The sequence below is a fragment of the Elgaria multicarinata genome, chromosome 9 (assembly GCF_023053635.1).
Source record: "Elgaria multicarinata webbii isolate HBS135686 ecotype San Diego chromosome 9, rElgMul1.1.pri, whole genome shotgun sequence".
NCBI classification, from domain to species: domain Eukaryota; kingdom Metazoa; phylum Chordata; class Lepidosauria; order Squamata; family Anguidae; genus Elgaria; species Elgaria multicarinata.
In genome coordinates, this window is record NC_086179.1 from 59,352,624 (window position 1) to 59,496,802 (window position 144,179).

A 144,179-nucleotide genomic window follows, 5' to 3' on the forward strand; every position below is an offset into this window, starting at 1 on the left:
GTCCAATTGCACTGAGATGTCTTCTGCAAGCAAAGGAGTTCCCATTCATTTCAGCAGGGCATGCCCGGCCCTTTCCAAAGGAAAGCATGCAGAGATCAGCTCTATCCACTGCAATGACTCTGGAATCTATCCTATATCACAGTGCCCACTACTGTCACAGAGTGGGGTGGCTGTGTTTTCTAGTGTTCTCTGTGAATAAAATATTTTTCTCACTTTTTCTTGCAATGAAAGTGCTATATATTATCACAATACTGTTAAATTGAATAAATTCCACAGTTGTCTGGAAATCCACAAATGCTTGCAATTAATCCTTTGCACTCATAACTTGAAGAATTGTGAGGAAGTTTATTCTTAACCATACTGCCTCCATTCACAATCAGTGAGAGACCCGAATACTTCAAAAACAGATGACTCCTGCCCCACCACATCATAGTTATACTGTCTCCAGAAGCTTCCAGTTGCTAAGCCATCAATGTGGGATGGGTGGTAAGCGCAGTATCCCCTTGTATGTGCAGTGTGCACATGAATCATAGGAAAGGAGAAAGCAGATGGACACAAAATCTGACAACACATACAAACCCAGATGGGTTAGCAAAACTGGCCACAACTTACATAGATTTTGATGGGGGTATAGGGCATGGATTTAGTGAAATCATGCCAAAATCATGTCTGTTAATGTCCACTAACTTAGGGCCAAAGTAGATGCAATGTGGGTGATCTGTGATTAGGTTCTCCTGAAGCTTAGGGTTTTCCCTATAACTCAGGGGTCAGCAACCCAGTGTCCATGGGAACCCTGGTGCCTGCCAGGACCTTCCACCTGTGCCCACCATACTCCCATTGTCCCCCCCACTCACCCCTATCACAGCTTTATGCCTCCCACCATGCTCAGCATTGAAGAAGCAGGAAGTCAGCAGATCAGGAAACTTAACATGAATTCTTTTGTGACACTACAGCGTACATCCCATGTTCCCCTGAGACTACAAGGTACCCAGAATGTAAATATATAAACAGATTTCCACAAGGATACTATTTGGGAGTGCAGCTTTCTTTTCTCCAATTTTAGTAGTAATATATATTAGTATCTGTAAAAAAAAAAGGCTTTAAAATAGACATCTGGACAACGGTTTGCAACACCATTCATCACGGCCATTTTCCTGCACCTTCTCATCTATCCCTTTTATCAGCTTTACTTCTTTTTAAAACTCTCCCTGTGTGTGTATGTATGACTGCCCTGAGCATGAAATCAATGGGACTTACAATGGCTCTAATTGTGCCATGCCCATTATCTGTAATCAAATATTTTTTTCTTTTCTTCTTACAAAGGAAGGTATATTTGGTCCAGCAGAGACTGATACGTGCTTGTATGCTCTATGTATTTTCAGACATAGAAGAACAGTTGGGGTAAAGTGTTTCATGCACAGCTATTATTTAAATTACAATATTTACAATTCAGTGAACTCTATCCACCATCCATATGTTCTACAATGATAAACTGACTTCATTAGCTGGCTGCATCATTTATTATTCAGTTCTCGTTTTTGATGCTTTTGTTAAATGCAGTTTGCTTTAAATAGTTTTCTCCTGGCCAGAGTAAAGGCACTATTTAGTGGAGAACATAACATTATTGGGAGATGTTTATTCGGAAATATCTTTCTATCTCAGTGTTGTGCTCTCTCAGTCTTGCTCTCATATCTTTCTATGCTCACCCACATCATTACGATTCCAGGGAGGTCTTCCAGTCTGACCTATTTCAAATCAGTCATGAAAATAACAAGCATCTTCGACCTTAATGGAAGCAGCCCCTGTATTCAGAACAGCTCTTCCCTCCTGCCTGCACCCTTGCAAACCTAGAAAAAATAGTATAGATACTTGATCAGCTTGTGATTGCAAATACATTTCACCAGTGCATAGAATTTCAGATTAAAAACAAAGAGAGCCACTACGGTCCGTAAGTAAAAAAAATCCAAAATCTGTGCCGAGGGTGAGAAAACCAAATTCTATGGTTAGGCAATTAGGAATTTGCAAATCAGCAAACCCCAAGCTCATTCGAAACTCAATCTGATTCAAATGAACTTTGATTTTTGTTTTTGTTTTCCTTTTTGCATGAAATTCCATGTGTATTTTCCCTAATGGATGCATCAATTGTGCATTGATGCATCCATTCAATGCATCTACGCATGCATTGAAATCTACGCATGCTTCTTCTGTTGGTCTCTACTTCCCTTGCTCGGCTTCGTCCATTTTCGTCTGCTGCCCCTTACGCCTGGAACGCTCTTCCAGAACATTTGAGAACTACAAGTTCAACCGCAGCTTTTAAAGCTCAACTAAAAACTTTTCTTTTTCCTAAAGCTTTTAACACTTGATGTTGTGCAGACTTCTACTGTTACTTTCTACTGTTAGTTTTACCCTACCCTGTGCCTCCTTACCCTACCCTGTACCTGTTTGCATTCTCTTCCCCTCCTTATTGTTTTACTATGATTTTATTAGATTGTAAGCCTATGCGGCAGGGTCTTGCTATTTACTGTTTTACTCTGTACAGCACCATGTACATTGATGGTGCTATATAAATAATAATAATAATAATAATAATAATAATAATAATAATAATAATTGTGTGCATTTTTCAAAAGTATGCATTTGTTCATGGGTGGGTGATTTGTTTTGTTCAAATACGTGCATGTTGTCAAACATTTGTTTTTGGTACGCAATTCACATTTTGACTTCAGAAATGTATGGGCTTCAACCACAGATTGCATCTGTGTCTGTGTTCAGTCTGAAACCTGCAAACTGGGTAACTGAATTGAAATAAATTTCTTATCCATCCATATAGACAATTCTTCATTAGGACCAACTAGAACATCGCAAAAGTTAGTGCAAGCTCTCAAGTGCTCTAGAACTCTTCCTCTGGTTAAGCACTACATGAAGAAGACGGTGGGGAAGGAAGCAGAAAAGTTTCAATGTAAGGCCAGATCTTATCAAGGTTCTTTTTATTTCTTCTGAATTCCCTTTGAAGGGCCCTGTGTGTCTCAGCCAGGACAAGAGGCAGATCTGAATTACAGCCAGCCTTTATGTTTTCAGAACTGGGGGTTGTATGTCCTAGAATGGTAAGTGTTATCTGATACTGTAAACACTTACCAGTGACTCTTTCAGGCTGCAATCATCATTTTATTACCATAGTGGAGCTGAGTCTACTAGGCTCCTCATGGCCACAACATCAGCACAGATTTCTGGTAGAACTTTGTGTACATTCTTTGATGTCTCCCTCTGTTTTAGTTCCTTTTTTTTACAGTGCAACAGGTACAGCAGTCCACTATTTCATAGGGTGCTACTTTTAGACTCCAAGGTAATGATGGTTCCATCTAAAGTGCCTAGAATCAGAGCTGGAATAGACCTCAAAGGTCATATAGTCCATTCTCCTGCAGATGCAGGGTAAAGATTCTATCAAAGTTTAAGAAAACTGTCTGCACACTGCTCATATTCTGTCACTTTATGTCTCTCAGGGGCCCTTGACATTGTATACCAGAGAGGTGTTCTCCTTGCTGCTCTTTCCAATGAAATTATATATGGATCTTATATAACATCCCCACCCCATTAAGCAAGGTAGCACTTAGTCGTAGGATAACCAAGATCAGCCTTGTAAGGTATTTGTACATACTTTGTGTAACACTTATACCAGGGTATAAGATCATAAATCCTCTTAGTGTGAAGGTGCACAAGTAAACGGCTTGCAATCCAATGTAAGAGAATATTTAATGGGAAATGAACAAAACTTTTCACCTCTCTGTTGGCCAAAACAGGAATAACTGTAAATATGTGTTTATCTACTACGCCTTATTTTTGTTTTTAGTATAGAGTGAGCACTGGGGCCCTGCTCTGCACCTTAAACACCTCCTTCCCTCCACCTTAGGGGGCCTTCCTAGACGAGGCCTTAGCGCGCTTTGTGGGCCGGTTTCCCTGCTGTGCGTCCAGATGACGTACAGGGGAATCCGGCCCCAGGCCGCACTGAAGCCTCCCCTAACGCGCCATAAGCAAAGTCGCTTATGGCACGCCTTTTTCGCAGCCCCGGCCTCAGGCCGGGGCTGCGAAACGTCTAGCTACTTCCGTGGCTTTTTGCGGCTACTCGCTTACTCGCGAGTAGCCGCAGAAAGCCGTGGACTGGCCGCAGCGCTGAGCGCTGTGCCCATTGGCCGGGGGAGATCCCAAGGGGGGGGAGAGGGGCAGGGGGAAGGCCAAACCCACCAGGAGAGAGGAGGGGAAGCTGGACATCGACGATGGCAAGGGAGGGGGCAAAGATCGGGGATGGGGCTGCCGAGGAAGGGGGGGAGAAGATCGGGGACGGGATCGGGGATGGCGGATGCGGGGAGAACGAGTGAGCAGGCAGGGGCCTATGGGGAGGCATCAGCAGCGGGTGGGGGGGCTAAATTAAAAAAAAACACCTTACCTTCTCCGCAGTCTTCGGGCCGCACATGGCCCCTTTAAACTGAAAAAAAATGGCGGACGCTGCAGGGATCACGAGGTCCCTGCGCGTCCGGCGTCTGGAAGCCCCGGGCACGTGCGGTAACATCAGCGCGCCGTCGCCCCGCCTCCCTGCCGGCTGATACCGGCAGGTCTAGCAAAGCCCAGGATCTCAATCTGGATCAGAGGCCTTGCACCTACTCTAGAGTAAAAATGAGGAGGAGGAATGTATCACTGCTAGATATGCATTTAAAGTAACATCAGTTTGGGCCCTGAGTTAGCAACATCTTTGCCTATGGAAGGTACAATGCACACATCTCTCAAAATCAGAATGCTTCTATGACATAGCTGTATATAGCTGGCAATGGGAGCTCTGTTATATTCCATCAAACTGGATGCTCTGCTGTTCTACTTTCCCCACATGTCAACAGCAGAAGGAGAAGAGCTGCTTATCTCTCCAAAGTTGATGAAGTCAGCAACTGTAGAGTACACAAGACCTTCTGCATCAATTTTACAATTCATTCTGCAACAGTGATTTTAAAGGCAGACTATTTCTTCCTTTACCAGACCAGAGGAAAAGTGCTGTCCTGTAGCCACAGTACAGTGAGAAAGGAAGAAGAGATGAACAGCAACAAATCAGCTTGTGGCCTCATCATAGCAGAGCTTACTTTTCTGAGAATGTATGCTAAGCCTTAATGCTGTCTTTGCTTCCACTTGGTAGAGAAAATTGAAAAGATTTGCTGTTTCAATAATGCTGGCAGGGCCAGCTCAGTCCTCCTGGGAATAAAGAGATTGTTTATTAGTGGCAGGAAAGGAAGCTTGGTCAATTGTCATCACACAGACCAGTCCAACAGATTTGTGAACCAGAGGATACCCAGGATAACATTTCTCTCTGAACTTGCATTATTATTATTATTAATAATATTTATTTATATAGCGTCATTGGTGTTCATGGTGCTGTAGAGAATAAAATAAAACAGGATACAAAACACCCTGTCATTACAGGGAAACACAGCAGTGTTTCCCTGTGTTAAGGATGATCAGTAAAAACAGCATTCCACCATGTTAAAAGGCGTTATTGGGGGGTGGGTCATTCTAGTATCCTAAAATGGAAAATATTTCACCAATCTTTCTGAAACGGAGTCCTGCCAGAAAGAAATGCTGGTTTTACATACCCTGTGCATTTCAAGAAGATTGGTGAAGATATTGAGGGCAAGATGTCACTTTAAATGACAAAAGGGGGAAGCCTCTCTGTTTCAAACTGACACAGAAATGCTTCTGGGGTGGCGACCATTATTTGCACACTAAAAGCTCTGAATTGGGAGCCTTACCATGAAATCCATTAGTAGGATTGCGTTGCCCTATCCTCCCCATTGATGGAATGGCCTTTCTTTTTTCAAAAGTCCATTCCATCAATTTTTAATTTTTTTTAAAAAAAACCTATGTTTCCCTATGGGGAATCTGATAAGGCAACGCATGCGCCTCAGATCAGATTCCCTGGAGGGAGGGGGGAGAAGAAGGGAGAGTGCGGCCTGTAGCATTTTTGCATTTCTGTTCTCTCTGGCAACACAGCTTACATCTTCCCCTACCGCCCCACCCCCAGCTTGTGTACATAGATCTGCCAATTCGAAGTTAACACTTCATGCGTCTGATGATGTAGACAGTAGGGATGTGCTCCACTTCTCCTTGAACCAGAGAAGCAGGAGCGGAGCGGGGGGCTTCGCCTACCCTTAAGGCGGAGGCGAAGAGGATTGGGGGGCCGGCGGATTGAGGCGAAGAGGATCGCCTCAATCTGGAGCTTCGCCTGAAGGTAAGTGGGGGGGAGGGGGACTAATCTGGCGCTGCCAGCAGCACCATCCATGCGGCGGCGGCGGCAGCACCAGGTAAGGGAGCAGGGAGGAGGGACGCTTACCTTCCTCCATCACTGGCTTCAATTGAGGTCCTGGTTGAAGCTGGAAGTGAAGGCCGAAGCCTCTTCTGGCTTCAACCGGGGCCTCAATTGAATCCCGCGACGGAGGAAGGTAAGGGGGCGGCGGCTGGGCCGGGGGCCGGGTCTGGCCTACCTGGTGCCGCTAGCACTGCCATCCATGCAGCGGCGGCGGCGGCAGCGCCAGGTAAGGGAGCAGGGAGGAGGGACGCTTGCCTTCCTCCATCGCCGGCTTCAGTTGAGGTCCCGGTTGAAGCTGGAAGTGAAGGCCGAGGCCTCTTCTGGCTTCAACCGGGGCCTCAATTGAATCCTGCGACGGAGGAAGGTAAGGGGGCGGGGGTGGGTGGGTGGTTTCTCTGGTGTCGCCGCCGCCGCCGCTATAGTGACGGCGGCGAAGCCGGATCTTGCTCCGCAGAGCGGAGCGGGAAACGGGCGGAGCGGCACGAAGAGGATCGGGCCCGATCCGGATTTTCCAGATCGGGCCACGAAGCGGATTGGGGGGTCCGTGCACAACCCTAGTAGACAGGGTCCATGGAAGCTTACGCCAGAATATATTTTTTTTAGCTTTTAAGGTGCCAGAGCACTCCCTTGTTTTTGCTGCAAGAAACTAACATGGCTGTCCCTCTGGTATATTTCACATGAACGCTCCCCTCCGAAAACCGCTTTCTCTCATATTGCTGAGAGTCGTTTGGGGTTGAGTTAGCTTTCAAGTAAGCACACCCAGAACTGTACCCATATTTTAAAGTTTATGGTTCCATTATCATTTGTATCTGAAAAGTGCCTTTCCTTCAAGTGATCACATGAGTCAGGCAATGGAGCGGGGCAGGGGCAAACTATTTGCCTGGAGAGATTCTTGTTCTCCCTCCTTTGATGCTGTCTATGGATCGGCCTTCCTCAACCTAAAACCGTGTTGGCCTTTGAGTCTCATCATGGCTGTGGATGATGGGTGATGTAGTCCAACATAGCTGGAGGGCACCGGAACTGGGGAAGGCTGCTATAGATACTGAGTAGAACTTTCCATCATATACACACATCCATCCCAGTTCCATCCCTCCCATGGCTTCAAGTTCTGCCTAATAATCATGCCTGCTTTGCTTTTGCTTTTCCTGGAATCAAACAAGCCACCCGTAAGCTTTTGCACATATGTCTCCAACACAAGACCCTTGTAGAATCTAGATATAACTATCTTCTCCTGTGCTGCTTTTGCTCCATGTAAAAACATAGCACTTCTTTTAAAACATTTGTTGCCGGTTAAACGATTGCCACATTGTACTCAGACTGCGGTGAATTTCGCTCATTCATATTGTATTCACATTATGGAGAAATCTGTCAGGCTTTTTGTCAGAGGTTTAAATCTTATGTGAGAAAAGTGTAAGTCACCTACATCATCATTTCAGAAGCTCTACCTTCACCCTATTATGCCTACATTGTTATGTGCTCCATAAATATCCCTAAAGACATTGGATTTTTCTAACACATTAAAATAAAAATCATCCTGCAACAGTACTTTTACTGTCAGATTAAAAGACTAAATAAACCCAACCTCCATACTTAGAAAATGCCTTGCTTCTTAATACTTGGATTACTGTGAATGATTAAAAGTAATGATGGGGGGGAGGGCTGAGCCCCATTCTGAATCAAGCCCAGATACCGAAGAAGTAGCCTACTAGTGAGGTTTTTATTTCCTAATCATATAGTTTTGCTTTTCCACCCAGTAATTGAATGCTTAGCAAATATAATGGTTTAACCTGAGCTCATTCTGAATTGGGCTGGACACATCACTCATGAGAAGATTTGGTTTAGTCTTTTTTTTTTCCAGTAAAACCACACTACTTTCTTTCAGACTACTATGGTGTACAAATCTCTGCCATATGTATGGTTTGAGATTTTGTCAGAAGCACCCAGCACAGCAAGCAGTTGCACAAATATTTTGGGCTTCTGCTGTTTATACTTCTGCTTTTTCACAGGGGAAATGTGCAATGATCAAGCACTACAATGGATGTACCAAAAGTAGAAGAGCAAGGTGCTTGCATGTGCACTTGGCACTTGGGATAATCTGCTGGCATTCAGATCTTCTAGTCTAGAAAAGTTACCTATGACTGAACTGCAACATAGGAGGACAGCATGCGGAATGACCAGGATGTTGCCGAGTTCCAACCTTTGGCCACTCGTGAAGCCCAAAAGGCTTTGAGCAAGTCACTGTCTCTCAATTTAACATACCTTGGGGATTGTTGGCACACTAAATGGTGTCCTGAGCTCCTTGGAAGAAGGATGGGATACAACTGTAACACTTAAAAAAAAAAAAAAGGAACCCAAGTATCATGAAACAAGGCAAAGAAGCAAACATTTATTTATTTATTTATTTATTTACTCACTCAAGATCAAAAGGAATCTGGACCCGCAGACAAATTTCATCATGTTCATTTAATCCTTGGCAAAACAAAATTAAATAGCATTCCCTCTAGACTTTGCTCCTTGCAGGGTGTGTGACCTTGAATGACACCTTGATTATTAGATTATTATCCCAAGCGTGAAGGTTTATCCAACCGAAAGAGCATACAACCACAAAGAGGCAAGCAGTACTCTAAGTTCTTTCCACGTTGAAGTTCCTACTAGTGTTATTTGTTAAAGCACAGGAAGTCAACTCAATGAAATATGTTAGGAAAATATCGTTAAGGTCATCCATGTTGTTGATCAATTTAGAATGGTTTAACTTTGTTAATAAATAAGGAGAGTCCTATTTGGCTTACATCTCATCGCAGTGCGTATCCAAAATTATAGGCAAGTCACTCTGAAGGAGCATTTGGGCGATGGGACCAATTATCTTGCCTTTGCAAATCAGAGAGAGCAGAGCTTCCAGACGAAAAACAATGGAGAGGGGAGCACATGCCAGGCTGAAGTGAACTTCTTTTATTCCAGCCGTCTGTTTTCGACATACAACTCGTGTTTCAACTAACACTTCAAATCTTCATATTTCAAGCTGAACTAAACATCAAAATCAAACACTTAAAAATAGTGGGGAAGGCAAACATGTAGGGCAGGCCTAGATATTCTTCATTTTCTTTGATGGAGTCCCTAGTTCAAAACAAGCATTTTGAAGTAGCAGCATTTATTTGGAAGAACATTTAGCTAATCATTAATTTTATGTATAGCGTCCTTTGTTTTGATAATTGTTTTGAACATGAAAAAGAATATCCCTGCATTATCCTATTGGACTGGTTGGAATTCCAATTAGTATCGAAATTGGCTAGTTGGGGTGGAAGGTGGTTGGTTATCAAAGCTAGTCAGAATTGTTGGGCCCGTGGTCATAGGTACAACTCTATCTGTAACCCTGGTCAGTGATTACAGTGCCAACAGGTTTCATTGTATCAAACTAAGGGCTATTCCAGCCCGTGCAAAGCCAGGTCCATTTGCTAGTAATAAATAAAATAAAAAGCTTTCCCATTTATCTACAAATAACATCTGGTTTTTTTCCTTTGCAATTCAAGCAAATGATATTCTTATGTAGCATGCATTTGCATGTTATAACTTCCTTGGAGTAAAATCCAACAAAAGTCTTCTTAGAGGAAGCCCACTGAAATGAATAGAAATTCAGTTAGGTGTGAGTAATTTAAGTTCCATTAGTTTCCATGGCTCTTCTCTAAATAGGACTTATGTTGGATTTTACTCTTAATTCATGACTGTGGAATACTATAGTCATCAAAATAAAAGTAGCTATCTGTCTCATTGATCTATTTCACTGATGCAACTCACATGTCATGCACACTCACACACACACACTGCCCATATCTTACAATGAACGCATTGCTAGGGAGAATGACTCCGTCAGTACATTGCAGAAGAAAAGCTGCAGATGTGATCAGTTAATTTGTTTATTCCCTAATGGAGAATACAAATCTATAGTACTCATCTGTGTGCTGGGTTTTGAATATGAATCTCAAATTTAGCTAGGACATGTGTGAAAATTAATGTAAGCTGACAGACTCCTATTAGATGCATAACTAAAGAGTCTCAGGTGGATTAATTATTCCATCTTGATTAAGTTTGAACTTATGCTTTCTAAATTTGGCCTGGTCTTGCCTATTTCAGATTAGGAAACGAAAAAGAAATCACCAGCTCCAATTGTTATATATTGAAATCTGTAATTACTTAGATTTGCAAAAAAAATAAAAACATATATAAAAGAAAGAATTGGAAACATGTTCATTTCCACACACAAAAGGAAATACCAGCATCTGCCAAATAATTTTCATATTCCAAATTCATGTGGATGAAATACAAGATGTTGCCTGTGTGATTTTGCATATGCAACAGAGGTTGGGTCATATTAGTAAGCAGGTAAGAGAGAGATGCATAGAGCAGAGATTTATAGAACTGAGCGATCAAGGCAAAAGTATTTTCAAGCTGCTATGTTACTTCCAGCTGTGGTCTCAGAGATACTAAAACTATGCAACTCTCTAAAAATTTAATCTGTTAGCATTTACATCTTATTATTTTATTATTATTATTTATTTATATAGCACCATCAATGTACATGGTGCTGTACAGAGTAAAACAGTAAATTCTAGTGTCAGGCTGATGCTGCCAATAGGCATATTCTGCAGAAATTCTACAATTGCAAAATTCAATAAAGATTTTGCAGTCATAGGAGTAATTATTGCAGCTGGGGAGCTGATGCTTCTGCCTCAAGCACCTGCCACCTGAGGCAGTCACCTCACTCTGCTTAATGGTAGGGCTGGCCCAGTGATTGGTACGTTATACTGGTGTATCCAGTCCAGGACAACCTTATATAGGAATTGCCCTCCAGACCAGACCAAAAGTCCATTTTCTCAAATAATTTATCTCCAGCAATAGCCTAAGCAGATGACTCTGGAACGTTTCCAAGGAATAAAAAAACTGAGATAACAATTCCCTATTTATCGCCAGCATGTAGTAAACATAGGTCTACTGCTTCTAAATATGAAAGATCTATTCTTAGCTTATACCCATTGATAGATGTATTTTCCATGAATCCTTTTTATAAATGATCTCTGCTCATGATCAACGTCACTTCCTGACCTGTGGCATTGTCTGGCATTGAGCTGTAGAAATGCCAAGGTGTCCCTTTACTGCATGGCCTTTCTAGGAAGTTATACAACCATCTTCATGCAAAATTCATTGCAGCTGGAGGGTGAATTAAATCTTGGACAGATTTTAGTGTTCATACTTGAAAATGGAAACTAGCCATCATCTCTATAAACTTGGCCATCAGTGAGGGTTACTTTGGGTACACAACTAATTCCATCTGATGAAGGCTCATAGGTTAGCTAGGATATCATAACAAATCGTCCAGAGACCTGTTCCAAACTTGTCAAGACAATGCTAAAATTAGTAATAAATAATTCTCCATATGTATGGATTTCACATGTATAAAGTTGCAAAAGATGGCTATGTAAATTGGATAAAATTCAAATAAGAAGGCAATTGTGTGTGATTGGACAAACAGTGGCAACAGAAAGATACCTATGCAGTGCAATTTTTTTCATATGCAAATAAAGAGCCAATTAATAACAACTTTGAAAATTGAAAGCAGTGGGAAAAGCAGTCAAAAACAAATACCTGCAACAATCAGACAGATTCTTCTCCAAAAGCATAATTTATCCTATCCAGTCCATACATCCCACAAAACCTTGCAGTCAACTCCATCTAGCACAAGCTGATTATCTTAGTTGAGGTGATCGAAGGTGGGCAGAGGTGCACATGTGGGACTAAATGGCTCCATTTGGTATCACAGCACCTCAGCCCTGACTTCTCATCATCAAACTACACATTACATTAATTAAGTTGCATGTAGCTGAGCAAGTAGGTGTGCATGGCCCTGATTTGACTTGGGACCACTGTGCACCAGGAGAGGAAGATCAAACCTTCCACATCCCCTTACTGTTTACTTCCTGAAATTCCCCTGAAATTCAATGCAGGCATTAAAAATGGGGGTGTAAAGCTTCCATTTCAATATACAAGGAAAGCAATTTGCTTCCTGGCAGATAATGTGAACTAATACTAAGCAGAAAGTACATATTGGAAAATATATCTGAGGAAAAGTGGTATTGGAGAATGTGCCTGACCCATCAAGGAATACAATATAATGCCTCAGGATATAAAACAGTGACAAACTGAGATATAGAAGGAACAAAAACCCAGACACTGAAGTGTTACATTTGTCTAACTCTGGGGTCTCCAACTTGGTATCCCTGGGCACCAGTGTGCCCTCAGATACCTCTCTTGACACCCACTAGGCTCCCTGTCCCTCCTGATTTTTATTTTATTACAATTTTAAATTTAACTGGGATGCTACAAAGCAAACTGCTGCCCTCCAACACCATCTTCATCTGGGTTCAAAAGAGTGGCTTGTAATTAGGTTCTCCAGTTCGTTTTCTAGTAAATTAGTATTTTGTGACTGGCCACACCCACCATGGCAACCATTTTGTGAATGGGCAAGCCTGCCTATGGCAGCCATTTTGTGGGAGGGCCCACACCACTCTCCCAAGTTACAGACATGCCAAACATGTTGGGGGTCAAAAATTGTGTTCTCTTTGAAATGTATTGAGCAGAATGTTAACTGAAGATTTCCCCCTATTTTTGTTGAACAATTAGGCTGAGATGCTCTTGTTCCTCAATTTTTTAACCTGTAGACTGCTATTATTAGATAATGTAAATAACTGAAATCTAGGGGTGATGGGAGATGATTTGATGATAATGAATATGTATTTGGATCATCTGGATGAAGCTGGTTATCTGAACCCATTTCAATCAAGCTTTCAGCCAGGATAAGGGACTGAGTGCTTGGGTCAGCATGGTGGATGACCTCTGCCAGGAACTGGATGGGAGTTCAATCCTATTACTTCTCTTGGATCTCTAGGCAGGCCTTCAATACCTTCAACCATGATATCCTTCCGGACTGCCTGGGTGGGCCTTGGGGAGCTGTTTTACAATGGTCCTGGTCCTTTCTATTGGGCCATGCCCAGAAGGTGGTGCTAGAGTATTACTGTTCAGTCTTGTGGCCTGTAGTGTCCTTTGGCCTGTGGTGTCCGACAGGGTTCTATCTTGTCTCCCATGCTGTTTAATATTTACATGGAACTGGGAGAAGTCACCTGGATCTTCGAAGTAGGATGCCATAAATATGCTGATGATGCCCAGCTCTATTGTTCTTTGTCACCTAACACCAAGGAAGCAGTTGAAACCCTTAAACATTCCCTGGCTTCCATAGTGGCTGGATGAAAGTGAACAAGCTGAGGTTAAAACACGACTGAGGTGTTGATGGTCAGTAAAAAACCTGACTTGTGGATTGGGATTCAACCTCTTCCTGACGAGACTGTGCTCAGGTCCATAGCTTAGGAGTGCTCCTTGATCCTACGCTGTCCCTGGATCTTCTGGTGGTTGCAGTGGCAAGTAGTACATTTGTACAATTATGCTTGGTTCACTAGCAGCAACCTTTGCTGAATTGGTCTGTCTTGGCAACAGTTCTCCATGCCTTGGTTACATCATGTTTAGACGATTGCAGTGAGCTCTATGTGGCCTACCAATCTTCAAACGATGCAAAATGTGGCAGCTAGGCTGCTAACCAGTGCACAGGACCATATTACAACTGTCTTGAAAGACATGCACTGGTTGCCAATTGTTTCTTAGGCACAATTCAAGGTGTTGGTTTTAAGCTTTAAAGCGCTAAACAGCTTTGGACTTGGCTATATAAGGGACCACCTGTCTCACTATGAACCTGCCTGGGTATCAAAATCTCCAGGAGAGGGGCTTTTGAGGGCATCATTACCCTCCTGTACTGCTCCCAAACCATAGAATGTTTTCCCTCAACAACTACGGCTGGCTTTTAGAAAGGGGGCAATGCATCTTTTCAGTGTAGCCTTTTAAAATGCGTAGTTTAATGACTGAATGTTTTTACCATTGTTAATGTTGTTTTTATTGTTTTACAGTTTTTAAATTTATTGCACAGCACCTTGAAGGCTTTTTAGCAGATAATGCAGTATTAATAATAAATATAATAAATATTTAAATATCCTGGGAGCGTTCCAAAACCTTTGGAGAATCTGAGGCTTTGGACAAATATTAATATATGACTCACGGCCAGTTCAAAGAAGTGTTTGGATAATGGGATCTACTTTAGCTGCTCATGTACATCCAAAATAAATAGGCTTCCCTCCCTTTTGTTTCAGATTATGCACTGTTTTAGTGTGCAAAATGGAAGTACAATATGTTCTAATTTTTTTAAAAAAAAATGTAGCAAGCATTTGAAGCATAGTGCTTGAACCAAAGGCACGCTACTTAAAAGAATCACTAACAGATGTTGCATTCACTCCAGACCCTCAATACATCTTTACCCCTCTGCCTCCAAACATTATTCTCCTCCCATTAAAGACAACAATCTGCTGCAGACACAATTTTCCTTCTTGCACAGCAAATGTGTCATCTAGATTAATCTTGCCAGCTCATATATGTGCGTAAATCTCCCCAGGCGAGTCCCTTGCTTGACATCAAGCAGGGAACAAGCACAGAGTCACATTCAGTTTCATGCACAGGAACAATTTCCTGTATGATAGACTTCTACTTGTTTCCTTTTCATCCTTTTCAGCACGAACAGAAAAAGAACAAGAAAACACCACCACTCCTTTTCCTTTTTTTTTTTTTAAGGGACTGGCAAAATTCAAGAAAGATGGGTAAGTAGCCCAGTAGATGCAAAAGCTGACCATAAATAAATTCCACACCAAATATCCTTTCCTTTGTTGAGAAAGGGGGGGGTCAGCGCTGGAAAGGCTCTTTTTTCCCCTGATGCTATCTAGTTTTGTATTTATTTGCATCTACTCTTATCTATTATTTCCATATGTGAGGCATGTTTTAACTGAAGACACAAAATGCTGATAATGTCACTAATGCAGCTATCTTTTCAGCTTTAACATTTCAATACATTTCATGACAAAGGATGCTGAACATCTGTGACACTGTTCTTGGAGGTGATGAAAGTTGTTTGGTACTTAGAGGGAAAGACATAAGTGAAACAAACAAGGAAAGACATGACAATTTCTGTGAGAGACTTGTAACAGTTCCTCAAGGAGCACTGAAAGTCCATAAAGCAAGGCATAGTACCCATACCAATAAGAACAACTTACCAAACTATTGGTGGGGGGGGAGACAGAGGAAGTGTCATTTGGTCTCCTCAGAAGTTCTATGGTTTAATTTCAAAGGCCAGAATCCAAAGGGGCGCTAACAGCTCCACTGATTCTCTTGTGGTATCAGTGGGTCCCACTGATTCCATTGATGAGCAGGACCCACCGCTTGTGCAACAGCAATTTAGTTCTCATACTGCTCCCCTCTTCTGGTTTCAACTTCTTACCTTGAGACATCAGAATTGGGGTGGAAAAACTGGAGAAGGGATGGTCTAGCCATTGGTAGATGATGTGATGTGTGGTATTAAAGTTGTCATGGAAAAAAACAGAAATGGAAACACCCATTTGTTCCCGAGTCAGAACCGTGCAAATCAGGTTCACATTCAAGGACATTTGAAACACAAGAAGGGATGCATGGAGTGCCCTCATCCAGCTACATCTGCTTGGAAAAATCAGGGAGCAGGCCTGTCAGGGCCTCACTAGAGCAAGAAGGCAGCAGGACCTCTTCACATATGGGAGGGTGCAATTCACTGCTTTTCCCACTCTGCTGCCTGAGGCGGGGGATTCATCCTGTCTCATGGGAAGGTCAGCCCTGCTGCTGTAGGTTACAAATAGATTACAAAGACAACCAGGGCCTGGATGATCAGGGTGTATGCAGACAGTGTATGCAGGCCCTCAGCCACATATGTGTTCCACAATGTTCCTCCCACTGATTGACTTAAATAGAACTACACATTTGAATGTTATTGTAGTAGTGTATGAAAAACAAAAAGGGTCATAATTCTTTCAGGTCTGCTTCACTGGCTCTAGATTTTGGGTGTTTAATATAGAATAATATTGTCCTGAACAAAGTGCTTGTGGGATAATTTTCTGTAGAAATTGGTTACAGTTACGTCTTTTCTATGCAGTTGGTCTACTGGACTAAAGAGCTGGGAATGGACGAAGAGGCAGCCATGGAGGTTGGACCTAGCTAGGAAAGAGACTAAAGACTATTGCTGCTATGAGAATGGACAGAACTGTTTAGACTAGGGGTACACAACGTTTTCAGCCCCAAAGGCTGCCTATGATGTTCGCTTAGCACTCAGAGACCACACATATGCTATTTATGCGGTGGTAAGTGCAAAACAACAGATACAGTGCACACGGGAGCAAAGTAAGAATGCAAAAGATCTGGGGGCTGTAATGCTAGCAGAATATTGCTAGTGTGGAAGGCACAGCAGTGCAAAGAAAACCACCCAGAAGCTTAACGTTATTTCCCCATAGAGGTCCATTCTCGTCTGGGCCAGGAACCTGAATTTTGGAATGGAATTCACCTCTGAATGCATGAGTGAAATGAACTGCCAGTACATTTCTTAGTCAAGCTCTTTTCTTCTACAGCCTTCAATAATTCTGCTGCTGAAATTCTAGATATCACAATATTGATATTTTGAAATAACATTGAAGAATATTTCTGGGACTTCCACATTTTTGTTGTCTCCTGTTGGTGCCAATGTTCGGCCAGTCAAAAGAGAGTTAAATGAAATACTGTTTTGTTTTGTTTTTTCAACCAGGTGGTTGTCAGACAAAGAACTTCAGTCAATAACTCCTAGTTCTGTAATAAGACTTTTATTTGTTAATTTGTTCAAATGTGAAGTCCATTTTTTATGAACGGTGAAGAAAATGCTTTTGCCTCAGACGTTTCCAATAAAATTGGAATTTGGAACATTTCCCATTACATTAGTATAATCAACAAGATTCAATTCCCTTTAACTCTCTCTGTAATTAAAAAACAATGTGCCCTATAAAGAGCCATAATCTAGAAGTTGAGCATCGCCACAAAAGCCGGGTTTAGCCAAAATGAGACTTCGTTTGATAAATGACCAACAAATGTGAAATTTTATTTTAATTATTAAATGTATATCCTGTCTTTCCACAACAGATAGTGTTCAGGAATATGAACAGCAATAAAATATAAGATAAAATACTGAATTATAATTAAGCCATAACAGCAAATTAATGGGGAAAAGTCAATATATAAAAAAATAAATAGTCTCCACCAGTTAAAACCTAATTCATCAATGACTATTAGTCCTTATGACTATCATTGGCTACTAGTCCTGATGACTATATGGCTATATACATACTGCCTATATATATACCAGTTGTTGTGGGGCATGATTGAGAGAGTGTTATTGCACCCATGTCCTGCTTGTGGGCTTCCCACAGGCAGCTGGTTGGCCACTGAGTAAACAGAGTGGTGGACTAGGTAGTCTGATCCAGCATGGTTCTTCTTTTGTCCTTGTGTTCAGTGGTCAACTTAAAAACCTGTCAGAATAAATATCGATTTGCCTGCCAGCAGAAGGCAAGTCTGGCCTCCCATAGCAGGCCTCCCTGGGAAGGGTCACTAAGAAGACCCTGTGTCTTCAGTGATTGTGGGACTGAAAGGAGGGTTTTTCCCATGGATCTTAAAATCTAGGTGGGTTCATATAAAAGGATACAGTCATATAAAAGAATAACCTGGTGCCAAGTTGTGTAGGGTTGTGTAGTCATAACCAGAACTTTGTATCATGCTTGGAAATGGACTAGTAGCTAGAGAAGCTGCTGTAGGAAAGGACTCACAAGATACAGATCATGGTTTTCTGTTGGTGTAGGAAATAAATAAGGAAAACAGGTCACTTATTGTAGCATTTCCTAAAGAATATTTTCCACCTTCAAAGCACAAGGATACTGCAAATCGTATCACATTTGCATTACATTGCAATGTAGATTTTCAGAAATTTTAATACCACATATCAAACCATCTACCAATGGCTAGACCATCCCTTCTCTAGTTGTTTCCAATTCTGATGTCTCAAGAGAAGAAGTTGAAACTATAAGAGCAGAACAGGATAAAGCTTTAAACTGTAAACAATATGGCAATGCTCTTACTTGAGTTGAATCATTTGCTCTCAGTCATTGGCTATGTTGACAAAGCATTACTTACACCTTGTTATGAATATGCTATATTTTAAGGTTGCTAGAATGGTATAATTAAAAATCTAGGATGCATTGTCACAAATGGCAGCTTGAAAACACTGACCATTTTTAGAAAAAAGACCAAAACAAATATTTTGCACATGTCCTGGCTGGATAATTCAGAAAGTTGTGGCCTGGAGACATGGTAAAGTTGTGGTAATAATATGTAAACATACCTTGAGCATGTAGGGGCAAGCTACATGATTCACCAGGGGGTCCCCAATCTTTTTGAATCCATAGGTTCATTTGGGGAACTGCTGTGGACACCACAACAAAATGGCTCCCATGGAAGATGTGGCTAGTCACAAAATGGCTGCTGTGGGGAGTGGCTGGCTAGTCAAAAGTAAGCTAAAGAGGTGGGGGAGAGAAATAACAATGCTAGAGGCTTGAAGGGAAGGGGAAATAGCAAGTCAAAGAAGTAAAGAAAGGCTAGAGGTTGAGAAGGAGAAAAACAGTGAGCTAAAGAGTTAGGGGAAGAGGAATAGCAAGGTGAAAGGCTGGGAGGATGGGAAGGGGGAAATAGCAAGGCAAAGGGGTAGAGGGAAGAGAAAGAGCCAGAGAGTATATTATTGAAAGCAGCCACTACAGTTCAGGTATTTGCACACTTGGCAGCTGTCCACAGATCCCAGCAGATCTTGCTGACATCTTTTTCTTATGTAGATTCCTCCCTTTCAGGGTGTGCTTTGCAATGGAGAAGAGGGACCATTACAGCTTTATTACATTTGCTGCAGGATAACATGTAGCATGACTCATACATAATATATATATTCTAACGAATCCATTATGTAGGTGACCCACCATGGAAATGGGTCTTTATCTATTCCACTAACCATATGGCAGCATTATAAATCAAGCAGTATTTCCACGAAGCAGCCTGATGCAGGTGCATCAGGTGGCAGAATATCAGAAGAGTGGCAAATTGCTCTTGCCCTCCAAAGAGTTTGCCACTTTTTAGTCCAGCAGGCCACCGGCAGGACCAAGAAGTGGCTGCTTACTTGCTAGCACCCCTCCTTCCTTGCTTGCATGGCTCCCACCCAGCCAGCCACATCCACCATTTCTTGTTCCTGATGTGTCTTGGTCCTGGTGGCCACCTTCATGCAGCCAGTGGGACCAAGAAGCGGCCACTTACTTGCATGCCTCCTGCCCACCTGGACTGCTAGGTCACATGCACTGCTTCTTGGTCCCACTGCTTCTTGTTCCGGCCAGTCATTGCATGGCTGGCCAGCCGGCTGGCCAGCCAACTGGCCATGCAGGTCACTGGCAGGACCAAGAAGCAGCTGGCCGCTTGCTCGCTTCCCTGCTTGCCTGTGAGTCTGAAGTCTTGTGAGACTCTCGTGCCTTGCCTTGGAAAATTTCACAAGAGTTCTGGGAGAGGCAAGGCGAGCATATGCATGAAAAAAAAAAAAAAACAGGTGCTGTCAAACGCGGGTGCTTGCTTGCTCACTGCCTTCGGCCAGGCCTGGACTAGCCTGATCTGGTTTGGACAATACCTGAATCATCTAAATCCATTGGTCCATCTCCACCTTTGCCATCCCCAGCCATCCACACTTGAAAGGGCTATCCAGATATGACTGTACACTTAAAGGCCTAAATCCTGAGGTTGATTCCCAGAACGAGCACAACGTCCCCCAAATGGATCAGAGCTTGGGTGAAACAATACACATTGACAAATAGAGAGGACTCCCCCATGTCACCATTAAGTCCAGAGTTTAAAATTACCTAACTGCACCACTGTATGTGTTCAGTATTTCCCATAATTAAAATACCATTGTTAATCAAAATTAAACTCATTGTGATAAAGGAAAAGTGACAGGTGCAGAAGGATGTGAAACTCAGGATTTACAATAACTTCAAATATCAGTTTATTAAGGTTTAACCTGGAATCTCTCTCTCTCCCTCCCTCCCCCCCCTCCCTCTCTTATTCATTCATTCATTCATTCATTCATTCATTCATTCAACAACTCAAAAATACATTTCTCTAGGTGTTTTACAACAGCAACAACAACAACAATAATATCACAATATAAACAATATAAAACTAATAAAAGGGCCAACACAGTATAAAATACAGTATCGGGTATAAGAGGTAAAATCCTATTAAAGAGACTAGGATAAGAAAACACAAAAAATCTAAAATACTTTTAAAAGCCTGGGACAATATTTTAGCCTGGTGCTGAAAAAGCTGCTGTGTGAGCCCCAGGTGAGCTTCCCTTTGGAGAGCATTACAGAGTTGGGGGGGCACCACTGAAAAATGCCTTGTCTCTTCTTGTTAGCCTCTGAGCCTTAGGCGTCATCTACACCAAGCAGGATATTGCACTATGAGAACAGTATATAGAAAGCAGGAGCCACACCAAGGCAGGAGCCACACCAAGCAGGATATAGCAGTATGGAAGTGGTATGAAAGCAGTATATGTTATGTGCCAATGGGCCCCAACAGTGGTCAGAGCACTTCAATACCGCTGTAAAGCAGTAGTGTGGCTCCTTTTATATACTGCTTTCATACCGCTTTCATAGCGCAATATCCTGCTTGGTGTAGATGAGGCCTTAGAATGAGAGCACATTGAAGGTGAGCTTCTGTGGATATTAGCCCTTGGTAAAACATATAATGGGAATGACATGCATAGTGGCTCTAATATGCACCATAGCAAACCTTTGATTAGGAAAGGAAATCTCGAGGGGGGGGGTAATAGGTATAGGGGAAACTTGTATGAATATTTTATTTTCTTTGAATATTATTTATTCTTTGTCAGATGAAGATTTAACAGGCCATACTGGCAATATCACACTTTAAAAAATACCCAGTATATGTTATATGAGGAAGTGTGAACTCTAAGATAAATATGTAAACATTGTAGCTTTAATAATCACTCTCTTCAGTACTTGTATTGCTGCAGAGAGAACTAAGAGAAAATGCCTCACTAGCTATTTATTTATTTATTTGTTTGTTTGTTTATTTTTACCATGACAAGCTGATATTTAAAATCCTTCTTAAGTTACTTTCCCTTGGGTTTTAGCTGTTCTGCCTCATGCTTCTACCATTTGATAGATAAGATCTAAATGAATGATAAAAATAATAATAAGCTAGTTACCCTCAGAAGCAGATTTGAATAAAATATACCATAATAATTTGCAAATAATTCTATTGTGATATGAGCTCCATGGAGAACTGCCAGTTTGATGCATTCAGCTGAGAAAGATGGAGATCTCCTCATAAAATTACTACATACTACAGGGGGAAAGAAATTAAACGCAGTAGCTCTAGTCCCAGAAACATTGTGTATAATCTTATTGCATCCAGAGATATTGTTCCACTGTCCTCTATCAAAGTGACTGTTCAGAAAGCAGACCATAGGGGACCATCTGATGGATGAAAACAATGTGATGATAAATTAAACAAAAATTTAAAATGTGATGATTTTATTTTATTTTTACCAGTTTTCTTTTACACTGAATGAATTGGAAATTGATAAAAGACTGAGGCCTTAGCTAGACCTAAGGTTTATCCCGGGATCGTCCAGGGGTCATGCCTATTCTTGTAAACGACACACAGGGGATCCCAGGAGCAGGCAGGGACGACCCCGGGATAAACCTTAGGTCTAACTAAGGCCTGAGTCTCAGATCTCAAACATCTCTTCTAATCTGGTCCTCAGTATAGCGCATATTGGTTGGTTGCATGCAAATAGTTGTGAGATGAGGATGGGGATTGGTGTAATAGCTCTTGGCATCACAAAAGCAGGGAGTAACAGTAATGTCCCTCAACGTAGTTTCTAGAGGAAATGGGCATTATTCAGGAATCTCTCCTAGGTAGAAAGCTGCATGTTCCCAAACAGTCTATTATTTAATCTCCTTCTCATTTTTTAATGGTACCTTTCTTGTCTAAACAAGTAAACCTGGCTCAGTAGACTTTGGCTATATGAAGTGTGAACCACAGCACCATGGGCATAGTAACTGTGAAAGCTCAATGTTTCCTAAAAGAAAGAGGGCTTCAATCAATAGTGGCCATCAATAACAATGCCATCTTCAAATTAAGAAAAGATATAGCCTATGGAATTCTTAAAGCCCATCCATCTAAGGACCCATCAAAATCAATAATTGACCTCACAGATTAATATGAAGGAAGCTAAACTGCCAACCTTCCTGAGTTTCATTTTAACAAAGCAAACAGAGTAGAAAAGAAGACAGAAAATAAACAATCTGTTTTAAGGACACTCTAATTGAAAAATTGGACTGGTCTTAATAGAGGAAGGCTCAAATGGTTATAACCCCAAGAGAACAACACATGAAAACTCAAAAAGCAGAAAATATTAAACACGATGGCAGGGGGATCAAGATAGACACATACACACAATCAAAAATGGTTGATTTGGACTTGGTGTTTTCTTGTAGCTTATTCTTAATTAACAGTGCAATCCTATACATGGCTATTCAGAATTAAGGCCTATTGAATTCAATGGGACTTATTCCCAGATGAGTGTTTATAGGACTGATTTGCAACCTAAATTAATTTATTAAGTTTACAGCAACAGCTCAGGGCAAATAATAGCAAACAGCTTTTAAACCCAAGAATGTAGCCAATATTCTTCCATTTTAATTTCTGAATGAGCTGTTGGGTTCCAGAAAATTCCTAGAATTATGTGAATATTTCTCATAGCAACTGCTGTGGTGATTTTTTCCCCCTGGTTACAGCTACTTTCTTTTTCTTGAGTGTGGTGATCCAAGCCAATCAGAGATCACATAGCATCACATATTATGATGCTATGTAACCAATCGGAGTTGACTATGTGCTGAGTAAGTTCAGAGTGAGGGCAATGCTTCCTGGATTAGTCACTTTGGTGGGTTTAGCAAATCAGGTATCAAATAGGGAATGTGAAGTTGTCAGGGTGCCAAGACATAATCAGTCAGATTTGGCTACTGAAGACAACAAATACATTTCCATGTGAGGCAATAGTTCCTGCCTAGGCAAAATCTTGCAAAGCAGTTACTGAAAAATTTCCATGCTGCCAAAGAAAGTCCATGAAATATTTCATAGTGCACTCTAATTTTGGGACCTCACATAACTTGCATACCACTATATCCCTAGCTCCCTGCCCTGCAAAAAAAATGTTTCTGAACTTTTCTTCTGAAAGATACTTCAAGTTGGGCTTCAATGGAGCACAAAACTCCATCCAAACGGAAATTAAAATCTGGGAAAGTCTCCAAAGTCAATTAGACACTGATTTTAATTTAATTGCTCTGGACTGAGCTCATAGTTATTTATCTACAAAATCTGTTATCAATAAAAGAGACACATTCTCCATCCACATCTATGGAAAAGCTGGATTGCACTTTGTTAAATGAAGTCTTTAAAGATGAACCACGTTGCTATTCATACTGGACATTGAAAATTAAATCAATGGCAGACATTTTTCTATGTGTCTTGTCCAGACACTTTGGAATAAACAGAGAGTGGTTGTGACACAAAGGATAGCAAGAACACTAAACAAATGTCTTGGATCCAGTTTCCAAATAATTTTCTAGCCAGGACTTTTGAGTGGACAGGGCAATCAATTCAATTCTTTTTATTACAGTCAACAGACCAATAAAACATATGAAAACATTTAAAATACATGGAATTAAAACAGAGTATGATTGCATGAAGCCTCCTTAAAGTTCTGTACTAGAAGCAAAAGGAAGTCCTGCTCCTCATTCCCTGCAAGGGGAAAGGGCAAAGTTGGCTGTGCACTTGGCTGGCGTTTGCAGAAGCTCCAGCAGGTTTTGGCAGGATCTTTCGGTTAGGATTGCCCTGTTTCAGGGCAATCCTAACCGAAAGATCCAGCTTCTGCTACTTTAAAAAATTTCTATTTATCTAAATTGGTAAAGAATCCATTTGCAGTGCTGAAAGGGCAGAAAGAGATGGATTGTTTGCAAAGTTCTCCCATGTGATCATGGGGTGAACAGGGTGCAAAACAGAGACATTATCACTACTGTGTGCAAATATACACTGCAAACAGTCTTCCAAAGAATTAGGGAGTCTCTGTTTCTGCCATTCTAGGCTCTAGCTAGGGAATAATTATTGGATGGAGGTAGCCTTCTATTTCATGAGTGAGCAGAAGGTAGATTGGGATCTCTGGATTATTTGCAGGAAATCAGCAAGCGGGCTGACTCCCTACTGTATAAAAATAGCAACAACACAAAAGTGGTTTCCCCACCCCCATCTCTAAATTAGGCTTCTCAAATGGAGAAAGCTCAGAGGATTTGTGTGCGAAAGGACTACAAGATCAGTTTGGGTAGTGAGCTGAGATTCCTGGGCTGAGAATGTGTTCAGAAGTGTCTTTTGCTCCCACAAGGCTATATCAAGATTTGGAGGCCCCATACCATAAGAATAAAGAGGGGAAAGTGTCATATGTTATATTAGGAGGAATAATGAAAGGGTACCACCCAGCGTTAGGGGGTGCTTGTAATTGAACAGTGTTAGATAGTCGTCTCTGAAGATGGGTATAAAAGCACTAATGAAGTAAGTTGATCTGAACTTCTTCTAAACTATCCTCTTTTGTCCTCTTTGGTGATACATGCCCTCTTTTTTAACAATTCACAAATGGCCATCAAAACACCACTGCTGGCAACCCACAACTGACTATTTAAGATTGGTTCGATATTCTTCTTTACTCAGTCTTTTCTTCTTTCTTGTTGCTCTTACTATATCTTGCACTTTACTCTTTCCTGTGATTGGATGGGTTAGTATGGAGAAGGGGTGGGTGGGGAATGTGGAAAATCTCCATTGTTATTCAATTGCTTCTATATTTAATAAGACCTTAATATAAAAGTGGTTTAGTTTAGAAATGTAAAGTTATATAATAATATTCTGATACAGATCTATCTATAGATATTGAGCATATAAGAACTACATGGGCAGAGCTTTTTTCTTTTCTTTATTGTGGGGTGTGGGGGTGTGATTTGCTTCATAACTAGGTGTCACAATGTTTCAATCATGCTATAGTTGCCTATGGGCCTTGCTAGACGAGGCCTTAGCGCGCTTTGAGGCCCGGTTTCCCTGCTGTGCGTCCACATGATGCACAGGGGAATCCGGGCCCAGGCCGCGTTGAAGCCTCCCCTAACGCACCATAAGCGAAGTCGCTTATGGCGCACCTTTTCCGCAGCCCCGGCCTGCGGAACATCTAGCAAGGTCCGTGGCTTTTTGCGGCTACTCGTAGCTGGGAAAAGCCACAGACTGGGTACAGCGCTGAGCGCTGTGCCCATCGGGCCGGGGGGATCCGGGGGGGAGATAGGGGGGAAGGTTGGACCGGCAGGAGAGGGGGGAAAGCCGGACATCGGGGATGGGATGGGGCCGAGGGATGGACAACCGGGGATGGGGCCGAGGGACAGACAACCGGGGATGGGATGAGGGGAGGGATGGACAACCAGGGATGGGGCCAAGGGACAGACAACCAGGCATGGGATGGGGGGAGGGACGGACAACCGGGAATGGGATGGGGCCGAGGGACAGACAACCGGGGATGGGATGGGGGGAGGGACGGACAACCGGGGATGGGATGGGGCCAAGGGACAGACAACCGGAGATGGGATGGGGCCAAGGGACAGACAACCGGGGATGGGATGGGGGGAGGGACGGACAACCGGGGATGGGATGGGGCCAAGGGACAGACAACCGGGGATGGGATGGGGCCAAGGGACAGACAACCGGGGATGGGATGGGGGGAGGGACGGACAACCGGGGATGGGATGGGGCCGAGGGACAGACAACCAGGGATGGGATGGGGCCAAGGGACAGACAACCGGGGATGGGATGGGGCCAAGGGACAGACAACCGGGGATGGGATGGGGGGAGGGACGGACAACCGGGGATGGGGCCAAGGGACAGACAACCGGGGATGGGATGGGGGGAGGGACGGACAACCAGGGATGGGATGGGGGCGAGGGACAGATAATTTTAGAAAAAAAAACCACTTACCTTCTCCGGAGTCTTCGGGGCGCACGTGGCCCCTTTAACAAAAAAAATGGCCGACGCTGCAGGGCTTCCATAGTCCCTGCACATCGGCCGTCTAGGAGGCGGGGCGGCGTGCGCTAAAGTTAGCGCGCCATCGCCCCGCCTCCTTGCTGGCTTATCCGGCTGGGTCTAGCAAGGCCCTATGTAAAAAGCTCTCAAGCCCAACTCTACAGCTTTAATCATTCACACTTTCTGTTGTTTCAATTTCAGAAACACAAAAAGAAGAAAATATCTGTAGTAAAGGTCAGCTTCAAATCATGCCAGACCTAGCAATCAAACTGTTAATCTAAAAGTGGGGAAGCTGTCAACCTGCCAAGAGCTAGGCAGAAGAAAGGAGGAACTCAGTTTGCAGACTTCTTGAACAAGGGTTGTGAATGGTATGAATGTTTAAGAAATTCATTTCAGTTTGTTTTTGATCAGAATTTACCCAGTTCACAGCTTCCAGAGGTGACCAGAGATTCGAACACATTCTACAGTCTAGGTCCATATATTTCCAAGCTTGTGATCCAAATAAAATGTGTCCAAAAATTGGTTACATTTGGAAAATGCACATGAAGAAATGTTTATATTTTTAAAAGGTGCACAACTGATGAGTACACTTGAGAAAGATTATGAGCTTGGTTTTCTCCTTTTCATACAAAAATTTGTATGAATTTTTGTACAAAGAGAAGCAAATAAAGCTTATCACCTGAACTGGAAAAAGATTCAAGGTGGAATTCAAGAAACTCACAGAGATCAAATTTTGCGGATTCACACAACCCTAAAAGAACTCCAGGTTTCATTCAGAACCCATCAGAACTCTAAAGTAGCCATCCAACATGCTTCTGAAACCTGGAGCAGATTCAGCACCCTGCTGACACTGGAGCTACCAGCCTCCACTGGCTACCATCTTGAGCATATTTACTCAAAAGTATGTCCCACAGAGTTCAATATAACATTTAGTTTCCAGATATGTGTAGGATAGCAGCCATGCAGCACAAATCCTATGCATGCTTATTCAGAAGGAAGTGGCACCGTGTTCAATGAAGCTTATTCTGAGGTTAATATGATTCTGATTGGAGCCTTGAACTCTGGTCATAAACTTATGTACCTAAAAATAAATCTCATTTATTTCGATAGAGCTTACCTACAAGTGCATTTAGAATCAAGGTTAATTTGAATTCTGGTAGCCTCTGTGCCATAACAGATATCAGGGACAAAGGAGTTTGATGGTTCTCTGAAGCCCCCTTTAAACATGATGTTAGTCATAGCAAGACACTTACTTACAGTAAATGTTCTTGCCATGTGCACTGCTTTGGCCCTGGTAGATACCCTCCCGGTCTCTGGCTTGCTAGATCACAAACTATGCAGGCCTAGTCTTTATTCACAGAAGCTCTGACCTCACCATTTTTTTAACGTATGGGGGAATGGGGGACCATACCGTACAGCTACTAGGCAGCCCCTGTTCTCCTGGATCTAATTAAGTCACCAGTTAGGGCTTCCCAGTGATGAATACTGAAGGTATGAAGGTATGAAGTCAAGGAAGCTTTTTCTTTTGAGGACCACATTCCCTTGGAGGCAATCTGCTAGGGGACTCTTGCTCTTGATGAATCGAGCCTAAAAGTGGGTGAGGTCAGAGCCCAAAAGTGGATAGGGCCACCCTTTTCTCTCCTACTCACTTTCACTCTCTTTCTTCCACACACCTTTTCTGACTCTCTCCATCCAGCAGACTGACAAGGGAAGGGCAGATTGCTTTTGGCCAGAGTCTGAACTGATCACTTGTTGAGGGTTTCCCCCACTCTTTCCATCACTCCATCTATTTTGGCTTTCACCACATACACACACCCATATTCCTCTCCTTGCCAAATGGCTGAAGTAATCTCTCACAAAGGACTATTTTCAGCCTTCATTCTTGCATTGCTCCATCTATTTTGTACCACCTCCTCTTTCCCTTGTGTGGTTCTTCTTCTCTCCATCTGGGCTCTCTCAACCTGCATGAAATTAGGCCAAAAGCCACATGAAAGAACGCGAAGGCATTGCATGTTTGTGTCTATAATGCTATCTTTGCTTTAGAGAAGGTTACATGGTGCAGAGTCATGGAATCTATGGGAGCCATGGGACAGGCCAAACCAATTTGCATGCAGAGTGAAAGATTTGCAAGGCCCCATTCATTCATTGACTTTATTTTAGTGCTGGGCCAAATCCTGCCCCCTATTTTTGGGAACTTTCCCTCTCCCTTTGAAAGAGGCATTGTTTTTTCTCCCTTCTTTTCACCTGATTTGGATGCTTTTCTCTCCTGATTTTGATTATTGTTTTTTCTGCCTCTTTCAAAGTGAGGGAGAGGATTTTGAGAATTTTCTCTTTTGGGAGGGGGACAGGGTTTCCACATATCTTTTTAAGTGTAGCCAATTGCTGAGGGACCTTCATCCTGTTTTTTAGTTCCCCCCCCAAAAAAAAAACCACCCTCACCCCCTTCCTCCAGCATTTGGATGAGCCCAGAAGTTCTTAGTGAATCCCTTTTGGAGATCATGTGTCCACTCCCACTCCAATAAGCATCCTGTAAGCACTCCTGAACTCATGGAAATGCTGGGGGTGTTTTAAAATAAATACAAAGAATCATAGAATCATAGAATAATAGAGTTGAAAGGTGCTTATGAGGCCATCGAGTCCAGCCCCCTGCTCAATGCGGGAATCCACCTCAAAGCATCCCTGACAGATGGCTGTCCAGCTGCCTCTTGAATGCCTCTAGTGTGGGACAGCCCACAACCTCCCTAGGTAACTGGTTCTATTGCCATACTGCTCTAACAGGAAGTTTTTCCTGATTTCCAGCCAGAATCTGGCTTCCTGTAACTTGAGCCCATTATTCCGTGTCAGGTAGGGATCATCCCTGCCTGACACAGGGATGATCCCGGGATGATCCCTGGAAAAAGGCAGGTGTAGAAATGGCCTAAGTCTCTACCCACAAAGAGACAAGGATGAAAGATCTCTGCTGACCTCTCCCTCGTTAAGCCCTCCTCCACCATTGTGATTGGTGGTTGCTGGACACTTGAGCAGGATTGGGGGATACAGTGCTAGAGGCTTCAGGATGATTGGCAGGTCAAGCTGTCAATCAAACCCCCCCAAAAAAATTCCTTCTCCCCCTCTCTTTTTTAAGTTTTTTTAAAAAAATTAATAGCAACAGAACCCCTGGACATATCTGTCTGAAAATTAACACACATGACATCCACAAGGCCGTCTCTAAGTTCCCCAAATTTCAAGTTTCTATGATAAAAAATGAAAAAAAGTTATAGGCTTTTTTCCCCAATGAAACCCTATGGAGAAAAATGCGGTTTGACCTAAAATGGCATCCGAATCTCCGAATCGATTCGGAAAGGTCCAATCCACTCCGGACTGATACAGAGACACCCTGAACTGCCATGGATCAGTGATTCAGAGGTCCAAATCACCCCGATCCACTTCAGATTCGGGATTCGGATCCGAGGCAGTGCAAAGCCCTACTAATAGTTGTTCCATCTAGCCCACTTTTAGCTACTTTGTTTATCAGAATATTATTATTTATTATTTATTAATTACATTTCTATACCGCCCAATAGCCGGAACTCTCTGGGCAGTTCACAAAACATTCAAAGTATAAAACAACAGTATAAAACCATAATATAAAATACAATATTAAAGCTCAACCAGATAAAAACAGCAGCAATGCAAAATTACAAATTTAAAACACCAAGTTCAAATTTATTTATAGACTGTTAAAATGCTGGGAGAATAAAAAGGTCTTCACTTGGCGTCTAAAATCATAAAATGTAGGTGCCAAGCAACCTCCTTAGGGAGCTCATTCCACAGCCGGGGTGCCACAGCAGAGAAGGCCCTCCTCCTAGTAGCCACCTGCCTCATTTCCTTTGGCAGGGGCTCGCGGAGAAGGACCCCTGAGGATGACCTTAGGGTCCGGGCAGGTACATATGGGAGGAGGCGTTCCTTCAGATAGCCTGGCCCCAGCCATTTGGGGCTTTAAATGTTAATACCAGCACTTTGAATCGGGCCCGGACCTGGACTGGCAGTCAATGAAGCTGGAAAAGGACTGGCATGATGTGATCTCGTCGGCCAGTCCCTGTTAGTAAACGTGCTGCCCTGTTTTGTACCAGTTGAAGTTTCTGGACCGTTTTCAAAGGCAGCCCCCAGAATATCATGGGGCACTTTGTCAAAAGCTTTGCTGAAGTCAAGATATATTATGTCCACAGCATTCCCACAGTCCACAAGGGAGGTTACTCAATAAAAAATTATATCAGGTTAGTCTGACAGGATTTGTTCTTGACAAATCGATGTTGGCCTCTAGTAATCACTGCATTGTTTTCAAGGTGCTTACAGATTGACTTCTTTATAATCTGCTCCAAACTTTCCCAGGGATGGATGTCAGACTGACATCCCAGCTTCCTCCTTTTTTCTGTTTTTTGAAGATAGGGACAATGTTAGCCCTCTTCCAGTCAGCCGACACCTCACCCGTCTTCCATGATTTCACAAAGATAATAGACAGTGGTTCTGAGAGTTCTTCTGCTAGCTCCTTCATTACTCTAAGATGCAGTTCATCAGGCCCTGGAGATTTGAACTCATTCAAAGAAATTAGGTGTTCCTTGACCATTTGTTTATCAATCTCAAACTGCAATCCTGCCCCCTCAGCTTGTGCTTCACTTTTTCCAAGGGGGTCATAGATCCACTCTTGGGAGAAGACTGAGTCAAAGTAGGAATTGAGCACTTCAGCCTTTTCTTTGTCATCTGTTATCAATTTGCCATCCTCATTAAGCAATTGAACCACCATTTTTTTCCCTCTGTCTTTTGCTGTTCATGTATCTGAAGAAAGGCTTTTTATTGCTTTTTAGCATCCCTCGCTAATCTCAGCTCATTCTCAGCTTTAGCCTTTCTGTCACCATTTCGACACTTCTGTCTACCTATCTGTACTCTTCTTTTGTAGCGAATTGGCCTGCTCCGCCTTGCCCAGAGGCGGAGTAGAAGCGGACCGCGGACCGCAGACCCCTAGAAGCAAGGCGAAGAGAAGCACCCATTTTTCGGAGCTCCTCTTTTAGGCGGACCGCTCCGATCGCCATCTTGAAACATTTCGCCCATAGGATTGCATTGCGGAAAAGAATCGGGGATAACTGGGTTGTTTTTGAAGCTATCGTTCTGAAAATTCTTGTGCTCAGAGAGTCGTGGATGGGGGTCATTTTGAGACTACTCTCACCTTTCTGCGTCGTGTGGTTTGCGTGCTATATTTTTTAAAAAATCGGGTAAACAAACATTACAAACAGGGACAGCGTCGGTCAAACGGCAGTTTTCGCCCATAGGATTGCATTGTGGAAAAGAATTGGGGATAACTGTGTTGTTTTTGAAGCTATCGTTCTGAAAATTCTTGTGCTTAGAGAGTCATGGATGGGGGTCATTTTGAGACTACTCTCACCTCTCTGCGTGGTGTGGGTCGTGCGCTAGAATTTTTTAAAAAACCGGCGGGAAAAATACCTTTTTCGAAGGGCTGAGGGGCAGAGTCAACTCCCGGTCATGATCACATGATCCCAAAGTTGGAGGAGGGGATAGGCAAAACGGGTAACTTGGGATTCTGGGAAACTTCTCTTTCTTAATCTGAACGGACTTTTCCCAGTGTTTTTTAAAACAGTAGCCCCACCAAATGCACAAACACAACCTGAAATCATATACTAAGCCAATAATAAGAGAGCACTGCTACCCACCCTAACTTTGGGGAACAACTGAAAAGATGTGGTGCAAGGGGATGAGCTCCCCTAGGGCATGCCATGTGGACGTGCCCCCACTCTCTCCTGTACTTGGAAGGCCATCAGAGCCTTCCAAAGAGAGTAACCCGGTGGAGCAATGCCTATCATGAGTTGAAGTGAGCGGTCTACTTCTCTTAGTGGTGGAGCAATGCCTATCATGAGTTGAAGTGAGCGGTCTACTTCTCTTAGTGGTGGAGCAATGCCTATCATGAGTTGAAGTGAGCGTTTACTCCTCAGAGCTGTTGGTGAAGCAATGGCTTTCATGAATTGAACTGGCAGCTGCTTCCCCCTCCCGTGGGCACGTCCCCCTATTGCTGGTAAAAGACAGATATAGCCTTTTTTAAAAAGTTCTTCTTGTTGTTTATTCAGCAACACTGCTGCTTTTAATTCCACCCCTCCTTTGTTTATTTATTTATTCCATTTTATATGCATTACTGGCTTATCCTTGGCTCATTTCCTTATGCCCCCAGAAATGTCTGCTGCCTGTCTGCCTTCCCTCCCTCCTCCCCTGCCCACCTCGCAGGGAAGGTTGTGTGTGTCTGGCTTTGACTCAGGGGAGAAGTCCTTCCTGCGCTCACTTAGAGTTTTGGAAGTTCCAAATCCATTTTTCAAGTGTGGAAGAAGATTCATACTCCCCAATTCATGGCATGTTGGGATTTCCTTTGAAATGGCCCCATTGAGATGTCTGCAGGTTTAAGCCCCGCCAAAAATCAGGGGATGATGGGACTGTCTTGAGTCTTGGCGTGCGTGTATCCCTGGATAAGCTTTCATGGTGGTGAGTTTGAGGTTTCTAACATGCAAATTGACGGAGCTATGGAAAGGGGTGTGAATGGGGTGCCCGATTTTCCTAAATTCCCCAAAAATTAGGGGATGATGAGACTGCCTTGAGTCTGGGCGTGCGTGTGTATCCCTGGATAAGCTTTCATGGTGGTGAGTATGAGGTTTCTAACGTGCAAATTGACGGAGCTATGGAAAGGGGTGTGAATGGGGTGCCCGATTTTCATAAATTCCCCAAAAATCAGGGGATGATGGGATTGCCTTGAAACTTGGCGTGCGTGTGTATACCCCCATGAGGTGTCATGGTGCCAAACTTGAGGTTTCTAACTTTCACAGAAAAAAAGTTGTATACTTTTTTAGCTTAATGCAAGCCTATGGGGGGGCAAAACGGAGCTCCGATCCGGGTCCGGAGCGCCGAGCGGAGCGGAGCGGCCATAGGCGGAGCAGGGGCGGGGCGGAGCAGGCCGATCCACAAATCGCGGATCTGGAAGAGAAGCGGAGCGGGGGATCCGTGCACACCCCTATTACTTATCATAGTTCTGAGTTTATTAAAGAAACAAGACCCCTCAACAATTGGCTAAATTTAAAAAAGTATGTGGAAAACCTGTTCCCCTCCCCAAGGAGAAAATTCTCTGAAATTCTCACCTCTCCCAGTCTCTTTCAAATGATTTTTTTTTCCCACCCCCACACAATGCCGGAAATGGAATAGTCTAAATTTTGGGCACAGCACTACTTTATTTGCACTGCATCAGACTTTTACTATGTAATAAAAAGTTGTTAAAACCACTGCAGGTTTGGAGATTCATTCTTGCTAGACAGTTCTGGAACCTGGGGGATGGAGTGTATTGGATTCTTTGCCCTAAAGAAAACACAGACAGATGGCACAGATTCTGGCTCACTGACTTGCTTGCCTTGAGATTTAGTTGCAGCTGGAGACTCATCAAGATCTGAATAATATTTCATGATATGGATCAGGAAGCCAGGCATTGGCAGAAATTTTTTCCATTTACCTGTCATGGTTAACTATAGAGAAGCAATGACAATAAGCAGCTTTTGAAAGAAATAGGAGTAAAATAGTTCCATACATTGGGATGCATGCCATGGCTGATTCCAGTAGCAGCTGGAATTGGTCCAGCAGTACCAGCTGCAATGCAAAAAAAAAAGAGTTGTTTATTAACTGGATTTGAGGTTGGAGCACATAGTTAAACTATGGCATTCACCACCACAAGATGCAGTGATGGCCAGCAATTTGAATGGTATTAAAAAGGGATTAGACATCCATGGAGGTGAAGGCTGTCTATATCTACTAGTTATGATGGCTATAAATTACCTCCAGTATCAAACTATGTATAACAGTTGCTGGGGAACACAAGGGAGAAGGTGCTATTGCACTGGGCCATCACAATGCTGAAGTAGATGGATGCTTGGTCTGATCCAGCATGGCTTTCCTATGTGGTGGTAATTGTAACATGGGTAACAGAAGTTAAAATGATTTGTCAGAGCTTGTAGTCAGATTGTTCATAGAATCATAGAATCATAGGATCATACAATAGTAGAGTTGGAAGGAGCCTACAAGGCCATCAAGTCCAACCCCCTGCTCAATGCAGGAATCCACCCTAAAGCATACCTGCCAAATGGTTGTCCAGCTGCCTCTTGAAGGCCTCTAGTGTGGGAGAGCCCACGACCTCCCTAGTTAACTGCTGTACTGCTCTAACAATCAGTTTTTCCTGATGTCCAGCTGGAATCTGGCTTCCTGTAACTTGAGCCCATTATTCCATGTCCTGCACTCTGGGATGATTGAGAAGAGATCCTGGCCCTACTCTGTGTGACAATCTTTCATGTATTTGAAGAGTTAAAAATTCCCAGTTCTTTCAGTCTCAGTCAGTTTGATGATACTTCTTTTGTTGAGTGAAATGTCCAGTGCAGATCAGCTATCACAAATGGAACTTTCATACAACATATTAACAGAGGAAGCTGCCTTATACCAAGTCAGAATGTTTCTCCATTTAGCCCAACATTGTCTACTCTTATTTTCAGCAGTTGACCAGGGTCATAAGCAATGGTCTTTCGCATAACCTGCCTCGTCATCCTTTTACTTGGAAATGCCAGAGATTGAATCCAGCAAAGTCAGGACAGATAAAACAAAGTTCTTCCTCAGTGCATAGTTAAACTATGGAATTTGCTACCATAGTACAAAGTGGGGGGCACCATTTTGGATGGCTTTAAAAAGGAGTTAGATAAATTCATGGCAAAGGAGGCTATCAATGGCCACTAGCCCTGATGGCTATCTGCTACCTCCAGGATCAGAGACAGTATGCCTATCCGGAAGGCCTATCCAGTGGAATGTTAGGATGCTTTTAGTATGTTTTTAGTATGTTTTTTAGGAAGTTTTAACAATGTGTACTATGTTTTAATCAATTTTTTTGTATTTTATACTTATTGTTGTTCCCTGCCTCAATCAGGATGGAGAGGCGGGTAAGGATGATGATGATGATGCCTATGTACACCAGTTACTGGGGAACATGAGTGGGAGGTTGCTGTTGCACCTGTGTCCTGCTTGTGTGTTTTTGGTTGACAGCTGATCAGCCACTGTGTGAACAGACTGCTGGATTAGATGGACCCTTGGCCTGATACAGCAGGGTTCTTCTTATGCTTTTATGTTCTTATTATGTGGTTAAGTTCAAACCTAAGAATGCCATCTCAGCTGAGGGTGTTATTAATCATGGAAGTGGAAGCTACAGATTGAACATCGGCCTACTCTGGCAAGACAGTTCTTATGTTATTCTTATGTTCTTAAGGGCAGATACGACATGGAAACGCTGGCATAAGGGGTTTAGGCATATGCAGGAACGGGATGGTGGGTCCAAGGGAGGTTAGGAATTCAGGTGCACAAGGCCATGGGGAGCGCCAATGCCCTGTAGATGATTCTGCAGTTCCTTTTGCAAAATGATGGAAGTCACAGTCCAGCGCATTTAGAGGGCATCTGTTTTTGCAAGGCTGATCTAGACAGCTAAAGATTTAGGGCTCATTTGTGTGCCATCCTCAAGCCAAGGAAGGTGATGTTTATGATATGGACTGCCCAAAAGTGCTGGCACTGTTTGTTCTATTGGTTATGAAAGGGAACCCTTAGCTTTTTCCACACAAGTGGAATGTGGTGCCCTTAGTGTTGCTGTACAGCATGGATGGATCCCCAAAATATGGTCCTAGCTACTGGAGCTGCAGGGCACTTTTTCTTGCCTGTCACACACTGGCTTCAAGTACTTTGATTCGATGATAAAGAGAATGGGTACAGGACAGCATTTACTCTCATAGACACAGCCCCCTTCCGAAAATAATTCCACCCTGGCAGTCAAATTCAGTGACATAGAGGAGGGGAAGAAGAATGAAATCAAGTGCAACAGATCAGATAACTATGATTCAGCCTGCACCAAGCACACCTCACGGGATTGGAGGAATAAGCATTCATCCTTCCAAGAGAATAGTTTTTTTCTTGCTTCAGAAGTTAGTACAGTGGCCCAGTTGCTGCCAAGTCAAATCAACTGCATGTCTCCATGCTCAGTTAGCTGCTTCTTTGAAGTGCTGCCTATTTAGCTTGGGCAATTTCTAACCCTGACAAGGGATGTTCCAAACAGGATGGGATGTCATGGTGTCAGCAAAATGGGTCTGAACCATTCTTCTAAAGACCAGGTTTGAAAAGGCTGAGGCCCGGCATATTTTCAAAGGGGAGTGACACTCTATACCACATAATTGTGGGAATTGTAAAGTTAGCCCCAATAAATCTTCAGGGAGTACAAAGCAGCCCACATTGGCCACTGAGGAAGACCTCTTGTCGAAATGCATTTGGCCTTTTTCTACGTTGTTTTAGTTATACATTGGTCTGTGTTATATGTTAGTGCACTTTTAATGCAATATTATTGTTAAACTTTATTTTATTTTTCTGTAATAAATATTACGGTTTCACTGTATATATATATCCTTAACTTTTTGTTGAGTTTTCTAGGAGCAAGAACACCATTGAAGAAACATCTGGAACAAGCCTTAATGAATGAAAGTGATGGATTTCCCGTTCTCTCTCTCCCCGCCGCCCCACCACCTACCACCACCACAGGACCACACTCCTTATTCCTTGGTGTGTGTTAGGCCTCAGACTAGGGTTAGGATAAGACCTGGGTCTTTGAGCAGTAACACGGGCATCGCTAAAGCCTAGCTTTGGCAGACAGACTGAGCAGTCAACCAGGAGAGCTTGCATACTGTCTTTGAATATATCATGTGGTTTGGGAGATGTTTCAGTGTCATGTGAAGGTTAAGGTTAAACCTCAGGTCAGAGTTACGTTTGGTAAGACCTGATCCATGTGCAGGGACAGGGGACTGGATAAAGTTAGCTTTGGCAGACAGACTAAGTGGTCAACTAGGACAGCTGGCTTTATTCAAACTGCAAGTCAACCTTCTGTTTTAGAGCAGTGGTATTTCACAGTTTTATAGGAATCTGTCTTTCCCGCCACTCTATTTCTCGATTAGGTACTGCTTCTTCCGGATGTCCTTTGGGTCAAATTCTCCCAGTCCACTTCAGCAAAACCTGGCCTAACAGCAACAAGCAATGCAGAGAAAAACCATTTGCCTTCTGTTTGCAACTTAGTTCTTCAACAGTCATGTTGTGCGGCAGCTCATTAACTGCTGGTTGTTTGCTCTCCATTTGTGTTACCAATTATCCAAGCTCAAGGAAACAAGGCACTGAAGACATAGCATCTGTTCTAAAACAAATTTGCTGCCAAGCAGGTATTCAGAGTTATGGACCCTTGTACTCTGCCTGAGAGTAAGGCATTTATTTTCCTTCCTTGTGGCCATATCTCCTGATTACTGGTATCCAAAGCCAGATCTACCCCAAGTAGGATATGCCACTTTGAAAATGGTTTGAAAACTCTATATGGAATGTGTCCTGGACCTCAACAGTTGTCAGTACTGTTATAAACCGTTTTAAAGCAGTAGTGTATATTATTATTATTATTATTATTATTATTATTATTATTTATTTATTTATATAGCACCATCAATGTACATGGTGCTGTACAGTGTAAAACAGTAAATAGCAAGACCCTGCCGCATAGGCTTACAATCTAATCCTGCCCAGATTAGAATTTCAGTGGGATATTTAGGAGGTGAGGTGAATATAGGACATATTCTGTGAAAGTATTTAGTGTAGAAGGAATGGACATCCATTTTATGAGCTCTGAGGCTTAATATTCTAACTCAATGCAAGCTTATCAAGACAAAGAAACAATGAAAATAGGCAATGGTGCTGTTAGAGAAGGATTGGGGGCAGATGTCCAAGGAGAGCAGAACAAATAGTAGGACCCTCAAAGTCTGATTTACCTCCATTTTAAATAAGTGAAGTCACACCTAAAAACAGGTGGGTACATAAAACAATTTCAACCATAGTCGAAAATGATCTAACTCCTGATCATTTCCTAACTGCATCACTGCACCCAGCCTTTCAGTTTTATGGGATAGATTGAAGCTCGCAGGGGGGGAGGGGGGGCTCCTCAATTCACTGCTGAGCCTAGATGGCCATGTTGCCATGGTAGTAAGTCATGTTTCCTACCAGCTCCACTTAATAAGAAGGCTGCAGCCCTTCCTTTGCAGAGTCAGCCCTAGTAACGAAAGATCAAAATAATAGATATAAAAATGAAGGAAACCAAAAGCTAAGGAGATCAAAGCAGCCTGGCCTTCAGCCATGGAATCCATCACAGAGGCGCAGCAAATCTGAGACATTTAAGTGGTCAGAGTTTAGAAGGAAAGCCATAGGTCATCATAATCAGGTGGGCAAACATCAAAGTGGGATAGTGATCAAATGAAAAGGCAGATCAAAGGGCCCAATAATCTTTCCACTTTTTATAGCTGGTATGTTCCTTTCTACTATTGCCCTAGAAGGCTGCAGTCAAAGAATTAGCTAGTTTGTTCAAATCAATATATGAAAGTTAGCCCTACAACTACCTCATCTTGGCTGTTAATGCTACAGAATAGTGCAGGCCAACAGTGCTGCAATTAAACATAGAAGCCAGGATTTCCCTATCAGAGTCTAAGGTAGCAATCCTACGCAAGTTTAGAAAGAAAAAATCCTACAATTCCCAACATTCTACAGTCAGCTGGCTGGAGCATGCTGGGAGCTGTAGGTCTTCTTTTCTGTCTAAACATGCACACGATAGCACCCTAAACCTAGCAGCCCCAATCCCATTGGCTCCCTCCCTTGCCAATATTGCACAACCCCATACAATATGAGATTAACCTATAGACTCTATTGTATAGGCCCTATGTGAAATCTTGCCACAACACTCACTTTTGGCTTTCAGTAAGATCATAAATTGTAAAGTTAGATGGTCACTCACTTCCCCCAAAAGTTCCTGCTACTTTAATCCCATTGACCAGCTTTTCTCTCTTGGCTAAGACAAGTGAAGGACAGCTGTAGTTCTTTCCTCCACCTTTTGAAGAAGTGGCCACCAGGGCATGTCAGGAAGAAGTCGCTGATTCCATGCTTAGCGAGATTTGTTTCCCAACAGATACCATGGTAGTTGGAGTCCAGCAGTGCTACATATCCTTTCTGTGTCTACATCAGCTTTCCCCAGCCTGGTATCTTTTAGATGTTTTCGACTACAGCTCCCAGCATTCGTCAACAGTAGCCATGCTGCCTAGAGCTTGTGGAAGTTGAAGTCCAAAGCTTCTGAAGTGCACTAGGTTGGAAAAGGCTGATCTACCCCCTCTGCTTGGCTTGGTGGTATGTAGTACACACACTCCTACCACAATCCTGCTTTTATATATTCATCCATCCCTTCTTAGGGCTTTGCTAGACCTGCCAGGATAAGCCGGCAGGGAGGTGGGGCCACGGCGCGCTAACGCTAGCGCGCGCCGCCTCAACTTCCAGACGCCGGACACGCAGGGACGACACAAGCCCTGCAGCGTCCGCCTTTTTTTTTTTTTTTAGTTTAAAGGGGCCACGTGCAGCCCGAAGACTCCGGAGAAGGTAAGGGTTTTTTTTAGTTAACCCCCCCATCCGTCCTCCCTCGCCGTCGCCCCCCCCGTCCTCCCTCGCCGTCTCCCATTCGTCGCCCCCGTCCTCCCTCGCCGTCTCCCGTTCGTCGCCCCCCGTCCTCCCTCGCCGTCTCCCGTTCGTCGCCCCATCCTCCCTCGCCATCTCCCGTTCGTCGCCCCCCGTCCTCCCTCGCCATCTCCCGTTAGTCACCCCCCATCCTCCCTCGCCATCTCCCGTTCGTTGCCCCGTCCTCCCTCGCCATCTCCCGTTCGTCGCCCCCGTCCTCCCTCGCCATCTCCCGTTCGTCGCCCCCCGTCCTCCCTCGCCGTCTCCCGTTAGTCACTCCCCGTCCTCCCTCGCTGTCTCCCGTTCGTCGCCCCCGTCCTCCCCTCGCCATCTCCCGTTCGTCGCCACCCCCGTCCTCCCTCGCCATCTCCCGTTCGTCACCCCCCGTCCTCCCTCACCATCTCCCATTCGTCGCCCCCCGCCATCCCCTCTCCTGCCGGTCCGGCCTTCCCTCCCCCATCTCCCACCCCCCTGGATCACACACCCCTGGCACGATGGGCACAGCGCTCGTATGAGCGCTGTGCCAGGTCCGTGGCTTTTTGCGGCTACAAGCGAGTAGCCGCAAAAAGCCACGGACCTTCCTAGACGTTTTGCAGCAGGCCGGGGCTGTGAAAAAGGCGCACCATAAGCGACTTCGCTTATGGCGCATTAGAGGAGGCCTCAGTGCGGCCTGGCGCCGGATTCCCCTGTGCGTCATCTGGACGCACAGCAGGGAAACCGGCCCACAAAGCACGCTAAGGCCTCGTCTAGCAAGGCCCTTAGTCTCCTCTATGGTGGGAAAAGGAGCATCTTTTGAATAACAGTTGGTCATGCTGCTGCCAAAGCACAGAATCTCAGCCAGCAAACCCCCAAGAATATAGAATTGCCACTTTTTTTCCTGACAGAGACCATGTCCCTATATACCAGAGAGAAATGTAGAATGTTCAGCTTTTCCAATCACCATTAAAGGCTGAGCCTGACACACAAGGCAAGCAACCTGTAATCTAACCCAAAGGGGTGGCCAAGAACAAATGTTGGCTTGCACTACGCTAAAACACAAGCAAAATTTATTGATAAAAGCAGCACAAAGTCAATTAAGATAGACCAAAGCACGTGTATTAAATAACGTCCGTAAGCGTACTCAGTGCACCATTAAGGTTCAAGTGAGTGGGGGTGGGGTGTTACTCAGCCATGCTAAGCCATACAACTTTTCCACTCTTCACAATGATTAGAGCAAAGTGTTTTTACCATATCTACACCGCAACCTGGCACAAAAGTATTTAAATCCAAGAAAAAGTAAAAGAAACGTATTATCCCCTACCCCATGCCTCCAAGAGAACACCACTGCGCCCGGCAGCAGGAGCAAAAAGGAATCGCTCTGCTGGGAGCTGCATTTCAAAGAGGCCAGGAGGAGGGCCCCCGAAGGTTAATGTTGCCTCTTAAGACCCTCATCTGGCCAGTGTCACCACAAAGCCCCTACAAAAAGAAGCCTATTTTTTTTAAAAAAAAGAGTCCAATGATGTTTGTTCCGAAACACAGGAAAACAGCCCAAAAACAGAATCCCATGTATTCATTCTATAAAATTACGCAATATTTAAGTTCAACTGGTTTGAAAAGCCTCCACTTTAAAATTAACTTAAAATTGACCTGTTGGAAGCCTCCATGGATTCCTTGTGAATTCTATTCTGATGTAGATCTACTCAGAGGTGACCTTCCAGGTTGGTGTTCATAGGCGCAGTCCTATGCATGTTTAGACAGGAAAAAGTCTTACAACTCCCAGCATGCCCCAGCCAGCAGTGCTGGCTGGGGCATGCTGAGAGTTGTAAGAGTTTTCCCTGTCTAAACATGCATAGGACTGCACACTTATTCTATTTCTCATTGACAAACACTTCCAACCCTCTCTTCTCTTTCTAGCCAATATTTTTTTTTAATGAAGATGTTATGCAGAATTCCTACTAACTTTAGTCTATCATCTGTTCCTTGTTTCCTCATAAAGGAAATCTGTATCACTGCAAGAAAGGCATTAGTTGTTATTTATATTGATGATCATGCCCGGGAATGTGAAAAACCATGGCTTCTCTTAAATAATCAGAGGGACATATTTTGCTTCCAGCTATGTAAGACCCATTGTCAGAGGTGTGCGCAAGGGATGTGCCAGGTGTGCCCAGGCACAAGCTAATGTCTCAAGCAATAAGAGCCCAGTTGAGGGGGCCACTGGGTAGGGGACCGTAGGGAGATCCAGACACAATGGCAACTGTCCTCCTGCTGCCCTCCAGCTGCTCTGCCGCTATGCTGAAGAACCACTGCCTCCAAGAGAACACCACTGCGCCCGGCAGCAGGAGCAAAAAGGAATCGCTCTGCTGGGAGCTGCATTTCAAAGAGGCCAGGAGGAGGGCCCCCGAAGGTTAATGTTGCCTCTTAAGACCCTCATCTGGCCAGTGTCACCACAAAGCCCCACCAATGCTGGGTTTGAGGAGCATCTCCTCATTCTCCCCCCATAGACAAGCTGAATGTGGAGTAAGGGATCAGTGACTGCAGTGTTTTATAAATGAATGAGAGAATGAATGAATAAAAATAATGTCCTTTACAATTAAGTATTCAATAAATATTCATCTTTAAGAAATAAATAAATAAAATTTCCTGGGTGCACACCCTAATGAAATGTGCTGTGTATGCCTATGCCCACTATGTTTAGTGGGGCTTATACTTCCCAAGTAAGTTTGTATAGGATTGCAGACCGGATTTTGACCCAAACACTCTATATAATGTATTCCCAACCTATGTTTCATGGCTGCAGGCCATTCCTCCCTCCACCCTGCCCCCCAAATATTCTGTAAGGAATAGGTATCTTTTCTGAGCTCCTAATGAAACACATAGTAAAATTCCATTTTCCAAAGCAAGCAAGTGAATATGTCTGTCAGCCATAACAATAGCACCAGCTGCTGTGATGTTCAGCAAACCTTTCTGCTTAAGTGGTCCCTGATTAGTTTCCACAGCCTCCGCTTTTCAGAGAGTAAAGCTGGAACCCTGCCGCTCTGTATCCCCTGGCAAAGCATGTTATCTTGTCTCAAGTTGTCCCTCTGGGGCTGCTGAACTGAAGGGGGCAGAGGAACGCTGGCACTAACAAAATCTCAGCTACACCAAAGCTGTTTATGCCTCGGAGACCTAGTCCGTTTCTACACCTTCCTTTTCCCCCAGGATCATCCCAAGGGGAGCAGGCAGGGATGATCCCTCCATTTTCCTGGGATACCCCTTAGGTGTAGAAAGGGCCCTAGAAATCTTGAAAGCTTGTCCTCCTCCCACCAGCAAAAACGGCACCTCACATCTTTTGCCCATCATGCCAACATTCCGAAAAAGATAGTCATTTTTATTTCACAGGCTGAGAATACTGTCAGCAGCAAGGCAATGGAGGTATGCAGTGGTGGGGCAATCCTCTCCCCTTTTAAGAAAAGGAAAGGCAATGGTTTTAAAGGCTTTTTAAATTTTGTTTTTTATTTTGTTATGGTTTTTATTTTCTGAACTTCTCGTAAAACAGTTTGGTTGGCTTTGGAGAGGTGGTACATAAGTACAATCCATCCATCCAGTGTGGTGTAGTGGCTAGAGTGCTGGACTGGGAGTCGGGAGATCCAGGTTCTAGTCCCCACTCAGCCATGGAAACCCACTGGGTGACTTTGGGCCAGTCACAGACTCTCAGCCCAACCCACTTCACAGGGTTGTTGTTGTGAGGATAAAGTGGAGAGGAGGAGGATTATGTACGCCACCTTGGGTTCCTTGCAGGGGGAAAAGGCAGGATATAAATTCAATAATAAATAAAAATAAATTTTAAAAATCCATGCAGTTCAATTCTGCATCAGGGAAGCCCAAATTGCAGAATATATGAGGAATGCTGCAAATGTTACCAATATTATACAAAATCTGAGCCTAAACTGGAACCAATCTGAAAACGCAAATATTACTGAAAATGTAGGGTTGGATCCAGACTACTTAAGGTAGGCCAACTGAAATGAATAGAGCTTAAGTTAAATTCAGCTAACCATCTCATTTATTTCAATGGGTCTGTGTTACGTATAACTAAATCTGGATCCAACCTGTGTTTCTATTCATTTTAAAGTCTTTATGCTGTTTGTCTGGCGGGGAAGTGTTCACAAGAATAAGCTTTTATTTTCAGTCAATAACCCATTAACCTGCATTTACCTTCCTTTCACTCAGCAAGCAACACTCAAAATAGGACATGCTCAAGCAGGGGACAACAAGGTATTTAGTGCTCAAAGTCAAATCTTATGTGAACGACTCCATCAACAGAATTATTTTTTTAGGCTTACATCAGCCAATATCTGGGAATAACTTCATGATCTCTTAGCATCTCAATTATCCTAAGTCCTGTTACCCAGTTATTGCTTTTTTCTCCATGCATTACTTATTTTATGTTACACCTCAACATTCATCTCTGCTGCGACAGCTCAGACCTTAGCGGTAAGCTGTAAGAAAAACCCAGTTACTTTTATATAAGGGTTTTGACAACACCACCAGCATCCAAGTCACAAAACGGGTTTAGACGGACTTTAGGTCCCTCTAGTGGTTCAATACAATTACAACAAAATAGAAACATAAAAATCATGTAAATGATTGAATAACATTCCTTAGTGGAAAAGTCCACGAATGATCTCTGCCTCTGCAGCAACTGTTGCCAATATTATCTCTTGCTCATCCCAGATTCCAGAAGGAAGGATGAACCAACGATCTCCACTCTTCTAATCGCTCCAGCAGTATGGAACGTTTGCTTCGCCTACCTCCACTTGTCACTTGCATTCGTGTACCACATCTAGCAATTAACATAATAATAACATAAAAAAGCATATCCATACACCATCTCACCACAATCAGAAGAATAATACAAGCTAATAATTTAAAACTGATAGTAGGCTTAATTGCAGTACCAGTACTGGCCCACATGTAATCTCAGATTAGTAAAATTTAATCCTATATTGCCTACTTACCTGGCAGGGGAGACACCTTGATCATCTAGCAATTATATTCAGCTATGTTTCATTGAAATATGGACCAGGGCTTGTCCTCACAGTACTTTTTGTGTAAACAGAAAAGGGTTTGCTTGCTCAGGCAGATGGATGAACATAATGGACAAACATAATCAGTGTTGGTTCAAGGTGAAACCCAGAATGGATTCACAGCCCTATTGAAATCGAAGCCACCCAATCTCCACTGGGGCCCTTTCTACACCTAAGGATTATCCCAGGCAAATGGAGGGGTCGTCCCTGCCTGCTCCCAGGATCCCCTGTGTGTCATTTGGATGCACAGGGATGATCCCAGGGCGATGGTGGGAGGGAAAGGCAGGTGTAGAAATCGCCTAGATCTCAGCCTCCACTGGATCTTAGATCCTGTATGGATCTCAGTGGATAAAATTATATTACTCCCTATAATACTTTATATATATATATATCCCTATTAAGTTATCTAGCCAACAAGTTACAAAGTGACAACAGTTCCTTTCTGCTGCTGCTGCTGTTGTTGTTGTTACTGTGTTTTTTGACTTTTTAAGACTGTATCAGAATTTATTATGTGTTTTATTATTGTATGCTTCCTTGGGAGGGATTCTGCCTTGAAAGGTGATTCCAAAACTCTCTGCACAAAGAAAAATATTTTAATATCCATTTGGCTGAAGAACTGGGACAGTGATAGATGACTAGAAAAATCTATTCTTTTATTATGGAAGTAACATAATATCTTTCATTATGAAGATCTACTTCATTTGCACTACAGATTATCCTGTGCAGAGATTAAAGAAGAACTAAATAATAAGCATTGCTGGCTGGGGCATGCTGGGAGTTGTAGGACTTGTTTTCTTTTTAAACATGCAGAGTATTGCACTTTAAGGGATTTAAATCAGCTTGAAAAAAATAACAGTGGAAAAAACACATTTATTTTCCATGCTTTATAAATTATTTTGAAAATACAAAAGTGAAAGATTTTATGATTTAATGGGCACAGATGTAGGTACAAAAACACATTCCAATAGAAATTTGACATAATACTTTGGGGGGGGGGGAGACCAATCAATTTTCTGTGAATGTGACAGTGAGAAAAAATGCTACAAAATTAGGAACCATGAAGTGATAAACAAGACAAAAGTTCTCTGCCTACCTGCTGGAAATCTCTTTATGTTAAGTGCTCTGCCTTAGTCAAAACTATGTCAGTGTTTGGCAGACATTTGGTTTGTGGGATCTACTTTGTTGATTTTACTAGTAGAGGAATCACTTGATTTGAGGAGGGGCTCCAAGTTGCTTTCCCACCCCTACCTCCTACCACCCCAACAGCCCTCAATAGCCATATGCCCTTCAAAGGTAGTCTCTGATTGTTTCAGTTCACTCCTACTCCAAGTTAAACACACAAACAAACAAAAATCCTTTCCTTTAAAATGGTGTGCCATGGGGCCACAGCCTTGACTTGCCAGATGTCAGGGCACTTCCTCTTGCTAGTGAATAGAAAGGAGGAGGAGAAACGAGGAAGCAGAGCCACCAATACTGCAGGAGGAGGAGCCATCACCACCACTACCACCTGGCAGGGGGTTGCCGTGGGGGCCCCAACCTGCACCCTATGACCTGGCCCTGGCGGGTTCAGTGGTTATTAGAACTCCAAGATCTACCAACTGGAGCCTGATTCAAAAAGACATACTTAGAATTAAAGAATTCTGAGCCCAGGCATTTGTTTTGAGTGCCGGCACTAAATGCAACTCACAGTCACTTAACGTGAAATTCCAATCCTCTTTTTCCAAAACTTTCAACATTTCAGTAGTATAACCACATGTTGTTATGGCTGCTGTTAAATGATGAGTCAGAAATCCTTGCCGATCTGCTGCATCTCACTTAGACATCTACTAGCAGATCCAAATTTACTGTCTGCCCACCCTTGCTCTGTGCCATCTGAGTCCCCAGAAGCCTTTTCAAACCAGAGTTCCATGAAGACATGAATGTCTTCATTCTCAGGCCCATACGTGATAAATTGAGCTTGTTGAAAAAAATTGGGGCTCCTGTTTCCTGGATGAAATTGCACAGAGCTGTATTGCAGGAATGACTAAGTACATGGAGAGCAAATTCAGAACTTCAGACAAATAATAAGTAACATTTATTTTCTTAGGGTTTTTTACAGATTTTTTTTCCAGCCAAGAGGAAATAGCTGTACTCTGCTGGGGTACAGCTATTCTCTCTGGCACGTGATACGTGTATGTGCTATCTGTTTTTAGGGCGGGATCACTTTGACTGTTTGAACTTCTGTAAATAAAGCATATATTACAAAGACAAGCTAAATCTCCGGTGCTTTCTTGACAAAGGAAGCAAAATCCTGCAGCATTGCCTCTGGAGGTATAGGGAGAGTATAACAATACTCCAAAAGAAATAGCATTATGACCCCATGATTCTACCCTTGTGACCCTCAGGGGTGAAGAATCTTTTTTCTCCTCAGGCAAAAAAAAATGGGTGGGGGCACCTCCTCTCTCTCTCTCTCTCTCTCTCTCTCTCTCTCTGACACCCCCTTTTCACCTTCCTTCTCTCTTTCTGATATCCCCTTCTCTCTCTCCCCTCTTCCTTCCCGTCACCACATGAAGGCATCCAAACCTGCTCTCACGGATAAATTTGAAATTATTCACTGGAATATTTATTTTGTAGAATGTATTCTGTGGTATTTTAAAATGATCTTAGACTATCACTTGTATACAGTACTGCTTGTTTACAGACTAAAAACAAGAGCCCTGCGGTGTGTTGTTCCTTATGACACTAGATGGCACACTAAGAAATCACATCATGTTGTTGTCACAAAAGATTGGTTCAAACATGCAATTTCTATATATTTCCATCCTCTACTTACCAAACTTTCTTGGATGCATGTTTGTGTGGTGAGACATTAGTTGAACTGTGTATGGATGCAAGCAGAAACAACCATCTGTTTGGTCCACGCTAATATTTCTTCATGCGATTCATGTCCAGGGATGGCTAGAAGGGATGTCATGGAGAACAAAGGCAGCTGCGTTGCATATGTCAATCACCCCAATATGTACTGAGCAACAGTTACACTATTTTCCATATGAGCACCTTGAAAGCAGTAACTGATCTTCCTAGCTACCATTTACATCAACCACCACCCGCCCAGGCTCTAGCTTATAGTTATGGACTTCAGATGAGAAACTGGTCTCAAAAAGAAACTCTTCACCATGCAAATATTTTTTTGCTCTTCTAGTGTTTTATATACCAGCAGAGTTTAACACTATGTTCCTAATTTGGATCAATGAACCAGCCTCCCATTTTGCCATAATCATGCCACACATGAATGCATTTATTTATTTATTTATTTATTTATTTATTTATTTATTGCATTTTTATACTGTCCATAGCTGAAACTCTCTGGGTGGTTCACAACAATTAAAACTAATATAAGACAATAAATTACAGACTATAAAATACAATATAGAAGTTTCAGAGTTTAAAACTACAATATAAAAATAACAATAACAACCCAATAGAAGCTAGCAGCAGTGCAAAATTTTAAAATATAATACCACATATAAAACAAACTAAAAAATACTAAAATGCCTGGGACAATAAAAAGGTCTTCACCTTGCACCGGAATGAGCACAATACATGTGCCAGGCAAACCTCTTTGGGAAGCTGATTCCACAGCTGGGGTTCCACAGCAGAAAGGGCCCACCTTTTAGTAGCCAGCCATCTCACTTCCTTTGGCAGGGGCTCCTGGAGAAGGACCACTGAAGCTGATCTTAGGGTCTGGACAGGTGTATATGGGAGGAGATAATCCTTCAGGTAGCCTTGCTCCAGGCTGTTTAGGGCTTTGAATGTTAGGACCAGCATTTTCAATTGGGCTCAGACATGGACTGGTAGCCAGTGTAGATGGAAAAGTACTGGCCAACTGATTATGCAGGCCAGTCTCTTGAAGTTTCCTGACCATTTTCAAAGGCAGCCATGTACAACACACTGCAGGTATCCAAATGAGAGGTTATCAGAGCATGGATAACTGTAGCTAGACAATCTCTGTCCAGATATGGATGTAGTTGGTATATCCACTTAAGCTGATAAAAGGTGGTCAGTGCCACTACGTCCACCTGAGCCTTGAGTGAAAGTTCTGAATCCAAGAGTACCCCAAACTACAAATCTGATCATTTCAGGTGAATACTCTGTTAATGCATGAATGGTTACACCTCAACCCTTCTTTGCAAGCACCACAAAGGGCAGTGTCATATATGCCTTTGGGGAATATTTTACTGACACCAGAGATGGTACTCCCCTCTTCATAGATACACAGGAATTGTACTGCCTCTGAAAAATCAGGCTCACAGCTCAAGAGTATGCCTTGATCCAGCTTTGTCACTTGAGGGTCAGATATCCATAATAGCACTGTATCATCAACAACCTCTCCTGGACAGTGAAAGTCTAACTATGGTGATCCATGCTCTGCTAACATCCTGCTTAGATTACTGCAATGCTTTGTACATGGGACTACCCCTAAAGATGTTTCAGAAGCTACAGCTGTTTCAAAAAACAGGATTTTTACTGGGATGGCTTGCTGAAAACTTATCTCACTAGTTTTGAAAGAACTTGACTGATTATCAGGGCATTTCTTAGCTGGTCATTTCAAGATGCTGGTTTTGATTTAAAAGTCCTTCCCAACTTGGGACCAACAGGTACCTTAAGGCCTATCTTCCCCTGTACCAACCTGTCCAGAAGCTAAGGTCCTCCATTAAGGCCTATCTTCAGGTGCATCCATGATCAGAAATAAGGCAGATGCTAAGCAAGGGAAAGGCTTTTTCATTTGTGGGATTTTTCTTTGAAAACACCCCAGCCCCAGCCCAAAGAAGTATGCTTGACACCCACTTTATTATCTTTTTAATGGCAGGATAAGATATATATTTTTATTCTCTGAGGCATTTTAATGATTTTCTATTTTGTTTTCTATTTTGTGTGATTTAGTCTTGGTGATAATCCCAGTCTGCTGTTTTAAGTCTGTTTTAATGTTCTGCCATTTGTAATGTTCTATTATTGCTGGGCTTTTTATGTTGCCTGTACTGTAAATTGCATTGACATTAAAGGAGGAGGAGGAGGAGGGTATACAAATGCCCTAATATAAATAAATAAATAAATAAATAAATAAATAAATGCACTTCTCTGCTGGGAGGAGGCAATATGAGTAGAGAAAATAAGCCACAAACTGCAGGCCCAATGGTTCTCTGAATCTTGGGTTCGAAACATTAGGAGAAAGGAGATCCATGATCAATAATGCAATCCACATGCTTCTTCTCTCTGTGTTGTAATGCATGGGGCAGCCAACCTTGTGCACAAAGAAGCTCTGGTCTCCTTTTATCAGGGTTTGTTGGGAGAGTCCTTTTCAAATACATCACAGGAGCAGTTCATTGACTAGCAGACTACACCAGAAATGAGGTAACACAGTATTTCCTTTAGCCTGTTATTTCCTTTCAGTCTCATGTTTAAGAGTTCCGCTCTTAAAGGCAAACTAAAAATAATTATAAATAAAAATAAATGAATAAATAAATTCTCTCCCTTCTAGAAGCCCATGGGAACATCTACAATGATTTCCAAAGGCCTGGCAGAGTGTAATTAAAAAGAGTTTTTCCCCCTGCGGTAACTGCAACCATATTAACCTATAGGTGAATGTTGCCCAACATAGCGTCTTCGTTTTGTGTGGTCTCCCAGGTCGTCAACAGGATTTTGAAAGCATCCCAACTGATGGAATATTCCATGGCCCTTGCCCAAACTTTTCTGTTTTTAGTTTTTATTTTATTTTGTCTCAGTTCTACTCTGTGATTTGCCAGTTAGATGTTTGCAAACAACCATCTCACCACGTGGAATAATTCCAAAGCATTTGGCAGGCTTTAGGCAATCTTCTATTGTGTGGGGAATGAGCCATTCAAAGGCAAAAAGTAATCACAAAAGCAATATTTTGAGATAGGGACAGCTTGAGTGCCAGTGCAAGACATTGTTTACTGCACAGTATATGCATGATAACATTCTGTTTCTCAGAGCAATTTCCCCCCTGTGTTAACCAAGAAAAAGTCAAATCCATTCTATGCAATAACGCAAGAAAACAGAATGTAAATATGAAATTATGCAAACTTTGGATGCTTTTTATAACTTGCTGAGAAATTAACATCTGCTTATGTCATGAAGCCCAGTTTTTTTAAAAAAACAAAACAGTACAAATTAGCATAACACACTTGTAAATTCAGAGTACCTGACACTTTTCATAAACTGGTCCTGCAACATTCCGTGAATTTGTGTTAGACACAGATCAAATTAGGGAAGTACCTTTTTCCCACTGTAAGATCCTGCACATTTCACAAGGAACAATTTGCATAGACCTCTTATGGTCCAAATATTAGATTTTTCATGCAGAAATGTATTTCATGGCTGAATGAAAGGGAAGCCAACAATTGCTCCTATAATCCATGTCGTAAAGCTTTTAAAAGCAATATAAAGAGTAGCTTTGGTTTCTCAGAATATTATATTGGCATATAACTGATTTCAGTTGGCCCTGCTACAAATTCATTTCTTTTAAAATTAGTCAATAAAATATTTTAAGTTTTCATTAAAAGATATACATACATGAGCATATGCTGATGTGTCTAAGTGAGCACTAGCCATGCTCATTTTTAAAGTTCATGGGATTGTTTGGGCTTCTGGCATAAGAATTTGTTGCTGGTTTGGACAGGACTGTTCAAATGACACAATGCATTATTATTATTATTATTATTATTATTATTATTATTATTATTTACATTTCTCTACTGCCCAATAGCCGAAGCTCTCTGGGTGGTTTACAAAAGATTTAAAGATTAAACATTAAAAGTCAATATACAGAATTTGAAAATTTTAAACAATGCATAGTGCCCTAATTCACACATTTGGAATGAAAGAACCTTTCACATTTAAAAAAATGTTGCATCAGTCGCTGATACATTTTCTAAGTGAATTACTGTTGCATTGCAAAATAAGGCATTGGTCAGTTTCCTTTTACAGATCTGTGTGGGAAGGTTTTGGTAGCCTTTTTTTAGCTGTGGAAAGTGGTGGTTGCATCATTATCAGACAGCTACTGTCCCTCCGGCCTTCCATGAACGTACATGCATTTTCAGATTCACATCTTGCACAAGGGCCTATATCTGTAGTTTTCTGTCTATGTTTGTTCTGCACTAATGCTTTGGAAAGGATTTTTCCTCTTGTTTGACCTTGTTATGGACAGCTGTGGCCACAGGTATTCTGAAAAACAATGCTTCCTTCTGTTCTGCCCTCCTAGTGATATAGTTCCAAAGATTCTTGATCGCTCTTCACTCTTTTCAGAGTGTTTTAGCATGCAACAGAATTTAGATAGATAGACAGATACTGGAGAGAGAGAGAGAGAGAAAGAGAGAGAGAGAGAGATCCTATATACAAATAGGGACTCATTCCCTGAATGTGGATCTTTATGTAGCCAAAATGGCATCACCCACACATAAGAAGGAGACATTAGCAGCCTTAGGGAGAACCCAAAGCTTTGCATAAGTAGCCCCCTGAAAAAAAATACCTAGGAAAAAATACAGAGAGCAACCCTGCCCACTCCAAACAGTCCAATGAGACCTTAGTATGCTCAGTGGCCACGGAATGCTGACTGTTGGGAGGGGGGAGAGGAAATGGAGGGCACAGAATGGGTGGCTGGAACCCTGATTACAAGTATTCCATGCTGCAACATTTTGTTGCAGGCCGTGTGTGTGTGTGTGTAGATAGATATGGTTTGATATGATATAGTGGTTATGTAGTCTCAGTACTTTGTTATTAGAAGTTGTGAGTTCCAGTTGCACACCACAAAAGAACCCCATAATGTCCAGGCAATTAACTGCAAAGGGCATAACATGATCCTGTTTCATCACCATTCCAGCAGTCCCCTAATGCTCAGTACAGCCTTTCCTCCAGACTCAGTGCTTCTCAAACTTTTTGAATTTGGTTTTCTTTCCAAATTCAGTTTACCTTCTGATGCTGCCAAACCAGCACCATTCAGGTGTTCCAGAAATCAATGTGCACCTCAAAAATTAGCACAACTAGGATCAGGGCCTAAGCCACTCCAATGGATGATAACATTTTTTTAAGAATATCTTTTCTCTTTCCAATTGATCACAATTAGATTGCTACAATTAACAAAGCAGAACAACAGTATTGTAATTTAATTGGAGCAATCAAGTTTTATTATTTCATAGTATCACTCAAGCAACTTGAAGCTTTTAAAGAAAAGAGGTTTTAATAATTGAGCCAGTAATAAAAGGCATCAATAGGGAAACTTTTATATCCTTGCTGAGGCTCAGTTATGTGGAACAATCAAGCTAACAGTGAGAAAACCTGTTTATGTTGCACTTTAAAGCAGAGAGCGAGATGCGCTGTACAAGGGGCATGCTGTGCTTCCAGCTCAGCCCCGCACTGGAGGCACGTGTCCGAACGCCTCCCAATGCAGTTCTTCAACCCAACATTTAAAAAGCAAGAGTTCGTTGGTTGATCTGAGATGGACAAAACCACCGCTGGGGAATTAGCCCGCCTAAGGGTTCCCCCTTGTATATACTCTGGGCTAGGCGTACCATGGGTTTCCCAGCTCGGTTCGTGACCAGCTAGATATCCTTCACGTTCCCATGGACTTCCTCCAGCTCCTCCTTCGTACAGGAAAACGGCAAGCCAGAAATGAAGAGCTTGTGTTTTTCCAGGGCAGTGCTATACTTGAACACCTGCAGGGGAAAGAAACGAAGTAATTCCAGGGAAGGGAGTTCAGAAATGGCAAGCGCGGACAAGTTCCTTTTCAAGTGCACTATTTCAGTTTTCACGTTTCACAGGGCCTGGCCTGGTACACTTTGTCTCAAAATGAGAGAAAGTTAAATTTCTGCTTTGTTGTTTTTATGCTTTTGATGGTTTTAAATTTTGTATACTTTTTAATGTTCACTGGTTTTAACTTCTGTAAACCACCCAGAGAGCTTCGGCTGTGGGGCGGTATATAAATGTAATAAATATAAATAAATAAATAAATAAATAAATAAATATGAGTAGACCATGATAGGATGTGCGGCCTGCCACCTTGTTCCCCTCACCTACATGTGTTCAAACTATTACCTACACCATATGCGTGAAAAGTGCTTATGAAGGTCTTTGTCCCTCAGGTGTCTCATTTTATTATTATTTATTTAAAGTATTTTAGCCCACTCTGCCAAGAAATGCTCCCAGAGCAACTTACTATCAACCAGTAAACAAGATAGTCCCTGCCTGCAAGTGTACAATCTTTAAAAGAAATGACACACAAGGAAAAAGAGATGGAGAAGAAAGAGGGAAAAATACTAATCTAATTTAGCTTCCCTCTCCTTGGTCCCATGAATGATCCTGTGCCCGGTAAATCTTTATCCTTCATGCTGTACAAGTTTTGCATCATCACACAGACTGATCAAGCTGAAGAAAGAACTATCCTTTCAATGTCCTTTCTGAGGTGCGATGAATCGTTCACAGTTCTGATTAATATTTTCTCTCCATCAGTGTCGATACCCACAGAAAATATTGCAATGCAAAAAGATGGAAGGAAAGGATAACAGTCCTACTTGCGTTCATGAGAACTTGAACTCAATCCCTGTAGATTTTTCTCTTCTGGTGTAATATTTTCTAACTGCATTCCTCCACGCATAATCTCCAAGAGAAGAGGGGAAGGATGTCACACAGGAATTCTCCTTTTGATGCTGCTTATGATGAATAAGGCTTTAAAGTTGGCTGCATGCTCAGTATCAAATTGTGAACCACTCTTTTATTTGACTGATGAAATGTGAGGAATGTGCATATTAAACTAAATGTGAAGGGGAGGAATGAAAATTGTTACAAAAATTTGTTACAAATATCTTCATCCTTCTTCTTAATGGAACTGGTTAATTTTCATTAATGGCTGCTAAAATATTCCTTTCTGAAAATACCAGACACCTGAGATGCATTTTTCATAGCCTCATCTAAAACTATTCTTATATGCAGACATGAATAAAGAGTAAAAGTTACTTTCTGATTACAGAAATCTTATATACATCCATATGCAGTAAAAGTAAGCATGAATCATATACCCACCCTCTGAGGAAAAATACTAGAAACAAAAAAAGTTTCTCCCTTTATTAACAAGTATCATCTTATATATGTATCTCCAAAGCTAAGCAAAATGATAAACATTCTGTGTTTTACATCAAGTTGTACTTGACATTATTTGCTTTTCATTGTAGACTTTGCCCAAACCTATTGAATATGAAATCAATATGAAACACAGAAATCCTAAATGTGTCTATTTGGAAGTCCCATTGTTTTCAGAAGGGTTTACTCCCAAATAAATACACATAGGACTGTAAGTAAAATATTATTATTTATTTATTGTATTTCTATACCCCCACTGAAATTTGGCTGCAGGAAGGTGGAGAAAAGGGGCTATTTTGTTTTTCTTTAAACCTGGCAGCAGAATCAGTGCCAAAAAGACAAAACTGCACAACTGATTAAAACACTTGCAGTGTTAATAGATCATAAAAAGCCTTTTAAAAGACTAGGGAATTTAAATAAATAAATAAATAAATAAATAAATAAATAAATAAATAAATAAATAAATATCTTCACCTGGCATCAAACAGATGTTGGGTTGGAGCCAGGGTCTGACTTCCATGAGAGGAAGTGCTCTGCTGGTGGAATGTCCTCCCACCTGATTTCAGGGGAGCCCTGATTTTTGAGGATTGCACACACACACCTCACACTATTCAGCAGGATCTCCTGAATCTGTGTAGCATTTTCAGGTGGGGCGGGGGCTGATGTGGGAAGCAATGGGTGGAGACGTCCACTTCCATGAACCCAGTTGTCCACGCTTGAATCTGGATCCAACCCGTACCATTTGGCACCAGGTGAACCTCCCTGGGAATAGTATTTCAAAACCCAAGAGCCAAAATTAAAAATGCTTAGTCATGGGCGACATCTACACTTGTGCTTTTAATCTGTATTGAAGTGCCCTGATAACTGTTGGGATACATTAGGCATTCCGCATATTGCTTTTCTGGAGTTATTTCCCACTTTTTATTCCATATCACCCCAAATACCACAACAGATGTCATTGTGTGTGCTACCACAAGATATGACACAAAGTGTAGATCTGGCAACTGTTTCCTAGCACTGGAAGTCAGACCTTGGATCCCACACAATATCATTTTGATGTCAAGTGAAGTTTTTTTCAATTTTTTTTTTTTTAGCCATTCGCTAAGGTGAGGGGCAAAAACAAATTGGACCCCAAAATTGTGAAAAGCAGTGAGAACTTTGGAGAAATTTCTCAGAGCATCGTCAGATGAGCATTTTATAGCACACTCATTACTGGCCTCACACAGATATTCGTGAGTCCTTTAGACGATGACGTCTGCCTCCCACGAGTCTCCCGCTCCTTCTGCTCTTTTTTCTGTCACAAAATAAGACCCAGAAAATCCAATTCTTTTGACTATAACGAAATGTGCTGCTGTTTCCTGCTGTGTACAGGAGAAGCAGCATGAAAACGCCCCCTGAATCGGCCACGTGGTCATTGCTTGCTTCCTCTTTCTTCCCCATATGAAGAAAGAGGAAGCTGTTCATCTCTATTGTGGGACAGAACCAGAAGGCAAAGCAATGGTAGGGAAATGCGATTCACACACACACACACACATCTGATGGGGCTCTCAGTGTGCAGAGCTTAAGTGCTTACTTTATTTTAAGGAGGTGGCAGGATGGGGGCGCTTTTTATTTTACAGTTCCACACCCCTCCCTCCCACCCTGTCTGGCTGCTTGAGCTTTCTGAAAAGCTCCCTAGAGGACTTAACCAGAACTTTCTGCCTTCAGGCTTTTAGTAGGGCTGTGCACCCCACCCACCCCGATCTGCCTGGGAGGCTGGCTCGCAGCCCCCGAAGCAGCCCTGGTTTGGCTTGGTGGTGCTTCAGGGGTTGCCCAACCTGCCTTGGGACTGAAGCTGAGGCAAGATTCGGGCCCTCCGAGCAACTCGGACTTTTCTGGGTGCCGGCTGCGCAGCTGGCACCCAGAAAAGGCTTCCCCAGTCTCCTTACCTGCTGCCTCCGCCATCCACTGTTGCCACCGCCTTCTTGCTTCTGGCGGCTTCCAGTGCTGCCAACACAAATGACAGGAAGTAGACCACGCAATTTTAAGCTATTAAACTGTTTAGTACCTCTATGGCTACAATGGCCATAGAGGTACTAATCACTCAGAGGCCCTGCGATATCTTAAAATTGCACAGCTTACTTCCTGTAATTTGCATCGGCAGCACCAGAAGTCACCAGAATCAAGGTGATGGCAGCAGGTAAGGGACCTGCTGAGGGCTGGCTCTGAAGCACCGAGGTGGCCCAAAGCTTCGAAGCTAATCGGCTTCAGCTTCGGGCTGCCTTGGACTTTACCAAAACCACCTCAGAACTGAGCTGAGGTGGGCCGAATCAGCCCACCTTGGCTCAGATTCGGGGCCTCGGTCCAAGGTAGAGCACAGCCCTACTTTTTAGTGCTGCTGTCTGCTGAGGGCCTGAAACCTGAGTGAGGCCTCCTACTCCTACTCCTACTCCTTCTTTGTCTTCTTCTTCAGACTTTTATCAACAACAAAACAACAATGAACATTCCTCTCTCAGCTTTCAGGGGCTCAGCAGGCAGCAGCAAACACCTGAAGGGGGCCCTAGTGCCAAGGCAGAACACACCATCATTCTGGAGAAATGACAGATAATGCCCTGCACTATGGTCTTACTGATCTCATTGAGAGATTCAGTTATGTACGCTAGATCTGGAATTGGCTCTGCTCGATGCGATGATACACACATTGATAAAACTATCTTCTTTCATTTCTTTTTCTTTCTTTCTTTTTTGTCACCATGTCACTCTTCGCTGCTTGGCTCTAATGGTACTTGAACATTTAGTCAATAGCCAAGCAAATTGCAACATTAACAGCTGGCATTATTCCTCAAGGCCTTGTTCCTTGTGCCGGATATTGACATTTTATTTCAACTGTCCTGCAATCACCCCTTGTTCGATTTTTCAATCTCAGAAAATGCGGGGGAGGGGACTTTTAAAAAATTATTTCTCACATTAAAATCTAATAAACCATTGCAGGAACATGAGACATTTTATATACATATTTTGCAAGAGGCTTTGATTTTAACATGTTCTGTAATTATCACTGCCAAGTGAATTTTCTACCCTCAAACCTAAACTTAAACCACAGCTAGACCTAAGGTTTATCCTGGGATCATCCAGGGTTCACCTCTGCCTGAGCACTGGATCCCCTGTGTGTCACCTAGATGAACAGGTTTGACCCCTGGACGATCCAGAGATAAACCTTAGGTCTAACTATGGCCCTAGGATCCATTAATCTAGCATTGCAGTTCCTTTCATCTGGAGATCCATCAGAGCCTTGAGCATTTTCTGGACATAATACAAACTGTTTTTCTTCAGAAATCCTTTGGTGTTGAGAAATAAGTAGGGACTCTTTTAGCAGTGTGTGTGTATGTGTGTGTGTGTGTGTGTGTTATTATATTATAAAACATGTATATACGGATATAAATAGTTTATATTTACATGTTTAATAATGGTTGGGTGCAGTCCTGTGCACATTTAGCCATTTTTAAAAGTCCCACCACTCCCATGGGGAAGATCAAGGGACTAGAACAAATCCTTTATGAATAAAGATTTCAACATCTGTTTAGAAAAAAGGCAAGTAAGAGGTGTACAAAATTATGCATGGTATGGAGAAAGTGGATAGTGAGACATTTTTCTCCCTCTCCCATAATACTAAAAGCCGGGGTCATCCCATGAAGTTGATTTGTAGGAGATTCAGGTTAGATATAAGGAAGTACTTCTTCACACAGCACATAGTTGAACTATGGAATTCATTTCTACAAGATGTAGCGATGGCCACCATTTTGGATGGCTTGAAAAGGGGATTGGACAAATTCCTGGAGGAGAAAGCTCTCAATGGCTACTAGTCCTGATGGCTATATGCTACCTCCGGTATCAGCCTATATACACCAGTTGTTGGGGAACATTTGTGGGAGGGTGCTATTGCACTCATGTCCTACTTGTGGGTTTCCCATGGGCAGATGGTTGGCCACTGTGAGAACATAATGCTCAACTGGTTGTAACTTTGGTCTAAACCAGCATGGATGTTCTTAATGCTGGCAGTTGTAGCCTCTTTTTCTGTCTAAACATTGATATCGTTGCTCCCTTAACACCAAACACCTACGGATTACTAAAAGTATAAATTATTTATCATTTATTTATTTAAAGCATTTATAATTTGCTCTTCAGTCAGAAAGGCTCTGAGGACGGCTTACAGAAAAATAAAAGACTGTTCCTGCTTTCAGACTCACTATCTAAGACACAACACAAAAAGAAAAAGAGATGGGGAGGGAAACAAAACCCATAAAACCTCAGGAAGGAATTCTTAATATTATAAGGTTATTATCAGGCTTGGTGTCAAGGGTCGACATTGTTAGGCGCTTGCCAAAGTAAGGCCCACACCCCAGCAGGATCCAATTGCCAAGAGCTCCTGGAGTTGATCCCCCTCTTCTTCATTGCAACCTTCTTGCTCAACTGCCTCTTGCTCTGGCCCAGACACTGGTGGTACTAAGAAGGGGGAGAAGTAAACGCTGCTGCTTATTTCCTCACTTGCTCTCCACCTGTCAGGCAAGCAAGTGGCAGGAATTATGAGAAAATGAGTGAGGAGGAAGAGCAGCAGGTGACAATGGTGGCAAGAAGATACTCTGTGAGGGTAGAGGCCATTGAAGAAGTCTTGCTCAAGGGCCCTCAAAGCTGCCCTCTTTTGTGTCTGGTCAAGAGGGCAGGGCCCCTGCAGCTTTAACTGCTGTGATGAAGAGGGAATTTCACCAGGTACTGATGCCTACAAATGACACCTGTGAAATTCTCTTTTCTATAAACTGCTAGAGATACAGGAGCCCTGTCCTACTTTCTGTATTATTTAATTTATTTAATTTAAATACCACCTTTTTTCCTGGAAGGAACCCAAGGTGGCGTACATAATCCTCCTCCACTCCATTTTATCCTCACAACAACAACCCTGTGAGGTAGGTTGGGCTGAGAGTCTGTGACTGGCCCAAAGTCACCCAGTGGATTTCCATGGCCGAGTGGGGATTAGAACTCAGATCTCCCAACTCCCAGTCCAACACCTTAGTCACTGACAGAACCAAAGGGGAGTGTTAGAATTTATGACAATTTTGTTCATGTTCGCAAATGCACATCAGCCCAAGTGCACACCTGCACAAATGCCCATTTGTGCAAAAAACTCCACACCATTAAAAATGGTCCATAAACCAAGGGAAAGTGCACAACTCTGAAAAAAGCCAATTGGCTGTGGTTTCATAGAAATCCTAACCTATTTGATCCAATGCTACACCTAAGGATTATCCCAGGAAAATGGAGGGATCATCCCTGCCTGCTCCTGGGATCCCTTGTGTATCATTTGCATGCACAGGGATGATCCCAGGATGATTCCTGGAAAAAAGGCAGGTGTAGAAATGGCCAGTGTATATTCCTCTGACATCCCTAGCAAAAACATAATCTTATTTTCATGGCTCCTACAGTCAGACCTCTAAGAAACCTTTTGATTGGCCTTATAATTCTGAATGCATTGTTTGAATTTCTCAGTTACATGAAAATCAGATTGATAGATTTTCAGAATATTACATGTTATTGCTAGATAATCCATGAAGATTAGGGTGACCATATGAAAAGAAGGACAGGGCTCCTGTATCTTTAACAGTTGCATAGAAAAGGGAATTTCACCAGGTGTCATTTGTATATATAGAGAACCTGGTGGAATTCCATCTTCATTACAACAGGTAAAGTGCAGGAGCTATACTAGAGTGACCAGATTTAAAAGACGCCAGGGCACCTGCACCTTTAACTGTTATGATGAAGTGAAAATTTCACCAGGTTCTCCATATGTACAAATGACACCTGCGGAAATTCCCTTTTCAATTCAACAATTAAAGATACAGGAGCCCTGTCCTCCTTTTCATACGGTCACCCTAATGAAGATATAATCGCTAGGAAATCAAGGCAAATTCCTGGACTATCTCAGAGAAAATGCTGCTTGATAATGAAGTAGAAATTGTCCAAAAAAATGATTTTTAAAATCTTGTCACAAACCATGAATAAAGAAACACTCTTAAGCTCCCTTGCTCAAAAAGCTAGTTCTGTCCAAATCAATGGAACATATTCCAAGTAAATATTATAGGATGGAGACATAAATAACTTGTAATTAAATGATCATAATAGAATTGTTTAATGATTATAATTTTACACAAGGGTGTTTTTTTAGGATTTTTTTAAAAAAACACAGAAAAGGCCATAAACAACACTGTATATGTTATATTTCTGCAAAGTCCAATTTAAGGCTCAATCCCATGCATGTTTAGATAGGAAAAAGATCCAGGCAGCATGGCTGGCTAGAGAATACTAGGGGTTATAGGATTTTTTCTGTGTAAATATGGATAAGATTATTCCCGTAAAGATAGTCCTAAAATACACTCTTCAATTTCCTCTTAAAGTGACTTCCCAGCTTCATCAGTATTTCACAGCATTCAGTAATCATTAACTGCCCTTCGTAAAACTAATACTTCTGATATTTGTCCATTTATTTATATAGAAGATTGTCCCTGAGTTTGAAAGACAGTAACTGAGATCAAACAATTTAGTAAGGTTTGCAAAGACATTCTCTTACGTAACTGCTTGAGTGGGGATGGGACCCTTCCTAGTGCTGAATTTTACCTATTTATTTATTTATTGCATTTTTATACCACCCAATAGCCGAAGCTCTCTAGTTGCCATTAAACACACACACAAACCACCAGATGATGCACCAAGTAACACTCTTATTTTTCTTATTGGTTCTAAAATGAAAGCAGAGGGACTCTTATTCATAGCCATTCATTCCTTATATATACCATTTGGGAGTAGAGAACTTACACACTTTACTGATTGTGGTAGCTGCAGAGGTTTTCATTCTTGGGTCTTGTGGGTAAATATATGATGACACTGCAAAACAACAGTTTTTGACAGAGGAGGGCTCCATTTCCCCCCTAACAACGGCATGGAATGAAATAATAAAAAGTCTGGAGCATTATGTGAAAAATTAAAATGGCTGGCTAGAGAATACCACCAAAAAAAAGTCACTCCTACATGTACAATAACAACAACACAATTTTAAAAGAAAAAAAAATGAATATGAATAACAAAATGAACACATTTTTATGGAAATGAATGTGATTATTGAAATGAATGTGATTTTCCGAACTGAGTGTGAAAACAAACATTGTGTTTAATTATGAAAACATTTTTTTTAAAAAAAAAAAAAGTCCTTGCACACCCATACATGTCAGCAGCATGTGGCCAGTCCTCTTTATATGTTTACTTGTCCTACTGCCCTATCTATTCCCAAATTCATTCTAAATATTTAGATTGTTTTCTTGAGAAAAAGCCCAGCTGGTCTGATTCAGAAAGAATACACCTTTTGTTTACATGCAATAGCAAGACTGTCCTATCAGCATTGACCAACTTCGCTCTTACAGCCCAAATGTATAGAGCAAAATTTCTGACCTTGCAGAATGTATGATTTGTTTTACCATTGCTTGTTGTAACCACTGGTTGAAACAATAAAGTTTGATCTATCTATCTAACTATCTATCTATGTTTACTGAATATGTTTGGGATGCTTATGATTCAGAATAGCTCAATAGGAAAGAACCATGGAATACAGGAGATGGTGGTTGGCTCAGTCATTTAGGGCATGCATGTTTAGACAGAAAAAAGTCCTAGAGCCCCAAGCATGTGTATCGCAATCCTATGCATGTTTTTTCTGTTTAAATATGTATAGCATTGTGACTTTAGTGAGAAAGAACACTGAAAAAAGAAACAGGAGAGGTCTGTTTGAGGAAGACAGAAATGCAGTCTTCACAAGAAATTGCCAATCTTTATGCATAGGGCCAAACTGCATAAGATGTCATATCATGTGAAATTTCGCCATCAGTGGCAGAGCACACGTTACACATGCAACAGTCATAAATTCACTCTCTGTCAGTGTCAGTAAAAGAAGTCTTAGGTTTGAAGAAGACCCCTGCCCAGGGTCTCTTGGGATCTGTGCTACTGAGAGTTGACAATACCAGGCTAGGTGGACCAAGGGTCTTGCTGGGTAGATGGCAGCTTCGTGTATTTATACGCAGTCCCCTTTCAGAAACTTCAGATGTCACTGCCTTTGTGCACATTATGAATTCAGGATGAGCTGGCTCTGCTAAACAACATCCAGAAGTAAAATGCAATGGTCATGCTAGTTGCTCTTGGGGAAGGAGAAGCCTGCAGTGACATTTCAGACTCAAAGAATACCACTACCATACCAGGAGTCTTGAAATAGAATTTGCATTATTAAAACATGTTTTCTTCTTCTCAAGTGCTATATAGCATTTCACCTATCAAGATAAACAGGAGAAAAGAACTCTTCCAGACGAGATACTCAGGGGCTTTGAATATGAGGCTTGTTGAACCTAGAAAGTATCATTTGCATGAAAAACAAATATTCAGGACACTCTCTTAGTGACTAGCTACATATTCAACCCGGTGCAATGACGCATGTCAGGAAAAAGAGAAAAGAGAGATAATAACCATGGAGGAAGCCATTCACCATTATGTATTTTTAGTCATCTTTGCAGAAATGTAGTATAATTTGTTCACCTTATGTTGAGTTATAAAGGCCTGAACTATCTGCTAGTGGAGTTTTCCTTAGATTAAAAATAAAGCAACATGGTTAACTGCAGATCCCAAAAGAGCCATTTTCAAGCAGAGGTTATTTATCTAGACACACACACACACACACACACACACACTATGCACTGCCACATCATTTCAGACTTAAAATCCAAATGTTAAAAAGGGTCTTCTTCCAGACACCAGATTTTCCAAAATCCTACAAGTACTCTTCAGATGTAGAAGAATGAGGAACAAAAGATTCTTAATTACTACCTGTTTTGCACCCAGTATAGAATTCTGACATTGTCTTTCTAAAGACACAAAGACAAAATTGATTTTAAAATATTTAGTTATTGTAATTGTTATTATATTCATTTCATAGTTTTCTCTTACATGGGTCTCTCAGAGATCTCCCATCCAAAGGACTCATCAAATCCATACCAGCTGAGTTTCAGCATCAGGTCCTTCCAGATTACTCACTGGACCCAAACAAATTCCACATTATTACTTTTCTGACACTATAGAGATTGAAGAGGCTGTCCTTGGTCTCTCTGTGCAAAGGCTTAACTATGTTTGTATTCTGCTCAAATGGTGTTATCCCATTTTTTATCCTTACAACAATCATTCTCTAAGGCAGGTTTTCATGAAATAAAGAATGTATAGACTGAATTTCATCCCCAAAAATGGATATCATAATGATATACAGAAAAAATAAATAAAGTCTACAATACAGTTTAAAACAACACATTAAACAACAAATATATAAAATGATAGCATAGGCTAAAAGCTAGCAAGAGATGTAATATTCTGCAATGAGCTTCAGGCTCAGTGAGGATTTGAATTTGGGTCTCCCTACTCTTCAGAACAATGCTCTAGCCACTCTAGTCATTAACCCATAGAAACCATTACTGCACTGTGGATTTCTGTGTCTGTCAGAATAGCCTTTGGGAGCCATGAGAATCCTGCACAAAATCAAGCATTCTTAAGCCTAATAGATAAAGGTATCTAAAAAAAGTGATGGGGAGAGCAATCCTATGCCCCCTAGACAATATCTGGGGAGGGGGACATCGGATATTTTAGAGTCCTAGATCTGAGGGTGGAGACAGCACTTCAACCACCATCCACATGGAAAGAACCGTGCTGGCTGCATCTCCATGGTCAGGAACGCCATCGAGGGAGATGAGGTAAAGGAGGTGTTCCAGTGGGCAGTGATGGGAGTGGCAGGAGAGGCAGAGATACGAGCTATTCCGAAGCCTCCCCAGAATCCTTCCCTCCACCTCCAAAAAGCCCATCTAGTGAAAATGCAGAATGGGAGGAGCAAGGAGGTGAAGATCGCATCTGCCACTTCTCCCGCCCTGCCTTGGATGACTGTAAGCCCCTGAGTTCAGAGGCTTATGGTCATTTGTATTCCTTTCGGCGCCTCCAGAAAACGTCATTATTCCAGGAAGCCTTTTCTTAATGACCAGCCACGGTTCACTGTACATTTTGCTTCTTTTAAAATCTATGTTAAAGTGTTTTATTCTGTTTTATTTTATTTTATCTTGTACACCGTTCTGAAATTTTGAATGGGGAGCCGTATATAAATATTGTAAATAAATAAATAAATAATGTGATAGAGTTGCACCCTGAAAGAACAAATAGTGCATCACATGCTGTATCTAAAGACACAGTAATTCAGACTGCACAAGCAGGCCAGTATTTGTTTGTTTTTAAAGCAACCTTACATTTTTCTAATCACCTTGAAACTAAATTGAATAAATAGTGATTGTGCAAGAAACAATCTATGGAGAATCATAGAAAGAAATATTTTAACTAGTGCTGTGGCAAAAATGCTGCCCTTTTTTGTTTTTACTATTCTCATTCAATTTGATAGAAAAGAAATTGCTTTTTGTGGGGGGGGGGAATCAGTGGTGGAAAAAAATACCAGAGAAATTATCATGGGATTACTTCACGTTTTTTGTGCTCACATTACTTAGGAGGTGGCCAAGGAGTGTGCACAACTGTTATGTTTTTCATGGCACAATCATCTCTTTGGAGTAGCTTCCTTGGCCTCCCATACTTCAATTAAAGCCTTCGGAAAGGTATCATGAGGCAATTCCCCACACTTCCTGATGTGGCCTTTTCAGACCAGGAAGTGTGGGTAGCGAGGAGGCTGTCAGGCAAAAGAGAAATGTGTAATAGAATGAAAACACATACACATACCCCTTGGCCCCCTTGCAGTGAATAGGCTAGCTCAAAACATCATAAAAATACATTATAAAACATGCCCCCCCACACACACACACCTCTGCATTGTGCTGAATTCCAAATTGCAGCTAGCCTGCCAGCACAATCAAGGCCATTGCCACTTGCAGTGGCAGCACAAAAACTGAAAAACCTTGTGAAAAACTGTCAAGAATTTCTCCTGCCTCTGGAGAAATTCAGTGAAATTGTCCCCTCAGTTTCTCTGTCCACAAACTGGGTGGACAATTTCAAGAGGCCATGTGCACACAGCTCGGAGTTTAACCATTAGCTAGGTTAGTGCTGCATTTTGGCCTCAGGAGCCAAATAGGTCTCAACATTCAATCAATAGCCCCGAAAATCATTCCAAAGTCAATTCCAATGTTGCCATGGACATTCAGTTCTTGCTGTGAATGATGAGCACTGGGCAAAAGCTACTGTGCCATCATTTCCCCAAGACAGCACACTTGCCCCAACTGGGGCATTTAGTTATGTGCCTTCTTAACACAGCATCCTTAGAGGTGTCAGGGCTCATCAGAAACATGGATGTTAGCTAGGGTGACCACATGAAAAGGAGGACAGGGCTCTTGTATCTTTAACAGTTGCATAGAAAAGGGAATTTCAGCAGGTGTCATTTGTATATATGGAGAACCTGGTGAAATTCCCTCTTCATCACAACAGTTAAAGTGCAGGAGCTATACTAGAGTGACCAGATTTAAAAGAGGGTAGGGCACCTGCACCTTTAACTGTTGTGATGAAGAGGGAATTTCACCAGGTTCTCCATATATACAAGTGACACCTGCTGAAATTTCCTTTTCAATACAACTGTTACAGGAACCCTGTCTTCCTTTTCATATGGTCAGCCTATGTTAGCAGGACATTGCCCTGGCATCACTTGACATAATGGGTTTGAGCAGGGAAAGAAATAGCTGGGCACGGGACAAAGCTGGGTGGTAGCTCTTCCCACTGCTGAGAAGTTGATGCAGTTGCTGCTCATATCAACAAAGCAACGCTTCTAAAACTGCATAGGTGGAGTAATTTCATCAGTGTAATTATTATATTTACACATATTATATTTATTATGATGATATAATTAATAATTATGCAACAAAATAATTATTTCATCATTAATAATTATTAATAACAAATTATATAATAATAGAAATAGTAGTGGTATAATATTTTAAGTTTCTTAGAAGGTCAATCTGCTTAAAAAAAATCTTGGGATACGAAACAACAGATTTCTTGTTTTTTATTCTGCGTCATCCAGTTTCTCATTTTCCAATTCCAGATTACTGTGAAGACCCTGGATTGTTATTCAGTTAGAGCACTGATCTAATAAGATCACACAAACACATATTAAAAGCTTGGGCACTCTGTGTATTTTGAGGTTGGAGATTCACCACTCACATCCAGTGTATCTAGTACCTAAACTTCCAAGATACATTCTGTAGAAAGAAGTATTTAAAGAAGAAACTGAATGCAAAAAAATCTTGGCAAGAAGTCATTTCTGAAACCTTAATCCTCTTAAAACTGCATTCCTATGTGCATTTACTCAGGGGTAACTTAAACTGAAGTTAGTGGGACTGACTCCAGAGAAAACATGCATGGGATTAGCCTGTAAGCAACTTCAGATCAAAGCCATTTCTATCTTTCACATCCTGAAAGTTAGTTTAGCAGAGAAATAGAATGAAAACTGAGCAAATGCCATTTCAAAGCTTGAAAAAGGAAAGGAACCTCTCGTGCAAGCACTGAGTCATTACTGACTCTTGGAGGGACGCCAGCTTTCGCTGACATTTTCTTGGCAGGCCTTATAGCGGAGTGGTTTGCCGTTGCCTTCCCCAGCCATTATTACCTTTCCCCCAGCTAACTGGGTACTCATTTTACCGACCTCGGGAGGATAGAAGACTGAGTCGACCCGAGCCAGCTGCCTGAAACCAGCTTCTGCTGGGATCGAACTCAGGCCGTGGGGAGAGTTTCAGCTGCAGAGACTGCTGCTTTACCGCTCTGCGCCACACAAGGCTCTATTTCAAAGCTTATGAACTGATATATTTTGTGGTAAAAATTGTCATACCATTTGGCAGGATAATACAGACAAGCAAACACCCCTCATTGAGATATCCCCTATTCAGGTAATCCAACTGCAGAGAATGCAGTAGCCACCTCTTGAAAAGCACTGATCACCAGACGTACTTTTTAGCAGTACTCTGGGTTCTGAAAAGAATTTCCTGGGAACAATTCAAGGCACTGTTTCCCACCCCCCTTCACAATTCCCAATTTACTGAATCATACATTGTGAATGGGTTAACTCTTTTCCTGTGCGCCAGTACTATCACTACTGCCTATTAAAGGACACCTTTGGAAAATGCCACTGAACTTAATGGAAGATGTTTAATGTTCAGCTTCTAAAGACATTGTTCCCAAGTGATTCTCTGGGATTGGCTAGTTCTCATCTTGAGGTTGGCAGCAAAGATTCACAATGGCCACTCAGGCCATCACTCTAGTAGTTTCTCTACAGCAGGGTGTTGGGGGATTGGCATTGTGATGACTGTGGGCAACAGTGTGACCTTTCTTAGCACCTGCCAAGGTGCCCTACCACTCCCACTTTTTTTAAAAAAAACATTATTACTTTTTAAAAATTAAAGTTTCTTACTGGATGTTGGGATTGCTTCAAAGCAAAGTGAGGGCCTTCAGCTGCTGCCATCTTCATTGCCCATGGATGCCTCTTGGCTACCTGTTGGGCTCAGAGAGTTTCTTAGGAAATGAAGATGGGGCGCAGCTACAGTCTGAAAATTCCCTCTGCACCAAGCAGGATCTAGCACTATGAAAAAGGTATGAAAATGGTATATGGTATGTGTCATGGGGCCCAACAGTACGCTTCAATAAAACTGTAGTGTCTGTGTGTGTGTGTGTGTGTGTGTGTGTGTGTGTGTGTGTGTGTACGCGCGCTTGCAGTATTGAGAAGGGAGGTGTGTGTGTGTATGCATGGGGTGCTGCTATGCATGTGTGAATGAATGGCTGGGGACGTGGTGTATATGAGAGAGTGAGTGCGGAGGGAAAAAGAGTCTACGGGTAGTGATGCAAGTGAGAGAAAGTGTAAAGTTAGTGATCCAGAGTGAAATAGCAAAAGGGACATGGGAAGAATGATTTGGCTGGCAGAGTTGGGGGAGAGGAAAAGATTTTCCCTTCTATTCACACTGAAAACTATGGGTTCAAAGGTTTTTTTTAGTGTGTTGGGCTCAGACCATATCTCTGCCTTGTACTCAGCCTTTTGGGCAGGTTACTTGTCCTTTGTGAATAAAAACACCTCCCCTGGCAGCGATTTTGTTGTGGTTCCCAGGACATTTTCAACGGAAACACACACAAATCTGACTTCTTGTCAGTCCCCATCACCCTCCCCAGAGCAGTGGGAAAGGTAATAGATGGCAGAGAGCTCACTTCAACACAGGAAAAGCCCTGCAAGGCCTATCACTCAAGGACTTGCAACTGAATGTGTGAAAATAATGGTGTTTGGCATGCTAGGCCTTTTTACATCTAAATATGCATAGGACTGCACTCTTAGTTAATTAGTCAGAAGATAGGGTCAGTCTGAGTTGCAGGACCTTGGATAGCTCCAAAAACTTGCTCCACTGAAGTCCAGAGCTCAGCTGAGGGCCTCTTGTGCCAGGCTGCAGCCTCCCAAGTTCTGCCTGCTGCCAGAAGAATGGAGAGCCTTCAAGGTCTTGTGGCCTGGAGGCTACTCCTCCGACACTGCTCAGTCATTTCCATCCTTGTATATTATCTGCTCTAGCAAGCAAGCATTAGGGAGCATAAGAACCCTGGCTTAGAGAGAGCCTGTCCATCAGGAGAATCCAGTCCAAGGTGTGAAGTCCAGTTCAGGGGTGAAGGCACTCCTGACTGACAATATTCAGTGGAAACCTGGGTTTGTATTCAGCACCTTCAAAACTGATCCAGATGATTCCTCTCCCACCCTCGCACACACACACACCCAACACCCCATGTCAGAGTCCTGGCTGTTCCTCAGAATAGAAGTCACAACAGCAATAAACCATGGCCCTTTCTACACCTAAGGGTTATCCCAGGAAAATGGAGGGATCATCCCTGCCTGCTCACGGGATCCCCTGTGTGGCATTTGTATGCACAGGGATGATCCAGGAATGATCATGGGGGGGGGGGAAGGTAGGTGTAGAAATGGCCTATAATCCACAACTCTTTTGAATATTCTGCCTAACAGTTACAAGAAGTCATTGTTCTCAACATATACTATTTTCTGGGAGTTTATTTTAATTGCTACCATGGAAAACTCAATCATATCCTTCCTTTTAAGGGTTTTGTAAAGAATGTGAGAAGTTTAAAATAGTTCATAAAATGCCCTTGTGTTATTCTTGTGTTGCATAATCCTTTTCTAGAGGTGACATGTTCTTTCTATTGAAGATTTTATCTGTTTCTGAGATCAGATTCTTATGGTATGAATACCATGAATTTTTCTACAACTAGTTTGGGAGTAGCTTACCTACATATTATCCACATATTTAGTTCCAACACTGCATGCTTATTAATGAGATTTTTGACTGCTGACAAACATCTCATTAATTATCCATTTGGATCAGTTATCTAAAGTTTAATACCTTGGACTGTATGGGTTCTCTCTCATTTTCCTCTTAATCCCAAGATTACCTACAGTGACTTGGACATGGAGGGCCTTGCTAGACCTACCTGATAATCCCGTGGGGAGTCGGGGCAAGGCCGCACTGCAGCTAGCACGGGCTGTCACCCCTAGCTAGATGTAACACGCGATGGGGTAAGGGAAAGCCCCGTCGTGTCAGCCATTTTAAAAAAAATTAAAGGGGCCATGTGCGCAGGAGTGCACCAATGGAAAGGTAAGACTTTTTTTTAAAAAAAATAAAGGGTTCCCCACTCCCCCTGCCCCCGATTTCCCCCCCCACAATGTCTGATGCTCCCCTGCCCACTCGCTTGTCTATCCGCCCCCCGCTCGCCATGTCCGCCCCCTGCTCGCTCACCCGTCCCCGATCTCCTTGCCCTGGCCCCATTCTTCTTTCCCCCCTGTCCGCCATGTCTGATGCCCCCCTGCCCACTCGCCAGCCCACTCGCCATGCCCACCCGATCACCCACCCGCCATGTCCGATGCCCGATCCGCACCCCCCCGTCCGTGATCTACCCCCCTGGCTCAGCTCTTCCCCCCCATCTCTCCTGCCAGGTCCGCTCTTTCCCGCATGGCCCCCATCTCCCCCCCCCCAGTAATTGCATCACCTGAACGCACAGCAGGGAGCCCGGGCCTCGCACCAGGCTAAATCCTCATCTAGCAACGGCCGGAGATGGCAGGTGAGTCAGTAGCACCATCCAGAGAAACTCCAGAACTGGGTGTTGACACTGAGTCCAGCAACCAGTGACCATCTGAATCCAAGATCCCTCATCCTTGAGGTCACTGTGCCACAGTGTGCCAGGACCCCCCAAATCCCTACAGTACCTGAGCCAGACCCAATATAGAGACTAACTTTTTTAATCAGGTTATTTTGGAGCATATGAATGACTGCCTTTAAAATGCTGCTGCTGAAGAACAGCTTCAGATGGTTAATAAAACACTCTTGGGTTATTCTCAGTTCGTTACATTTCCTGGAGATTATATGTTATTTCTACGAAAGATTTTATCTCCTATTGCAGTCAGGTCCTTACAGAACAAATACTTTGAAATTTTGTACAACTATTTTGTGATTATGCTTATCTACCCACTATCCACATACTTAGTTCCAACCGTGTTTAATTCCACCAGTACTTATCCATCTGGATCAGCAGCGAACAGCCCTGAGAATTGGGATCCTGTATAAGTGAGCTATGGGTGACTGATACTCTGATTCACAATATTGATTATCTGCAAAACACTACAACTGAAAGCACAGAGGCACTCCCAAAAGGCATTCCTCAGATCCAAGTGTGCCTCCTTGTAAACTGCAAGCCATTCTGGACATTATACTTTATATTATACAGTCCGAAAGCCGTAATGCTCAAATGAGCTGCTTTTCCATAACTATCAATGAAAGTGATGGCTCCTTGGACCACCACCCCTTTTTGTATGTGTAAATCAGAGCTCCCATAACCACATCAGATTGCTGGATCAGAGCATCAGGTACTCATTTTCACTTTAATTCAAACATTTCAGTTCAAGAGGTATGAGTAATTGGTTTGAAGTCAAAGAACACCCAAAAGCTAAATATTCTCATCAGCATATCTGCCCAAAGTTCATGTAATTCTTACCCCCAAACACTTATCTGGCAGCTGGAATTAGCCTTAGCAATGGGTTATTGAGTACCTTTATCAGAATCTCAGGCATAATTCGCTTATGGATAGTGCTATTCATGTTTTGATGCCTTATAAAATGATTACGCTTTGAGATGCAGCAAACTGTGTTTTATCAATTAAGGATAATTAATTCACCTCTGTAAGCAATATAGCTAATATGAGTGCTGTGTACAAAGCCATCTATCTAGAAAATAAAAATAACTTGTCTGCAAATGTTGCAGAGTTGCTATGCGTTTATCTATATAACTACAGCTAGAAATATATATGTGTGTGTGTGTGTGTGTGTGTGTGTGTGTGATCTGAATATTTAGAGCTCAGTGGAAAATTCCATAATTGTAGAATATCTTAAATACATTCAATAGCTGTCACAGCTATCGTGCTCAAAACAAGCGACTGTTAAGTAATTACCATTAACCCACTGCATCATCTTTAGTGTTTTCTGTCCAACTTTTATTAATTCCATATTTTATAAAATGACATGAGTACAGTTATCTATAAATCCTACAACATATCATTTCTAATACTGCATCATTATATCACTATAGCTATTAAAGATCTGCATCAGAAAATCAAAATGAAAGGGAAACGTCTACAAAAGCTATGCACTGCAACATGTTTCTTATTCCCCATGGTGAACCATGAAAAATGCCAATGAAAAAATAAAGAAAAAGCATTGAACATTATCTCCATGTTTTCATGTGTTACATTATTTTAATTCCTGGAGCTGTGCACTAGTAGAATACAGGAAAACACACAAAAGGAAGTAAGGATGTGAATCAGGTTTGGCCAAATCCCAAGCTAAATCACGCCTCTTTGTACCATTGCTGGTGCTTCCCAAGGCAAAGTGGGCTTCCCTCTGAAGTGGTCACCAAAGTTGGACCCTGTATGAGGCTTCATTCACAATTCAGCTTCAGAAAGGCAGACAGTGTGTCTCCAAAATTGGCATCATTTGCTTTCCTTTATCTTAATGTTGATGGGGAGGAGTGGAAAAAGGGTCGAATGACTGACAGCTCCACTTTGTAAGGACAAGTTTTGCTGGGAGTTCCCCAATCTCTGTGTTTTGGGGCAGAGCAAGGATGGAACTGTAGGATGGACATTCTTCCAATGTTATGAGACTTCACTAAGAAAACAACAACTAAAACTGGTATTCAGTCATTGTAACTTCCTAGGCTTTGCACCTATCCTTCTCTAACTTTGCACATGATATTTTTTATACAAATTGCCCCAAAAAAACCCATGCAGGGAGGGGATTCTAATCACTCACCACCCTCCAAATATGATGGTGTTTTCCACATAATCCACTGTACCTATCCTTATGAAATTGTGCAGGTTATATAAAACACCCAATGACCTCCCAAATCCTGAATCAATGTAATTTTTGAAGTAGTAATGCCATGGGATTTCAGAACTGGGGAATTCTGAAACAAACTCTCTGAATTTGAAAATCTCGGCCCTGTTAGGAGCTGAGTGAAAAGAAACTATGATGTTTAGCCCCAGCTTGTAATGGGTTTGCTGCCAGCCAGACCACCAGGGCAACCTGCTTTTCTTCCCAAGTAGGGAAGCTTGAGAATTTTGTTTCAGTTCATTTTTGACAAGATTTTACAAAAGTGAGTAAATTTCTTCAGATTCTGGATGGAAAGTTCTTGAGATTAAAACAATTTGAATGAGGAGAAACCAAAACTGCCAGATTTACCCACCAAGGCCCAGGACTTTGACTCCTTCACTCTTAAAAATCTGGGTTGGTATCCCTGCGCATGCAGACATGTTAGTGCTAACTTACAGTTTTCATCTTTTGTTTTTCTGACAGGCTCTTCTTCTTTAACAGCTATATGGCAGGCAGGTATAACATGGGCCAGATCTAGACCTTGTGTCAAATTGTTACAATCTCATCATGGTAACGCAATATCCCTCTTCCGCATTTATACCTCGTAGAATATACATTGACATTTCTTGCGGTATTTTGGATAATGTAGAATGAAAGGCAAGAAATAACACTGTGAAAGGGGCATATGGAATGTGTGATATGCCTCCAACCGTTATCAGTGCACTTCAATACTAGGGATGTGCTCCGCTCCGATTAGAAGCGGCGAATCAGAAGCGAATTGGCCTGCTCCACCTTGCCCAGAGGTGGAGTAGAAGCGGACTGGGGACCCGTAGAAGCAAGGCGAAGAGAAGCAGCCATTGGCGGAGCGCTTCTCTTTACGCGGAGCGATCTGATCGCCATTTTGAAAAATTTCACCCATAGGATTGCATTGCGGAAAAGAATCGGGGATAACTGTGTTGTTTTTTAAGCTATCTTTCTGAAACTTATTGTGCTTAGAGAGTCATGGATGGGGGTCATTTTGAGCCTACTCTCAGCTCTCTGCGTGCTGTGGTTCGCCTGCTGGAATTTTTGGAAAAGTCAGGTTAACAAACAGGGACACCGGGTAAACCGGCGGGGTTTTTTTTTTTTTTTAAAGCGATGACAGGCACATTCAACTCCCAATCCTGATGAGAATTGATCATCTCATGAAGCATCCTCCAATCCCAGCGTTGGAGGGGGGGACTAAGGCAGAGGCACCCTCAGAACTTTGAGCTCTCAGCGTCTTGTGGGTTTTGCATTCGTGGGGAGAGGAGTTAGTTAGGTGCTGCTGCTGTGTTTGGAGATAGATTAGATTTAGCTTGGCATGTGTGTGTGTTTGCTTCTTTCTGACTTTTTGCTTAGTTTGCTCTGTGTTTTTCCCTTACTTTGATTTAATATAAACTTTATTTTTAAATTTTGGAGTGTTTGTTTGTTTGGTTGGTTCCCCCCCCCTTCCCTCTCTTAAAGCCTGACTGTGTTTCATCTTCCTTCTTTCTTCTAAATACAAAAAAATACCAAAAAATATTATTCTCTATTTCTTCTCTCTGTTACTTGGACTGTGTGTGTGACTGTGTTATTGTGTGAGTGTGCTGTGTGCACTGTTTGTGAAGTGCAACAGCCACAGATTGAGCATTTCAAATCCTGTTTGGGCAAAGCATACACACTTCTTTTCCCATTTCCCTACATATAGTATTAGTAATATTCTTATACATATTATTATTAGTATTAGTATTATATTCTTATACATAATATTATAATTAGTATTAGGGTGGCATCTGGGAGGGTGCCCGCTTCAATTTTTTTTATCTGTCAAACCGTCGGAGAACAGCCCATGTCTGCAAATGGGGTGTCCGATATTCATAAATTCCCCAAAAATCAGGGGATGATGGGACTGCCTTGAGTCTTGGCATGCATGTGTATCCCTGGATAAGCTGTCATAGTGGTGAGTTTGAGGTTTCTAACATGCAAATTGATTGAGCTATCGAAAGGGGTGTGAATGGGGTGCCCGATTTTCATAAATTCCCCAAAAATCAGGGGATGATGGGACTGCCTTGAGTCTTGGTGTGCATGTGTATCCCTGGATAAGCTGTCATGGTGGTGAGTTTGAGGTTTCTAACGTGCAAATTGACGGAGCTATGGAAAGGGATGTGAATGGGGTGCCCGATTTTCATAAATTCCCCAAAAATCAGGGGATGATGGGACTGCCTTGAGTCTTGGTGTGCATGTGTATCCCTGGATAAGCTGTCATGGTGGCATGTTTGAGGTTTCTAACGTGCAAATTGATGGAGCTATCGAAAGGGGTGTGAATGGGTTGTCCGGTTTTCATAAATTCCCCAAAAATCAGGAGATGATGGGATTGCCTTGAGTCTTGGCTTGCGTGTGTATACATCCATGAGGTGTCATGGTGCCAAACTTGAGGTTTCTAACTTTAACAGAAAAAAAGTTGTATACTTTTTTAGCTTAATGCAAGCCTATGGGGGGGGGAAACGGAGCTCCGATCCGGATCTGGAGCTCCGCAGCAGAGCGGAGTGGACATAGGCAGAGCGGGGGCGGAGCAAAGCAGCCCGATCCACAAATCGTGGATATGGAAGAGAAGCGGAGCGGGGGGTCCGTGCACACCCCTATTCAATACTGCTATAAAGCAATAGTGTAGATCCAGCCATGGTATTCTCCATCCTGGGAATAGCTGTACCTATTGAATTTGGCCAGCGGACCTGGGTAAGAATTTCAGTTCAGTTCAGCTTTGATAAGAATTTACCAAAATTCTCAAATTTCTTCAAAATTTGGACATGGGTCATGTCTACACCATGCCTTATCCCGGGGATTGTCCCAGGATCATCCCTGTGCATCCATGTGATGCAAAAGGGATCACAGGAGTAAGGAGGGATGATCCCTCCATTTCCCTGGGATTACTGGAATGGCTTTTAGCCCAATTTTTCCTGCTATCTCAGGATGGTCCAGAGACCGCGTGAAGTGTGGGTGGACATCCCAGCTCCTTATGAGCAAACGTGAGGAGGCAGGAACTGGGCACAGAGCTCTTCAGGCACTCTGTGCCCATCAGGGGTGGGGTGGGAAGAGCAAGAACAGGTGTTTTTTTAAAAAACAACTTACATTTACGATGGAGCGCACAAGCGCTCATCTTCTGTAAAAAAAAAAATATGGGGGTGAAATGGCAGGTGCGACAACCCTCATTCCTCCTGGGATGTTGTGCATGACATATGCCAAAGGGAAGGACTCGCGATCAGAAAATCATGAGATCCTCCCCCCTCCCTCCTGGAACACCAGGAAGTGTAGACATGCCCAGAACGAACTTGAGATTTAAATCATTTGAAATGTGGGCAAAAGAGCAACTGACAGATTCCTTCATCCCTATTCCCAAGCAAGGTATAGACAATGTAGTTCTCATCCTGCAGACATAGACCAGGGGTGGGTTACCTCTTTCAGCCCGAAGGCCAAATTCAACTTTGGAGGAGCTCTTGGGGGACCACAGTTGCCAAAGGCAAAAGCAGGTGGGCCAGAAGCAAAAACATGTGGAGCCAAAATACCAAAAATTGCCATCATATTTTAGCTTGAAGTTCTTACTGCCAGAAACTCAGCCTTAGGGGAGAAATGAATGGCAAACCTTTTAGGATGGGGGTAGGTGGGTGGAAAGTCTGTGAAAAAGCTGGACAAGCTCCAAATGAATTGCAGTCCATGGGACTGTGGATCAGGAAAGGGCTGTGGGTCAGGAAAGGAACACAGCCATCCGGGCAATCATAGAAGGATGGACTGGGATCCTTGAAGAGCCAAATATGGCTTCTGGGTCTGTAGTTCCCCATACTCAGGAGTGTCCTTTCCCTCCAGTGTGCATAGGTATTGTAACTTCCTAAATTTCCTAGCCCAATTCATTGAATCCAAACACACTGGGCATTTCTTCCATGAATTTCAGCAACAAAGAAGACTACTGACCATGCTCAGGAGCGTCCCGGCCTTCAGGATGAGGCCTATGAGGCTTCTCCTGCCACCAACCGCCCTGCTGCTATAGCACTAGCACCCCTCCATGTTGCAAGTGCTGGTTTGAATAGGAAAGACAGAGGGATTGTGAGAGAAGGCTGGGATAAGCTCCCTGGGCTTGTTCTTTACAAAACTTCCCCAGAAATGTTTCAGAAAGACCCTGAGGGTTTTTCCCAAGAGCTCTCTGAGAAAGCTGAGGAAAACCAAGTTAATGATGAGATGAGCTGGGCTGGGGAGTGAAGAAAGGAGTCCACCCACCCCTGTTCCTAAGGCACATTCAAGCCTCTCAGCAATTACAATACTTATTTTACTGGCACCTTTCCTCTGCATGTTTTCATCTTTCTACAAGCTGCATCATCTCTGATTTCCTGAGACTGGGGGTTCAGCCAACACTCTCAGCCAGACACTGAGAAAGCAAATAAGCTCTTTCATCAACCATCTGGGATTTTATGAAAATGCAACAGAACCAAGTTCATCAATGTGCTGATGGTATTGCAAACCCAATTATCTCATCTCCCCCTAGTGACCTTAGATTCTTGCTGCGCAGGAATGGTGACAGGCTAGAACCCTGCTGAATTCCAGATAAGGAATGTGTTTGCTTGAACTGTGTCTTTCCCCTGGGATCCTTCGATGAAGAAGGTACAGAACCTCATGAAAGCAAGACAGCCTACCCAAAAAGTGTCCACTGGTGCATTAACAAACAATTGACGATCAAAGGCTAACTGTTGTTGCTGATGGAACTAACAACATCCCTGTGAATACTTAACCTCTGCCTGCCTATGAAATGGAATCATCAGACAAGACCAACTCAAATCTCCATGTCATCTTGAAAATGAAAGTCAGAGCAATAAAAGAAGAAGGAGAAACAAGAAATGTGAACATTTCAGGTTATGTCTCAATAATGCCACTTTCAGAGAACAAAGGTGTGAGATTGTAGTAAAAAGAACAAACTGATATGCAATTTCAAGGGAGGTGTTATAGTGTAATAGATTGGGGCTCAGGATACCCAGATTCAAGTCTCCATACTGCCATGAAGCTCACTGGGTGACTCTGAGCCAGTCACTGACTCTCAGCCTAACCTACCTCAAAGGGCTGTTGTGAGGATATTTATTTATTTATTTATTTATTACATTTTTATACCGCCCAATAGCCGAAGCTCTCTGGGCGGTTCACAGGATAAAATTGAGAGGAGGAGGATCATGTATGCCAGCTTGGGCTCACTGGAGGAAAAGGCAGAATACAAATCTAACAAATAAACAAACTAAACTTTGTGCAACCCTTCAGCAGAATTTGTTAATTCCTGCTGCATTAGGTGCATATAGGTGTTTCAGAACCCATCAACTGTTAGCATCTGAACAGCAGACTGGACAGGCAGGCACATTAGTAAGTGCACTGTATTTCTATTTAAATGATAATAATTATTACTAAATTTGCAGCTATACGTATACATTAGCACGTGGATTTTTAATGCAAATCATTGTCCTCTTTTGTCCTGTTTTTTAGTGATGCATTTCCTCTCTTTTTGACAATTCTAAGTGTAGATTCATAACTTGCCTAACACTTACACACTTGCATTGGTGATAGCTTCTATTCTGAGCCCCACTCATTAATGCTCTTATCTGGAACCGTTTGTTTATTGGACGGATGTGGCAGAAAGATCACACATGCACAAAAGTCATTTATAGCTACAAAGAAACTCCTAGACAGCCTCGGATTCTATTGGCATGTCAGATCCTGGGGTTTGACATCTGCGCACTTGTCCATTGAAACTGAGCAATCCCTGACTTGCACTAGAGCTTGTGAGATCAGTTTCAGAGTCATCTGTCTATAAATAAATGGCCTCACTGGTTTTCGTTCAGAACCAGTCGTCCCAAAGATAGTATAGAACAAGCGCGAGTGCAAAATTCAGACAGAGGAGGGGGGGGAAAACAATACAAAATGTTAAACTGCCTGGATCCTGCTCACTTGTTGCTTCATGCTGCCAATAAATTCCACACACAGAGACAAGACATGAGGCTGCCCCTTGCTTCTTGCTTGTTTCCATGTCTGAACTCTAACAGGTCAGTCCTAGGCATGTTTATTCAGACTTAAGTCCCACAACATTCGATTCAGCTGAGTCCAGTGACATAGGATTGCAAACTAAGAAACTCAGGAATTCTTAGAAGGAACTCAGATATGCCATGTAAAGAAAGAATTGACTCATCTTCCCTCTCCCACCCCTTCAGAGTAGCTGTGTGACAAGCAAAATCTTATTTAATGACCTTTTGCATCCATTTTAAAAGTGGCCCAATTAAAAAAAAATGTCTTTTCTATCTAGTATTCCATATCTCTCCTTCAGAACAGGCAAAACTGGCAATACAAGATGGCCCTCTTTTTAGCATTTCTGGAACGGGGAAGTGAAAGTGACTATTCTGCATTTGCTTATAATGACATCCTCAAGTATTACATTCATTACGGGTAAGGACTCTCCATAAACCATGAAATAATGAGCATGGGCTAGTTACCAGTGGCAATATCTTCAGACAGTGGCCAATCAAGGAAATAGCAAGATTGAGTCAAAAATATGACCAAGTAGCTTGTCAAGTGCACAACCCATCAACTGGCTGTCAGAATAAGCTTTGGATTTCAACCTTATACATTCACCTATGATTAAGTCATATTGCACTCAAATAAGCATGCAGAAGATTGGACTATGTAGTCCTATTACGATGTTTTTCCATCAGATCCAGTTTGTTTAGGACACTATTTACATTCTGGATCTTGTATTACTGTCGTGGTTCCTTTGGGAAAAGAACTGCAGCATTTGCCTTCTCTTTTGTATGTTTCAATAGATGTTTTATTAATTTGTCCCATTGATATCTCACTCGTCCTCCAAGGAGTTTATGGTGGTGGCCATGAAGCTATCCCATGTTGCCCACACAACTAACTGTGTGCTGATTTATATTTATTTATTTATTTATTTATTTATTTATTTATTTATTAAATTTATATACTGCCCCATAGCCGAAGCTCTCTGGGTGGTTTACAAAAGTTAAAAACAGTGAACATTAAAAAAAAAGTATACAAAATTTAAAAACATCAAAAATATAAAAACAACAGTATAAAACAGGCTGGGCCAAGAATCTGGAACCTGTCCAAGATCACCCAAGTGAAATCCATGTCATTTGAACCAGGTTTTCATTCAACTCTACATTGCTCTGGCATCTAAAATTGAGAAAACACGGGCTTTGCTTCATACACTTATGTCCATCAATTGATCACTGCAGCATCAAAAGATTCCCACCACCACCACCACTAAAAACAGTAGTAATAATAATAATAATAATCCATGCCACCTCAATCACAGTATTCTAATTTGAAATGTGGAATACAACAGTTGTGGAATGCAGCAGAAATTGCAACATAATTATTTAGGACTCATGTTCTTACTCAAAACTCCTACTGCAACAGTAGTACTACTTCACACAATGCTGGTGAATTATACATTGTAATGGTCCGTTCTGTAAATACATTTTAACCATCCAGTCCTATGATGTCTAATCAGAAGTAAGCCCCATTACATTCAGTGGGACTTACTCCCAGGTAAATGTGTATAGGATTGCAGTCTAAAAGAAATAACTGGAAGACAGATCTATCAGTTTCTCTGAGCCAAGATAACCAGAAGCATGGCATTATTGTTCAGAAACAACATAATTCTAACAATCAGATATTGAGAACCAAGTCAATTGTTTATCTGACACTACTGAAGTAGGAAGGCAAGTTATGAATACGTCAGAGCCTCAAATGAAGGTTTCGCTCATGAAAGCATAACCGTAATATTTCTAGCCTCAGCGGCCAAACACACAACAAGATTTGCATAAATCTCACTGCCTTTGGCAAATGGTTGTTTTAACGACAATGATGTATGCCCCCGATCCAGAATATTCTCTTCTGCTGTAGCATTTCAACATGGGAAGCGGTATCCGGGGAGCAGCAACCTTTCAAATCATCACCCGTCACATTAATGCTTCGACACTGAGAAGTGACAGCTTGCAGGTCTTCTCCTGACTGTCCAAACACAAGGTCAGTGTTGCCAACTAGATAAACAGACCTGCTCTGTTGTTTTGAAGAAGCCCCTCATTAAAAACAAATAGTTTGCAATCCTGCTGGCCATGTGCTCAGCACTGAACACAACTTGAAGTTATGACAGCTGTTCCTCTCAACGAGCGCACGTTCCCTCCTTGTGGAGCGGTGTTACATTTTGTTCTTTATAAGCCAGAACCAAGTGGTGATAGGAAGGGCATGGTTGTTCCTGGGTTCAGTATCCCTGGCGATTTAACGGTCATGGGTGTTCAGAGCCCTGCCTGACTAGAAATACCAGCCATCTCTGGTTGAACCTTTTCAAGGGCGCCTTATACAAAAAGGATGGAGATATTGTGAGAATGTAGATGCCGCATGCATATATTGTGTTTGTTGATATAAGTACAAAATAAGGACATTTCCTGGTTAGGAGGAGTATTGAGATCTCATCCAGTATTCATTGAGTTGAGGGGTTATCTGCAAGGAGCAAGAACTCTTAGTTACCTCCTGGCCCTTTGTTTCCCCTGTCTTTCCCCAAGCATCATCTTTCTCTCTGAGCTCCATCACACCAGCGATGTATCGCACACTCTCCATGCCTGGTATGTGGATTTGCAGCACGGTATTCACATGATGTCATCTCTGTCCTGCACTCATTATTATTATTATTATTATTTATTTATATAGCACCATCAATGTACATGGTGCTGTACAGAGTAAAACAGTAAATAGCAAGACTCTGCCGCATAGGCTTACAATCTAATAAAATCATAGTAAAACAATAAGGAGGGGAAGAGAATGCCAACAGGTACAGGGAAGGGTAAGCAGGCACAGGGTAGGGAAAAACTAACAGTAGAAAGTAACAGTAGAAGTCTGCACAACATCAAGTTTTAAAAGCTTTAGGAAAAAGAAAAGTTTTTAGTTGAGCTTTAAAAGCTGTGGTTGAACTTGTAGTTCATCACGCCCCTTCCCCCCCCTCCCCGTTGCATTTTATTTTGGTGCGGGGAAAGTCTGGTTTATTTTCCCCTCTTGCTTTTTCCTTTGTTAGGGAAGTGTGCTAATGGAGTCTTGCAGATGAAAGGGGAGGGTGGGGCGGTTCTCCTCCTCTAGCACATCATCGTAGGGACTTGTTAGTCACTTGAATGGACTTTTTAGTGCTCCAATACCCCCCCCCATTGCTTGCAGAAACAGAGCCCAGATGAAACCTTAAATCAGTAATCGCAAGATAACAAAGCCAGAGCGAGGGAGGGAAACTGCTCATGCCCATCAGAGTACCACAACCAATGAACTGCAGGAGGAAGGAGAAGGGGCAGGGTGGAGTGGAAGAGCAAACAAGCAAAAACCCACATGAAAGGGAGCGTGTGTGATGGAGCCCTTGACGCACTTATGAAATGGAAGTAAAAAACTCAGAGGCAAACCAGGGGGGGAAATAGGTTTGATGGAGCCCTCTACCTTGTGTATCACCAGTGTTCCTCTCCCTAACTCACCAGGTGCATTACTGCCAACTCACATCTCTCATCTATTTGCAGTTGTTGGATCATTCAAGGGATAAGAAGGGTGATCCCCTTATCTCTCAAGGAAACATCCAAAGTTCCTAATTTCCCAAGGCTCCCTGCTCACATTGCTAATGGATGAGAAAGGACCATGTTTCTAATGATGGGTTGGATCCAGCATGCTACTGTGTGGGTGAAAATGGACTTCCCCAGCTATTGCTCCCTTGCCCAGTTTTGGGGGGGTTTCCCCTTTGCTCTAACTCACAGCATACCCCTAGCAGCAGGGTCCCTTGGCCCTCTGTGCAGCATTTTCAGGGGGCTGGAGGAACCACTGTGAGCAGGAGGAGATGGGGAAGTCCACTTCCATCAGCCCAGTTTCACATGCCTAAATCTGGATCCAACTCATAATCAGAAGAGGGGTACTTTGAGTGAAAGAAAAATGTCACTGTTCAGACTTTTGGAGTAAAGGTGTTTTTCACTGAACTTATACTGTATTACAGGTTTTGACCTGATGCCCTCATCATTTGGACATGCTGTATGACTCCCTACACATAATAAAAGGAACAAATGACAGGATTTGTGACAATCAGGTGATACCCTTTCTCTAAGGCATTTTGCTGCCTACAGTGGAGCACTTAATGGCACGTCCCCCACCCCACCACATTAGGAGCATCGCTGTAAAATGTCTTGCTGCATCTTTCATGCAATTACTGCCTTCCCCGAAAATTTCTGCCTGATGAAGCCACCTGCTTCACCTTGCTGCACAGTAGGGATGGCCTTGGTGGTTATTGCCTTTGCTAAGTGGATACTGTAATCTGACCAAGTGACAAAGCAGAGAAGGGCCACTTCAGCTATTGTAGTCTCCAGGGAAACTGAAATCTGAAACTCCATCCATTTCTTGAGTTCAAGTCCACAGAACAATAGTATAAATCAGCCTTCCCAACCTGGTGCCCTCCAGAGGTGCTGGGCTGCAATTCCCATAATTCCCAACCAGCATGCCCAATGCTCATGCTGTTGGGAATGATGAGGGTTGTGATCCAGTGTCCCTGGAGGGCAACATGTTGGGGAAGACTGTTATAAATCATTATTTTGATGCATTTCAAATAAATATTTTGATGCATATTTTCTTTCCATTCCTCACTCTATACATTTGGAAGAATGTACAGTGAAAGCAGGATGATTAGAGAAACCCAGGCTCACTGGCACAATGGATCAAAAGGGCCACTGCAAACAGCATTAGCATGTTTCCTGATCTTACGCTTTCCCAGAGCTGTCTCAAGACATACAGAAGTCAACCAGACTGGCAGTTGAATCTTACTTCAACATAGTGACGGGAAAGCATCCTCCACCACACCAGGCTAACTTAGGTGGTGCAGAGCCACACACCTCTGTCCACCAGCACCTCACTGCCTCCAGGGCCGGAGCCAGGCTTTTTTGTGCCCTAGGCAAGGTGAGCTGCTTTCACCACCACCACCCACTGTATCCCCACACACACACACACACACACTCCATGCGGCCCGCTCACCCCGGGGTCAGGGACGGGGCTTACCGTTGGCAGGCGGGCGGCTGCCGGCGCCCCGAGGCAAGCGAGCTGGGCAGCAGGAGCACTACATGCAGCGCCCGACTCCTCTGGCCGCCCAGACGCGGCGGCGGCAGAGTTTCATTGAGGGGTGTCGAGGTGGGCTGCTGCCCTTCGCCTCCGTCCTCCGGGTTGGAGCGGCAAGCGGGAGGCTGGCCACATGGCCGGGCGGAAAGGAGGGAGGGAAGGGCGGGCGGCGGGGGAGGGGAAGGAGGAGGAGTTGGAGGGGGTAATCACACCGGGTGAAGGAGCCGCCGGCGCCAAGCACGTAAGTGGCGCGCTGCGGGCTATCACCCCTCTCCGCCAGGCGGCTCCATGTTCTGATGTCCAGCGCACGCCGGAAGTCAGAACGTGGAGCCGCCCGCCCCCACCCCCGCCCCCCAGTGTCCCAGGTTGGCTTTGGCTGCTGGGCGGACGCCCAGCTGAAGCCAAGCCTGGGACGCTGGGGAGCAGGGTGAACAGCGCACCCGGAAGCTGCCCTCACTCGGCCAGAGCGGCTCTGGGAGTGGGAGGGCGACTTCCGGGAGCACCGAACTTGGCGCTCTAGGCAGCCGCCTAAGTGGCCTTTATGGAAGCACCAGCCCTGACTACCTCTCCTAACTTCTTTCCCTAGCACCTGCCACCCGAGGCAGCCACTTCACTCTTCCTCATGGTAGGGCTGGCCTGGAATGGGATGCTCTCTGAGGGAGAACAGAACACAATTACTTCAGTGTGTCATTCTCTGCCTGTGGCAGATAACACTTTGTAAAGCTAGCGCTACTTTATCTTGATTGTTCACTTTTGCTTTTATAGGATATGAAGAGCTAGTGTGGTGTAGTAGTTAGAGTGTTGGACTGGGCCTTGGGAAGCTCACTGGGTGGCTTTGGGCCAGTCACTGACTCTCAGCCGAACCTACCTAACACGTGAGGATAAAACAGAGAGGAGGATCATACAAATTGCCTTCAGTTCCTTTCAAGAGGGGAAAAGGCAGCATATAAATGTAATAAATAAATAGTAATAAATAAATAAGGGTATGGCAATTATTAGGACTTTTTTCAGACATAAAAGCTGGGGGCAGGGAGCTCTGTATTTTTCTCATTGCTGGGGAAACACATGTATGTTTGCCGTTATTTCTCCTGTAGACTGCAGGCTGCAAGCTCCTCACATTACAGGTGACATCACAATTTGTAAAGTAGGTGTAATTACAGCTCCCGGGAAGCATATAATGTAATTTCTGTAATGATATCAGGGTGAAGGGGGGCAAAAAAAAATGCATGCAGCCATATGTTGCCCAGCCTGATGGCAATATTCCAGTACATTTCACTGAACTAGTCTGGATCATGTACAGTGTGATGTGCCCTATATAAGCTCCAAGCACCTGCCCCAGAAGGAATGCTTTATGTGAAATGTGAGAAACTTTGCTGTCTATAGCGCTGATCCTAATAGCTACTGTTCTCAGTTTCCAGTAAGTCTAGCCCTGCGGTATGCTCAAACACCCATTATTCTTAATTGGCAGTAAAGGATATGAAATCACTAAAAATGGCCACTGTGCATATTCTTTGCATTGTTGGACTGCAATGCATTTAAATGGTTACACTGCAATCCTATACATATTTATCAAAAGCATGGTGATTGTTATAGGCATTGCAGCCAGCCCTAGATTTTAACCATGCCCTTTTATTGACCTGAGTAACACCTACACACACACACACACACCTTGGTAGTCTGAGGAGACTAACCGTCAAAGGTGGGCATGGTCGGGTGCCTGCCTAGGGCCCACACCCCAGCAGGGGGGCATGATAAAAGTTCCCTGGACTTTGTTCTCCTCTTCCCCATTGCATCCCCCTTGTTCACCTACCTCTTACTCTCTCCCAAACAGAGCTGGTGGTGAGAAGAAGGAGTGGCTGATGGCACCCTGCCTCCTCACTCTCTGCCTGTCAAGCAAACAAATGGCAGAGGCGAGAAAGAGGAGGAGGAGGAGGAGGAGCTGGTGGTGATGGTGGTGTAAAAGTAGACTAGTCACTGAGAGAGGAGGGCCATTCAGGATGTCTTGCCCAGGTACCCTCAAAACCTGGAACCGGCAAAGGTATATTTACACACACAGGAACATAATAAAGCACAGGCGTTATAGTGTTACAAAAAAAATGAAAAGCAGCTTCTGGAAGCTTCGGTTTTGAACAAGGCATGTGAGGAGGACAACAAAAGGTACTTAACCCTTTTCCCATTGATCATTTTTCCATTTTAAATGACTCCTCGCATCTGCTTTCACTTCATGGGGTTCCAGATCTGTGTGTGTGTTTTAAAGTCATATTTTTGTCACACACATTGGCATTCAACATGTGGTTTGCCCCCATCATGGCTATTGCCATTGCTCTCTTACAGATCTACACTTTGTGTCAAATTATTACAAAAATGGAGGGCGCAGGAAATAACACTATGGAAGTGGTACATGGAATGTAGATTATCAGTGCACTTCAATACTGCTATAAAGCACTAGTGTAGATCTGAAGCATCCTTGTGGACCGCTATAATTCTGAGCACAGACTTCCAGCCCTCAGTTTGATCTACCAAACTATATCTGAATCTGTCCAGAGGACTCAGTAGTCATACAAAAGAGGCTACAGGGATCAGCAGGGTACCTCTCTTCTGGGCAGGACTGGGGCAGACCAGTCCAGGAGAGACTGTGATTCAACACCATGGAAGATACTGTCGGTGACTGAATATGGTCATGCGCTACTATCTTTGGGGATGCTTTCTTGGTTCACTGTCTCGTATTCTTGGCCAAATTAGTTTGTTCATTGCCTCTATTTCCATTGTTCAGAAGTGAGAGTCATCGCTCATGTAGCCAAATGGGACCAGCTACACACAAGAAGGAGGTATCAGCTGTCTAGGGCAGAGGGCCCACACACACACACACACACACACACACACACACCTCTTTAGCTCCTTTTTTCTCCTTTTTCTCCCAGGCTTTAGCCTCACTGTTTCTCTCCCCTCTTTAGCTCACTTTTGACTAGCCAGCCCCCACGGCAGCCATTATGTGACAAGCCACAGCCTCCACGAGAGCCATTGTGTGGTGGTGGCAACAGCAGTTTCTCACAGAATGACATTCCCAAATATGCCCACCATGGGTCCAAAAGTGAGGACCGCTGGTCTAGGAGGAACCCTGAGGCCTGAGGAAGGAAAAAAGAAACAAAACCTAAGAGGGGACCTACAAAACACCCCAATCAGGACTGAGCCCGCTTGGTAGCCATGGAATTGTGATTTTTTTGTGGGGTGGAAAACTATGGGGGAGAGGAAATGTCATTGAGTATCATGGAGGAGGGCATGGCTGACTGGCAGAAACAATGGACATTTAGGCCTTTGCTAGACCTACCTCTTAATCCGTGCAGCAGGAGAGGCGAGCCCGCGGTGCAGCTACCACGGGCTGTCGCTCTAATCTAGACATCAGACGCAACAGGCTAAAGGAAAGCCCTGTTGTGTCCTTTTTTTGTATTTAAAGGGCCAGATGCGCACGAACGCTCATGCGCTTAGGCAAGTATTTTTTTTAAAAAAATTGTTGTCCCCGCTCCCCCCTGCCCACTATCTCCCCCCCTGGCTCCAATCTCCCCCCCCAATCTCCCTGGCTCCGTTCCCCCCAATCTCTCCCCCAGCTCTGATCTCCCCCCCCCAGCTCTGATCTCCCCCCCTGCCCCTGGCCCCGATCTCTCCCCCTGCACCAATGGGCATAGCGTGGGCGGCTTCTCCCGGCTACGTGCGAATAACTGGCATAGCCGGAAAAAGCTGTGGAAATACCGGGCCAAAAGTGGTGCCTGTTACCCCAGGGCCAGGCAGCGTTACCCCAGGGCCAGGCATCTGGATGCACAGGGGCGAGCCTGGGTGTCAGCCCGGGCTAAACCCTGGTCTAGCAAAGCCCGTAGTTGCAGTTGAGTCTACTATAGCCAAAATTACATACCTTGATGATGTGAACCTGGAAATTACCTGATTGTAATCTCACTTGCCTTGGCCACATTTTTAAAAATGTTTTTAAAGCAATGTTTACAGATGAAGAAGAACGTACTGCATTCTTACTGGCTATTTTCGTGTATTTTGTGCATGCAGCTTTTTAATGTAGGTGTTTGCGTGTGAAGCTGTTTTGTATCCTTTCTTTTTAAAAGGTCCAGCGGCCTTTGATTTGCGCATTAATAAACGTGACTGACTGACACAGCACAATCAAGGGCCTCCTGACTGAGCACAGTGCTGATTCTGTATCAGAATTATGCTTGCTTATTGTCCTTGCATAAAGGAGAGAGATGTTTTTAATCCTGCAGAAACAACACAACTCTGTGAGACTGAAATGGGAAGCTTCTTCATGATATATTTTTTCTGGCATGAGTAAAACATGCACACCACAGTTGACTTTCAGAACTCAGGGTGCATTTCTAATGCTAGCTGTCATGGAAAGTACATGAGGGGGGGTTGCTGGTAAACAGCAAAAGTTTGGAATAAAAACAAAGGAAAGAACATAAATATGGCTTCCTACCAGGCCAGGTTTAAGGGTGCTTCACAAAGGAACAACGTTCTTCACGAAATTTGTTTTCAGTTATAGATATTATTAATGGTTCTTTATCTTAGAAAACTAAAACATTTGGTTGAGAATCACAGGTATAAGTATCTTGCCAGGGCCAGCCCTCCCATGAGGTGTGTTGAAGCCGCTAAATCAGGCGGCACAGTGGGAGGAGCGGAAACTGCACCACTCTCCCACCACCACCCAGCCACCTCCAGTAAATGCTCCAGTTCCATTCTTTCACTGTGCCACTGTGAGAGAGCAGCTGGCAGGAATCCTCAAAGTAAAACATAGGACAGGCAGCTACTCTCAGCCACCTCTCTAGCCATCCGTGGGGGCTGGCTAGTCTCAGGCCTGGCTCATGCAAAGAATCCTCTCAAAATTACATACCTTGATGATGTGAATCCAGAAATTACCTGTTCTCAGCCACCTGCCTCATGCAAAGAATCCGCTCAGTGAGATCCAGACAGCAGATGGAGTGTGTGGATGGATGGGCTCTTCTGATGGGTGTTCACAGTGAGGGAAGGGATGGGGGCACACAATGCAGTAAGGGGAATGGGCAAGGCACGAGGGAAGGGACATGAGGGAAGGAGAAGAGATAGAGCATGCATATTGAGGAAAGGGGTGGGGACATGAATGTGGAAGGAGTGAGGACATGATGAGGCAAGGGGTACATGATAGGGAAAGGGGTTTGGTACAACTTTAGGGGGCAAGGTGGGACACAACAAGGTAAAGGGAAAGGTTTGGGATGCAATGTAGCAGTAGCTGTGCATGTGCTCTTACACCTCAGGCAGCGGGAGAGGTTGCACAGTGCCAGGGATCTTGCACAGTGCCATTATTATTATCTTTGAAACGATGTATTAAAAGATACATATAAGATACATTAAAGAGCATAGCGCTTTACAATGTCAAGCAGAAAGTGGAATTAACTAAGCATCTAATTGCTGAATCCCAAAAATAGTTAACACTGTTTGGATTTAAGATGTCTATTTCTCATTGACCTTAACTTGAATTGTTTACTCTGGTGCACTGTAGAAGCTAAAGGTGCTTCCAGGTGGGCCTTTTTCCCCTTCCATGTTTTTTCTTACTACAGAAAACCCATTTATGATGAAAAAAGATGGAATAGCTGCATAAAGTCTTTTAAGTGGAGCCTCAAGCTCAGGAGCCCTCAAGCTCAGTGTTAGCACAGAGCAACCTCATGTACCCTGATAGCCCTCACAACTAGTCCCAAACCCATGACCCCTTTAAAGAAAACACCCAATAATCTGGTGCTCTGAATCAGCTTCAAGTGGCTAAGAGCCACCACTGTAATTTCCCACAAAGCTGTGGAGTGATGCTACATCATGGGAAATTGAAATGGCTGTTCCCAGCTACCCATTGTTGACCCAGAGCACTGCTGCTTTCAATTACAGTTGCCCACCACCAAGTAAGCCTGCCAGACCCATCAGAGGGCAGTTTGTTGAGGACCCCCTCAAGTGACTCCTTCAAGCTTGGCCCTTCTAAGAATGTACATTGAAGTTGGAAAGTTTCATATTTTATCTAAATTTCTTTAAAACAGTGGTATCCTGCCTTTCCATAAACATTAAGGTGGCTAAGAAGAAAAAGAGTACAGGATAGATTAGGGGTCAGGGGTAAGAAAAATTTTGAGCCCTTGGGCACATAAAATGGCTACTATTAGTTGGCATGGCTAGTCACAAAGGACAAATAAAATAGAACTCGGTGGAACTTACTTCTGAATAAACATGTGGAGGACTGCAAGGTAAACTCACAAACAACAGAAGGACTTCCAAATAAAGAAGTCAGGGTTTGAATGAAGGTTCAAACCTTGACTCTGCATTGAGCCCACTAAATAGCCTTACATAAACTGCCATTTTCTCAACCTCAGTAACCTTCCTTCAATGTGGGAATAATAACACTGACCTACCATACAAGGCATTGTAAAGATTACTGAGATTATTTGAAGCTCTTTGACTGCTCAAAAAGCACTGCTATAAATATTAAGGCTGGGAAGTTTCAGGTTGTTGTTGTTGTTGTGGCGCGTCATCACACAGGGGGAAATCGTGTTTGCTTACCATCGCTTCTCCACCCACGTGTTTGTTCCTCATTACTTTAGGGTGGCCATATGAAAAGGAGGACAGGGCTCCTGTATCTTTAACAGCTGTATTGAAAAGAAAATTTCAGCAGGTGTCATTTGTATATATGGGGAACCTGGTGAAATTTCCTCTTCATCACAACAGTTAAAGTTGCAGGTGCCCTGCCCTCTATTAAATCTAGTTGCTCTAGTAAAGCTGCTGCAGCATTAACTGCTGTGATGAAGAGGGAATTTCACCAGGTTCTCCATATATACAAATGATACCTACTGAAATTCCCTTTTCTATGCAACTGTTAAAGATACAGGAGCCCTGTCGTCCTTTTCATATGGTCACCCTAGTTACTTCCTCTTTTGAAAGAGGAAGTAAACAACATGCATGTGGCCCATTCAGTGGGCCATTTTGATCATGCTGCTTCTCCTGCACAAAAAAAACTCAGATTTGGGGTGTGTGTGTCTATTTTGCAACGGAAGAACAAGCGGAAGGAGTGGGAGGCATGCAGGAGGCGGATGTCATAAGTGGACAGTAGCAAGTGTGTGATAAAACACTTGTCTGACGAAACTCATTGTTGTTGTTTTAAAAAAACATTTCGAAAAGTGATATTCTGCCTTTCCAAAAAATTCAAGACAGCTAACAAAGAAAAAAATATGATGGATATATAGATAGATGGATAGAAAGACAGATAATACAATCAAAATACAATAAAAAATGAAAGTATCCTTCGGGCGTCATCAAACGGGGAAATGGTGTTTCGCTACCATTGTTTTGCCTTCTGCTGCTATCCCACAGTAGGGATGAACAGCTTCCTCTTTCTTCACACGGGGAAGAAAAAAGAAGCAAGCATTGACCACATGGCGCATTCAGTGGGTGGTTTTATCACGCTGCTTCTCCTGCACACAGCAGGAAATGGTGGCAAGTTTTGCTGTAGCCCCCAAAATTGGATTTTCGCTGTCTTATTTTATGACAGAAAAAAGGCCAGAATGCTCGTTTGATGAGCCTCTTACGTAAAGAAGAAACAGCAGCAAAACCCAGAAAGACAAAACCATAAGAACAGCAGTATAAACTTGTCAACCAAAATTCACTAAGTTATTATTATTTACTATTTGCACTGCAATTTTATTTTATTTTATTATTCATTTATTTTTTAGAAAAAATCATTAAAGAAATTGAATACTTATTCAGTATGTGTGTGTTCAGGTGTGTGGGTGGGGGTGGGTGTTTCAGCTTTAAAACATTTGCTACTCGCTCACCTTGCAACTTAGGAAAGCCAACATGATTAATGTTGAAAAAATATATAAATAGGAAGCATAGAATGTTACAATTTTCAGATGACACATGGTGGCAAAATGAAGGTAACTTCTTTTTTAAAAGGGTGGGGACACACTTTCAATATAATTTGTAATCTAACCCTTTGATCACTCTGACAAGAGCATATTAAAACTGACTAGGAAAAAAACAGAGCCTGCTGTCTACACAGAACAAGGGTCATAAAGTAAATGAACACTGCAAAACTTCCAAAAGAATTTAGACTTCCACAATACTTTCAGTTTTAATAATCCGAGGGGCCCTTTGCAAACAGATATGACTGAGACACAAAGTTGTGCAACCCCCAGCTTCCTGACACAAGAGGCTGTGAACAGTGAATCATCGTGTTCAATTACCAAGTGGGATTCCAGTGAGAGATGGAAAAAAACCAAGCTTGGATCTAAGGATGAATGATCTGACATCATGGGGTTCTGCTCCAGAAGACCCCTGACTTTCAAAGGAGACTGCTACCAGAATTGAAAATCTGACCCACCCACCCCCTTTTGCACAAGCAGGGGAAAAAACTCCTGTGAGCCCAGCTATGTAATCTGTTCGTATTAAGCATGGTGACTTAACGATATCACTTACGATAAGGAATTAGAGCAGCTAGGATACCCACATGCATTTGATTATTACATTTTTGTCCCACACCTCCTCTAAACTGCTGAAGACACCCACTGTGGTCCCTCCCTTACCCTTTGCCCTTACAACAACCCTGTGGAGAATTTGAACCCAGGTCCCCATAGTCCAGGTTTAACAGTCATCTGCTTTACATCCACCAGCTCCTATGAATGATTGTCATAATGGGTTATGCCAATTGCTCCTAATGCTCAAAATAAGCCCGTTCATTCACAGACTCCACTTCTTAGCAGCTAGTAGTTTTCCTTAGAAAGCAGGTTTAGCACAATGACCTACTACGTAAGTGCAAACCAGATTTCTCAATCATGAGCATGCTAGGTTGTCTCAGAGGAGCAATTGATAAAATCAATACATTAATTGCACACTTCAAATTGTAATTTTAAATTCTGCTTTTAGCCAGTTTGAAGAGCTATCCCTTCAGAAGAGCTGGGGTTCATTTTCAGAGGCTTCTGAGATTTCTGTGCATTCTCTTCAAACATTAGTACACCACAAGAAATATGAGTGAGGTGGCTGCCTCTGGAGGATTTAGAGTGTTATGAAAGCAACTGATAGTTATTTACATTGTTGTTGTTGTTGTTGTTGTTGTTGTGTTTTTACTTCTATGAATGGAAAGAGGCACTTGTGGGGTTTTCTGGATCATGTGCCGAAATAACTTGACAAGCCTTGGTTACTATGCACCTTGACTTGGGTGGTGGCAAGAAGGAGTTATGTGCCTGAGGTTCTCCCTCAGGTAGCAAAACGTCTTGGGCCAGCCCTGTGGAAAGGTATAACTGGCTGCAGCTTTTCACCAAACAAGAACTATTCTTCAGTGTATTTCCATGTAGGTATTTTGTTCTGTGTGAAGCCAGGGCATCCAAATGTGCTTCTGCATGAAGGTTTCACTATTGTTTTTTCCATGAACTTTACCCACACACACAGTTTACCCAAGACAGGCAAGCCAAACTGTGGTGGCCGTGATCATGCCCTTCTGCATGATGGCAGCTGCCACAATCCATACATGCAGATGCCACAGAAAAGCCTCTCCCACATCCTACTCTGGAATGGCTTCCTCAATTTCTGGTGGTGTGCTAATGTTTGAAGTGAGTGCACAAAAATCTTTCCAGCAAGTGTACAAACATCAAATTGCAGGGCTAGCCCTCCCATGAAGTGAAGTGAAGGCCCTGCCTCAGGCAGTAAAACAGGAAGAGTGCAAAATTGCACCATCCCACCCCCCATCCCACCCCTGCTGCCTACACCAGGTGCTCCAGAGAGCTCTGCCAGTCCCACATTCCTGCTGTGGCAGTAAAAGAGTGGCCAGGGTGGGTGGGGCTCTCTGGACCACCCTCTGGTTCACTCTGAAGGGATCCTCAAAGTGAAATAGAGAACTGGCAGCTTCTCTCAGCCACCTGCCCTCTGGTTCATGCTGGGAGTCTTCTCAACACAAGACAGGGGATGGATTCTGGGACTGATCCATTGCTGCTGGAATATTGACTGAGGAGGCCTTATGTCTCCTCTCTCTCTCTCTCTCTCTCAGGCATTAGGCTTTGTAATTCTCCAAGGAACAGCTGGGGGAAGATGGTCTGTTAGTTCAAATTCATCAACAGGTTTAATTCTATCACCAGAGGCTTAAATCCGGATAAAGGATTTGTATCACACTACATTGTTGCCTTACCTAGTGCCAGGATATTTGTTAACAGCAACAACTGCACTGCAAATGATCACTGTTAATAACGTTGTTGTCATTTTTTGCCATTTAATTTTCTTCTTACCTCACTGTTTACAATTCTTCCCTCCCCACTATCACATGTACTGTATATAAACCTGAAACTCTCTATAGTACTCCATGCATTTGATGAAATGGGGCCTAGTCCACAACAGCTAATGCCAGAATAAATTTGTTAGTCTTTAAGGTGCCACAAGACTCTTGTTCAGTGCATGGGTTAATGCCAAGGAAAGTGAAGCAAATCCTGAAGATGCCATGGAAGGGCATGAATGAGTGATGGGGAGAGAGAAAAGGAGTAGCAGTCATGACAAAATTCTCTATTATCCCTTCTACTGGGTCACATATAGCTTAATGCATGCCAGAGAATCTTCACAGGGTCTGCGGCCCGTACAGCCGGTTTGGCGCAGGGTTGCACAGGTCTCCTTGAAAGTTGAGTAAGTAAAGTGGAGGGGGAGGGGTGTATAAGTTAAGAAGAGGAGGTAAGTTTGAAGGGTTTCAAAAACTACATAGTGCCTTCTTTTTTATGGCTAATTAGAGTACATTAGGAAAAACAACAGAGTATTGTGAGACCTGAAAGATGAACAAACTGATTGTGGGCTTTGGGGGCTTACCATCCCCTACATCAGATGCATGATTTATTTATTTTATTTATTTATTGCATTCTATACCGCCCAATAGCCGAAGCTGATGAGTAAATCAGGCGTATTGTGTGGCAAATGACAAGTTGAAAACAAAGCCCAACCTACATACCAAGGCGAAAGTGTGTGCCTGTGTTGCACTTTCACCCTCCAGAGTGGCCGAACGAGTCTAAGTCTCCACCTGGGAGAAAGGAAGGATGCTTTTCTTTTCTTTTTTTCTTTTTTGTTTACATCTCAAGTTGCCCGCTGGCTGCCATTGGTGGGTGTTTTTTCTTTCCGAAAGGGAGGGGGTCCGTCTGGAATGAGAGGCTGGGGATGCTGCCCCCTGTCACATGATGGAAATTTCCACTCTTTCCGAAAGGAGGAAAGAAAAGAAAGGAGGGGGAAGTAGAGGGTCGCTGCCCACACGTCCGTAGCCCTTCTTGCGAGCAACAAGCACTGCCGCTTCGTGGGTGTCCCAAGTGCCTCTTGCTCAGAAGAGTTGCCAGGCTACAAGGTGGGTCGCTGGAGAGACCACCCGTTTCCTCTGGATGAAATACTCAGCGGACTTGAACAACCCCAGAGAGCTTTCCTTTTTCTGCCAGAATTCGACTTCTCACCCGCTTCCCCGAGCAACCAGGTAAGAGATACCGCCGGCCTCCAGGTATCCGTCTCCGCTGCAGCCGCTGCCTCTCTTGGAATCCCGGGTTGGCTTTTCCCATTTCAAACCATCCCGCGTCGGGAGGGTCGCAGCGGCGGGGTGTGTGATGCGGCTGTGTGTGTGTGTGTGTGTGTGTGTGTGTGTGTGTCTGTGCGCGCGCGCGCGCGTGGACTGGCAGCGCGGTCTGATCGACGGCAAAGGCTTGTGCGGTGGCAGCGAGTCCTGGGAAAGGGGGAGAGAAAAGACAGGCCCTGTAATGCCTTTTCTTTTCTTTTCCTTTCCGACGGATGACTTTCTCGAGATCGCTCCTAGCGTGCTTATCTAGCGGCAGACCTTAACGAGCGATCGGCGCCGTCCTGCTTGCGCTGAGCTCCTACTTGGGAAGGCGCGTTCGGGTAGAGAGAGGGGAAAGGGCCCGAGAATGACCCAAGCTTGCGGTGTCTCGGCAATGGGCACAGTGGGACCCAGTGAGCAATCTCCAGAATGTGTCTTGCGGATCCTTAAAGGCAGCGGACGGAGGCTGGTGGCTCTGATGTCAGTAGAGCAGTGAATCCGCTCTGAGTTTCAACCAGAACTCTAAAGGAGCTATCCAAGGTGCTGAACCCGTTCTGGGGGCTAGGGTTCAGCACCCCGGATAGCTCCTTGGAGTTCTGGTTGATTCTGACTGAAAGCCAGAGCGGATTCACAATCCCACTGCCATCGGAGCCACCAGCCTCCGCTGCTTAAAGGGAAAGTGTATGGACAAGGCGAAGTAAAGTTTGGTGGCGGCTTCTCCGCCGCAGCCGCCTGCCCACCCCCTCACCCCAGGCTGTAACGTGTTTGATATAGCTATCCTATGCGTGTTTACTCAGAAGTAAGACCTGTTATACTGCATCCGGCTTACTTAAGTGGGTATAGGATTGCAGCCTTAACTGCACACATTGTGCAGGTCTGGGGCAGCCTTCCCCAACCTGGGCCCCTCCAGATGTGTCGGACTACAATCCTCAGCATGCTGGCTAGGGGATGCTGGGGGTTGTAGTCCGACACATCTAGAAGGCCCCAGGTTGAGGAAGGTTGGCATAGGATATCTCGGCGAAGGAGGCAGTGGGGTTGCCAGGCCGGAGTCGCAGCCCCAGGTTCAATTAGGGCCGGGGTGGGGGGTGTCGCAGCGCCGCTGCTGCCCCAAAACAGGCTTTGACCGTTCTTCCATAAAAAAGCGAGTGAGTTCAAAAAGTGGGCTGTCAAAGCTTTTGCTGTGACCCACCCCCGACACCCCCACCCCCTTGGAACCGCAGCTGCTGTGCTGCGGCCCAATCCTCATCTTTCGACTGAGTAAGGAACCATCCCTGGGCTTCACTAGCCGGGGTTCCCAGCCGGGGAGGTGCGGGCGAGGCTTCTTCTTTCCCCCCCCCCTGGCTTCATTGACGGAGCGACCGCGCCGAGACTGACATGCCAGTGACCGGGGCTGGGGAGGAGCAGCCTAGCGGCGGCCGAGAGCAACTGCCCCTCGCGGCGGGGGGCGAAGTGAGCGGAGCCCCCCGCGCGTGGCCGCCCGCCTCCTTTGTTTCCGCCCGGGAGGCGCTCTTGGGCTGGCTCGGCAGCAGCTAGGCCCGAGCTCCGCTTCCGCAGAGCCTGTGGCAGGGAGAAAGAGCTTTCCGATCACTCGTTGGTCAATGGGCGCGTGGAGACGGAGCGCTGCTCGCCTTGTCACGCGGGACGAGGGTCCCAGGCGGGCAGCGGAAGGGTGGGGGAATCCCCTCTTGTCTTCGCCCTCCGCGACAACCCGGCCAAACGGCCTCAAGCGAGCCAAGTTGCGCTGGAGGGCTTCTCCCTCGAGGGGGCGCTGCAGAGCGGCACAGGCCATGTTGTTTCCCCCCCCTTCTGTTCCCCAAACTACCGCCACCTAGTGGTACAGGTAATGTTGGTCCCTTGACTTAATGGGCTTACTCGCTCCCCATACTTATCCTTTGTAAGTCCATTCACTTGTGAAGCACACAACTAATGTTTCTCTTCACTGCATCCGCCAGGCCCGCCCCTTTATGCTTTAAAACGGCTTCTGCGTGTCGTTGTGGAAAAGGATAATAAATACTTGTGTGTTACAGCGTTACATGCGTTGCTTTATTGATAACCTGCTTTGATTTGTGAGGGGAAAAGGATTCCCTCAAGTAAAGCTAGTTAGCACTTCCTGGGTAGGAATGTCTTAGCCTACAAGCTGTCTCCTTTCTCTTCTAAATTGTAGATCTAGAGAGGAGCTACAAGAGAGAGGAAAAGAGGGAGTTGAATTGATGGGTGGAAGTCTAGTTTGCCTTTCTTTCGTTTTTGCTGCACTGAAAAATAAATAACAGCCCTCTTGTGGGAGAGAAATATATCTGGAAGCTCTTCCCCCTAATCCCTGATGTGCAGAAGCTCTGTAGTTGCTCAGTTGTGAGGAAAATGCACTTTGTGCCTGCTCAGGAGCACTTAATGTAAGTCTTTGCATTGAAAATAGATGCCCAGGTGAGTCCTGGCACAAATTAAGTCCTAGCCCTTCTGTAATAACATTCCTCAATCAAATACTTAAAAGTAGAGGTACCTACTCATTAGAAAGATTTACAATGCAATCCTATGACTTACTAGGAAAGGGCCCTAGCTCAGTAGTAGAGCACATGCTTTGCATGTAGAAGGTCCCATAGTCAACCTTCAGTTAGGGCTGGAAAAACTCCTGCCTGAAACCCTGGACACCCAGTGACTTGGTTCACACATAACACGTTAGTTGAATTCAACAACCATGGGTCGTTGAATTCTTAGTTGTTGTGAAGTGTGAACTGAGCCACACTAAAACACCATAGTTTAGTAGGTTTAACGAGTCAGACTGTGTGTGTTGATCTCTGAAAAGACTATGTTTCAAAGGATTTTAGGCCACCATGATACAGCTTAGCTGATGTGAGTACAACCTGGCTCATTAGTACCTTTTAAGAGCAATGAAAGGGGGCACTAGATGGAAATATGGAAGGTGCCCAGAAACCTCCCATTGCTTGTAATGTCCTGTGTGTGCCAGGATGAGATGGGGAGTAGGCAGAAGAGGAAGAAAGAGGATTCTGTTAAGCTCTGTGAGGATCCCTCTGCACTGGAAAGCATTGCTCTTTTGTGGCGGAAAGCTACCAGCCCGATTCAGATTTGTTGATAGTAATGGACAGTAATCTCATTAAGATGAGGGATGATGATGATGATTGTGGCAACATTGTTTGAGCTACCTGCTGCCCTTTGAGGTTTGTTTGTGCATTTTTAAAAGAGCCAATGCTATGTTTAGGAGGAGGGGTTTTGTGCTTAGGAATATTCCATTCAGAGATGCAGTGAAACACTGGCTAGGATCTAAGAGGCATTTAAGGCAGCATGGCCAAGAGCTTGCATGTGCCTAGTAGGATTTCCAATGTAGTCCAACGCAACTGGAGGGCACCTGGTTCGGGAAGGCTATGCCAGAGAGTTAAAAGGCCATGTTTGAGCACCATGATCACTGGAAAGAAGTTGAATATATTTTTCTATATCGATTTCTTCCATTAACATGCAGAAAATAGTTCGAAGGAAGGTTTTCATCACTGATTTTGCTATACAAAAGGACAAGTCTAGAGAGGGAATGGTGCAGCAAGGGAGCAATAAACTAAATAGTAGCAGTGTCTCTAGGTGTGTATAATATAAAAATTAGTTGTCATTTATATGGTTGATTCATATGAGATATATATATATACACACACATATACAGATATATGATTGATGTTATAGAGAGAGTATAGATAGATATGATTTATATGATATATTAATACAGATATTAATATATCTAATGTGAAAATGATAAAGATCCATCAAACATTTATGTTTCTTCAAAAATGTTCTCCGTTTCTTAGAAGCAGCATGACAGCTATGTGATGTGGAGGTTGCTATGGTGTACCAAAGTAAACAGCCAAGCCATCATAGCCATCTCTCTTAGTGCTGTTTTCACTAAGGTTGTTAGTGCTCCTATCCCTGGTTCCCTCCCTCCCCTTATTTTGATGTGAAACACAGCTTCTGGGAAGGGCTAAGCACAAACAAACAAAAGAAGTAATAGACGTGAAAAACAAATGCAACACTTCTGTTTCCATACTCATGTTTTAGCTCAAGGGTGCTCAGCCAGATGTTTTGGCCTACAACATCAGCGTTAATCAACGTAGTAGCCAATGGTAAGGGATAATAGGAGATCTCATACCATTGATGAGAAATCACATTTTCCCAATATTCACATAGCAGAGCCTGCAATGATCATGTGGGAAAGATGGATATAAAAACTCAGAGAATAGCCAGAGAATATCAAGGTTTAGTTATGAGAACCTTGCATGATGATTTTGGACACTTAGAGGCAGAGAGTACTCTGGAACTAACCCGAAGCTGGTTTTACTGGTCATATTCAGGGAATCAAGTGGGAGAGGGAGATATGAGGAAAGAGAAAAGGCAATATTTGCAAGCCGCTGTTAGCCTTGCAGTGAAGACCACTGATATAGCGAAGAACCTACAGCACCCAACGAACCGTACAGTAAGATAACCTGCATATTCAGGTTCAATTTTAAATCTGAGTTACTACAGACAAGAGATTTTAACAGCCTAATTTAAGAGTGGAGGGAAAGGCTTTTGTTCTTGCTTTTCTTAATTCAGAGCCAGATACCCTTGCCAATCTACTGCAAGTCATCCAGATCTACCTTCTGTCTACTCCTGTCCTAGTCTAATCCATCTAGGTAGGAACCTACCAGTATTCTAAGTAATATTATATTATACATGCTATTCACTCACCCACACGCAACTGCTTCACAGACATCTAATTTCAGCCCACTGCCATTTATCAAGTACTGCTTTTGGATGAGTTTTATTATCACTGATGAAAGAACTCAACACTTATGCAGACATAAATCAACTTTGTACAAAGATGGGTTTTTATAAAAATTACAGAGGTTGCAATATACATCCTTAAAAATTTCTGATTTGTGAAATTGTGTTGTTTAAATTTAAGGTTTTTCCAACTTTTTTCATTAACAAACTTTACAGCTTGTGGCTTTCCTGCTCCTTCAAAATTATTGACTAGATGGATTTGCGTAGCCTTTAATGGTGAACCTTTGATTCATAAATGGCTTACTCTTTTCCGGGAGTTTCATCTGGGCACCCATGGTCATGGGCGAAGGCAGAGGAAGCATAAGTCCATCACAGGGAACCCCAGAATATGACCTAATAATATGTATATCCTGCTGCAATCAGACATTTGTTTAATTGAATTGTGCTTTAATACATAAACACATTCTTAATAGGATGTAAATTCTGAACAATGTATGAGTGTGGAAATAATATGGACTCCACATAACTAAAGGAGTCCCACCATTCTATGATGTGTTCATATTTGTTAACTCTCTGGAGTATAGTGGAATAATCTTTTATAAACCTATGGGCCATTCAGTCCAAGGGTCCCTCTCACTGAGTGTTCTCCTCACGTAGTGGCTAGCCAGTTGCCTCTGGGAGAACCCTAAGTAGGGCATGACTGAAACAGCAACCTCCCACCCATGTTCCCCAGCAGCTGATGTATGGAGGCATACTGCCTCTGTTAGTGGTGGCAACTGACAGGAGAAGTAGCCATTGATAGCCTTATTCTCCATGAATTTGTCTAACCCACTTTTAAAGTCATCTAAATTGGTGACCATCCCTTGTCAAAATAAATTCCATAGTTTAGGTATGCACTGTGTGAAGTACTTTCTTTTAGCTGACCTGAATCTCCCACCAGTCAGCTTCATAGGATGCCCCAGGTCCTCCCTAGCCACTTTCTACAACACCATGCCTAATTTTGTAGTCTATAAAATACATGTATTTAATATAAAATAATAAATACATGTTAATAAATACATTTTTAGATTCAATTAATGAAACTTGTTTTCCATAAGCTGTTTAATTAAATATTTAGAGCTGGCATCTTGCATATAATCTCATTATCCTCTGATGGCATAGAAGTATACATTGTTTGTCCTAAGGGTCTCTAGTCTACAAGAAAACATCTCAGTCCTCGCTGTCCATCTTTCCAATTATGATACAAAACAGGAATGGGGAGCCTCCTAGCCAGCCAGCCTAGCCATCACCAGAATGGTGCACTGATGCTATTATACACATACACTCATACACACACACACACACAAATAAATGTCTGCAAAGTTAGGATAACATGTTTTTAAAGGAGTCCCATTTCTATGTAGGCAGAAGAATCAGATAAAAAAAGAGATCAGACAACATGATTGTTTCAGCATAGAGAGAGTTTCACTTTGCAGGTTAACAACCAAAAGCCGCCTGCAAGAAAGATTCCTTTTTGCCATATGATGAGAGTTATAAGAAATGACCTATTTGATTCAGAAAGCTTTGACCATCTTTCCTACCATTGCCACTTCCTTGCATTCTCATCTCAACTTGTGCCTCTTGGAGCCAGGGGGCATGTACCATGTACCATATTATCATCACATTTCATGTCAGACATAGGAAGCACCAACAGATTTCATGCACATAAATATTTTCCTTTCCACCTCAAAAGTCAGTGGTCCAGCTGTCACAAGCTTCTTAGAAAGAACTGAAAACAGGAATCCTAGGGAATAATATGAGCACCTGGGGAAAAAAAGATTAACTGGACAGTGTATCCAACATATTAGTTTTAATGGGAAATGTAACTCACTTACCATGGTCTGCTTCTTGCTATTGATAAATTACATTTATCTGTGGGGTCTTTTTTTTTAATATTAGCCATGCTGGATGCATCAACATATTTAAATAGTGCCTTTGAGAAAAGGATTCAGGAACAAATATGTACCATAGCACTGGGAAGCCGCACTTGTGGAGTTCAAGCTAAGCAAACATCTGTTGCAAAGACTCATAATGGGGTTGTTTTCTTAGTTTTTTTTTCAAGGGGTCATGGACACAACCTTGCAAATTGTGTTTTTGAGATTTACGAAATGGCTAATCAGCGTTATCACAAAATTACACAATAATGTCATAAACAGTGCGAGTGCTTTCTGAAACGGAAAAATGCATTTGCTGTCGATAGGTCTTGGCTTTTTTTTAATATCCAGTCTTAGTACGTGATATATTTCATGTGGATCTAAATGCTATATGATTGCAAGAAATAAAATACAGATTTTTAAACCCATTTTTATAATAATTTGTATAAAGAATATGCATATCAGAATATAGAAGACCCATTTCATAATAGTTGTAAAGTGAGTTTAGATGTCCGTCTTTCCCACATGATCATTGCAAATCCTGTGATGGGAATGTTGAGAAAATGTTGGGAATGTTGAAAAAGGTAGGAAATGTGATCTTTCATATAGCAGAAGAGCTACCCCAAGGATGCCCCCAACAAATTGGTGACTTAACAACTGCATGCGTTATTGCATGAAAATGCAACACATAGAAAGTTCCTTATAATTGCAAGGCAGCACTGAGAAGACAGTAGTCTAAGAATTCTTCTGGTGTACTGCTTTTCAGACTCTCTTCCTGAGGTTCCTTGGAATTGTATCATCACGTTCCCCATACGAAGAAAGTTCGGTATTGGTAATGAACCTCTTTCAAGTACAAGCCTGCCCATCATATTCATTCATCCCCTGCAATGTGGAGCTATTATTATTATTATTATTTATTATTATTATTTATTTATATAGCACCATCAATGTACATGGTGCTGTACAGAGTAAAACAGTAAATAGCAGGACCCTGCCGCATAGGCTTGCAATCTAATAAAATCATAGTAAAACAATAAGGAGGGGAAGAGAATGCAAACAGGTACAGGTAGGGTAAGCAGGCACAGGGTAGGGTAAAACTAACAGTAGAAAGTAACAGTAGGAGTCTGCACAACATCAAGTTTTAAAAGCTATAGGAAAAAGAAAAGTTTTTAGTTGAGCTTTAAAAGCTGCGGTTGAACTTGTAGTTCTCAAATGTTCTGGAAGAGCGTTCCAGGCGTAAGGGGCAGCAGACGAAAATGGACGAAGCCGAGCAAGGGAAGTAGAGGCCCTTGGGCAGGCGAGAAACATGGCATCAGAGGAGCGAAGAGCACGAGCGGGGCAATAGTGTGAGATGAGAGAGGAGCTATTATGATGGATATGTTTTAGGATACAGGAAAGGAAACACCAAAAGACGAGGTGGAGCCTTAAGGCTAGAGCTCAGAAATGTACATTTGTGACTTATAATAGCCCCCAATGCATTTCAAAAACAATCTTCCTCCGGGTCAGAAGAGTCTTGCTCAAACTTACTCTGATATGTAACATACTCCAATCTACCATGGAGTATGTTCCATTGTAGATTCTTCTGTCTTCAAGAGAGCTACTGTCAGAAAGAATGTTTCAGAAACATCATGTGTCATACTAATTGAGCATTTCTGAGCACCAGTCTGAGGCTTCCTCTCTCCTGTTGGTTTTCCAGCATTTTGATGCAGCCCTTCCTTTTCTTCTGCTTGCATTCTATGATACATTCCCAGTGACAGGTTCAGTAGCCCTGGCTAGCACTTCTCTAAAAACATTCCCCAGAATTTTCTGCAATGGCTAAGAGAAGGGTTGAGGAACCTATGGTTTTCCAGATGCTGTCAGACTCCAACTCCCATCAGTCCCAGCCAGCCTGGACAGCAGTCAGCAATGATGGGTGTTGTAATCAAGACCATGGGTGGCACTGGTTGCCCACCCTGCCTTAGAGGAGACCCTTTAACTTCCATTCATCTTCTCTTTTACTTGACTGGGCTTCTAATATGCAACAACCATTTCATTTGCATTTGTTGAGTTAGAAATTGAGTTGCACCATTTCATCCCCCTGCCGCAATCATATGTGCAACATTTCAACCACTTCCATGTGTGACACTGCTGGAAAACTATTTTTGAGTTCACGACAAAGTCAGAAAACTTTGCACAACCCTTTGGTAATGTGAGGAAGCATATGTGAGGAGGAAAATATATATAACATCTTTTACTGTTTCTCTGGGGCACTCAACCATGGTATGACCTGTTCTACGTAAGTTCTTTAGTGTTTTCTCAAAGGACTGAAAACAAAACTAAGTGTGACAGCCACAGACATGTGTTTCGTTTTATGTGCCTGCCCCAAGTTAAGAGGCGAAGTCTTAACTTTAACAGTCAGGTAGCAGGCTGAAGAAGGCTTTTTTTCGATTAAGGGGAAATGGTGTTGCCTTACCGGGGCTTTGCTTTCTGGTTCTCTTGTGCAGTTGTAATGGGGTGCATTACACGGGCAGAGAAGGGCGACCACATCGTCTATAACTGAAAACTTCTGCTTTCGGTGTTCATAGTCTTGAATGGGAGAGTACCCTCTAGCGGGTGTTTTGCAGTGCAACTCTGGGTGCTCACAGTAGGAAATACTGCAATGTTTCAGAAGAAACGGGATATACAGGGGTAGGTTTAGAATGGAATAGCTAGGAGGAAGGAATGGGAGATGTGCAGGAGCCTGACATCATCAATAGGACTCCCAAACTTCCATGAGTCACAAGTATGCCCTCTTTCGCTCATGTGAAGAGCCCCCATATCTTCCTCTCAATCCATAACAGAGGTGAAAAGTGCCTAGAGCCATGGACTGAGGAGAAGTAAAGTGCGGGAAGAGTTTTCCATACATTCCTTTCAAAGTTGTTCTTCCTGTAGCAACGTGGCTTTCCAGATGAAGTTGGACTGCAAATGTCATAACACCTCACCATTGGCTATTTTGGGTATGGCTGATGGGAGCTGCAATCCAACAACATCTGGAGGGTGACATGTTCCTCCCCACTGTCCTCGGGAATGGTGGGGAGGTAAAAGGTTTCCTCCTCCTCCTTTCCCTCCCCAGATATTGAGGCAGTTGCTTCAGGAAGTGGGGCTATGGCTAATTGTCTAGCCCCAGTCATCTATGCCTGTCAAGCTGTGGCGGTGAGTGGAGGGGAAGTAGAAATTGTGCAGCCGAGGCAATGGAATGGGTTGGGGCAGGACAAAGATAGTAAGAGGGAAAGGATTAGAACCTTCCACCCTCCACTTTTTTTTTAAAAAAAGGTTCCACCCTGTCTGTAAAATTTTACAGGGCTGTAACTAGCAGGTGCGTAAGTCCCAATATTCCAAGTGGCTGCTGCTGAATAAGAGCCAACAGAATTATTTCAGCTGGAAAGTTTTAAAGCTTCATTATTAGACTGGAGGCAGCCCATAATTAAGGCTCCTGTCTGGAAAAGGTGCAGCCTCACCAAACGAGGGCTTCTCATATCTGCAGTTTATTGCATAACAAATGTGCAGCGTTGCTTCACAGAGCTTCTCCTTTTCGACAGCTAAAAGCAAAGCCTGCGTTTCTTTGTTTATATACCTCTGGGCTGTTCTCTCCCCGCAAAGGCTGTCTCCAAGTTTTGTCGTTGTGGCTTTCTTCAACCCCCACCCCGCTTATTGTGTGGAAGGTGTTGTTTGCCTTTTGCATGTTGATTGATTAAGCATCCAACGTGGCCTGGGGGAACCTGGGATCCTGCTGTACAGCCATGAACTCTATGGATGGGCAAGTCAAAGACTAGTTATCGACTTGGTCTCTTGGCAACTTGCAGACTGGCTAGATCACATTAGTAAGCACATTAATTAAGCATTAACTTTGGGTCTACGACTCCACATGAATTCAAAATGTCAAGTCATGCTAAAGTATCCAGTAACAGTGCACTGCACAAAGATCTTCCTGTAGATTTGCCCTAAAATAATAGGTGATGGACAAGGTGGGCTCTAGGTTTTGGAGGTGCCTTGGGCAAGATATCCTCAATGACACACACCGCCTCTGTCCCTCAGTGAATCTTACTGCCATCGTCACCAGCTCCTCTTGCTCCTCGTCCTCTTTCTCAGCATTGACAAGCAGAAAGCCATTGAGTAAGCAGGCTGCTTCTCCTTCTCACCATCACTGTCTGGAAAATGCCACTGGCGCCCTGCCTATCCAAATCAAGGTGCACAATACCCTAAGCCAGCCATGTTATTTTGGCACATGAGGTAGAAAATCTCACAAGCGTCTCTTGTCGTTAAAGTGCATTTAACAAATTACATAACTAACCATTGGCTGCACTTTCATGACACCCCCAATCTTCTGCCTGAGGTGGCCACCTCACTCTCCCTAATTGTAGGGCTTTCCCTGGTGCTGGCTTTCAAACCTGTGTGAAGGTCACATTTCTGCTCTAGAAGCCATTTCCCCCAATCCCACCACTGTGGCAACACTGGCATCAGGTTTTGCAGGTCCCTTGGGCAAGATCCCTCAGTGGGACTTCCCCTGAGTCGGCCCAACTGCTCCTCACTGTTATCACAACAACCATTTTGCTTGCCATCTCTCTTTGGGCACAATCCTCACAACGGCCAAGAGGGAAAGAGTAAGGCAACTGGAGAATACTGCTCCATCTCCCTGCTCACTCGCTTAGCTGAAACAAATGGACAGACAGCAAGTTGGAGGAACAGTCCCGGGCTTGCCCTAAATCCCCTGCTGGAACGTGGGCCCTGGCAGGTGCCCAACTGCGCCTACCCTGACATTGGCCCCAGGTGAGGAATAGGCATTTTGTGCATGCTCAAAGGCATTCTCTTATTTATTGTTAAACTGTTGGGAGGCATTGAAAATGGCATTCAAATGACATTGTAAGACTAATTCCTGGTCAAATGATGCTTGGGTTTCATTTGACCAGGAATTAGTTTTACAATGTTATTTGAAATTTTGAATGCTATTTTCAATGCCTCCCAACAGTTTAACAATAAATAAGAGAATGCCTTTGAGCATGCACAAAATGCCTATTCCTCAGCTGGGGCCAATATCAGGGTAGGCGCAGTTGGGCACCTGCCAGGGCCCACATCCCAGAGATAATGCAGAAGTTGAAACGATGGTTAAGGAGCCACCAGAAGAATGCCCGTTGCCTGCTTTTTAAAATGAGGATGATGCAAATGTGTCTAATGATACAAACAAATTAGGAACATAGAACTTTAGACTTTAGAGGACATCTAGTCCAATCCCCTGTTCAAGTCAGGATTTACATGGCAGGATGTAACTACTGCATCCCTGACAGACGGCCGTCCATTCTCTGCTTGAATGCCTCCAGCAAGAGAATGTCCACCATCTCCCATGGCAGTTGGTTTCACTGTCAAACAGCTTTTACCATTAGGAAGTTTCTTCTCATGTTTTGCCGAAATCTGCTCACCTGCCATTTCCATCCATTGGTTCTGGAGCTGCTCTCTAGAGCAGCAGAAAACAAAGCTGCTCCAACTTTTGTGTGACTTCCATCCTTCAGATATAGAAGGCAACTCCTTTCTCTCCTATTAATCTCTTCTATAGGCAGTCCGAGCAATGCTGTGGGGTTCAGAGCAGGGAGGAATCCACAATGGGGGAACTTCCCATTCCTAAACTCTCCTTGGCACTGCTGGCCAAGATGGAAGATAGAAGGATGCTTTAAAACACACACACACACACACACACACACACACACACACACACACACCACTTGTTTCCCTTTTTTTCTCCCCATTTTTTCTAATCCCTCCCATTGTTTCTAATGAGAAGGAGGAGGAGCTCTGCATCTGCCCATGACTTGCCCCCAGGATACCTCTCCTTTTTGCCCTTGCCACCTGTACAGTGTAGCCAGCAGGACAGCCACAGCACTGGAGCTTTCCACTGCCAGTCAAGAGAGGACCTTCGCAGAAGACTTCTCTCTTTGTGCCCCACTCTGCCCATAGAGGGGGAGGTTCAGAGTATCCCATGGCCACTGGGATGCCCTCCTCGAATTGTGCCCCGAATATATTTTTTTCACGAACATATTCATTAAAGTCATAGGACAACTTGAGACATGAGAAGAGACATTTTTAAATGGACTCTGGGCCTCTTGCTTTTTCACTGCACTCCAAATGTCTCTTCCAAACACTTCAATGATCAAAAGTTCAATGTTAACCAGAACTGCACTGTCATGGCTTTGGCATAGCCCTTCGGTTTCTCTTCAGGCAGACATCTCCAGGTGGATGATGATGATGATGATGATGATGATGATGATGATGATGATGATGATGATTCTTCTTTCTCCTCCTCCTCCTCCTCCTCTTCTTCTTCTTCTTCTTCTTCTTCTTCAACTTGACATGCGCTGTTATTTTATTAGCTGCTCCTCATACTGGGGGTTATTTAAGACAGATACACAGTGCTAACTCCAGGTTTTTGAGAGCTCTTGAGGAAGATACCCTCAATGCCCCCCTCCCTCAGTAAGACTCCCCTCTCTTCACCATTGTCACCAGCTGCAATTGCTCCTCATTCTTTTTCTCACCACTTCCTTATTTGACAGGCACAGAGTATGTAAGCAGGGGCATCTGCTGCTACTCCTTCTCACCACCACTGTTGTCTGGGCCAAAACAAAAGCCAACTTAATAAGCAGGGTGCAATGGTGAAAATGAGGGGAAACTCCAGGGGGCTCTTGTTAGTGAACTAGGGCGTGGACCCTCAGCGTGGCCCAATCATGCCTTGTCAACAGCCCTACAGACACAGATATTTGAGGGAATTTGTTTAAAGATCAATGTTAGAGATGAGACCACCTATAATGGAGAGCCACCTAATCCACATCTTATTTTGATCAAATTCACATTCAGAAGTTGTGGGAGGATCATCACAAGGTACACTCTCCCTGAAACAATAATATTAGACTACAGATGAGGGATAACAGTTTGAATGTGGACCCATTGCAATTCAAAAGCTAATATATCAGGGTTAGAGATGTGAAGGCCTGGGAAAAAACCAGAAAAAATCAGGAAACATTTTTTTCCGGGGGTTTTCCTAAGCCTTTTTTATTTTATTTTTCAAAAAAATGAAGAAAAAATGGATTATGGGATGTTTTATTTTAGCATGATGAATAAAAAGTTTAAGACAAGGTGTTCATACATTTACTTCTCCAAATGATTTCTAAAAGCTATGTACTGTATCAGATTATTACAATTTCTGTGCACCGAGGACAAGTAAGTCCTAGGTTGCAAACTGACACTGTAACACTCAAATGCATTTCTGCCTCTAGAGGCATTGAAGCAGAGACTGAAAGTGATAGCTATAGTTCAGAAAATGAGTCTGTTATAAATTTCATGCATATTCATTGAATCTTGGTTCCCCCCTTTTTTCTCAGTTCTTTTTATGGGAATAGTTGCTTTATGTCTTCTTGACATAAATGTTCAGGGGTCATAGGGAGATTCAGTGAGACAGAGTGCAAAAGCATAAATGGGACACTGCTCACATTTTTCTGGATCTGACCCAGTGTATTTCATTGTTTTGCAGACTGCATTCTTTTATGTTGGGAGAGGAAAATAATTTATCTGATTCACCATTCTGTCAGATCTCCAAGTCCAAGTCCAACACTCTAACCACTACACTACACTAGCTCCTACACTTGTATTCCATGACTTATTCAGTGTTGTGTAAAATTGTGCCTCCTTTTATCTGTTTTACTTCACAAACTGTTTGAAAATGTAAATTCATTGGAAAACTCAGCGGTGCATCAGGACTTATCTTTGTGGTTGGAAAAATAAAAGATAAAACCAAAGTACCTGCTGTTGGCTCTAGGCCCATCTAGTATTTGGTTCATACTTGAGGGGGAAAATAGGGAAATGACCATACAGCTAACTATTATCCCTCTTTTTTAAAGTAATGTTTAACAAAATAGACTATCGACAGTGTCCTCCTGACAGCATGACAAAAGTATATGTCAGACCTTCTACAGATGTTCATTTTGTAATAATGCCAAGTTCAAAAAGCAAATAGCTTCAGTAACAGTAATGTTTGCCCTGAAACTGTACCAGATTTTTTTTTATCTTTTTCTTTCCCCTTTTTTTAAAGCGCTGACGCAAATCTGACAAAGAGAGGTGTTGCGTTATCTTCATTGTTGATTGGTTTGTCTGATACACTCCCATTTGCCTTTAAATTATTCATTGTCTAGCTGTTGAAGGTCTTCTATGAGGAAACTCTGAAAGACAGGTGCCATTTTTAAATTAATATTGTAGCTGAGTGTGAAGGAAAAGTGTAGGACAGAAGGAAAAAACATAGGAAGAAACCTAGAGGTAATCTGCTTGTTTATTTATTTATTTATTTTGAAACTTCCATTATACTTTTAAGTAAGGGATCTAAAAATGAAGATGAACATATAATTCATATTTAAATGTAAACATCGGGGGACAATATTTAATAAAAGTTAACGTTTTCTATGATCACTGTAAAATTTGCTTCAGCTGTTGGATTTTTTGTGGGAATTCAGTACTATCTTTGATTCTAAATTTGTAGAGATAATTTAGCAGATTTTGTCAGATTTATGTAGCTGATTGTTACATTAGTAATTGAAAGTCATGCATTTTCTTTTGATCATTTTTTTTTATAGAAATTGAGAACATTTGCATTTTTTTCCAACCACGTCTTTTTGGCAGTTTTTGAAAGCTTATCTGCAGTGTGATTAACAAGCTAATGCAATTAATATCAAGTTATCTCCTATCGGTCTAAAGAGGATTTAATCCCAATGTATTGACTTCTTTATTTTATTAGTATCCTGTGTTTTCTTCTTCAGACTCAAGAGAGCATGCATGGCTTTCCACTGAGGTACTGATTCCATTGAGACTTGCTTAGTTTCAGCAAAGTTGTGATATCATGTGCCTTCTGACTATGCCCTGAAACAATGTTATTTAGTCCAATGGAAGCTCATGCTCATAAGAATATGCAAGATTTATAACCTTCAAACAATGATCCTGTCAAATTTATGTTCTTGGAGATCGTGTACATGCTTCAGGGCATAGAAACCAACTCTTTGGCTTTTTGTAACTTTTCTGTGGATTTGGAGCCCACTGAGAACTCGCAGAACACATGGTTTTAGAGAGATCCTAGATTATGTAGGTTCAAGAATGCCTGCACAAATGTCTGCCTCCATTGAAGTCAAATCAATGGAAATCTCTCTCCATGCCTGAATTCATTGGAGATGCAGACAGGAAGCTCTGTCTCCATAGGCAAAACTTTATCTCATTGTATCATTGCTTAACAGAGATATCTCACGGCCATTAGCAGAAACAAACTGATAATACATACTTACAGGAAGTCTTAAGGGGATAGTATTACTAGTGGCACTATATTGTGCAAGAAGATATAGACATCAGAAAATGTAATACTCCATTGAATAAGTTCTGAGTTTGTATCCACCATGAAGGACAGGAGAATTAGCTCAGACTTGCCTTGGCTTTATTTACACAGCCAGGGAATTCCAGGGCATGTTACAGCCCATCCTATTCTTGATATGTAAAAGGAGGTTCCAACATATTTCAACAGGATTGTCTTCTAAGACAATTTGTTTCAATAGAATTGACTTTTAAGTAAGTATTTCTCCGGCTTTAGTCTTACAGCACAATCCTCTAAATGTCTACTAAAAAGAAAGTACCATTATGTTTAATGGGGCTTACTACCAGGTAAATGGGTAAAGGATTGCAGCCTTGTTTGCAGCCTTTACTCAGGGACTTGCTAGACCTGCCAGATAAGCCGGCAGGGAGGAGGGGTGACGGTGCGCTAGAGCTAGCGCGCGCTGTTACCGGCTTCTAGATGCACAACGCGACGGGGCAACGGGAAGCCCCATAGCGTCGGCCATTTTTTTTTGTTTGTTTGTTTAAAGGGGCCATGTGCGCTGGAGAAGGTAGGTGCTTTTTTAAAAAAAACAATAAAGTCCCCCCACCCTTGATTCCCCCCAATGCCCGATGACCCCCTCCCCGCTCGCTCGCCCGTCCTCCCCCCATTCCCGATGACCGATGCCTGGCCTTGTCCCCCCCGCGCCATCCCCGATGCCCGGCTTCCCCCCCCCCCCCGCGCCATCCCCGATGCCCTGTCCCCGGCTCTCCTTCCCTCGCCCCCATCCCCGATGCCCTGTCCCCGGCTCTCCATCCCTCGCCCCCGATGCCCGGCCTTCCCCCCCTCTCCCCTGCCGGGTCCGGCCTTCCCCCCCCCCGGGATCCCCCCCCAGCCCGAAGGGCACAGCGCTCGTATGAGCGCTGTGCCCAGTCTGTGGCTTTTCCCAGCTACTCGCGAGTAAGCGAGCAGCTGCAAAAAGCCACGGACCCTGCTAGATGTTCCGCAGCCCCAGCCTGAGGCCAGGGCTGCGGAAAAGCCGGGCCATAAGCGAATTCGCTTATGCCGGCTTAAGGCAGGTTTTAGCGTGGCCTGACCCCAGATTCCCCTTTGTGTCATCTGGATGCACAGGAGGGAAATCGGGCCTCACACCGCGCTAATGCCTGGTCTAGCAAGGCCCTCACTCTCTTGGTTCAATCTTAGGTCATTGTGTGCCTGTAATGAATTTTGAACTCTACCCAATACATAGCTAAGGTACTGGCCTTTGTTATATTGTCAGGGTCACCTATCCATGATAAACAGAAGATAGGCATGTTCAAAAGTGGTATTTTCCTATCTTTGAATTCACATATCAGAGTAAGCCATTGATTTTGAAAACTAATTCAAGCAAGCCTGAAGCAAGTTTTCAAGTCAGGAAAACTCCTCATATAAAACAAGTCCTCAATTACAGGTTTAGACTCTCCTGCGCCTTGAAATTGGCTCCCAATCGAGCTTTTATTTTATTCAACTAGTCATGGACAACAAATAGTTGCACTAGATAGGATACAGAACTGCATCCATGTGGCCCAGATGAGTGGTGGGATATGGATGCACACCCAGATGTGGATTTGCAGCTGCCTGAAAACCTGCTTACCAGCCAGGGCCTCCCTTGCTGGGTCACAGTGATTATCTTTATCTTAACACAGTTTGTAAGTAAAAGTTATAGTTGAAAAGGAATGAAACACTATCAGGAAATATAACTCTCACAGGCTTAGACAATCATATATTAACCAAAATCTCTGTAGTAACGTCAATAAAAACAACACCTAAACCATTTTTCTTCAGAATAACAGTTCCAGCAATGTTTCTTGTTTACCTGTTTTTTCATAGCAAATTTTCCTTGATTTTATTTAACTTTATTCCATGTAGTAAAAATGTAGTTAAAATGTCTTTGTAATATCCTATAAAGCCCCAGTTTTAGTGGACTGATCTTTTTTCTGTTATATTTAAAAATATATATATATAGAGATCAATGTCACTCTGTTTGCCCAAAGACAAATACCTGTTATTACACCACTAGCACACCCACTAGCACACCCAAATTTTGTGCTGCTTTAAATGGGGCCCCTTGTATCTCAGGAATCGGGTCCCTGCACTGTGAGCATCTCTTGACCAAATGCCAGATTAGGTGATCACTCTCACTTACAAGTCTGCATGATCACAGATAGGAATATGCAGATCAGCACTCCCTGGTAGGAAACGATATCAGACCACTTGATATTCTCTTGCATTTTTAGATTTTCAAATGTAGCTTTTAAAGAGCAGGTTTGGCTATCTACTTTTCCACCCAAAGTCTCCTTTACCCTAGTTGTTGTGCTGGTGCCGAAAAATACTTTAATGTTTTATGTACATCCACTTTCAATGCTCTCAAGCTATAAATAAGTACATGAGTGGATGTCTGTTGGAATGGTATGTTTACACCTGACAGAACGGTGATGGTCTTCTCATCCTCTAGTCTTCCACGTTGAAAAATTAGGAAATATTTAATATATAAATAAAATTTGGGGCTAAAGGGAAAAGGAAGAAATTATAACTATTTATGCTTGCAAGGTTTCTCATATTAGCTTTTAAACCTGCAAAATTTTAACTGTCATTCTGAATACTAAATATATGTGTGGTGCTTTAAAGTTTATGGTGCTTAATTTTCTGGTACACGGTATCCAATTAAAGTGTTATACTGCTAGTCGCAGAATTAAGCGTTAAGTGTTGATAGTTCTTTGGCTGACAACTATGTGATTCAGCTTCTTCTCCTTGCTAAGATTATTCTTAGCAATAATTGTCATTGTGAGTAATAAAATAGTTTTTGAGCCATTTCACCGCCTGTGTGTTCTATTCTGTGGGAATTGGAATACTAGTTTAGCATGTGTCATTGCGTTTGGATCAAACTGCTGTTCATGCCAATGCCTTAAAATGCTAATCAAAGTGATTGTGACTGTTCATGCTTTATGTTTTATTTCATCATATGGAAAACAAAGGCTTTATTTGGGCATCTGTAGTTAATACATTTGTGATAACTCTATGAGAATGAGTCCCACTGTGTGTAGATTTTTGTAATCCTAGTTATGTACGTCACTGGAATTTCATAGATTGACGTTCACCCTAGGTGCTGTAAGAGAATTTATATAGACTAAGTACAGATCATACATTACAGTAAAGAATGTAATTATCTGTTAGTAAAGCACATTGGTATCTTTGAGCCAGTGGCTAACAGATAGTGATTGTGATTCTTCCCTCCACTCTTTCCAGATATAACGTATGAAAAGGGCTAAGTGGATACTGCAGACTCCAGCTATCACCCAGAGAGTCCTAGGGATAGTGTGAATGCATACAGCAGTGTGTCAATGGCTCAGTTCAGACAACACATTAGTCAACGCAGTGTGAAAACTCCATTCAATGGTTGAGTTTTTAGGGGGTAGTCCCCACACAACATGTTCTAACTCCACCGTTTTGTCACTGTGGGCTACCATGGAGTTGATAATAGTCAACGTGACATTTGATTGACAGTTCCTCCACCCTCTCTCCTCTCCCAGTCCTTCTGACGGTATCCTATCAGCCATTGCTGGAAAAAAAAACCAATCCCGGCAGCTCTCTTAGAGCAGCACTGCCTTCTTTCGCCACTCTTGCCAGACAACTTTGTAGCCAGTGGGAAGAGTCAACTCAGCGCAACAGAAAACTCCATGGAGCCCACCACACAACACACAATACAACAGTTGTGCAGGAACTGTCCTCGATATTCTGCATGGAGTTTTCCCCACAAAAAAAGCCTGCCACCGTTGTGTGGAGTTTTCCTACCAGACAACACATTTCTCAACAGTGGTGTAAAATCTCCACTGTGGAGTTCTAAAACCACCATTGAGAAACATGTTGTCTGAACTGAGCCAATAAATGAGCATCAGTAAAAGCACCTAGACTGAAAGCAAGTTTTGAAATGTCCTTTGGTCCGCTCTCTCTCTCTCTCTCTTTCTCTCTCTCTCTCTCTCTGACACACACACACACACACACACACATATACCACTGGGGCTGTTCATACCACATGCTAACCATGCAATGTGATTGTTAACCACCCTGAAGAACCCAACGGCAAACAATGGGTTTTCAAGGTGGCTTGTTCGAGAAAATCCATGGTTCAACAACAACCCACACTCAGTGACTGAGTGTGGGTTACCGTGTTGTCTGAACAGCCCCACTGTGTGTGTGTGTGGGGGGGGGGGGCTAATGGCAGTACAGAACTAAGTGATGGATCTAGAAGGAGAGTAGACTGGCCTTCCAGGGTCTAAACTAAAAAGAAGATATCAAAGAGAAAAGGAATGAGAAACAAAGAGAGGTAGTGTCCAAGCCAAATGTCTTCAGTAGGAGAGGCAACTCCAGTTTATATAAACATAAATAAGGACAATTGAACTGGTCCCTGAACTGGAGAAACCCACTGTGGGTGGAGCTGCTCTTGTAGCAGCAAGAGAGGTTGTTTATTTTGGGAATCACTGTTTGTAGAGTCTTGAAATATTAAGGATGTAGAGACAGGATAAATGGAGGACCCTGAAAGAGCTTTGCCCTGACGTCTAATTTGAATTCAAGCACAAGGAGTTGGGAGAAAGGGAGGAAGTAAATAAATATATAAATAAAGGTGTGTGAAATAATCATATATTTAGCCTATCTTGGGCTTTGTATACTGTACTAGTTCCCTTTGACCTTTCACTTTATCCTCATCAGTTTCACTCCATGGCCATTGCACATTGCACTCTATGGTCTTTCTCACAGTGTATTCCTCTTCCTGGAGAGGATGTTGAAGCATCCAAGTAACCCTATCCTGGATAAGAGACATTGTCTCCAATCCAGTTTTTTTGCGTACCAACAATTGGAATGTGTGGATTAGATATACATACCAATTGAGGCGTTCCATCTCTTTTTAAGGACTTTTTTAAAGAGCTTTGGCTATTGGGCGGTATAAATGTAATAAATAAATACATAAATTTTTACAAGTTAGACTAAAAGCACTTTTTCATCTGTGATGCATGGTCAATCGGAGACAGAAAGCAGGATGACGGAAACTTAAATAAAGTGAATATTCTATCAAGTGTACATTATACATCTAAATTAAGACAGATTTCAAGAGAAATCTGTTACCTGCCCAGCCGGCATGGCTTGGGCGGGAAAAGCAGGCATTGTGGATGGGGAGGAGGGGAATAAAGGCATCACATGTGAGGCAAGGATGAGGGCAGAGGTTATAAAAGGCTGGCCCCACCTTTCCTCAGCCTCTCTGGCTTTCCATTTCCCAGCCTCCCTCCCTTCAACTAGTATGAGATTTAGCCAGTTGCTTCCTTTTGAGGAAGGGCTGAGTAGGATTTTTTCCCTCTCAATAATCAGTGGGAGAGGTTTTTGCCTACTCCATACAGGAGGTTATATGAGAAGGGTGGATAAATAGGTTGATTTGCTATAAGGACGTGCAAGAATTTGCTATAGCAGAATAGGGATGGTGATAACTCTGGCACCTTTTAGTGATTGGCATATCCGGAGGTCCTGCTCCTCGTGAGTTTTATGGCATCTGTGTCAGGATAAGGTATGCCTTTGGAGATCCTCCTGCCTCATCTACTCAGAGTTTTACGGCTCCAAGTGGAGGTGACAGGGCAGTCTCCCCACACTTTCAAAGTGTTGCATAAGAGAGGGGCCAGCTTTACTTGACTCCTGGCTTAGGAGAGTGGCTTGCTGCCCTTAAAGACAGGCAAGTGGCCTAAGATAAGGACATAGATTCCCATACTTTCACATGCAGATCCAGGGAGGAATTGAATCTCCTTTATTCATGCTTCCTTCTCCACTCCCAATGGGGTTTCCTTTAGAAGAAGAATTTGATTAAGCATTGTCATGCAGTATATGTGTGTGTATATACATGCCATTCAACTCTGACGCTATTTAACTCTATATGCAATATTCAAATCAGGCTTGCTAGTCTATCAATAAATTGGAATACTTTTAGAACTGTAGTGCTGCATATAAAATATAACACTCTTACCTAGTTGATTGCATACTGTAATATAACAGCCTGTCTATAATACTGAAAGACTTTTATTTTCCCCTAAAGCAAGTGTCCAGGGTTAAGTTTTGTTTTTAATATTTTAAGGCACGTTTAAATAATTTTTAAGCTGCATTTTTAAAGATGCACTTTTTCTAAACAGTATTGTTTATCATTATTACTTTTATTCTATTTTCCCCCTTGCATCGTTTTAAATTTTTTTGTACACTAACTTGACCTAATTTTAGAAGAAAAGGCTTGGTGCAAACAAACAAATAAACATGATAAATTAATGCCGAAGAAAACAGCTTGATTATTGTACATTAAAATAATTCTTCTATATATAGGTTTGAGAAGAAACTCTTGATGCATTTTAATTATTCTGAATTTTCTTGAACAAAACCATCGTTATCACCACCCCCTCGGAAAAAAAATCCCCATATAAATGCACAGGGGGTGGGGAACCTACATAAATGGAGTGATGTTCATAAATTTATCTAATTTGAGATAATTTTTAATGAACTCCTTGGTGTCTTGTTTATAGAACAGAGTGTTCCAAGAGTCGACATATTGTGGAAGCCGCCCCTTTAAAGCAGAAGGTACAGTTCTGTTGACACTGAAGACTCCTCAGTGTGTGTGTGTGTGTGCGTGTGCTGGAAATTGCTGACGGCTCAAATGGATCGCATGGAATTGCAAAAAGTCAACAGAGAACTTGATGAGGAGAGCAACAGTGGCGAAAGCACTGAAGACAACTACACCGATATGGTAGATCCAGAGAAGACTACTATTAGCAGGTACGTCATAGGGACTGCAAGTCAAATAATGTAAGAAAAGCAATAGAATGTCACTTGAGGAGCCCAGATTATTAAAGATTTGGTCCTGCTGAGAAAACATACCAGTCTGTTTAAAGAGGCCGGATCTACACTACTGCTTTAAAGCACTTTAAAGTGCTTTATAACAGTTTTGACAATTGTATATGGAGTGTGTCCTGGGCCCTAACAGTTGTCAAAACTGTTATAAAGTGTTTTAAAGTGCTTTAAAGCAGTAGTGTAGATCCTGCCAGAGTTCTGTTCAGTGCCTACATTTCTTGTAAGAATTGGGTCCTGGAAAGTCGTCCTTCCCTCCCCCAGTATCAAAATGTACTGAAGACTTTTCTGACCCATTCAGGCACAGTTTATGGGTTACTCTTTATGTATTACATTTTGTTGTTTCAATCTGCATGTTATCAATTTCTGTCCTGAGGTTTCTTAGTAGTTATTTTGGAGGTGTTTGGATAATTTTCTATTTGCAGTATTATATCGTTATTTTCTATGCATTGTTTCTATACCGGTGAGGGCTTTCAATCCTGAGCGATGTCTTAGAAATTATCGAGTAAATAAATAAATGTATCTCCTGCCTCTCCTCTAAGGAGTGCAAGGCAGTCTACATGGTTCAGCTCCCAAATTTATCCTCACAACAACCTTGTGAGGTAGGTTAGGCTGACAGAGATGTTGATCAGTCCAAGGCTTCCCATGTTCCTATGCATAGTATGTCAAAAGCAGTGTTGTCACCTTCCAGCCCGGAGATAAGCCCTGTTTGTTCAAGAGCCACTGCTGGCAGAATGCCTTGCTGCACATTCTTCCCTACATGCAGACCGCTGCTGCCCCCTCTCTCCCCCCCCCCCCAGCCAAGCAACAGTTGAGTGGGGAGGATGACCAAGGAAAGAAAGAGACTGGTTCATTCTATGAAAGTATCAGCACAGTCACAGAAACAACACCTATGCCTTGACATGGGTCAAAGAACTTTTTTCCTTTGTATGACTGTTCTCCCAAAAGAAAATCCATCAAAGAGCTGCAACCAGTGGTTGGTGGAGGCAGGTCCAATGATGCCACAGCCAAATGCACAGCAGCAAGCTCCATCCACATGTCCTAGTGTTTTCTCTCTCTGCCAACACACCTGAAATTACATTGAGGGTCACATGAAACTCCCTTCACAGGAGATTTTCCATTTGAAATGTTATCAAAGAGGTCCTTCATTTGGACCTTTCAACCTTCCGTATTGTCTTCGGTGTTTATGCATGAGGGGTGCCGGGGCAAGTAGCATACATCTCATCCTATCCATCCAATCAGTCCAGCAGACCATAGACAATAAGCCTATAGACAACAAAAAGGGAGTTTACGAAGTGAATTTTATGGCAGGCTGGTTGGGATCTTCAGCTCTCTTGTTATAATGGTAAACCTTCACAAATTGAGGGCGTGAGACTAGAGAAATCTTACTCAAAGTCAAGGGAACTGTATTCATTTTTGATTTAATATCTTCCATCCCCACAACCTCATTTATTGATTTGAGTGGTACATTTGTGTTTCAAAGTGTAAAACCTGCCCCAAATGTAATTGTAGAGGACAATGGCATTTATTTCCTCTTTTCTTGCTTCCCCCTACCCCACCCTTCAGTCAGTTTGTTGGTGATGATACAGAAAGTCAGAAGTTCCTTACCAATGGATTTCTGGGTAAAAAGAAATTGGAAGATTACACGGATGAATATGTAAGTTTATTAGTAATGGTTATGTTGTAGAGCTGTCATCACAGACACACAGTGTAACTAACGGTGAGTTTTCATTGTTGTTTTCCAACAGCATCCAGGAAATACTTCATTTGGGATATCAGCATTTAACCTGAGCAACGCCATCATGGGCAGTGGAATCTTAGGGTTGTCCTATGCCATGGCCAACACTGGAATAGTACTTTTTGTGTATGTATCCAGGGTGTGTTTTTAAAAAACAGCTTAGAGCTATAATTGAAGCTATAATATCCTGAACTAAGAAATGTTCACTATTGTCTTCCATTATACGACGCCAACAAAAGCACTGCAATTCTAACTGGGACAAAGCTGCTAAAGGAATAAATAACTCACCTAATTATGTATCTGTATAATTAGAGTGATACCTCCCCTACTGTGGAGGCTGCAGAAGAATGCTCTCTGTCCATATGCCACTAAATCTCAAACTCTGTGAATAGAACTGGGGCTATGGACTTGCTGTGCCTCTAACATCTGACCATGCCAAATGTTCTAGCACTGCTGACAGTAATGACATGTAGCTGACATACACTATGCATTCAGCATATGCTTTGACAGGCAGCAACAGATGTTTCTGAGCAGCTTTTAAACTATAGCTAGATCCATCGGTCCTATAGACAACTTTTTAAAAATGGTTTCAGTTCAGCAAACGGTTTTATTTCTTCACCTCTGGGCTAATGCTTTCTAATTTGAGAAAACACTGAAAAGAAAGTGGAAATTATTGTTTTGCATGATTAAAAGAAAACAAGCCAAATATACCCTGTGAGTCAAATTACACATTACAGTAAGGGCACAATCCTATGCATATTTAGGGAGAAAAGTCCTACAATCTGAGGGTTTCCATATAGCTGAAAATAGTTTGCTCAGTGTAAGTCTCCAAATTCATCCACAGTTGTTGTTTTTAAAAGTTTGACACCTAAATATATTAAATTTACAAATACAATATTCAAAGATAGTGATAATTTAGGAATTTATATGTCATGTTTTTCCTAAGTTTGGTCATGTAATTCTATAGTTTCTTCCTTTTCTAAGCACATTCATGTGAACATAATTTCATATTTGGATGAAAATGGACCAAACTGAAGCAGTAGCATCATTTAAGGAAGGTGGGGCCATTTCCTAGACTCCTTCCATTTCAGATCATAGAACAGTTTAATGGTGCTTTTATCTCATTAAATGGTATAGAAGTAAACATAACAAATATGTTTAAAATACACTGTGTGTTGTTGTTTTGGCAGGCCTTTGAATTTGTTAACCTCTCCAATGAAAGCTCTTTCCCTCAGTACATAACCAAAATGGTATCCACTGAATATAGAGTTGAAGCATATATATTGAGATATATACATGTTTATTCTCTCTAATACATTTCTAACTTTTGTTATTCCTTACAGAATTTTACTGCTCAGTGTAGCCATAATGTCTCTCTATTCGGTGCACCTATTACTGAAGACGGCCAAAGAAGGAGGTATGATGAATTTAGTAACTTGTGGGTGGGGAGGTCATTTTGGGTAGGCATTCCCCAACCAGGCAGACAAAAATACAGGTCTAAAGTGCACACCTTTTATGAAGTAGGTGTTAAGGATAGAGACCCATTACTAAGATCTCTGTCAGAACAGTGGTAGTGGTGTCCTCAGCCCAACACCATGGGCACAATCAATCAGCCAAAACTAAAGAGTTTTACTTCCTACTGATTTCAGTGGGAGAGATTTAAGCACTTGTTTAATCTTCCTATTGAAATAATAGCCTTTACAATGCTTAGGTTTGGCTGGATCATATCTCGTTGAGCAAGGTAACTCTTTCTATCTGTTATTTTACAGGGTCATGCCAAATCCGATCAAGAATTCTTGTAATAAAATTTTTCATTCTCTGTCGCCCCTAGGCTCACTAATATATGAAAAATTAGGTGAAAAGGCATTTGGATGGCCTGGAAAAATTGGTGCTTTCATTTCACTGACAATGCAGAACATTGGAGGTAAGTGGAAGATGGCTTTTTAATGAATGGGTTTAACATGAGAATAATCAGTCTCACAATACGATAAATTGTCTGCTGTTTATGGCACAGCAGGCCTGAACACTGTATGATAGAAGGAAATGCTTAATTATATTGCCCAGTATAGTACAGTATAGTACATGAGTAATAATTACAATATGAATGACATTTGAGCTAATTTAGGATGCAATTCCATGCATGTTTAGACAGAAAAAAGAGCTCTAATTCCTAGCATGCCCCAGCCAGCATGACTGAAAGAGGCTGAAAGAACCATTTCCCATGTGAAGCCATAGGTGGATACTACCTGGTTTTGATACTTTATACTTTGCATGGAACATAGGAAGCATTGAGTCAAACCATTGGTCCATGTAGCCCAGTATTGTCAACACTGACTGGCAGCCCCTCTCCAGGGTTTCAGGCAGGATTCTTTTATAGCACTATCTGGAGATGCTGGGGATTGATCCTGGGACCTTTTGCATGCAAAGCAGGTGCTCTACCATTGGGCTATGGCACTTCCCAAGCTTGTTACATGCTTTGAGTTCACCAAGTTGATTCTAGATTTTCAAATGCATGAAGTTGTTGGGAGGAGGCCTCTTCTAGAACAGGCCACATGGGAAACGGCCCTTAAGCTACAGTCCAAGGAGTATGTCCCACTGAATTCAATGGGGCTTGTTTCTCAGTAGACATGTAAAGGATTGTGCTTTCAGATATCCAGCTGCTTTTAAAGCAGGTCAGGTACTGAAAAGACACACACAGCTGCTACAGTCATTACAATTCTCACTCGTTTAATTGAATGGAGTAATATTATGCTTGCTCTTTCTCTGGGTTTCCTGTCCTCTGAGTTCCTTTTAGAACAATCTATGATTGTAAGGATTGTGCAAATGGTCTGGCATTCCCAGCAGCACTATTACACAGGAGATTAGGGATTTCAGATGCATAAAAGAATGTTTATTTTCAATATTCCACAGTTTAGAATTCCTAACTTTCTGAGTGTCCAATTTTCACCTGTAAGCTGATATGAATAACATTGAATTATCTGAATGTTTTGGATGTCCCTTTTCAGGCAAGTTGGTCATACATCCTAAGTTAATATATTTGTCTTTTCAGCAATGTCAAGCTACCTCTTTATTATTAAGTACGAACTTCCAGAAGTAATCAGAGCATTTCTAGGGCTTGAAGAGAATTCTGGGTATGGTTCTGTTCACCTTTTCAAAAATTCAATAAAAATATTATGTCTACTTATAACCTAAACAGAATTGATTAATACATGGTTATTTTATTTTCTCCTTCTAGGGAATGGTATCTAAATGGTAGCTACCTCGTGATATTGGTGAGCATTGGAGTTATTCTTCCACTCTCACTTCTAAAGAATTTAGGTAAAACAATTATGTCATTAAAATGCATATATACTTGCTTACCTCTAACAGACATTTGAATTAATCAGCTGATTCACCTATGGTTTAACTGTGCATTCACTTATTGTTTTTGAAGGTTATCTTGGTTATACCAGTGGATTTTCACTTACTTGCATGGTATTCTTTCTGAGTGTGGTAAGTAATTATATGAAGTTTAGTACTAACATGTGCAGAACCTTTACATTATTAATGCATGTGTCAAAATGGCAATGGAGTGGTTGAGTGGAAGTGGTCAGTGGGTCTGGCTTTTTGCAGTGGTCACCCACATTTGTTCACCATAGGACTGAAATTTCCATGTCTTCTCGGTGTTTGTTAGGTCTACCCAGGTTCCTTGACCCAGTTAAGAAAAATACTTAAGAAGGGTGGCATTTCCCTGGACAAGTTGTATTATGAATCACATATCATAATCTAGAAGAAAGGAGGGCAGGAGTGCTACCAAGAGAAAAATAAAAAATATTTCCAATAAATAACTGACCACTCCTATAGACAAGTTGAAACCACAACAGAATAATCTGTTGCAGCAGAAGCATGTGCCTATGTTTAGTACATGGGGCTGAGTAATGGAAGGAGATAGGAATAAGCCCTTTTCTCAGCTCACCTTCAGCAGAACCGCATAAGACTATTGCCTGGCCAGGAATGAGCTCAGGAAGAAGCAAAACATGATGGCTCAGTCATGATCAAGTTGCAGAATAGACTCATTCAATTCCAATGTTAGAACATCTAAGGCATCTTTAGATCTTTAGAGTGCAATTCTACCAGATGGATGCTCTTTAGACAGAAGACATTTGTCGATTCAAAACCCTGCCAGCATGAGCCAGGCAGGGTTGGTGGAACAGTGGGGGTGTTTTGGCCTCCCGTTCCACCTTAACCATCTCTTTCAGCTAGATGGGCTTCTCAGCCCATCTAGCTATTTACCATGCTGTGGGCAAGATGGGTGATGGAGCGGTTACAGAAAATGAAAAATCTTTTCCAGTAAATATCTGATAGTGGCATTTTTCAAAACATTTTAGCTTAATTTCAGTGACGCTACTATGAAGTAAGCAGGATGAGAATTGTTATCACATGATAACCAGAATGACATTAGGGCACTATAATATATCCAAAATGCATATGGATGAGTTTAATAAAGATTGCTAAAGAATGGGCTTTTCTACATGATACATTTATCATGTGCTTGTCATTCCCTACCCACAATTGTTTATAGGTTCTTTAGACCCTGAGGTTTCACTTCTGTGTCTAACCAGCACTTTCGGCAATTTTGTTAGAGCAGGGAAAATGTGACATTTAATTGTGAAAGCAAAAGAAAGCGTGATTTTTTTCTGATTTATTCGCACTGTTCCACTTTGCTACAGTGTCACCTAGAGGTTATGTAGCAGAAAAGCAGGAAAGGAAGTGCTCCTCGTGCTCCAATCTCAGTTCTGGGATGAAAGCAAAAGTAGACACAGCGGATTAACAGCAGACTCATGTAGAAAAGCTCAACATCGCCAATAATGGGAAGATAGAAATGTAACCTAATCAGATGCAGCCTTTTGAAAGATAGTGATGCCTCATAAAAAGATTCAGATTGTATCTGTTCATGCCTTCAATCTGGTGATGTATATTTTAAATCTTATTTTAGGTGATCTACAAGAAATCCCAGATACCCTGTCCTCTCCCAAACTTGGATAATGATGTTGGCAATTGGTCTTACAACGGCACCACAGTTCCATTACATGTAGTGATGTTACCAAATGACTCTGCTAATTCAGGACTAAACTTTATGATGGACAGCACCCACAAGCAGTATTCTTCAGGTTTTGAAGAAACCAAAGATAAGCTACATCAAAGTGGGGTGGAATATGAAGCCCATGGGGAAGACGACGACAAATGCCAACCCAAGTATTTTGTGTTTAACTCACGGGTAAGGCACTGGTATTCTTCGCTTGACAGAAAATGGCCTGCATGCTGCCTGTCATTCCCCCTTGACTGAAATGAAGCTTGGAGTTTTATTGAGAGGAACCATTCTGGGAGTTATAAGAGTGGCCAAATAATCCCAGCCACTACATTTACTAGCTTGAAGCATTTACTAAGGTCCCTTTAAGACCAAAGACCCACTGGGTATGTCCTTATTGGGATGGCTTGTCTATTCTTTTTGTCTTCCTGTGTAGTGGCTAGGAGCATACAGAACTAGCAGAAGCCAGTAGCTATCCCAGCATTTGCTGGTGCTGGCTGGGGATGACGTGAGTTGTAGTCCAAGTCATCTGGAGAGCACCAGACTGGGCTATGCCATCTCTTTGTTCCCTTTATGGCCCTTTAAGTATATACACAGGATACCCTTCCTACAAACCATTAGGCTGGATCATGGCTAACTTAAATCCCAGTGATTTCAGTGGGCCTTCTCTGACTAAATAAGACTGGATCCAACCCATTCTGAAGCATTCCTTCCCTTGTTCCCCTGCAACCAAAAGAGGAGGCAGCACGGGATAGCTACCAACGCTTGGCCCAATCCTTCTCATTCAACGCTTCTATCTTGGCCAGACCTTCATCTGGAACAGTTGCAGCATAAAGCTGTTCACACTGATTAAGCAACCAAATTCAAGTTACCCAGTGAGAAACAGAAATACTAACCAGAGGTGGAATCTTTGTTTTGTTTTAGACTGCCTATACAATCCCGATCCTGGCATTTGCGTTTGTGTGCCACCCTGAAGTGCTGCCCATATACAGTGAACTTAAAAAGTAAGTTTGCTTTTCATACATTTACTCTTACACGTCACTGAACTTTAGCTGGGGCCCTTCTAATTTTCTGGCTTTAGTTCATAAAGCATGAATAAATTTCCTGCTAGTCAATAATTATTTCTGTTAAATTAATCTTATTTGCTTATTTCTCTTTATATGCTTATATCCTTTCAATGTTTCTGCTTTATATTCTCTGATTTATTTTATATATATTTATTTTATTTATTACATTTTTATACCACCCAATAGCCGAAGCTCTCTGGGCAGTTCACAAAAATTAAAAAACATGAAGATCATAATAAAACAACCAACAATCTAAAAACACAAATACAAAATACAGTATAAAAAACACAACCAGAATAAAACCACGCAGCAGAAGTTGATATAAGATTAAAATACAGAATTAAAACAGTAAAATTTAAATGTAAGTTAAAATTAGTTGTTAAAATACTGAGAGAATAAAAAGGTCTTCAGCTGGCGACAAAAGAAGTACAGTGTAGGTGCCAGGCAGACCTCTCTGGGGAGCTCGTTCCACAACCGGGGTGCCACAGAGGAGAAAGCCCTCCTCCTAGTAGCCACCTGCCTCACTTCCTTTGGCAGCGGCTCACGGAGAAAGACCCCTGTGGATGATCTTAAGGTCCGGGCAGGTACATATGGGAGGAGGCATTCCTTCAAATAACCTGGCCCCAAACCGTTGAGGGCTTTGAATGTCAACACCAGCACTTTGAATCGGGCCCAGATCTGGACTGGCAGCCAATGAAATTGTAAAAGGACTGGCGTGATGTGGTCTTGTCTTTCCACAAGATCAAAGCATGTAGTCACTAAATTTTATCCCTTGCTTAATATAGCCTTTCCAATGATCACCTGTGTTTAATAGACGGAGTGGGTGGAAGGGGAGAGAGCAGCCTTGCTGTGTGAAAGATAATCATGCTCCTATTTTTTCCTGCCCCTTTTTAAGGTATATGTTCTGGAACAGGAGAAGTCTGATCTTCAAACATTGTTTTTGAAATAAAGTGAATTAAACTAGATAGGCAGGGAAAGGGACTTAGTACAGCGAAATGTAGTTTTGCAAGGAACTGTGAGTTCACTCCCACCTCACAGAAATACAATTCCCAGAATTCCTTGGGGAGAACTTAAGAGTTAAACCAGTTTAAAACTGACTATATTTTTGTAGGGTGACCATATGGAAAGGAGGACAGGGCTCCTATATCTTTAACAGTTGTATTGAAAAGGAAATTTCAGCAGGTGTCATTTGTATATATGGGGAACCTGGTGAAATTTCCTCTTCATAACAATAGTTAAAGCTGCAGGTGCCGTGCCCTCTTTTAAATCTGGTCACTCTCGTATAGCTCCTGCAGCTTTAAAAGTTGTAATGAAGAGGGGATTTCACCAGGTTCTCCATATATACAAAATGACACCTGCTGAAATTCCCTTTTCTATGCAACTGTTAAAGATACAGGAGCCCCGCCCTCCTTTTCATATGGTCACCCTAATTTTTGTAATGCAGGTGTAGCACTGCAGTGCTACGTACATTTTACAGAATAACTGTGAAAGCTGAAATAAATATACCACAAGGAAAGCACCAGGAATAAAATCTCTCTAGCATGTTATGAGCCCACTTGATTAGTCTTTCTAAAAATATTCTTCTTCGTACAAATATAAGTAATAATGAATTGTACAAATCTTTTTTGCCTTTTCTTTCTCAGCCGATCTCGCAAACGGATGCAAAACGTTTCCAATGTCTCCATCACTGGGATGCTGGTCATGTATCTCCTTGCTGCCCTGTTTGGTTATCTTACTTTCTATGGTGAGTCTAAGATGACCTGCGTCATTCTCTCAGAGAGCGAAAGGCTGTCCAGTTTGTCTTGCATTGCATTTCATTCTTGTTTTGTCCCTCACTGTCCCGAGACATATTTTCACCTGTTTCCCATTCAAACGCATGGGAATACTGTGATAACTTTCCCCTAAGAATTTCAGGAGTTCAGTTTTTAATTGTTTCCCCTTAAGTAAGGCTTTGCACAGTCTAGCAATCTGCCATGTCTTTACAGGCTTTCATAGTATGGCAAAAACTGTTCCCTTGAGCTAGCCGTTTCCTTCCGTCGCCTTCACATTTCACTTCTGCTTATCAAAATGGTTTATTGGCTTCGCAGAGTGTTTTGTGGTACAGAAAGGAAAATTAATTTACATATTCATGAAAGAATTGATATTGCACCATAGGAAGGAAATGCCCACACTATATAAAAACTATAATGTCTTTCTTCAATTACTATCGCAGCTGTTTCTGTCGCAGTGAATTGAATTTGGACATTATAGTATAACAGGGTGGAGTAATGTTTGGGGTGACTGTGAGAGTGAGCAAACATGGGATTGTCTGAGTATTCTTACTTTGGTCATTTCTTTTTTGCAGGAGAAGTTGAAGATGAGCTGCTTCATACATACACCAAAGCATACAGTTTTGACACTTTTGATACTTTGCTTTTGATGGTTCGCCTTGCAGTACTTGTAGCTGTGACATTGACTGTGCCAATAGTTCTATTCCCGGTAAGTCAAAGACAATTCATCAAATCATCTTTGAGCAGCTCATACATGAGAACTCTGCTTACTCTCTCTTTTTTTCATTTTTGCACTCATGGTCATTCCTTTGTAGCCAGGCACACATTCGGCTATTAGTTTAGCACTGAAGTGAACCAAGACCTGTATATATTTTTAATTCTGAATTTAGTTTCAGCAGGTGAAATGTTGTTATCGATAATTCAGAATGCTAAATAATCAGAGCTAGAAAACTTCCTACAGTTTCTCGGGACAGCTCAGGCTGCTGGAGTGTAGTCCTACAAAAGGTGCCCCACCATGCCTACCCTTGACCGCGGTCCTGATTTGGGGCTTTCTCGGCTGCTAGATTAGGGCGACCATATGAAAAGGAGGACAGGGCTCCTGTATCTTTAACAGTAATGTAGAAAAGGGAATTGCAGCAGGTGTCAATTGAAGAAGGTGAAATTCCCTCTTCATCACAACAGTTAAAGCCACTCTAGCTATAGTAGAGTGGCCAGATACAAAAGAAGGCAGGGCTTCTGCAGCTTTAACTGTTGTGATGAAGAGAGAATTTCACCCTCTTCAATTGACACCTGCTGCAATTCCCTTTTCTACATTACTGTTAAAGATACAGGAGCCCTGTCCTCCTTTTCATATGGTCACCCTATGCTAGATGGTAGCAGTCCCTACCATTTGTGTGATTTTTGAACATTGAAGGGAAACTTGCTGAGACACAAGGAAAGGAAGTTGGGGGGAAACCTTCCTTGACCCCCAGGCTATTTTTACACATGCCTATTTTTCCCCAGGATCATCCCTGTGCATCCAAATGACACACAGGGGCAGGCAGGAACGATCCCTCCATTTTCCTGGGATAATCCTTAGGTGTAGAAAGGGAAACAGTTTCAGTGACATCCATGCATTAGCTGTTGGAGACTTTAGACTATTGCTTTGTTTAATGAAAGTATTTTTATACTGCCTTTTGAGATGAAGCCTTCTCAAGGTGATCTACAAGGTAAAATTTTAAAACAAGGAAATATAATGCAGTTAACAAAATAATAGCAGAATAAACTTTTTCTTTTCTTTTTTGTAAAGTGTGAGGGGGAAAACTACAATTTATAAAATAAACATGGGCATCCATTCATTTAAAAGCATACTGGAATATCCAGATCTTTAAGGCTCATTTAAAAATAGTCAGGGAGGAATCCGCATGGTAAGGTATTCCATAACGATGGGGCTACCACACACAAAAAAGGCCTTATCTCTTGTGCCTGTCAATCTAATAGATCTTACCAGCAGGAATGTGAGTAGGGTCTCTGTGGCATATCCTAGGACCCGGGCAGGTACATACAGGTGTTATTGTTGTTATTCCAGTTTCCAAGTAGTAAGTACACATATGCTTTCTTCAGGGATGTTACTAAGTAGGAAAACAGAGACACATTCAAATGAGATTGAATTGTTGACAGATCCCCAACAATGTGTCTCAGCTATAGCAGCTATCAGTAGCCCTGAGTTTCTCAAGTTACAAAGTCCTTAAACGAATATTCCATTACGGTGACTGAAGACTGCATTTTGTTTCATCTCACAAGCAGACATGCTATGTAATATCCACCCACTCACACCTAAAATGTGGGAAGTATTCATCTATCCCCATAGATCTTTATAGGGTAACACCTATATATACTCTATTTTCTGAAATTCATTCTCAGTCACGAGATTCACTTTGAGAAAACTCCCAGTTAACATAGAGAAGCATAGCCTGCAATTATATTATTATTATTATTATTATTATTATTATTATTATTATTATTATTACTACTACTACTACTACTACTGCTACTACATTTATATACCGCCCATAGCCAAAGCTCTCTGGATGGTTTACAAAGATCAAAAACACAGAACATTAAAAACAAATATGCAAAATTTTAAACCATAAAAAGCATTTTAAAAAATGTGGCAGTAGGGTGGCCAGATGCAAATGAGGACAGAGCACCTGCACCTTTAACAGTTGTGTAGAAGAGGGAATTTCATGTTAGACCTGTTGAAATTAGACCTCTTGCACACAACTATTAAAAGTGCAGGAGGCCTGTGCTTGTTTGCTTCTGGCCACCCTGTGTTGCAGTGTGCAGGGCTCCTGCTCAGTGCACCTGTTCAATGTGCCAGTTAGCCATACCCTCCTCCAGGATACTCCATTCCAACCCACAAGAGATACTCAGCATTCTGTGACCACTAAGCATGCTCGGTCCTCATTGGCCTGTGTTTGGGGTGCGGGGGTGCCCACCTAGGGTGTAGTTATTTTCCTAAATATTTTGTACTTCTCCTGCAAACCTTGGAGTTCCCCCAAGCAAATCTTGCTGATGTGTATAGGTGGTGATTTTTTGGCTACATTATGATTGGCACTTGGCCCAAACATTGCTAATAGAGGAAATAATTATGGCTAAGATCTGGAACCCAAAGGAGCATGCCATTGAAATCAACAACAAAACTCCCATGGTTTTTAACGTCTCTGCCATTTTTGCTGTTCAGCTTCTGCATTTAGACAGTTTTTTGTTTTTGTTTTTTCATTTAGCTAGTTAGAAGACTTCAGTGTAATACTATCTATCTACAGTTGCCAACTGGAGCTGATGTTCACCTTTCACCTACTTACTTTTAAGCAAGTACAAAACTTAAGAAACACTGTGCAGGTTTAGGATGTTTGCATAAACAGAGCAAACAGACGGATATATCTCTACATTTTTTTCTTGATGAAATGACTGAGTGGATGAAATTTATATGGTACTAGGTGTGTACTTTTTACAATGAAAGCAAATGTATCTGTTTTTTCAGTAACTTACAATTGTTTCCAAATGTTACATTTATTAATTTATTGCTGTATTGTATAATATCTTAATGTTTTAAGATATTGTTTTCTTTATGGTTTTTGCTATTTTGTACATCTTGTTGATGTTTTCTTTAGTGGAAGACAGTATAAAATACCATAAATAGTAAAATAATCAATTAGTTAGTAGATAATTAAAGCTGCACCATAACAAATATTTTCTGTGTGGTTCACAAACAAAAGCTAATTATTAAGGGATGTGTGTGTGATTTACTTTTAACAGCAGAAATATTTTTCTGAAAATATTTACCTTTCATATACTTATTTATTTTCTACACTGTTATTAATACTTTATGTCTGGCCTCAAATTACACACACTATTCATAAAACCTTGATCATCAAGTGAAAATGCTTATATAAATAAAAAGGATATAATTTCTTGCTGCAAAATTACTAGAGTACAGCCTAAATTTAAAACTTGTAACAAAATGAAACTGAAATATACTAATATACCCCCTATTATTATTTTTACAGATCCGTACATCAGTTACTACACTTTTATTCCACAGAAGGCCTTTTAGTTGGATAAGACACTTCATTATTGCTGCAATCATCCTTGCATTTAATAACCTCTTAGTCATATTTGTACCTACTATTAGAGACATCTTTGGATTCATAGGTATGTTTTGGAAAAAATAATCTATACCCATCTTACTGTCTCTGCTGGAAATAGAAATGTTTATCTGAAACACCTGTACAGTAGAATTCAATACAGTAGAAACAAAATCTCTGTCAGAGAAAGCATAAGAGTCAACCTACAATTTTATTATGCACAGCATTGAGCTCCACATGTGAGCTTTTTTAAATTTAAAAGTAAGCGTGTGCAGGTCCACGCTGGATGGGGCTGCAGTGCTCAGGGAGGGGAGGTTTAATCCTTCCATCCCCAAACCCTCTCCACCCCCACCATGTATCAATTAGGATTAAGAAAAAGGCTCCCATTGACATCAATGGAAGTCTTTCCCCCCCACTCTTTTTAAATTTAAAAAATACAGTGCTGTGCATTTAACATAATGTGTGCTTTGACCTTTACCCAGTTTCACATATGATCAACACAACTTTCCAAACTCATTCTTAGAAATAGCAGAAGAGGTAATAAACCTGTTTCTCAACATTTCCATTTCTGCTGTCAGTACTCAATACACAAAAGCACACCCTGTGCATAGAAAATGAGATGTCAGGAAGAAGGGTTCCAGATTAGCCCTGTCCCTGATATCTAGTCTCCTATGTCTGGGGACCATTCCATCATGTGAGCCCTACGCGCAGTTTGCAGTGGTACATTTCAGACATAGGCTTATCACATAAGGGGGGAAGGCTGAAGATTTTGGAATTCTGCCTGCTTTATCATTATTTCTAATAGGAGAATGTGTCCCTGCTTTCCCAGAAAAAGGGCTTCTCTAAACAAGTGATTTAAAGCATGGTCATGACTGGCCACTCACAGAAGTTTCTGGGTCACTTGGATGATGACATGAACCTCTTGCATGTGTCCTGCTGCTTCCCCCAGCTATTCCATTGAAAAAAACAACTCGGATTTCCCGATTCTTCTAAAATATCTCAGGATTTCGTATTGTGTGGCGCCGAAGTTGTGCTACAAAACACCCATTCAATACTATGAGGAGGGGAAGTTTTCAATTACAGACCTTGTGGTTGCCCCCTTTTCCCATGTAATTCAGCTCAGTACAATTGCACAAGAGAAGCAGGAAGCAAATATGATTTCCCTTTAATCTAAAGAAGTCCAACATCACAGATATGTGGAACATTATTATAGAAGATTCCCATCTTCTTTGTAATGCTCCTTGTTCGTGATGAAATAATTCAGCCTTCCCCAACCTTGTGCCCTCCAGATGTGTTGGACTACAGCTTCCAGCATCCCCAGCCAGCATAACCAATAGCTGATATAATTTGCTAGTTATAGTTTTGGGGAGGCTTGTATAATTTACTGGAAATCTACCTTGTTCAGTAAAAGATAAAAAATTACATGACTATAATCTGCAGTCTCTTTCTTACCCAAACGGTAACAATTTGTATTTCCTATTTCAGGTGCCTCTGCTGCCACAATGCTGATCTTTATACTTCCTGCTGCCTTTTATCTCCGAATTGTCAAGAAAGAGCCTTTCAGGTCACCTCAAAAGATTGGAGTAAGTGGACCAGAAATAAATGATATTGTGGCTCAGTATTGTAGTATCTTAAGCACTTCTTCACTACTAATGTATGATTTTGTTTCGTTTTGTCCCTTCTCAATTACAGGCCCTGGTGTTCCTCATTGTCGGCATAATCTTTATGATTGGGAGCATGAGTCTAATTGTCATGGACTGGATTTACAACTCTCCCGGTTCCAATCAGCATTAATCTGGAAGAAAAGAGAACATGCTTAGATTTTCTTTCCTACTGGAGATGGTCAGATGCCATCATCAGGGGAGGAAATAAAAAAAGACTTTTGACACATAGAAGGGGACATTCCTTCTAGTCAATAGCTGCAAGATTCCAAAGACTTTGCCACTAGGAGGAACCTATGGAATATTAAAGCACCCTTTAATAAAGGATCATTATTTATGCATCAAAGCCTATGCCAAACTTATCTGGGCCAGCTTGGGATAAAAATGTGTGCTGGGGGATGCACAGAACTAATGTTGTATATCATTCATTGTATATAGTCCTCAAAACAGACTGTTACCGTTGTTTTAATAACTACAGTTTCTAGAATATTGAAAGACAATGGAGCTGTTCGAAAGTTACCCTAGTGCCTTTTAAACTTGTCTGTGGGTATGGTTTATTATTTAATATATTATACCCTATTTCGAAAAAGAGGCTGGGATATTTATAAGTTGCTGAAAAGCTGAGATCCTCAAAATCTCAACACTTGCCAAATGGAGGCATGTATATATGTATGTATAGTGTATATACACAGAAAAGGGAAGAGGAAATAAATGAAACAATTGTTGTTTTAAATGGTTGTCCATAAGGTTAAGAAGTACAATCAAATCAGGATTCATAAACTAGGTGTAAGCACCAACTTTTGTAAGTATTTTACTTGTTAAGCTATAAATTATATTAAAGGGTGATTTCAGGAATGCCTACTCTTGAAGGTGCACCAGTGTGATATATTCTTTGTCATACTAATTTTCAGCAGTCTTTCAAATCTAAACTTTGTCTCTTACGAGAATTGGCTGCCGTTGATTTCTGTGGGACTTAACAGGCCCACCACTCTCAGTAGGTTGCAGCTGTGGTGAGTAAAAAGTAGCCCTGCCAATAAAATCATGTCTTGTCATAGGTGACTTTCAAATTGACAGTGCTGAACTCAGAAGAGGAAATTAATCTTGGCCAACCACTCAGTAAGCCCTACTGTTTAATGCTACAAAATACAACTTTGAACCTACCTGTTGCATTCATAGCTATAAAACTAGCACTTGGGGTCACTCCATGGGCCCATAGACTGTTGAAAATAGTCTCTTCAAAAGTAATCTCTGTCCCAGCTGTAAAATTTAGAAGTATTTATATGGGTGAGAGTCATACTGAAAGCTTCCACTCTCCTGCCAGATGTTCCTAGTGGCCACTAGGTGAGGAGTGGAACCCTCAACATGGCAATTGCAATCGAGTGATAAGCACATCTAATCTTTAGAACTAGAATCGGCTCACATGTCAGAGGGAGACTGGTTTGGATTGGATTATTATAAACACCACCCTGAAGCCGCCTTCTGCAAATGTAATTCTGTTTTGATCTAAGGTACTGAACAAGCCGGATTTTTGTTTGTAAATTGTCTTCCACTAATAACTCAGATGGCTGTAAGGAGATCACAATGAATGTGAGAGCACCCAAACCAGTATTGTTTAATGCATTTTTATTTGATAAAATGCTCAGTGCAGGAAACTGTGGTCCTTGCTATATATGTACTATATAAATATTTATGTATATAATCTTATTCACTATCAAATGTTCCTGTAAGATACAATGCTTTGATTTTTATATATCTATTTGTGTAGTTGTTGCATTCATAGTCACAAGCTTTAATACCACTTTGAAGAGGCAAAGAGTTGTTTGGGTGGGCTTGAAAAAGTTCACTTTACATTTCAGTGCTTGAAATTTATCTGTGAATGTCCAAGAAGTTATGCAAGTAGAATGAGACAGTCAAATGTTACTAAAGCCAGTTTCAATAAACTTCAAGAATTCAGGTTTATTACCTCTTTTTGCCAATCTGTTGTTCAAAATGTAATATTTAGATTAGATAGACCTCATCTGCAGCCCAATTCTGATATATCTTGCTGAGAATTTGTTTCCAAGGAGTACAATATTGGTAATTGTGCATTTCACTAAAGTGGAACATAAATGCTTGGTGTAAGTACATTGGTACAGAAGATTACAGTTTTTGCAGTTATCTGTATCTTACACTATCATGCTGAATATAAAATGGGTCTATGGATGGAACTTGCCATATCTCAGAATACATGATCCTACAAAAATTTAAGTACATTTAAGTTCTAAGTTCTATTGATTTTTAAAAATATGGAAAAGATCTAAGCACATACTTGCTTCCTCCATTTAAAGCAATGGAATTTAAAACTGCTTAGGTATAGATTAATTGCGCCCCATGGGTTTTACATGGACAACTATTTTAAAATAAACCAAAGGAATATATAACCTTGTTTCTTCAATGTCATCAATGTTAGTTCTGGAACCTTGATATCCTTGGGCAACTTCCTATGCATAAATTGAGGGTACAATCCAATACTTTGAAACCAAATACATTTAAACATGACTGCTAGATTATGGCCTTTTAATAAAAGTTGCAATACTAGGAAATGTTATGAAACAACACTACTTCCTATCACAGCTAGAACTATTTTGTGAATTATGCATAGGGTGGAGGCCTTACTTCTTTAAGGATGAAACACCCAACGTATCAGCCAAAGTGACCTGTTATATAATTGCCCTGAAGGAGAGGGAGTCAATCCCAACCTGTACTGGGCTCTACTGGAAAGGGCATTAGCAAAAAAAGACTAGACTCCTGTTTTCTGATAGCATTATCTCCCAGCTGTAGCTATAACTTTATAAGAACCAAGAAAGTGTTCTGGCAGTAATAGAAGAACTACCAAGGGAAAATCGACACAGTTATGGATGGGAAAGAATTTCAGCAAGAGGAAGAGTCCAAAAACAAAATCCCCCAACTGGGAAATCCATTTTAAAGCCAACCTAGTGACACCCTCCAAATTTCACCTTAGTTCATTATGCTTGGGACCAGTTCCCAAAGGCCCAAAATAGATGCAAACTAAATTGAATGAATGCAATTAACACTATTTAAAATATATAAATAGCAGGCACTAGGAGTATGCAGGATTAGGTCAGTGGGGATGGGATCAGTGAGTGTAACTACTTTTGCCCTGCTACTCTGTGGACAAAATTCCCCTTCACACAACTAAAGGCATGTTTAGTTTGGGCATACTCTCTCTCTCTCTCTCTCTCTCTCCCTCAACCCCCCTTCCCCTTTCTGAGTCTTTCAGAAATTTACCAAATTTATCCAGTCTTTCAGGAATTTGCATGATTAGGTGGAAGAAAAAAAAGAGTAGCTGAGATTAACGGCTTCTTTAGATTAAAGAGAAATCACATTTGCTTACCGGGATTTTGTTGCCTGCTTCTCTACCGCAATTGTAATGAGCTGAATTACATGGAAGGAGACCAGCGACCATGTGGTCTGAATTGAAAACTCTGGTGCTCATAGTATTGAACGGGGCAGCACCCTCTAGTGGGTGTTTTGTAGCACAACTTCCCCTGCACCCAGTAGGAAATTGTGGTCCAAGAGGTTACATGCAAGAGGTTCATGATGTCATCAAAAGGACCCGCGAACTTCCTTTGGTGACCAGTCACAAGGGTGCTTTACTTCGCTCACGTGAAGAAACTCTAAAGCCGAAGTCTGTTTAAGCTGACCCTGCATGCACACATGAACTCTGGGGGTGTGGATTTTTATTCCTCTGTGCTCACTGAACCGGAGAAATAAAAACTAAAATGGATGGCTGCTTCTTTATAGTTCCTCAGTCTGCAGAGCTCATGGGATGCACACTCTATCATCAGCATGGGCCACTGAGAGATTGACCCCTAAAAGAATGACACAAGCTACAGACATCTTGATCTCCTTCCCTGTCAGAAAGAATACTCAGATACAACTTCTACTTGTCCTGGGAAGGCAGAACTGGAGACACTGGTCCCATCCATCAGGCCAGGGAGCTAAGCCCTGCTTGGTACTGTGTGAGAGAGAGTTCTGGGGCAGAGGGAAGGAGGTTTTATTACTATGTAGGCCATCTTTTATTACTATGTAGACAGACTTGACCTTGGGGGAGCTAGGGGTGGCAACGGCCAACAGAAAGCTCTGGCGTGGGCTGGTCCATGAAGTCACGAAGAGTCGGAAGCGACTGAACGAATAAACAACAACAGGCCATCTTGAGAATAACTTTAAGGAAAGGTGGGGTCTGCATGTTTCAAATAAATGTTTCATATTGGCAGCAGGAATTGCTTCAAAGCAATTGAAGCTATTGCTTCAATTGCCATCTTCATTTCCCATTAATGCCTCTGGGTCACATGTGGGGCTCTGACACATTATTTTATTTATTTATTTGTTTGTTTGTTTGTTTGTTTATTTCATTTTATACCGCCCCATAGCCAAAGCTCTCTGGGTGGTTCATAAAACATTCTTAGAGAAGGAAGATGACAGGTGACTACAAGCCAATACTTTCATATGCAATGTGCCCATTTTGTGGTGGCGCTCAGGACAGTTTCTCAAATTGATAAATGCACCCAAAAGTTCAAAAAGGTTGCCTACCCCTGCTCTAACTTGTTTGGCAGTATAATTTAAAACACACACACACACACCAAAGCACAATTCCTAGCGTTCAGATGGACAATGGAGGATTCAAGCAAGCCCAGAACCTTCACACAGAGAGCTGGAAACAGGAGCAGCCAAAGCCGTTCCCATTGACACACACCCTCTGCTGGGCATTTCTTCCAAATGAAAGTGGGGAGGGAATTTGTGTGACACTTAGAAGAGGGGTGAAGATCCAGGGGGATCTACACTATTACTTTTGAAGCGCTTTAAAGCATTTTGAAAACGTTTTGAAAACTGTATATGCAGTGTGTCCTGGGCTCCAACAGTTGTCAAAACTGTTATAAAGCGCTTTAAAGCTGTAGTGTAGATCCCCGTGACTTTCAGTTGAATGGCCAGCAGTACCCACACTTTAAATAACAATGTCCTAGAACTTTTTTAACTTTGTTCCTCCCCATAGCCTTTAAAAGTAATGCTGTAACTTGGCTGGGATCCCACCAGCAGAGGGGCTCAACCCAAAAACTTTTGGAAAAGAGCTACTGCAAAAATGGCCTTGGGAACACTCATTGAGATGATATTGCTTCATTCAGCTCACAGGCCCATTACCTTCCTCCTGTCTGGGCCAATGACAACCAGCCATGCCTTCGCTGCAACTTCGGAGCAAGGCAACAGGCGCAGATGTACCATTGTCACCTTTGGGGGAAAGTCCTGGGATGGCTCCGGAATGGCTGCTGCATCACATAAATGATACTGCAGAGTCACCCCAGGGCTTTCCCCACATATAAACAGCCACCTAGAAAGCGTAAAATAGGAAGTGTTCCTGGTTAAACGGTTCAATTGGATTTATCTTTCAAATCCAAATGCACCTATTTGTTCTTATGCCTGTTCCCCATTCCTGTAGATTTCCATTCTTTTTCACAATTGGAATGCTGTACCTTGGAGATACACCTTCCTACTCTACTTTGAGTTAGGGAATAATTGCTAGATGGCAATTCACTCCAATGGACTGAAGTCCCGAGCATGCATACACACACCATGGGATCCTGCATAGCTTATTACAAACCAGTTCAGTGAGGGCACTAATCACAGGGTGATGAAATATTGTGGAATCTCATGCAATATATTGCAGTCTTGCCTGTTAGAGTAAAGTTTTGAAATATATCTGGATGGTTGGCATTTAAAACCATCCTGTTTTCTCAGAACAATCAGGGATATCATGATTGCCAGAGAAGCTCTGATGAGAAAGGTATATAAAGATGGTGTTTTCTTTGACAGGCCCATATGATAGTATTCTGTTCCTCTCACCATGGGGACAGGCTTTGTTCTTTAAAACAAATTATGTGGAACATCTTGTAGTGACTAGGATGGAGCTTTTAAGAGTGTGGGATTTTAAACTGTAATCCACTCCAACCTTAAAGATACATGTCATTTGAGAAGGCTAAATAAGTAAACAAGGGTGCAATCCTATGCATGTTTGGACAGAAAAAAGTCCTAAAACTCCCAGCATTTCCCAGTCAGCATGCATAGGATTGGGTCTTAAGGCTGCAATCCTATTTCACCTTGGAGTAAAAAGTCCCATTGGTCTTAGTGGGGTTGTTTTCTGTGTGATATATATCACACTGTATGACCTTAGAGTGCTCCACCAGGCCCCATCTACACAGAGACACTTTCCAATGTGATTTAGGTCAAGCTTCCTCTAAAAAAAAAAAAGGCATTAACCCTATACAAAGGTCTGCTCCTCTGGAAAAGTTAGTGTACTGGAAGTCAATGAGAATTACTTCTGAGCAGACATGTTTCTAAGGCTGTTTTCAGGGCAGAAGTGGAGATTTCAAAAGAACAACAGTCATCCCACGGCAACATGCTGACTTTAAAGCTCATTTGGGGGAAAGAAAGCACAATTACCTCTTAAAATCATTAAGCTTCTGCGAACGTCTGCTCCTCTGGAGAAGTTAAACAATGGGCTTCCTCGCCCCTTTCTCTGTGCTAAGTAAGTGCAATGGAAGTCAATGAGAATTACTTTTGCGTAGACATGTTTAGTGGGCTATTATCAGGGCAGAAGTGGAGATTTCCAAAGAACAAAAGTCATCCAAAGCAATGTGCTGACTTTAAAGTTCATTTGGAGAAAAACAAAGCACAATCATGGTGGGCCAGATCTACACCAAGCAGGATATGACACTTTGAAAATGGTTTGAAAACTGTATATGGAGTGTGTCCTGGGACCCAACAGTTGTCACGACTGTTATAAACTGTTTTAAAGCAATAGTTTAGATCCTGGCCAAGTCCGCTCCTCAGGATTTGTGCAAATTTCCCTTCCTCCTATCAGTGCTGTGCCTCCTTGCAAGAATGAAGCCAGTATCACACAGACTCCCAAACTGCATTTTAAGCCAGCACAATTGGAAAATCCATCACAAAACAAGTTTGCAAAAATGTGGGTTTTGTGGCCTGAAAACCTGTGGTTGCTGCAGAGAGGGGGGAATGTCATGTGTCATGACAGTGTGTGAAATGCAGTAGAACCAGAGTAAATCCCCTGTGTAGATTTGGTCCTAGAGCTCAGTTTGAAAGCTCCATCCAATGAGCGTTTTGTTGCACGCTCGTTACTGGGCACTCACGGAGCTTGCTCAGGTCCCTCACATAACGTCATCTGCCTCCTGCATGCCTTCCACCCCTTCTGGCCTTCCTTGCGTGACAAAAAAACCCTCATTAAGTCCGATGTTTTTTTAAACTTGGAATTGCTACTCTCTCCTGCTGTGTTCAGGAGAAGCAGCGCCATTAGAACAGCGGACTCAATGGGCCTCGTGCTCTTTGTGCACTTCCTCTTCTTGAAAGAGGAAATAACTTGAGGAAGGAAAACACGGGCAGAGAAGCGAAGGTAGGGAGCGTGTTAAACCCCGGTGTGATGGAGCTCTCAGTGTACTAACGATTTATACAATGGCCTTGTAAAACAGATCGTGCTAAAATCAAATAGCCAACAACAATAAAATAAAATCATGCAGCAGCAAAAATGCCCCTAGAATATAAACAGAAGCTTTTAAAAAGATATATAGTTGGTATGTTACATTTTTCTTACTGTGAAATACTGTTTCTAAACCCAAACCTAAATCACATATGACAATCACACCTTTCTATTATATTTTATTACATGAAGATGATGTAGATGTTCTGGGAAACAACAACGGATGACAGCTTCATAGCATTTGTACATACAGTGAAACATGCAGTCATTGTACTTGATCATCTTAACATAGTATACAGGATATTTTCTATATCAAGTGCTTTCCCTGTATGAAAATCTTATTTATGCAGCAGTTTTCCATCCAGTACTAACCTGATGAAACCTTAGAATGATTATCAATTCAGCTGTAGCAATGCTACCCTCTGCTGGAAGTTATTGATAAGTTCTGGAGAAGGTTGCATTCCATTCCGCTTAATGATTGATGTACACAACTCCAAACGTCTTCATTATTTTATTGAGTATATTAACAGAGACACCACACTGACAACAAAGGTCCGCATAGGTAAAGCAATGGTATTCCCCGTAGTAACCTATGGCTGCGAGAGCTGGACCATGAGGAAAGCTGAGCGAAGGAAGATGGATGCTTTTGAACTGTGGTGTTGGAGGAAAGTGCTGAGAGTGCCTTGGACTGCAAGAAGATCAAACCAGTCCATACTCCAGGAAATAAAGCCAGACTGCTCACTTGAGGGGATGGTATTAAAGGCAAAACTGAAGTACTTTGGCCACATAATGAGAAGACAGGATACCCTGGAGAAGAGGCTGATGCTAGGGAAAGTGGAAGGCAAAAGGAAGAGGGGCCAACCAAGGGCAAGATGGATGGATGATATTCTGGAGGTGACAGACTTGACCTTGGGGAAGCTGGGGGTGGCAACGGCTGACAGAAAGCTCTGGCGTGGGCTGGTCCATGAAGTCACGAAGAGTCGGAAACGACTGAACGAATAAACAACAAAAACTGACTGTAGAAAACAAACAAAAAAGTATTAATAAAAAGTATATCAGCTGATTGTATAAATATTCACTGTTATTTTCTTTAACATTTAATAATGTATTTTTAAATTTCTGCTGTGGTTTATTGTTTTCACTTTATAAACAGCTTTGAGAGACATGGATGAAGATCACCTATTAAATGTTTTATATGAGATAGACAGGAAAGAAGGAAGGATAATGTTGTGTTTTTATGAAGAAAAATAAATACAATATTCAACTAAAAGTAGACAAATTATTTAAACAACCCACTTTTCAGATGTATAGTGTATCTGCCTGTGTCAATGTGATTTTATTTTAAAAAGCCCCTTCATTAATCTGAATATCTGCTTCCTAAGATGGTTTAATGTCTTCTGGTCTAATTCGATATTGTACTGGCAAAGAAGCAATAATAAATCCAATAAAAATGATGTCTGTATCTTTACTCAATTTGAACGAAAAGATTTAGTGCCTCAATAACAACTCAAGAAGGACATTAGAAATTTCACCACTTCAAACCATTATGATAGCCTTTCATCAGACCATATTATTTAAATAGTGCTTCTCTTGTGTGGTCTATGGAATCTTGTAATGACAACAAGGTTTGAGTCCAATGGAAAATATCAGTCTAAAGCTAGTGAATTCCCTATCAATAGTGTTCTTAGGACACCCACAGACAAAGTTTTTGGCTAAAAAGATGAAATAAAAATGTGAATTCAGCCTACCCCCCACTTCC

At 42.4% G+C, this 144,179-nt stretch overlaps 1 protein-coding gene and 1 long non-coding RNA gene across 2 annotated transcripts; one reads left to right on the forward strand and one right to left on the reverse strand.

Moving 5' to 3' along the window:
• Positions 1-44,054: 44,054 nt before the first annotated feature.
• Positions 44,055-103,290, reverse strand: LOC134403628 (uncharacterized). Its single transcript, XR_010025823.1, has 4 exons — positions 103,154-103,290; positions 53,748-53,891; positions 47,993-48,117; positions 44,055-44,936 (listed from the first exon to the last, which is right to left on the reverse strand). It is a non-coding gene; the product is annotated as an uncharacterized LOC134403628 (long non-coding RNA).
• An 8,108-nt stretch (positions 103,291-111,398) lies between these two features.
• SLC38A4 (solute carrier family 38 member 4) lies at positions 111,399-136,833 on the forward strand. The gene is made up of 16 exons (XM_063133967.1): positions 111,399-111,502; positions 119,123-119,372; positions 121,011-121,101; positions 121,193-121,308; positions 122,526-122,599; positions 123,014-123,106; positions 124,232-124,313; positions 124,418-124,500; positions 124,616-124,674; positions 126,158-126,439; positions 127,175-127,254; positions 128,961-129,061; positions 129,662-129,795; positions 133,136-133,280; positions 134,699-134,796; positions 134,906-136,833. The coding sequence occupies exons 2-16, from the start codon at positions 119,254-119,256 to the stop codon at positions 135,005-135,007; spliced, it is 1,659 nt and encodes a 552-aa protein (XP_062990037.1). The 5' UTR covers positions 111,399-111,502; positions 119,123-119,253; the 3' UTR covers positions 135,008-136,833.
• The last annotated feature ends 7,346 nt before the right edge of the window (positions 136,834-144,179 follow it).

Coding starts and splice junctions, on each gene's coding strand:
- SLC38A4 (XM_063133967.1), top strand. CDS start 119,254: ATGGATCGCATGGAATTGCAAAAAGTCAACAGAGAACTTGATGAGGAG. Junction 119,373..121,010: donor GAGAAGACTACTATTAGCAG/GTACGTCATAGG, acceptor CCCACCCTTCAG/TCAGTTTGTTGGTGATGATA. Junction 121,102..121,192: donor AAGATTACACGGATGAATAT/GTAAGTTTATTA, acceptor GTTTTCCAACAG/CATCCAGGAAATACTTCATT.